The following is a 103127-nucleotide window of genomic DNA, read 5'->3' on the forward strand; positions in this document are numbered from 1 at the left end:
TGTATATATATATATATATATACATCAACATTTTAGATTGAAAGGTGGTCAATTGAATTTCTAACAAGTTTCTCATCACTTTTCATGTTAATTGGTAATACTGGTAGAAAAAGGTATCAAACACTGAAATATTTAGAAGAAAGAAAAGAACTACGTAACATTTTTAGCAGGAAGGAAAATTCCACAGTAATATGAAATTGCAAAAACTGTGAACCTTAATTTACTTTTCCCCCACGCAGTGATTTGGATGAGAAGAGAAGTGTGACATCTAAAGATGACTCTTGTAAGAAAATCAGCAGATCTGAGCGTCAGATGGTTCTGCTGCAATTAAAAATGTCTTTATCCATTTTTACACAGAGATGCCTGTAAATTTATCTGCATGGAGATACTGGAGTTTCAGTAGTTTAGTTTCTCTACAAAATAAATTGAAAAAAAAAATGGAAAAAATGATTTTAATTAATTTTCATACCTAAAATGAAGCAAATGAAAAATATACAATTTGTCATATATCTCAATAAGAAATTGCTAAGATGATAATTAACATAGGAGCTACATTTATTTCCATATGAATAATTATTAATCATTTGTTGAAACGAATATGTGGTGACAAAAATAACTTTACTCTTAAATGTAGTGTATTTTTAAACATAAAAGAGGAAACAATCATTATGCAAATGATCAACGATCTGATTCTTGCAGAGGGTGGTTTAAACTGAAATATTTTTTGTCTTTAAAAAAATTATAAATAAAACATATTTAGTCTTATAATTTGACTATTTAGTTATAGTCCAGTGGTTTTTGCGAGTCCCTTGTAGAAATAAAAACTTTATATTTATTACATGGAAATGAAATAAAAATGTAGATATTCATGATGATAGACCGACAGTTTAATTTTAACCAAAGTGTTTTTATGGAAAAGAGGGGAAACATTTGTGAATGTTTTCTCTTTATAAGGTTTCCTAAAACTATAATTATTCCTGTTAAATAAAATAATAGCTACTTCTTATACATACGTTTATAATAATTGCATTTATTTATTGAAACATAAAATTCCGATGCCATTTAAAAGAGCATTTTTTGGGTCTAAGTAGAGAATTAGTTCCATTAGTGTTCCATTAATAAATGTTCTCCTCGCCTATGATGTAAAATCTGTGCCCAATCTAACAACATCTTCTACATTCTCCAAACTACCTTGCATCCAGCGGTAGTTTTATAAGTCTTCCCTCTTCGGCGTCAGCTCTCCAGCCAGGTGCAATTATGTTGTTATCTGTGCTGCTCTTGGCAGCTCGTTGCATGATGTTATGGTTCTCAGAGATTCCTCCGTAGATTTATGTGAACGCCCATCCCTTCGCCTGTGGCTGCAGGTTCGAGTGGCGGCAGCCAGTCAGAGCCTCCAGGACTAATGATGTTCTTACAGCCATTAACATGGTGAGCAACTGCTAATAGGAATGAGCCCCTAGCAACAAGAGCTGGGTCAGCCTCGGTACAGAGGGACTTTATGCTTCCAACAAGCAGGGATTGTTGTGAGGAGGATGCTTAGCATGAAACAGCAGTCAAATCAATTCACCGAGACATCTTCTCTCTCCACGAGAAGCTCTGTAATTGCTGAAGTTTTTTTTTTTCCCCCCTTTTTCTTCTTTTGCGTGCACGAACAAAATGAAGCAATCTATGGGAATTAATATAAACGCTGTAATAACTGCCCCGAGGGCAGCTAAGAATTGTGATAATCGCAGGCGCCGTGCAAGCAAAGGGGAAAAAAGAAAATCCTCATTACACTTGGTTATGCATTCTTTCTGAATGGCCGACATGCTGCAGCATGTCGCTTATGCCTTCAAAGTGTGCACATTCATCTGCGTCGCTGCCTGTCATTTCTGAATGGGCTTTGAATCAAAGGAACAGGATTCTGTTTGGCCTATGTGTGAGAAAAGGATGCAGTGATTCACGTATGAGCTGCAAAATTAACATAGCTCCAAAAGAGTTAAACATGCATGGATTAATTGCTTTTTGTTAACTAGCTAATAATTATCTTTTAAATATCCAAGACTTAAAGATTTCAGTTCCCGAGCTTCAGTGCCAAGCCTCCGCTCTCTGCTGCAGGTTTAAACTGAGGGCAAGGTAAATTTGGTCTCCAGTGTTGGTTTATTTTTGCTGGCATGTGCACGTTTTGGGCACAAACAGGCATTTGCTAGTATTTGGCTGGCAGGGCCTCAGTGGGTGAGGTACAGTATCAGGGTATTTCTCCTCTCTGGCAGTGGCTCAGGTCCAGCCGGAGCGCCTCGTTCGGATCTACGGAGAGGCTCTGTGTAAGTGTCGGCGCAGGAACACAAAAGCCAGGAGGTGGTTACAGCAGGACACGCTGCTGGAGGCTGATCAGACTTACTGTACAACACGAGAAATCAAAGAGCTGTTTTATTTTGTTTCTGCTGGACAAATATTTGTGGGTCCATTATGAGGTTACACCTACAGACTGGGGATTATGGAGACAGTGGGAGTTTGTTTTCATCCTTTTCATCTTTCCCTCCCTACTCTGACTTTCCCCCAACACCGACTCCCCGTGCCCCCCAGCCCCAACTCCCTCCTTCAGCAGAGTTTTTAATATCAAAGTGCGCAGTCTGACAGGGGTAAGTCTCAAACAAGGGCTCTTTTGTTGGGGCTCCCTCCAACCAGCCAGGAACGACAAGAACTTGTCAACCCTTATTCAGTTAGAAAGGAAGATTAAGAGAGGTGAAAAGGGCTGGGGCTGAACCGGCTCTTCTGCAGCGCACAAAAGGGATTATTTAGGTGTCTAGCAGTGCGTATGAAACCGAAGAACTTAATTGCAGCTTATTAAGGAGCAGTCATACTGTAGCTATGAAATACACTTTTCATTTTTTTCAGATTCTCCTTATATTTATTATGATTACATATAACAGGGACTCTGAGTCTGTCTGTGGGAGAAATGGCAACGATTGTCATGACCTTTGCCAAAAAAACAGAAATGCAACAAAAATCAAGAAAACTCTGAGATGGTTCACAGGTTGCCTGCAGACAAAGTGTTGTGCAATTTGCACAGAATGCTGTACTTTAATGTCTTTGTGTCTGTATGTGTGAGCAAACATATTCATTTTCACAGGACTGATTCATCTCCATGAATCTGATGTAATTTCTGTCTATGTTATCTCTTTGTTATCATTTATTTAGAGCCAAATGTGCGAGGAAATTTGGCAGGGTTTTAAATATTAGCCATTAAAGTTTAATCTATCGTGTTAATGTGCAATAATGGTTGTTTTCTAACACAAAAATCTACTTTGCTGTACCTTTTGTTTATCTCTACAAATGTGTAAAAAATCCCAAGATGTGAAGAATTTTACATTCTAATTCGAAATGTAACATTTTGTGTGTGTAAAACCTGAACATTTTCTCCCCCAAGCACCTTAGAGTCTTTGCTAGGTTTCTGACTGGCATTTGGTACTCAAACATTTCACCAACATACAAAACTCACTAACTTCAGTTTTGTAGACATTATACACGAAAAAAAAAAAAACAACAACTTTTAAAACAGTGTTAAACCAACAAACAAACACCTATCAGTCATTCTTTCTCTCAATCCTTGTATAGGTTTTTCTGTTTTAATGCTCTGCAGCACCCAGTAGATGTTATTTTTTCTGTAAATCTGGAACAGCAAGAAGACGCATTTGTACAAGTCAATAAGTTTTTCAATCTGCCTTTTTGTGCTGGTGAATTCCAGATCTTTTTCTCACGATGTGATCTGACCAGAACAGCATGCCTGCATACTGATAAAAGTGCACATGATTTCATCTTTATTTACTGGTAAAAATATTATTGCGCAGGACATCAGAAGGCCTCATGCCGATCTGTGTCAGCTGTCCTGAAGTGGGGCCGCATGTGTTGTGTGCTCTGACTGGCCTCTTTTCTCAGTCCCCACAGTCTCTCTGAAAGGGCACGGAGCTTATTAAGATGGTTTTGGTTAAGAAAAAAAAAAAAGAGGGAAAAAATTGACTGAGGCTTAAACAAGACTAGAAGATGACTGGATGCTGAAATGAACAGCTCGTCTTATGTTTACAGTGAAAACCTAAAAGACACTGGCAGACATGTGAGAACAATAGTAGGTTGTAAAAATGGATATGTCAGATTTAATATGCAGAATCCAGTCAGTTTGTACCACATAATGTGTTGCTGCCGATTAAAGCTCATATAGCCACTATTTAAAATGCAGCTGGTTGCAACATGAGACTGTTTTTTATATTTAGAGACAATAGAAATGTGTCTAAGAAAAATGTGCTTCACCTAAAATAAGAATGATTTGCTGCATAGGTTGATCCAAATGCCTTCATCACAGATTTTAGCTGTTCTGCAAAACAAGAAGATTAAAGAACAGCGTTCCAGACCTTTTTTCTAACCTTCCTGCCATAAATGGTCATTCATTATTAATACTGGGAGCATTGATGACATCACCCCGTGTGCGCAAATGATCAGTTGCTAAAACCCTTTCACAATTTTAAAACAAAAACAAAATGATTACTGCCTGTAGCATGTTACAAAAATTAGCTTGATTAGCAATAATTAGTAATCAATGGGAGCACTTCTAGAAGAACATAGATGCTTAACTTTGAGATTTTCAAAAGTTGTCAGCATTTCAATGACAAAGAGCCTGGAATCTTAAAATGACAAATTAGAGCATTCAGCCTTCCTATTTTCTGCTTTTAGTCTTGCTTCGTCTTGCTGTCCTGCATCCTACGGTACATTTTACTTTCAAAAAGTTTAACATAATTCTTTGTCTCATCCAGCTTCAGTTTTCTCCAACCGATACAGTTGCTCCAGATATTTCTTTCACATTAAAATACATATTATCTGTTTATTTTTGAATAAAAGGCTGTTCTCAACACAATGTTGTAGTCAAAGTAAATAGAAAAGGCAGATGTTTTTTTCTTGATTAACAGCTGCTACACCAAAAAGTGTTGCTGTTACCACATGCTGAGACGTGTGACTCACTGTGATGGGAAAAAAGTGTTTTTAGAATCTGCATTCGAGGACAGAGCAAATAGAAGTGTTAATGTTTTCTTACTTACTTACTCTTGCAGCATTCACTGTGAATTAAGGGTGATGAAGACATCTTTTAACCTTATGAACGTTTGGAACTAGCATGATATCATCTTCCAAAGAATGTGTTGCACTTTGATGAAACAAACATGCCCTTAGCACTTGTGCTTTACTACAGAACTTTCATTCTTCTGGCTCTGATCACGACTTTGACATGGCAGTCCACAAAGATCTTCAAGTTGATTTGAGTTCTCATGGTGTTTTTTTGTTGTTGTTTTTTTCACATGGCTGTAGAAGCAACAACAAGGTCCAACCTTAGAGAGATCCCATGGTTTTTGACTTTTCTCTATTGTATTTGTGCATTTTTAAAGCTACTTTCGTTGACCTGGGGAATGTGAGCGCTGGAAAAAACCACTTCTAACAAATCAGGCACAAGTCAGAAAACGTGACAAACATGCTAAACGTAAACTCTTTTTTTTCCCCATCCGACGAGATGAAGAATTAACCCATGAGTCATTTTCAGGGTGCTGGTATGAAGATTTACGTTTACAGTGAGCTGTAATGTACACACGGGGGAGAGGAGAACGGAGGGCTCATGGCTGGTGGCCAGCTCAGGCCCCAGATGTGCAGTAATGTTTGGGCCTTGTTCTGAGCAGCTACCGGACACACAGTCAGGGATCTGGATGACAGATGGATGGTCTCTATTCAGTTTTGGGATACTAATGAAAAAAATAAAAAAACATGAAACTGCACACATAGAGATACGATAGAAAAATGCATATCCAAAAGTGTACAATTTGAAGCCTATCAAATCAAATTAAACTCAAAACATGAATCGGTTGCTTTGAATAATAAGATCTTTTTCTTCTTTGTTAAATTGAGAAATTGAGTTTTCTCTGTTTAGTTAGAAGATTACAAATCATGATCTTGGAGTCCAGTAATATTATCACTGCACATTTTGTTCCAAACTTTCTTTAATATTGAATTTTAGCGGAGAAAGCATCAAAGAGTTGCATTTAGTCCAAACCTGCCAGCAGTTTATACCCATGTTATGTAAAAACTCATTGTGCAAATTGAAAGCAAATATTTTATTTGTTGTATTTGTTGAAAAGTAATCTTGCTTTTTTCATGACTTGGTTTGAAGTTTGCTTATATATATAAGTCTTCCAAGTGGAATCAGAAAGATATTCTTATTCAGAAAAAGGAAGACATTCTGACGTGAATAGAGAAGAAAACATCTATGAGTTAAGTCCAATCTCAACTAAACCAATCTTTAGATCTGTTTTTGTAAATTAATGTTCTTCTTGTGATATTTATGTTGATTTGCTGACAAAAAAATGCACCTTGTTCAGTATAATAGGAATAATGCTCAGCACTGTCACATTTTCATACAGCATAGAGGCCTCTGTGTGGAGTTTACTACGTGCTTGTAAAAAGTAAATAATTAAAATTGAATTGATATAGTGTCATTCAAGACATGATTTCACAGAAGGCCGTAGAAAAAAAAAAAGACTTGTGACCATCGTTTGAATTATCTATAAACATTGATGTCTGACATACTTCACTTTAGATAGATAAATGGTCAAGTTGTCACCAAAGAAATGCTTCTGGTGGTGTTACCATCAAAATACACAGTCATTCATTACATGGCCGTGTATTTGTATGGTTTTAATCAGTCACTTTCTTTTGAACTCTGTGCAGCATTGTCCATTAGCTTTACAATTGTAAATGTAAATGTTACTTTTGAAATGACTAAAATCAACTAGAACGCCAACCCGAAGTCGAACTTTCCACTCATTACCAGGGAATATTTCACTGGTAATGAGTGAAATATAGTGGCTATATGAGCTTTAATCGGCAGCAACACATTATGTGGTACAAACTGACTGGATTCTGCATATTAAATCTGACATATCCATTTTTACAACCTACTATTGTTCTCACATGTCTGCCAGTGTCTTTTAGGTTTTCACTGTAAACATAAGACGAGCTGTGAAATATTGAAATATATGTAACACTGATTCCTAGCTCCAATATGGCGACTCCTCATATCAACAGTGGTGAAATCACCGTAAGAGTGCGTCTGTAAATCAGTGTTACAGGTAGGTCTTGCGACTTTAAACTGAATAAATTAAACGTGTCGTTTGCGTGTTGAAGGTACAACATTAAACAACGTTTGAAAGATTTACTTTGAAGAATACTTGAACGTCGCCATTTTGGCGAACTTCTTTGACTCTGCTGCCTAGAACGATGTTAACGGAGCACAGCATAAGAATACACCTAATTAGTGTGTTTAGTCAAAGCAGCAGACTAAAATCCAGAGTGAATTCGATTAAAGATTTTTGTGAGGATTCAGACATGTTAGAAGTACCATCTTCCTCATGGTAACACTTCCTAGTTTGCCTCAACAATTTTTCAAGTGGACTTTTTAAATGTTCTCCTCTAACATGCTCAATGTTTTTGATTCTTAATTTATTGACCACATTTTTTAGCCCTATGGTTTATTGTAAGTTGTTTTTGATATAAACAGCATTTTCATAACAACTTGAGGTAACTTTTTTTCTTGATTGTGTTTGGAAAATACATAACACACTCTTTAAAATGCTGTTATGCTGTTGTCCAAGGTGTAAATGGCTATAAAAAGGGTTCCATTACAATCTTCAATTCAAATTTCATAGCTTTCCAAACTAATATGCCCAGGCCAACCAAAATGTTCACTGTGTTCGCTATTTATGGAGGATAATTCTGCAGGCACTAAAATGTTTCAAGAAAATCAATCAAGCAACTTTTTCACAGCTTCTTTCTTCGTCAGTCCGCGCTCCTCTTGTGTTTACTATGAGAAATGGCCCCTGTCTAAAACCTGCTTGTGTCACCTTTACACTGCAACCAGGCCTCTCAGTTTCAATTATCTTCCTGCACAGAGTGTTCAGTTTTCTTTTTTCCACATTATACCTCACAAATCTGTGCTCTGGGAAGGCTGTGTCCTCTTCCTGCCTTGTTTTCCCCTTTTTCCATGCAGTCATCGATATCACTGCCTGTTCCCACACAGACTTGAAAACACAAAGTTGAAGCGGCAGAGGCAACGTTACTCGACCTTCCCACTCATTTCTGTGTTTCTCGCTTTTTTGGAAAACAGGGACAAGGAGAAACGCTGGTATTTGAGGGGGAAAATGTTACTTATTCCGTTCATCGGCTTTCAAGAAAAGCAATGAGGGGAGTTCTCTGAAAGGTTTTGCTCTACGGACGCTGAGGATCCTCGACTCGGGGAGGAGTGGAAGCGCTCTGTCATGGTTGAAGCTGGATGTCTGGAGATGATTAGAGACAATTTGTTTCTGTCAGGGCACGAAGCCTCAGCCTTCCGTGTTGTGTGTGATAGATAGGATAGGAGGAAAGACGGCACACTTATCAATGAAATCCTTTCACATGGTGGTCCTCTAAGATTACTTGTTTTGGAAAGTATTTCCGGGACCAGATCTTGTGAACATTTTCCATGTATATCTTGAGTCCTGGTATCCAAACTTTACCCTCTGGTTGTTTTTGTCTCCTCTCTCTCTCTCTCTCTCTCTCTCTCTCTCTCTCTCTCTTTCTCTTTCTCTCTCTCGCCATACAAAATAAACACTCCAGCCGATGACCTGGCTGATGCTTGTTCTTTGCCTAAAGAGTAGAGATAAAGACAGAGAGGAAAGAGGTGAGTGGTGCAGCAGATCCCCCCCCCCAACCCCTCCACCTCCCCTCCCTTCTGTCCTCCCCAAGGGGATCGGATGTTCTCAGCCGTTATAAGCAAGCAAAGCTGGCGGCCGGCAGACCGTCTGGCTCCAGTGCAGCCCAGGCACACAGACAATGCCAGACCTTCTGTCATGAGGTTTGCTTTCACTGAGGTCAGCTAAACAAGCCTGTAGGCCCTAAACAGAGCCATGTGCACACGTACTGCTCCGTCCTCTGAACACACTGACTTTAACTTACTTCCCCCCCCCCTCTCTACCTTGGACGACGACAGTGTCAGACCACTGTTTGTGTTGTCTGCGGCTGTGTTTGCAGTGTCAATCTGTCCTGTTGTGTGTGACCTCCTTCTTTGAACGGCTGAGAGAAAGAGCGCTGGAGCAGCTCAGCAAATTTTGCATTGGCCGCTTTTATTACAGCCTGTTAACATGATAAATTGTCACAGACTTAAGAAGGCCATACAAAGGTTTGTAGCCCTTGAAGAAAATATTGTAGTGAAGAGATGTAAACTGCAAGGATAAAAATCATCAATCCATGTTCTCTCTTTTTTTTTTTTGCAATAAAAATATAAAAAAGTGTTTCATGTAGGCTAGTTGCCCCTTTTTACTCATGTACTCCAATAATAACAATGCTTATAATAAAAATCAAGTGTATCTTGTAGGTAGAGTCCAAAAGTGTGTAATTTAATCTCAATATCAGCACAGCTGCTTTGAGAAGATCTCAAAGGTTTGTTAGAGGGCTCTTAGATACAAGGAACACAATTCAGAGAGAAACTTGTGGAAAAGCTTAGAGTAGGATTAGCGTAGCTCTAGAGGAGCTGCAGAAATCCACTGCTCTGTTTAAATGAGAACTACAACTCATGCACTCCTGAGATCTGTCAAGTAGAGGAGAGTGGGAATATTGGTGAATCGCTTCAAGAAAGTGAAATGTTTACACCTCAGAGATTTGGCACAAGGCACAGGACGCATGCGGAGGAAGGTGGTCTGTAAAGATGCCTTTATCCAAAACAATATCTGTGGGAGAGAAAAAAAAGAACACGGTGTTACCAATGTGATGAAAGGAGTTGGCAACATCATGCTGTGGGGATGTTTTTCTTCAGAGAAGAAATAATATGAAATAAGGCTGCAAGAGATTTAAGAGTTGTTCTGGAGATCTCCTTCCGGTAAAACAACAACCCGAACCGGAGCTGCGTTGGAGCGGTTCGTCTCAAAGGGTGTTCATGTGAGAGGAAAATACAGATTTAAATCTAACGGAGAATTGTAGAGGCAAATTGAAAATTGATTGTCAGACACTTTCCATCCAAACTAACTAAACTTGAGCTCAAAGAGGAATGGGCAATAATTTCAATGTCCAGATGTGCAAAGATTGTAGACTTATTTAAAAAGAAAAACATGTATTTTTGTATTACAAAATACATTAGATATATTTAAATGCAATGTAAAAAGACTTGCATCTGGCAAAGCTGACTATGTGCACAGTTTTTAGACTTGTATTTCCAAAAATAAGTTGTAAACCATCCCTAAGCACAATTACATCTCCATATGTCTAAACTCAATCACAACGGTTTTTAGCTGCAAAATTGTTGAGTTCATATTTAGAGAAAGTTTTTATAGCTGATTAAAAGCTATGAAAGTGGCTCACTTTAATATAATATAATATAATTAAATTAAATTAATTTAATGCTTCTTCCTAATCCTGCAAGGATTAAGTAAAAACCTAATACTGATAGGATATCCTGACATCGGGATTAAATAAAAACAGGAAATCCTGATAGGACTTCCCTACTGTTACTACTTCCCTACTGAATTAAACATTTTAAGAATGTATGTCCATAGTTTCTTCCCACTTCCATATCCTAGTGGACATAAAGAGGAAGGACATAAAGAGGAATTGACACACCTCATTAAAAATTTAAGATATTTCACCCCTACAGGCTCACTGTGAGTTTGATTTGCTAAGGAACTGAGTATTCCAAATTTTAAAATAAACTACCGAAAAATTCAAGAAACAGATTTTGTTTCTCTGCACAGCATGTAATCTGAAGGGATTTTGCATGCTTGATGAACCTGCTTTTCAGAAAGCAGAGTTTGTACATCATGGTTTTTAAACAAAGCTGTGAACATTTTATTTTTCGCAGAAAGAAAAGCACATTTGTTGCAACTGTGTTTTATGACAGGCACACACTCCTTTGCGAAAGAACAAATGGAGGTGAGAGGAGGTTCTGTCTGCAGAGTTGGAAGATGCACCAGTCCGCCTGCACTTAAAGAGAGTAACATTTTGTGAGTGAGTTATTCCAGCTGGGGCTTCTTTGTAGCCTGCTGTTTTAGATTTCACAGTCCATCTCTGGTCCTCACTCCCACCAAGCATCTCAGGACAGAACGATGGCCCCACCACTGCTACCAGCTAGTACAATGCGGAGATATTCTATTGAGTTGTATCAAAGAGCACCAACATTTATTCATATCCTCCTGTTTTCCACAGGTTTAAAGGACACAAGCAGAAATCTAACATTTTGGCAAGGTGCAAACATGACTCCACAACTGTACAGGTAAAACCAAAGGGATGAAATGTGGTGAAATCCCAGCTCATCCGAAATAGTCTTTTTGTCCTCATCAGAAAGCAGGTAGCACCAATTCCCTATTGACTGCATATGACTTAAGGTACCTGTAACATATAAGTTACATTTTTGTGAAGTGCTGAGTCTTTCCTCTTTCTTATACCATCTTGGGCAGCTGTCCATGCAGACTACATAAAACATGCCACTGGCCACAAAGGAGATTCACAGATCTACTTTGTGGTCAAAAGGAGATCTATCTAAAACGTCACATTAGGAAGTCCTCTTTCTAATTTAAGATTACTTTTATTAAGAGTCCTCTGTAAATTGTAAAGTGCACTGTTAGTTTTTAAGTTGTCATCCAGCACTGTGGAAGTACAAAGGAGAAAGCAAGAATAGATATTTTGCCTTTAGTAGGGAGTAAACAACCAGACCACTATTACAAGCTCAGCTTGTGTTTGTGAGCATAAAGTTTATCAGGGGATAAAAATGTTTTCTTTCACTGAGGTTTTCAGTTTTTATTTCTTCTATTAGTGCTTAGTATCTGAGAATATCTGCCAATTGCATTAAGTTAATAATTCTCTTTCAAAATATCCTCCTGCATCTTTAGTCTTAATAAATAGCTGCAGTGGCATGATGTACAGTGTCTTCTGAATAATGTTGTGATGGCTACATTACCACAGTGCAGTTCAAAGCTTGTGACGAAAACAAAAAAATTCTGCGTACAAAAAGTGAGATAAACATAACCACTGCATTAATTAGTAAAATAATATTGCTGGCTGTACTGTTTTTTGGAGGAACATGCTCAACCATTGCCTCTGCACTTCAGAGTGGTACTTCCAGGTCAGAACCAGACCCAAAAATAATGGTGTCTATCTGAATGTCGCCAGAATTGCAGTTTTTGTCAAAAGCAATCATTTGGAAAAGTGGCGATTTCAGGCAGACGAGGATCACCACAGAGTGCCTTTAAATCCCACTGGGTGCTGCGCTGTCGGGTCTCCAAGCTGCTGCTCCCAAACAACATTTTCTCACCATATAAATCCTCACTTTATGAAGCTGAATTTAAGCTGGAGACTTACTGGTTTTGCTTGGGGAGGACATTGTGTTATTCATTGTTGCACAAGTTTGGTGTTCCAGCAAAACATTTTCACAAGTCACTGGTGTTCTCAGCTGCCTTGTGCTGGCTTTTTTTTTTTTTTTTCACATATCTCTCGATTTTGGTCATGGAAAAGAAATTAACTACTTTTCTGAATGTGAACATCTAAATATGAAGGTGTATGCCCTTTGATTGTAGATGCTTAAAATACATTCGAGAGCGTAACTGAATTTAGTGATTGTTGCCAGTTCTATTGAAACTAAATGACTGACTCAAATCAAATGTTTCACTTCCTCCACTTTGGCCTGCTACAATTCTTTCAGCCCATCTTTCCCCTTTGCAGCTCCTTCCCCTTTTCACCCACCCCTGTTTTTTTTTTTTTTATCTCTAAATCAGCTGCCCTTAGATTAGTGGGGCTTGTGGAGGTCTATCAGAAACACGTGTGGAGGTTTGGAGGCGGCCGATGGGAAGTCCTTAGCGGGCAGCTCACCCTCGTTTCTTCCAAAGAGCTGGAGCCAGTGGGGGAGAAAAACTCTCAGTGAGTTCAAAGAGAGAAACTTATTGGCTTTTTACAGGATATTATTTTCCACTGAATGGATGTGAAAAAAAAAGAGAGAAAAATCGCGCTCTTAAGCGGCAAAACGCAGCAGCCAAGTGGAAAACTGGATCACTGAAACACTGCTTGACTTTTAGCTTGTGAATATTCTGCCTTGAGTCCTGGTCTGACTCATCCTGTATTTGTTTAGCAGCAAATTATACAATTAAGGGCATGATTTGGAGGGATTAACAACAGTAACAGTAGTAGCTCTTGAACACAGCAACTTCTTAAATGCACCAAAAATGTGATATTTTGGGATGCCTGCTCATATTCCTACAGTTAATGTACAGAAGTAAATGTGCTTGAAAGTGAGCCTTGTATGTTTGTAAACGAGCAAAAGCAGCTTTGAAAACCTTTTAAACATATGTTACACTGCCACCTTGTGGACTCTACTTGCAATGCCCCTGTCTAAAACCAGCCTTGCGTTAGTCCTTTTTTTTTTCTTTTTTCAAAATGTGCCAGTATGTAAAAAAAAAAGTGAGAAATGTCAAATAATAAATTTTTCAGATTAAATTTGAGAGTTCCCATATAGTTTTCTGAAATTACCTACAAAGTCACAGAGAGTAGTTGGTAGGTTCTGGTAAAGGAGTCAGTAAGTAAAGAGATAGTAGGTTCCAAGAAAGTTTCCTGAAAGTGCCTTCTTGGTTAAAGAGAATACCTGGTAAGTGGGAGTGTAACCTCCAAGGTATATGAAAGTAACTAGTAGGTGCCGAGAATATTTTCTTAAAAGTATCTGGTACTTCCTTAACTGTTTCTGGTTAGTTCAGGAAAGTGCTTTGCATATTCTGAGGAAGCACCGTGTAGGTTACAATAAAGTTTCACGGAAAGTACCTGGTAAGGTCCAGAAAATACCAGCTAAACTAAATTACCCTCTGCGTTATTTATTTATTTTTGTTCCTGGAGATGGTATTAGAAATGTAACACTGTAAAAAATTATATATAATGAGATATTTTCAAACAAAGATTGTGAGCTTTTTGTGTGCTTTAGATGGAGAGCAGGAATCACCATTAAATGGAATATGTTCCATTGAAAATGACAGAAAACCTACTTTGTAAAATATTTTTTGTCAAGTCCTAGAACAACTTGACATATTGGCATTTCTTTTAGTGACATTGTCTACAGAAGGAAACAGTCATAAAGATCTATAGCATCCTTCCTTAAACAACTCACTCCAGTGTCGAATGCTATCATGTTTAGCAAAACTCCACTTCTCAGCTAAACATCAACAGCGAACAAGCAAACTGGTTTCTTTTTTTCACCTGTAGTATAAAGCATCTTGCAGAGACATTGTGTCGAAGCAGGTAAAAATAATCTTCCACTGTTAACTACTTGAGCTGAGAGCAAGCACAAGAAGAGGCCAAAAGGAGAATGGAAAAATCCACGGCATTTAGGTGAAGCCGTGTCATAAAGGCAGCACTAATGAGCCGGAGAGGGGGAGGGAGGAAATGGTTTACATATGGATTTGAAAGAACACAGACATCACAGCTATGTTTCGCTCTTAATGAATCAAAGTGATCCTGGTGTTTGTTTCTCCTTCCTGCCTCTGCCACACCACTCCTATTTTGACACCCACTTTGGTGTTTGTTCAAAATCAACCTCAGCACTGTTAAACTTTTAGCTTCTGATGAAAGTAGAGTTTTTTTTTTTTTTATTTAGTTAAAATGGCAGTAAACATTTTTAAGAGCATCCAGAAGGATTGTGTTACTGTATTTCTTCTTGTTCCTTATGTTTTCTCTATTATTCTATTACTCCAGCTTTCCAGGTGTAGAAAATTTGATTTATTACTTTAACTTGATATGTCTCCATTAAGAATCTAGTCTAAGATACAGTAAGGCAGAAAGTGCCAAATTGCTTGCATCCAAATAATAAGGGCACTTTGCTGGGAAACACCAAAAGCAGTGATGAGTCCAATAAGAGCTCCTTACTGCCTACAGCTCTCTGAAATAAGCAAGTTTTAATGTTCAAGAGTAATGCTTAATTATCCATACATGGCCATTTACAACTAAATTGCCAAAGGGCTCCAGCTTCACAACACTCCCATGTCTATTAGAAGATATTATTGCATTCAGTCAGAATTATTCACTGCATTACCCACGATTCATAGCATGTATTAACACAAGCAATTTCATGCATATGACTACAGTGGGTCTTAGCAGGGGGGCCTCTAATTGCTTTGAAACTAATTTCACAATCATTAGTTTTGGCGGTGATGTGACTGACAGTGTTTTTACTAAATTTTGGGAACCGGACTTGTTTCACATGTTGTGCACTGAAAACTACAAAGATAAACGACTGATTTACTACATGGGTAGCTCTTTGCACAAGACATCATGTCCACTGACAATTTATATTTTCAAAGAAATTTCTTTTGCACCTCAACAAAATGCTCAAAGAACAAATGACAGCAATACTTTTATTTCTTGTGCAAGTTTTTTTGGGCCAATCCCTGGGAGCAAATGATGGGTCTTTTGTAAATACATTCTAACAGCTTAAGGTGCAGGCCAAACTGAAAGCCATTTAGCCTCAAGGTGAAGTTAATGATCCACGGCCAAGTGCTGCATGCTTTCCATATGTAAGACGAGGAGATATTTTGCAAAGCCACTGAATCAACCTAATGCTGTTATGGGCCATTGTTCACAATAAACATGTAAATTGTGTTTAGGGAATAGCACACAAGTCAGTGGGTTAATGGCACTGGTTCAAGAATAAATTATAATCACAGAGTGATGGCTGTTTGCTAAATAAGAAAAACAACTGAAAACATGCAGATAAAGCATAAGGAGATTAAAAAAAATTAAAAGAGCAAAATGCTCTTTTAAAAATGTCATTAAATGAATGGTGATCCTATTTGATTTGAGTGCCTAAACAATATGTGGCATAGCCTCCTGACTACCAGGAAAAAAAAAAAAGGTCCATCACCAGTTTTTTAAAATCCCACAGTAATAAAAGGTTGTATGCACTTACTTTGTCTCTTCGCATAAAATGTTATTACTGATAAATGCCATTTTTATGAATTAGAAAAAGGTACGTACAAAAGTCCCACCCCTTCACATGTGGTATCATTGAAATGCCCTAAATGTCCTCTCCAGATACAAAAAGGAATTAATTCAGTAGAATGCAGGGGGTGGGAGATATTCAAGTTTAGAAATGTCATCTACAGAGGATAAAAATGACCTACTGGTAGTCAGGAGGATGGAAACAAAAAGTAAAAAATATATTTTATTTATTTATTTTTAGCTCATTATTTTTAAAAGAAGAATTAGTAACATAAAACTGTTACTAATTTAACATTAGCAAAATTCTGAATACATGTTCAGAACCAATAAGTTTCCCTGAACCAACAAAACTCAGCTGAGGTGAAAGGGCCATAAGAAATGTTGTAGCGAAAGAATACAGCCGCTAGGTGGCGGTATGTCGTCACCTCCACGTTCATTTTAATTTTTGTTTGGAACTAAACTAAAAGTTTGAAGAGAAATGTCCAGAATATTTTATGGAGAATGGTAATGTTAATTTTTGAAGGCTGACAATGAGATTTTAATTAAAAGGAAAATTCTCGACACACCCAGGAACATTTTCACCTTTTGACATGTTACAACCTCTGACTTCAAAGTATTTTATTGGGATTTTGTAACAGACCAACAAAAAAAAAGTGCATAATTGTGAAGTGGAATGAAAATCATACGTGTCTTTCAAAACCAGAAACTGTTAACTACATTTATTTCAACCTTCTTTAATCTGATGCTCCTCAATCAAATAGAGTGGTATCTCCTTATTTGAGGAGGTAAGTAAAAGCTATTTTGAGTTCTCATGTGTGTTATTTAATCTCAGTCCAAATCTAGCTGGTCTGTGAAGGCCTCCTGGGTTTGCTGGAGAACATTAAAGAACAAACACCTTTATGAAATTGAAAGAACGGCTAAGCAAGATGTGGACAGATTTACAGCAGGTGTATGCTATAAATCATGTCCCAACATTTGAAAACCTCACTGTTCAATTCATAATCTGAAAAATGGAGAAAGTAAATCAAAAGTGGAAGCTTATCAGGAAATGATCGTACATTTAGAGGTCCACAACTCAGGTGGGAGAATCCGTAGACAGGGCTGCTATAAATTTGGAACAACTTATCTATGAAACACACAAGTGGGTTTTATGGAACAGTGGTGAGAAGAAAGCTTTTGTTGTAAGCAAGATATTAGAAAGGTTGACAATAGGGGAAATAAAAAACATTAAAAAAAAAGAATGTCCTCTGGTGACATGCATTTTTTGGGGGGTGGTACATCTAAAACACTACATGGTGTAAACTATACATCATCCTCACAGTGTAACGTGGTGATGACTCTTTCTTCAGTAGAGACAGGGAGACTGATGACGCTGATGGGAGGATGAATGGAGCTAAATATAAGATAACTAGCCTCTCAGTTTTGTCTGACTGGGACTCCATACAAATGCTTTGTTTATTAATTTTTTCGAGTCGTGCATTCTTCGACGCTGACTCAACAATTATGCTCTTGTTTGTGTTGGTATATCACCATAGCTTCCAGTGTAAGAGATTTTTTTTAAATCTTTAGGTCATAATGAAACAAATTGTGAAAAAAATTCAAGGGGCATCAATACATTAAAATTAGACAAAAATAATCTACAGATCTAAAATCTACAGAATGACAATAACTGTAGGGATACTGGTGAAAAGGGTCAAAATTACATCTTCCCATAGTTCTGAATCCAAAGGAAGTGAGGGCCCCAGGGCTGTGGGTTGGGTCAGAATGGAGACCGGTCATCGTACTGGCCCAGATTTGGACCTGTCACTGAGGGACTGATGGCTGCAAGCAACAGATAACAGCTTTTAGCGAGAGGAGAGATTAAGGAAACACGGCAGAGATTGTAGGGGCAGCCGGACGCCACCCCCACATGCACATGGGTCTGTGCGGTAAAAAGCCACGCTTCTAACATGCTGCAATAAGCTGTTCTGTAATTATACATCTGTGAGCAGTAAATATGAACTTACTTAAATATTATGCTGTAAGGTATCATCCATCCAGCAGATTCCATTTTGAAGCAAAACTGTAATTTTAGCTTGTTCATCTATGCTGTAAAAAGCTGAGACTTTTTTTTTTTTAAAGTTTTTATTTTTATTACTATTTAAAATTCACATTTCTCTAAATAGATGCACAAAATTCATTTTATACAAACTGCTATTGACGTAACAGAGTCCCAGCAGATTTGGCTCCTCCAAAGTGTTGTCCTTGTTTCCCACATTCCTCGGTGAGCCGTCCTTCGTTGTGCCATTGTTATCAATCAGATCATTTTCAGTTATTACTTATTCGGCCAGCCGCTGTGCCTTTTGTCCAAAATCATTCCACCCTCTGTCTCTAAGCCCTTCTCCTGCCCCGCAGTGGCCCATCTGCCCCCTTGTGTGACACGTACAGCTTTTCACACACAAAAGCTCCCCATACCAGCTGTCCCAGCTCTTGTCCCATGGCAGTAAAAGGTGCTGGCCTCCGTGTTTGCTGTTCTTCAGCATCACCAGGATCATTGTTTTTAACTTTGATTTTAGCTGAACAGAAAAATGAAGTATGGACGGACATTTTTATTTTTTAGATATAGATAATTTGCCTTTTAGTTCTTTGCAAACAACTGGCCTGTTGGTTGGACACAAGATATGGTCTTTTCTAACAAACAAAGTAATAATTTGATTAAGAAAATGTGCACAATTCCATTTATTTTATCACCCTAAGTGTGTTTATTAGCATAGACTCAATTTAATATGGTGTTCCTTTAAATACGAAAAGATACTTCCAGACTGTTCAGCAGGGAGTTGAGAAGGTATCCTTTAACATTACTTTTCCTTCGACGTCGCCAAGACGGCTCTAATATTTATTTAAGAAGGAAGTAATCTGCCATGCCAAATATGCGCTTAAAATAGATAGCAGTCATTGACAGTGGTTATAAATAGAGAAAAAGGAAGAGAGGTTGATCCTTTTAATGGCAATGGCACACTGCTGTTTACTAAAGTGTGTAGTCAAGAGCTCGCCTATCAATACCGCCATAAAAATCTCAAATACCCCTGAATTTAGTCATCTTCCTCATCCAGTTTTGGAAAGAAGCCTTTGAAGGGAAATTAAATCACTTTTATGAGAGGATCAAAGGGATCACTCTAAAGGATTTTCTATTTGTAGACACACTGGAAGCGAGGGCTGGATCACTTTACATCGATGACAGATCTCTTTTTCCATTTCCTTGAGCTTGGTGTTGAATTATCCAAACATGTTTAACTTAGATGCCTTCATGTGTTAAAAATAATTACCATAAATTAATTGGAGAATGTAGGAGAAGATGTTTTTTTATACAGCGTTCTAATCTTAGCATTGCAAAAGGATTCACGTCCCTATTTGTTGCTTTCCCCATTTCCCCATTCACACCTCAACCTGTAGTGTATTTTATTGAGGTTTTAATTGAACACTAACGCAAAGCCCAGCACTTTTTCCTCTGTCGCAAGTCTTTTAGGGTATTTCTACCAATTTTGGCCACGTAGAGTGCAAGTTTTTTGTATATTGTTTTCCAAATAGCGTAAGATCAATCAGACTGGACGAAGAGCATCAATGGACATTCATTTTTAAAGCTTGCCATATTTTTCTCAACTAGATTTAGGTCTGGGCTTTGACTGGGCCAATCTAACACATTTGATCCGTTGTAGATCTGTCCAAAAGTTTACTGCTGCAGACCTGCTATAAGAGGCTTTCGAAGCCACTAATGCGTTTTCCATTTTTTCAACTATTGCATAGCTTTGCTATCTCTGCTATCCCCACAGAATGATGACACCAACACCTTGTTTCATAGTGAGGGTGGTGTCTGAGGGATGTCTCACCTGTAGATTTGTGCAGCTCCTCACAGGCTACAATGGGTCTCTGAGCTGCTCCCCTGATTAATGATCTTGTCTGGTTTGAGAGTTTCAGTTTGTTGGTAGGGTTGCGGTAACGCAGCTCAGGGTGTTTGTTTTATAAACTTCACCTAACTTCATCCCTGACCTGTCTCTTGGTATCTGAGGCTTTCACAGAACAGCCGTATTTATACACAAATTAAACAACATCAAGTGAGATTCATATACTCTATTCAGGTGTCTTCTGAATAGCTACTGGCTATATATGGGATTTTATTTAGAGGCAGCATATTGATGTGGGGTGTGTGGGTGGGGAGATCGAAGTTTTAAGATTGCTCTTTGAGCTTTTTTTTAATATCAGATTATGTTTATTTTCATTGCATTGCCACACTATGGCAATGCATGAGGATGCAGGTGGAGGGCAGACCAGCTGACTGGTGGGTAGGCGGAGGCAGGCAAACAATCGGGCAGGACTGGGTTCTGCTGCTGTTTTACTCCGACAGACAGGCAACCTGAACGGACTGGACCTTGATGCGAGCCGCTGTTACCGAGCTCCAGGGAGCAACCAGCCTCTGGGAGTTTAGTCCAACCAGCTACACCCAACCTAACCTTGATTACAGCAACAGCGAACTGTTCTTTGTGCAGCCCTGGAGGTTATCAAATTAAATCAGAGACCCGTAACCACTTGAATTAAGTGACATTTAATATGTCCATATTGCCGTTCACTCCTCCGATCGTGAAGAGGCTACTGGGCTGGAAGAAAGGAGAACAAAACGGACAGGAGGAGAAATGGTGCGAAAAGGCTGTCAAAAGTCTCGTAAAGAAGCTGAAGAGGACGGGACAGCTGGAGGAATTGGAAAAGGCCATCACAACACAGAATATCAACACAAAATGCTTAACCATACCCAGGTAAAATCACAGGGCGCAAACTGGTCCAAGTGGCTCAAACTAACAGCTATTACCGATGACAGCTAATGTTAGCCCACAGCTGTAGAGCTAGCCTGCTAGTTAGCGTGAGCTAGCACTAGCAGTTAATATTAAATCAGGTTTTATTTGATAGCGGTGCTTTAGCTGCTATTTTCTTTGTCCTATCAACTGCAAAGTGCATATAATGTTTAAAATTATTTCCCAGGTTGTTGTTACTATCTTTAGTTAACAAAATATCAATTATATTTACAGATAATTAGCCAACAGAACAGCTCCGCTTCGTTCAACAAACATATAAAATTAAAACAATTAATAGTGGCATCAAATGTCTAATTTATTATTATATTTGTACTTTTTTGGTCAGAAGACTTTGCTAGTCCGTGTTACACAGGCTCTTGTAAGATGTGACTTAATCCCACAATTTATAGCAATTTTAGTGCGTTTTCAAATATACTCTTCTGGGACAGGAGTACCTCATGTTTCCCTAGTGTCTAAGCAATTAAAGCTGGTGAAGAGTGTGTAAATATGCTATGCGGTTAGCCCCAGTTCATCAACTGCTATATAAACACGTCCACAGTTCACATATGTGATAAAACACAGGGGTAGAAATCTGGCAGAGCAGAGCTCTGACCAACAGAGGATGTTTAGACTGGAGTGTTTGCACTCTGGGAAAGTTGTATTAGAGGTTTGAGTTTGGGATTCCCCATAAGGCAAACTGATCTTTCTTCTATGATAGCTTGTCAGACAGTTGGTTGTTTCTTTAGTTGACTAAGTGATTAAAATTAGCCTTACGTAAATAAATAAACAAATAATTTGGCTATGTTTTAAGATTTTTTTAGTTAGCTCTTAAGTGTTTCAAGTGATTACTTTTCAAGTTTATGTTTGGTAACTTTCAGTACTGAATTGGTCATGTTTCTTTTTTAGGTACATTTGTAGGTCCAACTGCAAACAAACCTAGTAGCTCTCTTTGTTATTTTACTTATCAGGAATGACGTGGTGACCCACTTAACATAAAAATGTGTTGTCCCCCGCCACCTTTGCTGCCAGTACAGCATGGATGCTTTGTAGAAGTGGTTCTCAATCATAGTCCTTAGGGCTCACTGACCTGCATGTGAGTTGTTGGAGAGTGCTGACACACTTAAATGAATGTGTGGTTAACCGGCTTCTGCAGCATTTGATGATATGTTGAGGAGCTAATGCAGTCACTTTCATAATCTGTGCTGGAGCACAGGTGCATCCAAACATGAAGGACACTTGACCAGGATTGAGAACCCCTGCTATAGGATCTTAAAAAAAAAAAAAAGAGCCATTTGGAGGCTAATTTCATCGTGTAGCAATTCAGAAATAAACTCTGAAACCTACAACAGAATGATGTTTTTTCACTGGCACCTTGTAGTGACACCAACATCCTTGCCACAGAGGATTGGTAATTTGCTAATATTTTTGCCTCTCGTCAGAAACTTCCAGAACACGTAACGTGGCATTCCGGTTGTATGTTCCAGGTCTTTAGATGGACGTCTGCAGGTCTCGCACAGAAAAGGTCTTCCTCATGTGATCTACTGTCGCCTGTGGCGCTGGCCGGACCTGCAGTCTCATCATGAGCTGAGGGCTGTAGATCACTGTGAATATGCCTTTCACACCAAGAAGGATGAAGTGTGCGTCAACCCCTACCACTACCAGAGGATAGAGACGCCAAGTGAGTGTAATGATTGCTATGCTGCACAGTTTTCTGAACTCACATAGCAAACTGTGAATGGAATTAAAGTGATCTTTTGCACTTTTCCAGTTTTGCTGCCTGTTCTAGTCCCACGCCACACAGATATACCTGCTGAGTTCCCACCACTGGATGACTACAGCCCATCAATACCTGAAAATACCAATTTCCCTTCTGGCATTGAGCCTCAGAGCAACTATATTCCTGGTGAGAGACATTGTGCTTCGAAGTTTAAACTGTGAAGTTCCTTTCTATCAAAAAAAAATCCAACTTCTTTTTACTGAATATTTTAAAAGAGAAGTTAGAAAACATATTAGAGGAGCCTGACTGTAAGCAGAAACATCTCTGGATGACTGCATTGTTTTTTTTGTTTTTTTAAATTTATTTCTTCCATTGAAATGTGATCTGTGCCAACATGTTTACTGGTGTATGACAAACTGTTATAGTTTCTGGTCCATAGGCATAAAAAAACATTTCGTCCTTTGAAAGTGTGGTGCTTACAGGTTTTGGATGTTAGATGTGTTGTATTTTGCAGAAACTCCCCCTCCAGGGTATCTGAGTGAGGATGGTGAGACAAATGATAACCAACTCAACCGCAACATGGACACAAGTGAGCCCCATAACTACATGCACTACCAGAGCCTTCATTTTCTGTAAACCTTTCATCACGATCATGATCCAACCCTGCACTCTGTTTCAGGTTCGCCCAGCCTTTCACCCAACACTGTTTCACCCACAAACAATAATTCTGGTGAGAAAAATCTTTTGGTTGTTCGTATTGAGAATTTTAACACCATTATGAATTTTAGAGTTTATGCTTTGTAAGTATTTTATGCTTAACTCTAATCTCTTTCTCATCATCATCATCAACACCTTCAAATCAAGAGTTGCCTCTAATCTTACATTTCTGTATTTTTTTTTTTACTTTTCCATAATTAGCCTATTATTTTTTTTTATCACTGTCTTTTGTTTTTATGTTGCATCAAAGCATTATTACTGACAAGTCCTCCATATATAAAGACTGCATGATTGATTAATTACTAGCTTATATCACAATTATTGAACTTTACTGACCAGAGCTTTTTGTAAAATGAATCAAACATATTTGTTGTTTGCTTTGCAGTTTGGTTTTAGGATAATGCTCATTATTTCTAATAAATAGTTAGATTTTATTATTTTTTTTAATGGAAGAAAGACATTAAAAAATGTCTTTCTACCTTTATTATAACATCACTTGTTGCTATAATAAATGTTGCTTTAAAGCTTTTAAGTGGATTTAATATTCAGTAACCTTGTATATTTTCTAATATTGGATTTAAATTTAGTCAGTTGACTTGAGCGTATACTTGACAACTTGGTACTATTCCCTTCATCTTAACTGGAATTGAATTGCCATTAATGTAATTATTATGACAACGTATCAGTTTAAGGAATATATTTTATTTCTCTACTTTGTGTTGGTCTCTCACTTAGAATTCCAATTAAATAAATGAAAGTTTGTAGGTGTAATGTGATAAAATGTATCTAAAAAAATAAAGATAAGGGGTATTAATGTTTTTGCAAGGCACTGAAAATACTTGTGCTCTGCAGATAGCGCATGACCACATCATGTTTTATTGCAACAGTGTTCCCTGCTTAGAACAGAAAGGTTTTCATTTGCCTTTTATAACTTTTTTTTTTTCTTTTTTTGATTGTGGACATTGCAACTCACCAGCATGGTGAGCAGAATAATTTTATTTATTAGTTCTGCTTTTATTTGTACTGGTCCATAAGTATAAGATTATTATGTATTTTGAGTCAGTTGAGCTTGCGTCTGCTCATGTCTGTAATTTTTCCACTAATCCAGACCCACAGCCTGTGACGTACTGTGAATCAGCCTTCTGGTGCTCCATCTCTTACTATGAGCTGAACCAGCGTGTTGGGGAGACCTTCCATGCATCCCAGCCTTCCCTCACGGTAGATGGATTCACTGACCCCTCAAATTCTGAGCGCTTCTGTCTGGGCCTGCTGTCCAACGTCAACCGGAACTCAGCCGTAGAGCTCACTCGCCGACACATAGGTGCATACTTTTTTTTTTTTTTTTCCAGCCAGTCTTTTCATATTTATGCTTTGAGAAATCTGTAGGTTACAGGTTGTTTCCTTGGCTGCAATCATTTCTGTTCCTTTTCCAGGACGTGGCGTGAGGTTATATTACATTGGGGGAGAAGTGTTTGCAGAGTGTCTTAGTGACAGTGCCATCTTTGTTCAAAGTCCTAACTGCAACCAGCGATATGGGTGGCATCCTGCCACAGTGTGCAAAATACCTCCAGGTCAGTGTGAAACTAATCCCAGGTGAAATCCAGTGTCCTCCATACTTAGGAAAACTGCTGACAAAGATCTGTTGTGCTGAAGTAGCATAACCTTTGATTGGAACGTTTAGAAAAATCCTTCCTTTAATGAGAGTAAATGTCATCTGTTGAGAAAGTTTTCTAAAATCAGTACTACTAAACTTGTTTTATACACTACGTTTTAAGATTATCAATGCAAACTTTTAATTAGCAAGTTATAACCCGAGCTGTAAAGTTCTATCAAAACGACACTTATTTGATCTATGCACTGTTAAGTTTAAATATATTTTTGCCAGGATGCAACCTGAAGATTTTTAACAACCAAGAATTTGCTGCCCTCCTGGCTCAGTCGGTCAATCAGGGCTTCGAGGCTGTTTACCAGCTCACCAGGATGTGCACCATTCGCATGAGCTTTGTCAAGGGCTGGGGAGCTGAGTATAGGTAAGCATGGTTGTTTACCGTTGATATTGTAGTTTCAACTGCCTAATACTTAATTTAATGTTTATAGATACACAGTGAGATATTTGGTAATGATTTTGATGGTCAGAAAAACAAAGACATATTTAAGATGCAGTGAGTTTGACAGGGAAATACCAGACAAGTTAGTTGCAGAAATGAAGTTGTCTTCCTCTTTTCAGAGCACATACCTCAACATCCTTTATACAAATACGATGATTTGTAAATCAGTGATGCAGGAAATACATTATATCCAGTTGTTGGATTGTTCTTTTTTGGTACTCTAAGTACGATTTGCTTATGGCTAAATTAGGATTAGTGTGTGGGTTTTGATGTCTTTGATGATTTCTATTTTTTTTATCTTTATTTTTCTTCTGTTTTTATTTAAATTATGTAAGGCACTTTGAAATGCCTTGCTGCTGAAATGTGCTATACAAATAAAATTTGATTGATTGATAAAAAATGAACATTACATGACAAGGAAAAGATTTTCTGCAAAAACATTACAGGGGGTAATTTCGACTACTAACAGAGCCATTGGCTCTTCAGGGTGTGGAGTCACTGTTTTTTTGTATTTGCTGCCCACTTTTCCCACAGCTTTGTCTTTAACCTCATTGTTCCTCAAGCAACAAGTCATTTTTTCCCATGAAGTAGATCTCTCCCAACATTTCTGTCCAATGATTCTACTTTGGTGGTTCATCTTTGAGCCAATTCCTTGTGAGAATCTTGAAGGTACTGATCCTCTTTTTGACGAATGTCACTACGATCAGAAACCAGCAGGAAAGTTTTCGGAATCCCGTTTCCTAGTATATTTTTTAAGGTCAGAGGAATATTGTCTGACAACGATTGAAGTGTCCCCACATAACCAATGTGTACAAAACTGATTGAGATTGTTGGATTTTTTTCAATTAGATGAGTGTTACGTAGTTTTAATACAGACAAAGAACATTTTTAATGAGGATGACATCAGTCAGCCTTTTTAAAATTGTTTATAGATTCCTTAAGTTCTGTCGGATAATGGTGAGGGTGCAGCCGTGACAGAGGGGAAGTAATGTATGCGGTGGTGTTGTGGACATATTTCCAAATCCTTCTGCAGTGGGGATTTCCACTTGACTGTGGATTTGTGCGTGTTGTGTTTCTGCCACCAAACACCACAGAGAAAAGCATCTCCGGTAAAGACTTGAGTGACTTCAGGAATAGCCTGCAACGTTACCTTTAATGTTTGTGTTAATTCATTTAAAGCTACTGAATAAAAGTATGTATTTAAATACAACACATTTAAATGACCATGACCTGTTTCTCAAGAATTTTTCATATTTAGCATACTGATTCAGCTTAGGCAAGCCCATTTCTAATAACTGTCTAACAGTCGGTGCATCTCTATTCCACAGACGTCAGACAGTGACCAGCACCCCCTGCTGGATAGAGCTGCACCTTAACGGTCCTTTACAATGGCTGGACAAGGTCCTCACCCAGATGGGCTCTCCAAGCATCCACTGCTCCAGTGTCTCTTAGGAAAACTAGTCCCAGATATGCAACTGTCACGTAGGAAAAGTCAAGGTTTTGTCTGTGATGAAACAAGAAGCATCATTCACTTCATCCAGGGGGACTTCACGTAATCAGAATATCAGTGAAAATGTAATTTTCAATAAGTAAATCTAGGAACTATAATATAAGTACACTACAGAGAGAGTGATAGATATCCAGTATTTATGTCTGTCGTTTCTGGTGAATATGATTGACGGCAAATGAAAACACAAGATTCAGTTTCCTGGAATATTGGTCTCGCATAAAGCCTCTAAAAATTAGTTTTAAAGCAGAAATGTTGGCCTTCTGAAAATAATTTCCATATGTCGTACATTATATGCACTCGGTACAAGCTGATCTTGGATTATTTACTGCATCAATGTATGCTCATGGTTTTCCAGAGGGGTCAAGAACGCCCAGGTTGCTTCAGGTTGTCTGCATGGGTGTTTCTGATCAGTACTTTGTAGCTTCTCTATGGCGTTTAGATCTGGTAAGTTTGCCATCCTCTCAGGTATTGGAAAACTATTGCCAATAAAGCAATTATTGGCAGTATGGGCAGGTGTGGAATAAGCATCTCCATAAAGCTTGTCAGCAGACCAAAGCATGAGCTTTTCTGAAGCTTCCTGGTAGATGCCTTCACTGATGTTGGACTTGTTAAAACACAGAGAACCGACAGCAGTAAACGACATTACAGCTCTTTGTGGCTGACCCTCCTAGTGGAGGAAGTTGTACTGGTGTCTACAACTAACAACTTTTTCCATGATTGTGTAGGTCTAACATAATATTCTTGCTAAAAGAAAACATGTCTTATTCAAATATTCTAAGAAACTGAATTTTGGGGGTGTTTCAGTTGTAGTACTCGATTATTAAAATGAACACAATTGCAAAGATCACTCTTTAAAACACTGTATGAATGAAATTACTAACAGCAGGGCTTCAATGATATTGTAATTCTAGATGCACCTGCATCTGAAAGGCCTCTCTCCTGTGCAAAAGAGATTGAAATTGTATGAATGAAGCATACAATGCGTATTCTTTACAGACATTTAAAATTTGTGTTCCCCAAGTTTAGATCATGATGCAGGTTAAGCTTGGCCAATTGTTTTTTTGTTTTTTTTCAGTGACTTAATCAAAATTAATTGTGTGTCCATTATTTCTGAGACTCAATCTCGCACACTTAACAGAGGGGAATTAAATGATACATGAAGTAACTTGAAAAGTATTCCGATGCGCTTTCATGTAATCTGTATTTTAAGTACACACTTCTTCCCAAGTAGGGATTTATTTATATAAATTATCTAATTTATGATTCAATTGGTATTTTGTCTACACTACGAAAAAACAAAGCACTATTGTTTCTATAAATAAATAAATGTATAAACTATTTTCTTCTCTGAAAGAGACAAGTTATTTTTGCATATTGTCTGGCATGGTAATCTATTTTTATCATTTCCTAAATATGACTGTAAATAAGCGACTAGAGCTCGTAATTTCATGTTGGCGAAAAGCTTGAAATAGTGAAATAGTGGACCCGATGGACCTTTGCAGTAGGGCTGACTGATGAGACTTTAATAACCCCAAACTTGAGTTGCATAAAGTGTGCTTCTAACCTGCGTGAGCTGGTTGTGCACGTCTGGAACAGATTTCTGTATCAAACCTTATTTATTTCTCAATAAAGGCACATTGCAGACCATATTTGTCTTTGTAGGAGGTTAACTGAATTTAGACACCATGTGACTGTGGGGTGAAAACAAGAAATGCTACTTTGATGTCTTTTTACCAACAGGTAACATTTTGTGATTCACTGTCCTTGTGAGTAAATTATGTACTTCCAGTTTACTGTTCCATCACTTTAACATTGTAATGATTGCTTGCCCCAAAAACACTGTATACCACATCTACGTTATAAGGCATGTGTTTTTGATTACTGTCTCTGATGCAGTGCTTGTCCTGCACTTACAGTACATAGAACTATGTTACCATGTGATCCATAACGCCAACATGGTAGTTGCCTAAACTGTGTACTATAGTGCATTATGTCGTTTGTAGACTTCTGTGTTCTCTTTATTTTTGTAGTGGCTTTTCTGGGCCGAGTCTTACATACATGTAGCCTTTTTGCCTTCGGTTAAATGAAACAAATTGTTCTAAATGTGAAATTTTATTAAAACGCAACAGACAAGTCTTCTCAGTGTTTTTTTCAATTCTTTAATTATGAATCCAAACCCATCTCCTGATAACATCTGCTGTCATTGTGGAGGTTAAAGAGTAGACAAAGTCGACCCTCAATTGTTCTCAACTCTACAGGGTGCAGTAGTTTTCTGATTTTGTTTTATGGCACACTGGCTGAGAAGTGTTTTCAGCAAGTCTGTGGTATGGTCCCTACTAGCTTAAATTACTTAACTCAGATTGGATGCAGGTGGTCATTTTGCAGCAATTTCCCATCTTTTGGAGCCTTTAACAGGTTTTCTTTAGCTCCATCCATTTTTCTATCAGCGCAGGCAGGTTCCATGTCCCTGCAGGATGTATGGCAACCCCATGTTGCTGCCACTGTGAAACCTGACTGGGATGGTGTTATCAGGATGTGCACTCTTTAATTTTCCACCACAAATAGCATTTGCAATGTAAGCCTAAAAGTAGAGATGTGATCTCACCTAACCAGTGTACTTTCACCCACATTGGCTGTGGCACACAGGAACACTTATAATTTTCAATGATGTGCCATTTTATGTTGGCCTGTCACATGAAAGCTCAGTAAATTAATTAGCTTGTGACAATGTGGAAAGGTTCAGGGGATGTGTTTACTTTTGCAAGTCACCATATGCTGAACAGCAGAAATACCACCAATACTTCATTCCAACTACTAATTTTATTTGCTGAAAAGTCTGTTTCTGCATATCTTATTTGGTTTAACCAAATTGCAGTACGCACCCTTGAAAACTAGTGTTCACAAATACATTAAAGTCACAATGAAACTGAAAAAAGTTTTATGTTGATTTATGAGAACGTGCATTAAGTCTCTTACATGGATAAGGCACATATGTAACAAAAATACATGTTGATATTACCTACAAACAAATTACGGATCAGATGTCCCACGTTATTTTTTTTTTTTTACCTCCATACCAACCACATATTCGGGATCACACAGGGCTAAACCACATTAAAAAACCCGGGGGAAGAAGGTTAAAGACCGGTGCCACTCATGGCTTACCCTCCAATTAGTATTTCTGCATACATCATTTCCATCCTAAAAATCTCATACAACTATTCTTACAGTGCCATCTGTAAGCAAATCCACCTTCCAAGTATGAGCAGGACGTCCACATCGACACCCATGTGGGTTCCAGGAAAAATGGTGCGATCAGAGGAATGAAGACAGAGTCACTGATATCTGATTCTAGCTGTCTTCACCTGAAGACAATCCATCTACTTCATCTTCTTCCCCACCAATGGCCATCCAAAAGGCTTTTGCCACCTGGAAAACAAAAGAGAAACGTTTCTGAACGGAGCTTTATTCTTGTGAACCGATCCAACATATTTTTCCACTGGAGTACAACATGCAGTGCCTCGCACAGTATTCAACCCACTTCTATGGGGGATTTTGAATACATTTTCGAGGCACTGCAGCCTTAACTGTTGTTCAAGCAAAAAAGCGATATAATGACTAACCTTTTCAGCATGAACTTTTCTTTGCTCATGTGGTAATGATGAAGCTTTATCTACATGGTGAAATTGAACAAACGCACTTAAGTTTATGTATGAAAAAAAGTTTACAAAGTAAAAACATATTTAACTTCCACACCAAGCATCAATAGAATAGAGAGTAACTTTTATTTTAACTTGCTTTAAATACCCCAATTACCTTTCATCTCTTTTAATTTAGTAAAGAGCCGCTCAAAATTGTCTGCATCTGCATCCCCAGCAGTAAGATTGGCGAGTTCCTGTATGTCTAAATCAGTCATTGCATCTGCAAGGATCAAATTCATGTTCAATTTGTGTAATATCATGGAAAATAAATTAAAAAAAATAGCCAAGTAAATGTTTAAAAGAATGTTACTTGCCTACAACTGATCCCTCTTGTGTATCTGAGTTTGCACTGTTGTCTGTGTGGTTGGCCTCCTCATTGGTGTGTGTGCCCTCTGCTGGCAAGCTGGAGGACTGTCCCAACAAAAGGCATTAGCGTCTTCAAAAACAGGTCCCTTTTAAAATTTACTGCGGAAAACCTCCTTAAAACAAATATGTGAATGTAATAAATACGGCCTTTTATAAATCTGCAATTTATATAAACAGAAATGTCATCTAACCGGTGGATCTTGGCTGTGGCGTGGGTTGTTATGCCTGGAAGCAACCAAACTACTCATTAGGCCAAAACCCTGATTGTGCCCTGTTAGACAAAGATGCAAAGAGTCATATACGATGACATCTACAGGTATTGTTCTATCAAACTAAGCCAAGTTGATATTAATTTACCATCCTTCATCTCCACACTGGACCACACATTAGCATTAAGTGCCTGAATAATCCTCTTTACTCCTGTGGACTCTGGAAAGTCATCTGAAATGTGCAAAAGTGATGAGGAAAAGTGAATTGGAGGAAGACTTGGTCATGGAAATGTACTTTTCTCTTTCATGCAGAACTCACCATCCTCATCTGGTAGCTCCTGTGGATTGAGCTCCACAAGCTCAAATGCGTGAGACAAACACCACTGTTGTGCTTCATGCCTAGTGACACCTAAAGCATGAATTAAATTTAATTTGCTTACTGAGGCAGTATCAAGTGTATGTGCGTAATTATTCATCCTGCATTCTAACCGACTACGTTAACTAACCGTCTTCACAGACTCTGTCGCACACAAGAATAAGCACCTCTGGGCTGAGATCTTCCACCACAGGAATCCAGGGATTTAGCTTTTCCAGCCCATCCTTCTGCAAACATCCAACATGCATCATAGAAACAGCAAACTGAAACAGATTTGCAAATGAAAAGCACATATTGTTCTTAAGGTCACATACCACTTTGCTATCAAAGTAAGCAATGAAAGCCTGCATAGACTGGGCAATCTCTGCAGACATTTTATACGTGCTTGGTACAACACACAACTGCACGTCCGCCGTATAATATTTGTTATTGATAGTCCAAGGATACCAAACAACAGTTTCCTCTCGCTTAGTTGACTGAGGCAAAGTCTTTGAATTGAGTATTTCTGAAAAGAGAGAGAAAAAAAAAACAAACACTTAAAAATCACAAAAAGACAACATTAAGCTAAGGTGATTTTTTTTTTACTCAAGCTCAAATGTTAAGTAAAATATAATTTTTTAAAAATCAGACAAGGGCAACCTGAATAAATAAAAAATGCTAGTTTTAAATAACAGTTTCATTTGTTAAGGGAAAAAAATATATATCCAAAGCCAGCTGGTTTTATGTGAAAAGTAACTGTTCTCTAAACCTACTAAATACCCGAGCCAACTCTGGTGTTAACAACTGTTATCTAGAGTTAATTGGTGATACGTTTTTTTTTTTTTAAGTGTTTGTGGAGAAATTGTAGTCCATTCTTCTTAGCAGGTGTGTTACAATTGGGTCACATTGGAGGGCTTTGGAGCATGAACATAATCGGGGTCATGAACTAAACAGCTTTTTCAGCTCGAGAGCAAATTTCATGGATCCATCCAGGTACTGAAGAAGCAATGCAACCCCAGCCCAACATAATAATAACAAAATATTACTACTATGTTAGACTGTTGCAATCATGCTCTTTTTTTTCTGAAATGCCATGTTAATTTTGTGCTAGGTGTAACGGGACACACCCGTTCCTTTCTGTCAACACAATACTATCCTCAAATTCTTGATCACAAAAATGTGAGACAAAGGCAACAAAGTGTTTTCGTTGCTTTTCTGGATTCATTTGTGAACTCCTGGATGAGACTTTGATGCAATCCAAGTAATTTTGGGAGGACAGTCATTCCTACAAGAAAGGAAGAGCTGTTCTATGTTTTCTACCTGTATGGATAATGGCTCTCTTTGTGGTTTGCTGGAGCCCTTAAAAAGCCTTAGTAATGGCTTTTCGATCCTTTCCAGTCTGACAGGTGTTCATGACTGTGTCTCGTGTTTTCTTTAGTTATTTGTAATAATTCATAACATAACAAGTGGCGTTTCTTTCTGCTATAGAACCGTGTTGATCTGGATGTTTTTCCTTATGAATTTATACTTTGAAAAGTACATTTTGGTTTTAACCCAGAATCTGTTTATCAACGCTCAGGTCAGGTGCTCTGCTCAGTTAGCATTGTTTAACATTAGCTTTCCTGCAAAATCAGACTGGCTTTGCCCCGAAAACTTACGTTTTATCAGCTCTTCTTCTTTAAATTCGCTGTCAGTGCTAGTGACAAGCACACATGGCAGAATCATCTCAGTGTTTTCTTCTGCCGATGACATTTCTCAAATATTTAAAGATCGGTTTTCAGGTGCTAGCTTGAGATGTAGCTAACGTCTATAACCTTTGAACTCCGTGTTCCGCCTTAGGTCACTTCCGGTTTCTTTAAAATAAGAATAAAGTCAATAAAAGCATATTTATGAATTTACTGTGCAGTTTCTTGGATTAATATTTAATAATAATAGTAATAATAATGCTGATATTTATATTAATGAGAAATAGTCTAAGATTAAATTCCTGTTAAAAAATAATGGGAAATCTTAGCCCTGTAAATTTCCTTGTAAGGCTAGACCGTGTAATTAAGGCGTTCACTTATTTAATGATGTCTACGCACATTGTTAGTGTACCGTTGAGAAAATAACATGATTAGTTTGCAAGACCTACAGAATATTAGCAAATTTGGTGTAAGAGCAGACACCTGAGAGGCTTGCTCCGGAAAATGTTAAACCCGCTCTAAATACATCTTGTTGCCATGGTTACGAGTAATGTTTCAAGAGTTTTGATCGCTAACTAGCATACTGTCTCCGGTTAAAGTTACCAGACCACGAACAAATAATGGCTGACATACCCAAACACCCAGATAAATTTGAAGACGTTTTAGTTCAGGTAATGTTTCAGTTTTATTGGCTGTGTATTAGATTCCATTATATAATTTAGTCTACACTGACTTGTCAGACTGAGGTATGTTTGTATTTGCAGGTTCAACATGACTTAAGCCAACTTAAGTACAATATTGAAAAAATCAATGTGGGCGAAAAGACCGCAACTCTGGATATCAAAGTACTGGACAATGCCATTAGTAAGACCCAAAGTAGCATCAGGGTAAGAAAGTTTTATGCTAACTACAATATTTACATTTAATAGAAGTCAAATGAACTGATTACAAAGATAATGGCTTTTACTTCTAACACACAGAGACACGCAGAGGATTATTTGAAAAGTGTAAATAAGCAGCAGCTGGTTCTTCCAACCATTGTAGACATAGAAAAACAGACCTTAAAGACTTATAAATGGTAAGTGAATTAAAGCTAAGCCTGTTAGGGGATATATTTTTAAGAATATTTTTATGGATGTTAAGAGTTTGCATAACTGTTATCCTGAAATAATGACTTTGTACAGGAAACCCTCTCTTGAAAGTCTCCCTGATGTGTATTCAAAAAGAAAGACATTTGGCGCAGTATTCCCTGAAAGAAAGGTACATTCCCCCACTAGTTTTCACTCATACTTTCTAAAAGCTAAGAAACTGTTCCTGTTAGCGCTGTTACCAAGAAGATCTTGAGTTCAAACCAAGGCCAGTCCTTGGAGTAGAATTAGCATTTTCTCCCAGGGCTTATGTGGGTTCTTTCCTAGCATACTTCCTTCCACAGTCTAAAAACATGAATGTAAGACAAATGGTCATCGTAAATACTCCTATATGTGTCTCGGTGTGGGACATGGGCTAAAAACCTGTCCAAGGTTTACCCTAAGTCATATCCATGCACCTACAAGAATTTAGCAGATAGTGAACATAGATGGATAGAAATAAACAGTTCAGACATTTAAGCATTTTTTGTTAAGGTTTTATTTTCACCATCTTTTTTTTATTATTATTATTATTATTTTTTTTTTTTTTTACAAAATTGAAATGTTAATATAGAAACAGAAACCATAACAAATAATTAAGAAATAGCACCTATCTAATGGCTGGTATCAATAGTAAAATAGTATCTGCCTTGGAGAGAACTACATTTGTAATTCAGTTTTACCAACTAAAGTGGCTGCAGACATAAAGAAACAAAATATGAAATAACCCAAACTATAAATTGAATGGTTGTAAATCTTAAGTAATTCTGTAAATACAAAAGATAAATGTCATGCAGTCTTTAAACCAAATAGGCAGCAAGGAAAGAAGACGTACATTTAGTGACTAAAGTAAATTCTTGAGTCTACCAAACCTTAAATGGAAACTGGTTTCTATGTTCTGGTTTTTATGCCTTACTGCTCTCTGCCCGTGGGGAGGTAGGTGACAGTCCATATGCAGGGTGGGTGGGACTCTTGATGACACAGGATCCCTGCTGCTGCTTCTAGCCAGGTACACCCTCAGCAGATGAACGATTTTTATCTCTCACAACAGCTGCCCCTTCTTCCTGTCAGTGTGAGAGTTGTTCCTGTAATGTGTTCTGTAAGAGAAATTAAGGACCCCTTTCACTACACATGAAAAGAATGCTGTCAGAACTGGTATGATGAGCACAGCTGGTCCACTTTTGGTTGGGTACTTGGTCTATATGAGCACCTTGAAAACGTGGGTGCTTCCAAATCTGGACAGTTTTTTCACATTTGTTTTGTCTGGACATCAGAAGCAGAGCTTTTACTTTCCATTCATAATCCCAAGAGCATCTACTAAGTCGTTTTACATTGATACAAATATGAATTATTGCAGTGGCCTTTAGGTCTTATCGACTTCTGGTTGTCCCAAGAATCACAGTTTTTATATTACGCACATGCAAATATCACAGAACAACTGCTTTAGACTCCAGCAGAGGAAAATTAGATCTGTGTGCAGCAGGGCTCAGGATGAATCCCTGGGGTGGCTGCTTGAGTTATGGATAATGAAGGAGGTTGAGATGCCACAGATTAGAACATTTATTGTCTTTTTGAAGGAAAAAAAAAATCATTGGCAAAGTTATTATCCATAACCTAGCCCCTTTAGTCCAATAACAAAGCATTTTTAACAAAGACAAGAAAAGTGGCCTTTTATTGGATTCCCAGATGGGAGAAATTTGAGCGGATAACAGAAAAATATATGAATGCTGGAGGTATACTAAATATGACTCACTGTGTTTTATGAGAGCCATGATAAATTGTTTCATAAACATAACTATAACTATCATGTCTATTTGGGCCTTTCATTCTTATTCTAGAGGACGTTTGATACCCAATTTTGTTCTTCCAAAGATCATTAACCACGCTTTGGTAGACAAAATGATATGCATGGATTTTGAAACTGCAAAAGGAATTTGAGAACTTTAGATGCGGTAAAAACAGATGATCTATTTCAGCAGTCAGTCGGATAGAGAACAAAATAGGCCAATCTTTCCATGACTGGCTTTGTTTGGCAGTCTGATAAAAAAAAAAAAAAAAATCTGTTTTTTTATATTTACAAATTTCCAACCTAAAAATGGAGAAATGTACTTTGGTTATATTTCTTAGTTAAAAACAAAATGTAGACATTTTTTTGTCGCATCAGTGAGACTCCTTTAAAACAATAACCTCTAAAGACAAACCTGTAATATGTTTTTATATCTTTTATATGTTGTACTTTTAAGGAATCAGAACATTATACTTCAGTGAAATCTGGATATTAGTGCTGGCTGATTGTTGCATCTCTAATATTTTAAGTTGTTATTTTATAGACTTTATCTGTAAGATGTACCCTTTGTCTTGCCCAATGACTGCTGGAGATAATCTCTACTTCTACTTAGAACCTTTAAAGATTCTCACTGTTTTAAATTTGGCAAATTTTGTTTCTACATATTTTATTAGCAATACATCTCTATATTTCTGACACATTTTATATAATTACTTGTTACTTTTGTCAGTTCTTACTCTTGACATCCTCAGACACTTTATAGTGGAGCAAAGAGTAATGGTCAAAGCCTGAATTTAGATTCCTCAAGTCGCTCGTTCAGGCAAACTGTGACATAAAGGTCACTTGACTTAGTGATGACATCTAGCCCTTATCATAACAAACAAATGAATCTTTACAAAGGTCGACATTAGTTTTAGATTTTTTTTTTATATACACTTTCTTTGCCAATATGATTTTGTTAATCTGTACCTGACATGACAAATAGAGGCCAAAACTGTCACACTGCTCCAAGAGAGATGGAGGTGCTGGCTAGCGAAAGCGGAAAACAGCAGATTGTAGCACATCAGCATTCTCCTGAAGAAACAGGCACCTGATTGCTGCGCTATGGGCTGCTGGTTTACAGCTGTCTCCAGACAGAATCGACTACCTGTTCCTGCATGCCAATAAGACAGCCGTAGCCTCCGCAACTGTTAACCACTGGCTCTCTGCCTGCTACCGCCTCCTGCGACTGAGCCCACTTCTTTTCTGTACCATGTCTGTGCCAAGGGATGGGCTTTTTGCATTTTTGCAATTTTACAAAAGGTGGCACCTTTTTCCCCAGCCCCGTCTGAAACAGATGTGTGCCTGTGAGGGGAGAGTGTTCCAGCACCTGGCTCCTACCCATGGTCTGTCATAGTGCTCAGTGGTCTGAGAAGAACAAAAAGATAACATGAGGACATTGGGAAAATAGTCTTGAGAAACAGCCACTTTGAGTTTTTAGAAGAAGTAAAGTCTTTCAATTATGTCTAGAGATCTACCTGGTTACTTTAAATCAGGTAGATTCTATACATTTATTGCCATTGTGTTATATTGCATGCTAGTAGTAGTAGTATGTTAGCTAGTCCTTGCATATTAGCAAATGTTAGAATATTGAGAGGGATATTTTGTATGAAAATGGTTCTGCTGACCCCTCTCTTTGCTTTCATGCCCCAATGCCCAACCCTAACTATATTTAACCTAGTCATGGCCTGTAGTCTCACTGTTTAAAAGCATCTTCAAATGCTAGTGGTGTTGGGCCTTAAACTTGGACTTTCAAAATTAAGTTTACAAACACTTTCAAAATAAAAGCTTCTGTGTTTAATAGGTTACAATAATCAAAATAAAACTTTGGTGTTCTCTTCCAAAAAAAACCAAAAAAAAAACCCTCCATTGTTTATGCATTAACTTATTTGAAAACCAGTAAATAATGAACAATACTAATTAAAGAAATGTTCTGTGTAGGTGAAACCTGAGGCCGCAGAGAGGCTTGCAGTTACCAAAGCAAAAGGAAAATGTGTTCAATATCTTCCTGAAGTTGAACTGGAACCAGGTTAAATGTCATCTCACCACCACCTCATATCTGTCACTCTCCTGGCATAACACTTCTGTTTCCTCAACCTTTCTAGTTCTTTCTTTCTCTTTGTAAATAACTACCTCCAAACTATCTGCTAAAATGTGTGTCCAACTATATTTTCAGTGCATGACTTCAAGCACACTGTTTTAAGTTGTTATTTTATTGATTTTCAATTATGTCTGCAGTGATTAAACCAAGCTTGCTTCGAATGTCGGCTCAGCACAACATTATGTCTCTTCAGCCCAGGCTGGAATTGCACTTTTCAAAAAAAGGTTAGACAGTAGCTTATTATGACAATACTGAAGTTTGTCTGTCTGTACAAAATATAAGCATAGCCAAAACACAGATTTTTTCCCATTAATTTACAGTTTCTCTTTTGCTTTAGTTTCTCAAATTGAAATAATTAGCACAAACTGCAAAACCTTGTTGATAACCCGCAAAAGCATGTGGCTAGCACAAAATGGATACTTCATTCCTCAAAAGTGAAGTGTTCATGTCAGTTTCAGTGTCAGTATGCAAAAGCAAAGTGTAAAACAAGTTTAAGAAACACCCTTTGGGTAAAGCTGTAAACAATGTAATCAGTGAAAGCTGAGATTCACCTGAAAGAAATTTCAGGAACGAATGATAAAGAAATACATCAGTTTTGCTCAATGACTCAAGCAATGATATGAGAAATTTTAATCGGAAAGGGAATAACACTATTCGTATGTTTAGTTTAAATAAGCAGATTATAAATCTATAACAGAGCAGACAATGCTCTTGATACATGTCCAAAAATATATGCAGTTTGTTGGAAAGAATGAGAAACTGCTACTAGGATTAGCAGAAAGGAACAGCTATGAGAATTTTAATTCTGAGAAATGCACCAAAGCAGTTAAAAAGGACTGTAAATACCATGCCTACTCCATCAATTGACAGTATTGACTAGATACTAACATTCAGTCAATCAACTTAAAAAAAAACAAAAAAAAACTGTCCTTGGTTTTTGTGTGTGTGTGTGTGTGTGTGTGTGTTTGGACATGACAGAATTAGATTTCAAGCCACATAAGGAGTCAGAATGTCAGGCGCATTCAGAATCCAGGGTTGGCATAAAGGTTGGTGAATCCGAACATCTCTTGACTAGTTTACCAAGTTTACCGACTCAGATCACAGCTTCTGACAGCATGGACCAGATGGAAACCCAGGTTTGAACTCTTTCAATTTTTTAATTATTTTAGATCAAATCATTGCAACGAGTTGTGTAATAATATGAAAAAAAAACCACATCAGGTATTTATTAATATTCTGGTGATGCACCTACAGTGCCTTTGAAGAAGTATTCATACCCAAATGAACTTTTTCACATTTTTTAAAAGTGTAACCACAAACAATGCATTTTATGAGGATTTTATGCGAGACCACCCCACAAAGTAGTGGAAGAAAAAATTAGGATTTAACATTGTTTTTACAAATTAAGAGCACTTAGTCAATAAGATATACAGCAATTGTGAATCAGTTATCTATTTTTCTTATGCAATAGCTCAAATCTACTTGATCTGTCATGTAAAAATCTAACAAAACACACTAAAATTTGTGATAAAATCTGAGAAAGTGAACTCATTTTTGAATACATTTGAAGACACTGTACTTTGTATATTTTTGCTCTGCAGGACCAGTCTGTAGATGCTTATAAAAGCACCAACATATTCCCTTTTACAATCGTAAAGGGACAAATCGATCCGATGGCGAAAGATTTCATTTGCTTCAAGGAGAAATTTAGTTGGTGCTGGAGCAACGTGGCGGAAGTTCTGAATGACCTGACTAAACTGCTCCGAGAGTTTGCAGTGCCTTTTGCTAAAGTTGATGGAGAACACTTGATAGAGTTACTCCGTGAATCTAATTATTGTTGGAGAAAGACTCTGCCAAAGGCCGCTCTCTTCTCAGTGCTTGAAAATAAGGGGGAGGTATTAGAACTGGTCTCACGCCCAGGTCAACGCTACAGAGGGGAAGGAGGCAGAGATGTTGCTGCCACCCGTATACAGACCTGGTGGAGGCGCTACGTCATCAGGACTTGTTACCTGTACTACTACCGCCGCAAGATGGCAGCGGAAGCTATCTCGCTGTCATATATGTTTCACTATCAAAAGTGCCAAGTGAAGAAAACCCTTCAGGCCAAGCGTTTCAGGCAGCTGATAAATTATCGCCGCAGAGCAGAGGTGATGTACCATCAATACTTGCGTTTCTTTTTACTAACTTATATTTAAACTTTTTATTTTAACTGTGTTTTGAATTTTTGTACGTATATATATATATATATAAAACTTCTTTTTTTTTTACCTCAAAATCAGAAACTAGAAAAAAAAATAGTGCTTTGACAGAAGAGCAAATTCTTTTGGATGAAATGTCTGATGACAAAAAGAAATCAAAAATTAGTGAACAGAAAAAGCTAGTTTAGGGATACACTTGAGACATCAAGCTGACCATAAGCGTGACATCTAATATAGTAAAATACTTATAATTGATAGTTAGGTAGTTCTTTATTTATTATTATTGTTTATTAATAACATCAATTGTTCATTTTAAATGTGCTGCACTTTGTCTTTTTTTTTTTTTTCAACTTTTAGTTTCAATTGTTTTCGGCTGGAGGTGGCTAATGAAAACTCACTTTCATTTTGAGCCACATCAACATCATTCCTGTTCTCAAAGTGGCAGAGACTAGAGGCGGGCCGGACTCGGATTTGGTCCCCAGGCCTTCAGTTTGACACATGTGGATTAAAAGATTCTAAATAGAGACAGTAAATTTATTGGTTTGACCGTTTCTACTTGAGTAAAAAATAGCATTGCACTTACCAAAATTGACTTGTATTTGAATTAGATCTTACTTTAAAAGTCACTAGATAAAACATTTTAGATCTTTATTTTAATAAATTTATCGAAGTCCTTTTAAAATTACTTTCTTTGATTCTTTTATGCATTTAAATGTACTCCTTTTGCGTGTAGATGTCACGTCTGTGCTGTCATCTGGCCTGAACATCTTTTAAAGCTCTGACATAATATTAATTAGTGCCTACAAGTTCATTTAGTTTGAACATCGTTGTGTGTGTATACATGCACTTAAAACATGTTCTCACTCTTTAAACATTCATACCCTGTTAATTAAGCCTGCTAATCTTCCCCTGGCAGTAGCATCATGTACCTTGCTGATTGAATTAATTGTGAGAGGATGTTTCCAAAAGTAAACACTTAATTTAATTATGATGGTATTTTATGCTTGGTTTGCTTCTGCGAGCCAAGAGAGATTGGTTTGGTGTGTTTTATCCATGCGGCGATGAGATGATTTGTGTGTGTGTGTGTGTGTGTGTGTTTGTGTATGTGCTCAGTCAGCCTCCTCCATGATCACTTCTTTTCTCCGTCCCCAGCGTCTGGCAGAAAACTGGAAACACATCCGGTCGTCCAAGAGGACCATTATCCACATCCCTTCATTAGGTGGCATTTGTCGCCCGCCACACACACTTCAACACGCACACATTTGATCTAGAGGCAGTCATCCCCGGTCTCGCCGCTCTGCTGTCCCCAGCCCGTGGCCTTGGTTCAGACACTCTGTCTCGTTCAAATGACTCTCTGCAGGAAAGCGCTCACTAGATGATGACAGTCCCTGTGCCAAGGAACCGAACAATTTAGTCTCAATCGCCATTTAATTTGCAGATTAAGCAAATGAAAAACCATTATGCTGAACGTGTACAAGAGGCGCAAAGGTCTTATTTTACTGCTGTGCACAAAAACGCCGCACGCATGTGACAAAAAAATGAAAGACTGCTGTGCATTCGCAATAAACAAAGAGTACAAGCCATGATCAGTTCATGATCTAATTTCTTCACAGCACAAATTTAGACTGTAATCAGGCATGTGCATTGTAAATCATTGAGCGATTGTCTAAAATTATTAAGCCTAATTACTAGCAGATGGAATGCTTTATTTGCACTTGGGGTGGCTACAGAGAGTGCTGTGCGAGCAAGGATAATTAGAAAGTTGAACCCCATTGTTGTTAATTAGCATGAATCCAATCATTTAATTACCTTGATTCAGTTGAGGATTCCCTCTCACACAGGCTAAGATCCTGGCGGTGTCATTGGATGTAGTTTAGTGGTGGCTGGACATGGTGTAGAAGGACTCCCTGCACACGACAGGCTCTGCACCTGCTAGTTATTACGCTGAATTAATCATCGGATTGCTGTGCAGCCTGATTAGACTTTAATTCCCTTATCCCCAAGTCTAGTGACATGCACATCCCATCCAAAGCTAGCTGTACAGATCTGGAGGTTCGTACAGTGTCAAAGTGAATTTAATAATTGTCTGACCTTATTCTAACAGGGTTCTCCCAGAGCTGGAGACTGAGCACCAGGAAATATGACATCCTCCAGAACATCCAAATCACCAGGCTGTGTGATATTAGAGGTAGGGATGTTTATTGAGAGCTCACTCATCTTGTTGAAATATTTAATTTGTAAAACCCCCTTTTCTGATTCCAGATGAAAACGTGGAGGTGATCTACATATGCCCAATGCGTCTGGGAGAAGACATCTTGCAGTATTACGACAATTTTCTGAGAAGGAATGGGGCTGACAGCAGCACCAACCAGGACTTGCCCTGCAACAAGCGGTTTCTTATCCTAACACCCGAGGCTGTGGATCATTTCCCTGTAAGATTGATCATACTCACCTGTGTGTTTATACATGAGCTTTTGACTAATATGACAATGCATTTGCAGTGGTCTAGCAAAAGTTGCTACAGCAGTATTAGACAGAAGTCCTTTGGAAAATTATTAAAAACTCTTGAACTTTTAAATTGTTGTCACTTTGCAACTCTAAACTTTAGTACTTTTTGTGTAATTTATGTGAACAAGCAACATAAACTGGTGCATGAAAAGTAAAAAAAAAAGAAGAAATAGAAATTTGAAAAGTCAAAGCACATTCATTCCTCAAATGTTAGACATAAATCTAGTTTAGAATCAGAGGGGAGACTTGAAAATGGATGCTTGCAGACACTCTCCTTTCAACCTGCCAAACCTCCAGTTATGCCCTGCTTTGTGTCTGGTTTGTCGCACAAAATCCCAGTAAAAAGCATTGAGGTTTTCGGTTCTAGCAGAACCAATTAGGAAAAAGTTCAAGGTGTGTATCCTGCATGCCACTGCACTCCACCACGGAGTGCTACAGTCATTTGCAGTTTGTGTAGTGTCCTCTAGGGGGTACTAGAGGTGGCCGTTACCATGCAGCTGTCCTGAGAGAGCAGCTGTTTAATGTTTTTCAGTGCATTTAAAATTAAACTTCTGTTTTATCTTTTGTAAACACAGTAAAGTCGATTGTGTTGAGCTTAATTAAAACATTTGTAATAGTCTATAGATGGTTTTCACAAAATAATTAAACTTCTGCTGCCTTTCTTGGACTGTTTCTCACCTAAAAACTCCCAAAAAATTATTTTGCGACTCTAAAGTGTTTCAGCATTAAACTGTTCTTTCCAAAATGTTTTAGACCGAACACGCAACATGACGTAGCCTTCCTCATTTCTTTTTATTGATTTCCCCACTGTTTTGTTGTTAAACTGTGCCAGACGTGTTGCTGAGATGAATCACTCCTACCCGTGGCTGGCAGCGCATTCTGCTAGTGACAGAAGGGATAATTCCACGTGGATCAAATAAATACAGATGTGAAGTAATTAGTTGTATTCCCAAGGAGCTCGTTGGTAGCACACATTAAAGAAGTGAAGGATAGGCGAGGTTTTCCGCAGGCTGGTTTTATCAATTCAACCTGCTGAAATACATGAGAGGTCAAAACCCTGCTGGCTGTTTCAATAATAGACCTATTGAATGTACACAATGATAAATCAGGCTGAGAAACAACCCTTGGAAGATACCCTGGTAGCAATTGACTGCAGCCTTCATCTCTCATTTCGTTTGCTTTAGACCCGCAACATGTGTCTGTCTACACTGCTGAAGTACAGTCCGTGCACCCTGAAGCAAATCAAACGCCAAATACAGGGGAAGCAGGCCTACATAGTGGGTGGAGTTGGCCACGAGGATGACCTGGAAGTGGCTGATGAGCTGCGTGTGCCAATCTTGGGTCCAGAACCGGCTGTTTCACAACTCTACGGCACCAAGTCTGGAGGAAGAAGGATATTTTCCGAAGCAGGACTGGAAGTACCCCCTGGAAAAGGAAATGTGTTTTCACTTAATCAGGTATGGCACCGAAAGCGCAATTACAAGCCCCCATGTGCCCACTATTACAGACAAATAACAAAAAAATGTGTTTCTTTTGGCTTAGCTTTATGAAACACTGGCCGAACTTATTGCTCAAAATATTCACATTCAGCGCTGGCTCTTTAAGATCAACGTGCAGCGAGGAGGTTGTGATGCAGCATACTGTGACGTTTGCCACCTTCCGTGCTACAGCTGGGCTCTGCGGCGCTACCAGCATTTTGGTCCTGATCTGTGGCACTCAGAATGGGTTCAGGTAAAAATGGGACACGCTTGGTTATGTCTGTATCTCCTTGCCATAAAATAACAGAGCACTCACTGCTAATAATGTCAGTTAATGTTTATACCATGTTTATGACCTTTGCATTTCTTCACACAAAAGAGAAATTGTTATATTTATAATTAAAATGGCCTCAAATCATAATTCAGTTCATTTTATTTAATATTACTACAATTCACAACAAACATTCTCTCAAAGCACTCAGATACTCAGAACTACACAATCAGATCAAACCTGTACAATCTTGTTGTTTGATCATAGTTACATTATAGTGCAGTTAATATTAGTTTAAAATGTCAATTGGTGAAAAAGTTTTCCATTGTGGCTCTAAAAAGTGTACTTATTTAAAGTACTTTTTTCCTTTTTTTATCTTTATTGTGTACAAGATAAAGAAATTACTCGGAGAAGAAATTCCGTGGTCTTTGTGATGTAAAATATATATATATATATCATGATAAATAATTTAAAAGTCTTATCTATATTTATCTATATCATTTATCTTGTACAATTAAACTCCAAATACCAAAATATATTGTTGTTAACAGACATTAATGAGGAAAAGGGTTAGCAAATAAAAATACAAAATTGGACATTTCTAAAACTTATGGAAAGACAAGACTGAAACTGGTCACTAAAACACTGAAGGCATATGCAGTCTCCTTTATTATTTGTATCTTTGGACTTAGGAGTGAAACACATAATTATTTTCTCCCTAATAATCACATCACATTTAATAGTTAATTTAATTTTATCAGTGTTGTTTTTTTGTCCTCTGATAATTTTTTGTTTTGCAAAATCAAAAAATGATTTTGCAAAAAAAAAGATCAAAATCCATTAAACTGCATGATCAAAAATATGTAATCACAGAATTTCCTAAAGATTTACAGTGAGTGTATCGACATATCCTAAATGAATAAAATGCATAGCCTGCTTAGAACTACTTTTAAACATATATCTTTAAACCTTATAATCATTGTGTGTAGCAGATGCTTGATTTATTTACTCTAAAGCTACATTCTACAGCCATTGAATAGGTTTGAGCCATTTATATTACTAAAGCATTTGGTTTCAAAGTATGGATTCTGATATAATCATGGCCATACTTATATTTAAAACAAATAAAATGTACTTAATTGGTGCTAAACCATTTACTTACTTCAGATACAATCTGTACAGTTTCTGAGCCCCTGGCTCTTATTTCTCATATGCTTACAAAGTAGCCTTTGATTTTCTGTCATGTGTTAATTACCGTATTTTGCCATTTAACCGGGAGCTTTGTGCAAACTAATTACAGGGTAATGATTGTGGGCTTGGAGCACAACGATTTTACTTTTTATTCCATTTGAAAGAACAGCAGTCATCTCGAGTTTCTTATGGCTCACTCTGTTTCATTCCCATCAGCTTGTTCTTTGATTCACGGGGTAGGCATGGTGCAGGGCTGTAATTGTTGTGGCTTTGGTGCTGTTAATTATGGCAGAGAGGAGCTGAGCCACAGCCAAGGTCCATAATGGCGACTGAGACTGCATGGGGAAAGTAAATGGGGTTTCTTTCACCAGCTGGGGTCCCATGGAGACAGAAGAGTGCCGAGGCCCCCAGTGTAGGCCAGCAGCCTCGGGGCTTCTGGGCCATATGGACACAACACTTTCACTGGCCTTTATTCTACACCTTGCTCTTTTAATCAAAGCAAAGCCCACTTCCTGGGCCTCTCATTGCATGATTTTTATAGTAATTTTTTTGGGTTGTTTTCTCTTAAAATGAATTGAAATGGACTGGAATGGTTACCTTTTATATAAAGACTGCTGAGCACAACAGTTTGACTCTTAATGTTGAAAGATGAGTAAACAAAGTTGCTCATCAGATTGAAACAAATATTAAAAATACTGGAGAATTGTGTCTCATAGAGGAGAAACGGGAGATATTTTCCGCAGAAAATACTACAGAGAACTAAGTGAAAAAGGAAAATAGACAATCTTTGTTAAATACTTACAAACATTTCAAGTATTTGGTGTAAAGAAGTTCACAGTTGTGGTAGTTTTATCATTTACCAAAATAGATCAGAGTATGAATGAAGAATTGCAATTATCCATCATTTTTCTATCTTCCACTAAGTTGATTTAACAGTAAATTACAACTAATTAAATTGTAAGTCAATCATAATGCTTTTCTCTTTTAATAATTATAACAATATACATAAATAAAAAAATAAATACATGGGGAATTAGAGAAGTAATTGGCCTCAGTATGTGTCCATATTTTTTTAATTAACAGCTGTGCTGAAAAGATTTGTATGAAAAAAAACTTGATTCATATAAATATATAAACCATGTGTTCCTTAGGAATATTACCAACAATTAGATCCCTTCTGGCTGAGCGAAACAAAGCCTTGAAGGGTACAAAAAGGAGGAGGAGCCATTACATCCACATCAATGAGCGCTTACATGGAGGTCTGAGGAAAAGCACGTGTGTTTCTCTAAATATTGTGAGGCCCGCAGCAGCTTCCAGCACAATGTTTGAGCCCACAGAAAGCCCCCCAGGCCTCTTTTAGCATTTACACAGAGAGAGGTTAAAGACATGTAGATCTTCAACCATGCAATGCCTGAAGGGGGCCATACACACACACTTAAGCGCTCACACAGCTTGCATATGGATCATTAGGCACAAGAGGGTAAAAATTACACCTAATAGCTTCAACAGATGGAGTATTTTTTCCATCATGCTGTGTACAAACAGATCTTGAGAAAAACCTTATTTAGGTTAAGTTTGTCAACGAAATGGGTCATTTGACAATCACTACCACTGGAGAGGTAGAGGGACGTTTCATACAGTTGTTGTCTGTCTAAATACTGTGCAGCCTCTTGGACCACGGAGAAGCTCGGATGTCTACTGATTTGTCTGAGCAGAGTTAACCTGAATTTGGGATTTGAAGAAAATTTATGTCACTTCTTTTTCTTTCATTTCATAAATAATTATTGTTCATAAAAATTCAACAATATGCGTAAAGCTGAAACTGCCTGAGCATTGAATTTGTTATGGTTTGTTGTGGCTTTATATTAATGTTTTAATGGGACTAATGAGTTAGATATTCATTGACAACGTGTAACCTTTCAGAAGTTATTCCCATATAAGAATTATTGTCCACACCCTGCTTCCACTAAAAACATAGACATAAAATAGCAATCAAAGGGGAGAACATCTTTTATTTCTGACCAGATTGCTCTGCTTTATGAGGACACCAAGCCATTGCTGAATCCTATCACAGGGCAGTGTGCGTACTTTAAGTCCAAATAATTTATTGCGAAATACCCTTCTCTCTTTTCCTTTCTGTCCTGCTGTTTCTGTGAACTGCACAGGCAAAGTCCCAGGGTGAGCTTGCTCTTCCGTTGAGAATGACAACCGTTCCCTTACACTTTTTGCCGCGCCATTGTGTGCTTTATGGTTTGTATAGGGAGAATCACTGTGTAGCATTTGACCTCGCCTCTTACAGTACTTGAATATGATGATGGCTGTTACATGACTGGAATTTCAACGGCATAATCTCTGGTCCCGTCTCCGGTGGAGCCAGACGCCATATACTCAAAAAAAAGTAATGCTCTGGAGAGCAGGAGGGGAGAACAAATATGTTATCAGCATTCACAAATTATCTTTCACTCAATTTTCACATATTCTTTTTTTTTTCTATTGGAAAATGTAATTCTCGTATAGCAGTACACATACAGTGCATTGAATTGTCTTGTGTCTTTTCACATTACAGCTACAAACTTCAATGTATTTTGTTGGTAATTTATGTTACTGACCAACCCCACACAAGAAAATAATACAAGATTGTGAAAGGTTGTTATAAAGAAAAATCTGAAAAGTATAGCCCGCTTTTGTATTTAAACCAGTTTACTCTGATACCACTAAATAAAATCCAATAAAACTTTTAAAAGACTAAAACAAATATGCAGGCAGATAAGATGTAAAACTGTAGAGAAGAGTTGACTTATTTAAAACTTTATCTCAAACTTTTTCAGTCTTGTGCGCAATCCTTCAAACCATCGCCCAAAAGTGAAAATAAAATGACACAGCTGTAAATCTTCCAAGCTGTCCACCAGCTGGACTGAATGCATTGGTTAGGGGATCATTAACCAGAGATGCTTCTCTGATTAATGGTAAGTGGAGAAACTGCAGTCACATGTAAAGGTGGAAGAACTTATGGACATGATAACTTGTCGTCGTTTACTCCTCAGATCTGACCTTTTATGGAAGAGTCTCATCATTGCTGAAAAAGTCCCATTTATAGTTTGTGACAAAATGACCTAATTTAAGTCCAGCTGCAAAACCAACTGAGATTTGTTGCAAAACTTCAAAACTGATGCAAAACTTCAAAACTGGTTTCTACCTGATCTGTCTGAACCTAAGCTGGTGTGTAAAGAAGCATGGGCAAAAAGTCAGTTTTTAGATCTGGAAAGCTTTTAACGACACACCTGAAACGACGTACAGTTGTTACTGAAGAGAAAGGTGGTTCTACAATATATTTATCCAGGTAGTTTAAATACAAGTAGATGCATCAACTTTTAGATTTTAATTTCTGGAATCTATCATAAAATCTTGATTAAGATTTGTATTTGTAACACAATAAAATGTGGAAAACTTGTAAGGGTTTAGGTATTTCCCAGGGAATTGTAGATTATCGTTCACAGAAGCATGTGTATAAAAGAGGCCCTCCAAACAGTCCATTAAACTGACTCATACCGCAATCTGCCAGTTGTCGTTTTACATTATGAACATCAAACAACGACAGCGAAAGCTTTTAGACAACATATTCCCATCCATTTAACTGCACGGCTTTTTTTGGAGACAATAGTGTACTTGAGTTGCTAAACTGTGTAAAGGACACCTAAAGCAAAAGCTGAAAATTAACAGCATAATTAAGTGGTGAAACCATAATGGCATTTCGTATTTACCGAAACAAGAGTGATATCGATCCCAGTCAGGCCCTGATTGATCCCCAGATAGATGGGGTTTGCTTAAGTATTCATCAGCCGCCCAGTGGAGAGAGTTGTTATTGAGGGCAGGTGGTTCGAGGCTGCGAGTTAAAGCTATTAGACTCCTGAGGCCTTCTGATAATAGGCTGTCACTCACAGATAGACACTCCTGCAGTATCCATCAGACACTCACACAGAAATTGAAGCAGCCTCTGAAGTCTAAAGAATAACTCGCAATCACCGGAGTCATCTGGATAACAGGATGTAGCCGTTTTGTAGCCAACAGCCATACGGCCTGACTGTCACAGTCTGTTGGAGTTTGAGTTCAGTTTGTTTATTTTGATTACTTTGTTGCATCTCGCGTTTCATTTATTTCTGTGGTCTTGATCGCTAATGTTACTTTTACCTCAGTTCCTTAATTTTCTGACCTTAAACACCTGCTTTCCATATGCTCATTTACTCACCTGTGTTGCATCTTTTAATCAAGTTCTCAGGATATGTACTTCTTGTTTCTGTCACACATATGCTATTACTCTCGTGTCCTCTCAGTTCATTAAACATGATTCTTTTCGGCCTTGTCCTGGCTCTACATTTGGGTCTTCACATCATGACTCTGAGCTCAGAGCAAAATTATGCAACTTACTTTTTTTTTTTAGAACTTTGAGTTGAATCAATGAAAAACTACACCCACATTCATTTCCAAGTATTTTTTTTATTTGGTATCTGATGTTTATGCTTCAACATTCATTCTACAGGAAACAGTGATGATGAAGTATTTAGAAGAGATCCCAGAATGGCTGATTTTTTATACCATTCTGGCTAAATCTTCCCGTTTTCAAAGTTGGTCCGAGTTCCTGAAGATCTTCCTCAGGCAAGGTCAGACATTTATTGTCAAGCACTATTATATTCACCCGCAACTTATGAAATCTATGCATTTCAATGAGCTTTTCTGTTTCCTGGGTGCCTTTATAAATGTAAAAACTGAATCATTTACATATCTATTTTAGTAGTTATCAGAGTTCAGAATTTTCAAGTGACCTTTTATGAAGTTATCAGTAATAAAAATGTTGAATTTTCCCTTATTCTTTTGGTATTATGTCTTTGTGCGTGTAGCCATTTCTCAGCATTCATTCTGTTCAGGTGGAGTAGTGGAGGCGTACCCCCCTTCGGAGAACGTCACCTATGTGACTGTGGATATGCTCCTGGAGCCCAACGGTGAGGTGACCATTCTGTCCTGGGGAGACCAGCTGCACGGCTACTGTCATCTAGACATTGTGGGATCCATTATTCCTAAGACCTCCGTTCACATAGAGACCCTGCACTCTATCTGCATGTGTGTGGCTCACGCTTGCAAGCAGAACTACATAATGGGTTATGTGTCTGTTGGCCTGGCGACCTTTGTGGACCACAACACCATGAAGCAGAAGGTGAGACTTGCAAAGGTAAAGAGGAGGACTCAGGGTGTCATGATACATATGATCTGGTTTGTTACAACCCACATTGGGTGGAAAAGATCAATTTTTATCCACAAACCCAGATAGGTGCCTCCAACATATACTGCTCCCTAGGGATCCAGATAACAAGACGAGGTAAACTGTGGACACAGGGACGAAATGTGTCACAAGGCCCTCTAATAAACTGTCAGGTCTTATTGTGTCAATACACTGATTCCACCGTTTAAAGCTTGCCCTTTAACCTTACGATGCAGAGAAATTCAGAAGCTTTCCAACAGTAGGTCATTCTGAAGTGATTTAGTACGTTCACTGGGATAACCTGTCAAGTGTTTAACCCCTAGATGGTTACCTGCAGTGTTCTGCTGAAATAAATCACATTATTATACCAGCACACTGCTGAAGCCTCTTCTCATTTGTCAGGATTAAGTTTTGTTGAAATCTTCTTGATTCATGATATTTGAAATGGACTTCTTTATGATGGTTTAACCTCTGCTCCCAACATGTGGCAGCATTGACTATTATTGATCCGATCCTGCAAAATAAAACGCTTTGCTTTTCTTGTGCAGAAAAGCAAAGCATTTTCTGCACATTTCTGAAGCAGCAGAATGGAGAGGGGAAACAGAAACTATTTTAAACATGCTAAAAATGTGGCAAGATTAAAAAAAGATGAAATTCTCATGCCTTTAGCAGCTCATCTGACAGAAATAAACCACTTGTCATCTGCTTGGCTAGTATCAATTGTTTTAAGTACATTATATGTACATATATACATCCATATATATAAATTGAACAGGATTAGCTTTGGGCATGGTTGCCACTAGAGGGTAGTGTGTTCTGGGTTAGAATATAACTGATAGAATAAAGTTTTTTTTCTTTTTTACTGTTTAATACAATTTTATTTTTTTACATCTACTCAAGATTTATTTAATTAAAAATATTTTGTATTATTGTAGTCAGTCATTTTTATTTATTATTCCTATTAGAAAAAATAAATGTCTGAACTCGATTCAGATGTAACATAAGCTGCCCCCTTTCCTTTTTCAAGATGGCTGAAAATCACCTTTCTTATCTCTAATTTTGATCCAATTGTAAAGGATTTGAAGACGGCATAAATAACAATAAAACACCACATGCTTCCGTAGATGCAGGAACTTTAATGGCAAATTCTTGCCCGTCTCTTGACACACACAGACAAAGCTCAGACTAAGGGGAGCCACATGGGCAAACCTGTCTGGATTTAAACATCAATTTAGATTCAAACCTGTTGCTAAAAGCTGCCTACTTTATTTGATGGGAAGAAGTGGGTCACATATGTTTGCCCTTGCAGTCTCGGCGCACATTGTGGAGCAGCGGGGCCACAGCTGCAGCATCGGGGTTTTTAATGAAAATGCAAGGCAATAGAAAACAGGTACAATCCAGGCTTACATTTCCCGCGGCTTTGTTAAGAGCGACAATGGGACGCGGGAGTATGAGTTTTAGGGAGTTGAGTGAATGGCTTGCTGTTGTGTGTCCATCATGCAGGGCCAGGTAACAGTCTGATTCAAACATGCATCAAACCAAGTTGTAACTTCTATGCCTCCCGCACTAAGGGAACCAGATAAACATTGGCAGTTTGTTATACTGCTACAGGAGCAAGTGTAGTTTTCATGTAAAATTAGAGTAAAAATTTAAATTTCAGTGAAGATCTCACATTTTTAATTTACAACAAAACTATAAAAGTTAATGTAAAAAGCCTTTGTGCTTAAATTTACATCAGGATTTATATAGGATTCTGTCCTTTTGTTTAGCATATTTAAAAAAGATAATACATATATTGATAATATTTTGCATTCATTTTGCATTTGTGGTTTTTTTGTCTTTTGTATCTGCAACTTCTCTCGTTGTTTATCATTCTTTTGAGAAAATCAACCAAATTATTATTTTCATCACAAAAATTACCAGCAGTAATTTTGTTTGCAGGGAAACCTTTTGAATAGTTTATAAATAAAAATACCACACTAAACCTAACTACATTTCTCAAATGAAAAAAGTTTTTATTATTGGTCATTGAGAGCAATATATATTTTACTTTTTAGTTCATCTTTATAAAAATTCTATCATACCACATTGGTGAATTGTTAACTTTTGTTAAATCATTTGTGAAATACAATTTGACTGTTCCAGTTTTTTTTCTACAACAATTCAAGAATAAGAAAATGGAAACTTTCACATATGTTTGCATTCAGGCAGAGAGAAACTCTGTCTACTGTAGGCTCAAACTTGCCGCAATTTGCATCTGGTGGCAGGAGCGCTTGCTTTGACAAATAGGAACAGCTAAAGGAGGCAGCCGGCTGCCACTTAGTTATTAACAACTCCTTCACTGGTGATTTATTTGCCACTTTTGAAGAAAGGGCATAGCTATTAGGTTATTATCTGCAAAATTAGCCCAGTTTAAGCAGAAGGCTACGTCCATACCTGACCCCTTAATATACTTATAATGATGCCATTTACCATACATATCTGAACTTTGGTTCTCATCAGACCTGAGCCAGGCAAAGCGCCCAGGGCAGACTCAATCCACATATGGAGAAAAATCTCTGTGTTTGCTTGTGTCATCATATCACTGCATTGCCTAAACATGTTAGACACACTGAGCTACATAACTGGTCTTTTTTTCTTTCTCTCAGTGTGAATAACAATCATTTATTGAAATACTCTTTGCTTTCTCCTTCCTTCACATGTAGTTCATAATGTCTTTTTGACAGATATGGGGAATTGATCTGGACATTGGATTCAGTGACCATCTTGCCATGACCCAGATGCTACTAATGGCGACTGGAGGAACGCTCAACTGGCGCACAGGCTGTTTCGAAGTGCCAGTCAAGGAGAAATGTTCTGGACAGGAGGCTGAAGCAAAGGTATGACAATTTTAATTACTAAAATGTATATTTTGCATATTTTTTTAAATTAATTTTTCTAAGTAATAAAACAGCCCTTATTTTTAATTAGTCTGAGTCTTAAGCAAGCATTTGTAAGAGATCAGTGTGTGTGTGTGTGTGTGTGTTGTAAAATCTTTGATTTTAGAAAACACACCCAAAAACTGTAACTACACACTGAAGCGAATGAGTGTTTAGGTGCCGAATTCATTATCATTTTGATAGATGAGCCTAAATAATCAACACATTAATAATTCATACCATTTTCATTATGCATGCTTGAACACTTCATCAACCTGGTGCCAGGACTTAAACAATGGAGTTCTTTTATTAGCAGTATGCCTCAGTTTACGCTTGTTAATCTGCGACTTGTATTATTTTATCAAACATTCATTTAGCTGGTGGCCTGGTGCTTCACTGCAGCAGTTTGAGCCACTGCTGTTGTTAATGGCTTCAATAGTGGCCATCATTAGGGACCTGCATATTACAAACACAATTAAGTCCCTGTTGGACACTTTTATTGTTGGGTAAGGGCCCTGCCTTTGACAAGTGCAAACACGCAGCCTTCACAGCGAGTTATGGGCTCTATCTCCTGAGCTCCTCAAGGCTCAGGCCTGCTCTCTTTGTCTCCCAAAGGTGGCTGAGAACGGGCAACATTTTATCCTCTTAAGACTTGACATTTTTAAGTAATCAACCTCTATAGTGCTACTTGTGATTAGGATTCTTCTGTTCTAGTAATATGTTTTGTGTTTATGGAGCCCAGTTGTGCTTCTCTTTTCCTGAAGCTGCATGGTCTTTGCTTGGAGTGCTACACTGTGTAACAGCTAGGCTAATGCATTCGATCTAACTGTCGCATCCTCTAGTTAATTAAGTTTACTTCATCTGCTGTTTAGTCATCAGGTTTATCGATCAGAAACAGAAACTTAGCGGTGACCCAAGGGATTAAAAACCTTTAACTTTGTGATAATACACAAACGAAAACCTTTTTAAACATAACCCCTTAATATAGAATAATAGAATAGTTTGTAAGCCGAGGCTTAGAGCTAACCTTCATTAAAACTCACTGCATTTTCCTGCTAATGTTTGTCCCTCTATTAACAAATCCTTAGTAAGAAACATAGCTATTTAGCTGTGAGTAAAATTAGTAAATCATGTTTTCACCAAATTTGTACATTCAATTTTAATATGACATACAGCACCATATTTGATATTTCAAACAAAGTAGACCAAAATATTTCACTTGTGTTGTTGTCTTTTTCTTTCACAGCGTCTGGTGGACAGTCGCTATGCAGTTGTTGGGATCCGTCTGTTTCATTCCAACCTTTCCATGTTGTACCACAGTATATTCTTAAATATATGCAAATCGAAATGCATTGACTTTAACAAGAAGGTAAGAATCACATTTTTTTTTTTTTACTTTTTTGAAGTTAGTGTTCAAGTTACAGTGAAACATTTTGATAATATATTAGAATCTTTCCACTGCATTAGCTGTTAGCTTCAAATGTTTTTGACGTTTTTAACTCAACAACTACAGTTGTTCAGCTACATCACATGACAAATGCATAAGTAAGTAAACATGTAAGTTAGACCTGGTTTGGTGTGCAGTTGAGTTTAAGATTAGGCTAATGCTACTGCCATAGTTGGAAAACAGACAAATTTGTTTTAATCGGTATTCAAAAGTCAGATTTATCAGTTGCAAACGCAACAAAATCAGCTAGAAAGTAACCCTGAAGTTGAAATTCTGACCTGGAAAGGTTTCTCACTGAGCCTGAAGTCAAAATACATTTTTGGCTGCTCTGCATGTAAAGCGTAATGAATGCTGAAGTAAAAAAAAAAAAAAAAAGTTCTACTTCCGATGTTTCGATCTGATTCTAAAAGCGAAACCAAAATAAGATTTCAACCATTGAAAGTGAACCTTTAGCTACAATATTTGTATGCAACAAATTATAAGAAATCTTAAATATTTTAACTACTTAACTTGCTCATAGATCACTCTACTTGCTCCTGTAATATTGTGAGAATAAACTGAAGGAAAAAAAAAAACGGGTTTTGGATCTACTTTTAATAGTAAATTTGTGAAATTCCACTTCAGGAAAATCAAGGCACTGTTTTTGCTCTCTATGACAGCGATGATCGATGCACCATTGGGATGATGTGAGTATTTTTTATTGCATCGGTTTTGTATATTATGTCAAGAATAAAACAAATGTGAGCTCTTTAAAACTGAGTGGTTTTAAAGAGCTCACATGTTGGCAAATGCTTGAAATTTATCAAGGAAAGTCGCCACATTCCTTCCTTGGCAATAATAAATTCTTCTTAATATCTCATTTTAAAGAGGATAATTCAGTTTTTTGAAGTAAAGTTCTGCTACAATCTTGCAGTAGATTACCCTCGTGGCATCCTCAGTTTGAATGAAACGATGGTTGGATTTTCAGCCAAATGCTCATCAGATTGGTTGTAACACAAAATTGCCCAAAACTGGCATATCCAGCCAGAGTAATTATCTATTCAAAACACAAAGCTGTTTAAAATATATTTCAGTCAAAACCTCTTGACTGAAGACCACTTTAAAAAGATTCAAGTACTCCTTGAGCACCAAACATTTTCAGATTAAGACAAATAAAAGTGTTCATTAAAAGGCAACGGTTGTTTCTCTGACCTTCCTCGACCGCTCAGTGAATCTTGATATTTAATTTGCAGCTGTTCTCTTTATAGAAGCAAGTACAGATTCAGAACTTATAATTTCACTTCATTAGAACAGTAAAGCGCTGAAGAATATTAGAAGGCTCAATTAGTTTGCCAAGTCCCAACGTAAAAAACAATTCTTCACAGGATTAAGATGCCACCTCTGGTTTTGTAAATATCAGAAACTCCACAGGTTGTTAAGCAGAGGGTTATTCAACATATTTATCACAGAAATCCGTTAGCTTGCACAGCACTGGGACAGTTAAATCAAGCTGTGCTCATCCCCCTATAGACCGAAGATGCTATCTGCTGAAAGTTTCATTTACCCACAACCATCAAATGAACAAGGTGATTGTTTCTTAGCAGGCAACAAGGGGATCATTAGTAAACTCGTTTGTTTGGAATGTTGTTATTAGAGCGGTCTCGGAGGATCTCCAGGGAGCTCTGGTGACCTTTGCTCAGAATTTGTCAGTCATTCATCAGGAAATATTGTCCTCTAAAAAGGGAGAAGAAACCAATTTCGAGGTACCGTGTTAACGACTTAACGATTTCCCCTCATCCATGTCATGAAACCTTCATAATCTTTTATAGCTTGTCAGTTGGAATGTGTCTGTTTAATAAAGTGCAAATAATTAATATTCACAAAGTTTGTAATTAGAACAACACTACAGATGCATTTTTGTCGGTAGGATCATGCTTATCAAAGAAATATGTCTTGCACTTTACATTTTCTTTTACTTTGTTTCTATGTAGGTGGTGATCACAAACATAGAGGACATGCTGGAGGTGATCATTCAGAACAAAAACCAACTGGAGGATTAAGTTTCTGCTCAGACACGAGCTTCACCATTGAACCCCAGAGATATGTACAGGCTGATCAAATGTAAATGTCTAAATAAACATCTTAATATTCTGACATGAATCTGTTAAATGTTAGAGTTTTCTGTCAGCTACCGTGACGTACTTTAGAAAATAAATGCTTAAAATTTTTCCATTAAAAACAGAATGTATTTTCCTATGTGCAATGGCATCCCAAAGTGTATGCACCTCTGTTAAAATGAGACAAGAATGAAACAAATCTGAGCTCCTGTCATCTGAGTTGTGGTGAATAAATGTCCCATTTTTGGTGGAAAATGTCAGTTGATTTATTGTAATGGTTTTTTTTACACATAAAAACAAACATTTTAACAGAGGCAGGTAGACTTTTGAAAGCTGCTGTACAATACTTTTTTTGAACCTTCAGACTACAACATGAATGTGTTCTTAGAGTAGGTACACCTGATAATAGATGATAATGAACAGCGAGGGTACCTTGATAGACAGATAATGATATTTAGTAATCTTTTCTCTGCACCGTTTAAGAAAGAAGAGATTACTTTGGTTATTGAGCGAAAAAGTGATTGGTGCGGTCTGCAATGTTATCCTCAAAGGACATTTTCGGTAAGTAGACAATTAAAAATAAGTTGCAAAACTTGTGAACCGTGAAGACATGTTATTTTTATTTTTATTTTTTTTACCTTTTTATTACTGAGTATGAACGACATATCCTAACTTACTGCTATTTTACTGACTTCCTTATTATTTCTCATTTTAAATGGTAATTGTTTTTTGGAGCATATCCGTATATAAAATGCTAATAAATATGTCAAACAGTTTGTGACATAATTATGTTTTTATTCAAGTTTCTTTTTATTGAAAAGCTGGAGCTGAAAGTTAAAAAGAACTTCCACCTAAATTGCACAGCTTCCTTTCTGTACCTGTATTACCATGGGCAAAGAGTTTGCTGACGTATAAACAAACCTATGTTGCAAAACTTATTTATGACAAGACGTACATTAGGACAGTTTATGGTGAGACTTAATCCAAAGTACATATGACCAGCTTTTAAGCATGTGATCATCAAGCTCACCTCAAATGGTTGGATGTTGAACACAATTTTGTGTTCCAAAAGGATGATAATCCCAAACACAAGTCCAAACAGCTTTTTAAAAATGAAAATAGCAGGTCAATTTTATAGAAGGTCAATATTAAAATAGTGGAGTGGTCCCAAACTCAATTGTGTTGAAAGCCTATGGATCACATTATGGGTTGTATGTAAACCCATACAGAAAACTCCAGAAATATTTCAATTCCTGAAATACAATTGCCTTTTATTCATAACGACCTTTTTATTCTTACTCTTTCACTGATTGTAGCAGTATCGATAATGCCATAAAAGACCTTAAAAACTGACAGGACATAAATAACTTTCGTGCACGTTCATGGCGCTCCGAACAAGAACTATATTTACCGCGCCGTGTTTCCGACCGGACAGATTTGAACGAAGTACCAGGTTAGATTTAAAGTCGCTAGGTAAACTCGGATGAAGAGGCGGAATATGACCTAATCACTGATCATAGGTGATGCAAATAATGCTGGCTAACTATGCGTTTCTCAGCATGCGGCTCTTTGTAGCAGGATGTTTTTAAACCTTAATGTTTTGGAACTTTGACCACCGGATTTGAGCTTGTTAGCAAAGTTCAGCTAAGCTCCAGGAGTCGGGATCTGCTATGGTGAGCGGTCTCAAATGTTCTGTTTCCTAGTGTTTGTTCTGAGTAACGTGACACCTGTCACTAGTGTGTCAGACTATATACTACTGAGAATCAGGTCATCTTCATTCCGTTCTTATTTTAAATATAAAAAATACTTCAAGACAATTTAGCTTGTGCTTTATATTCATTATGTATTCTTTAAGTTATAGTTTGTAATTTGTGAAAGCGTTAATTTATAACGAGGTCAGTTTTAAAGCCTTTTTAACTTAAAACCTTAGAATAAGCTCATTAAAATGGGGAAAATGAACTAACCGGATAAAATCGGTTTATGATTTGGGAAATCTGTATAGTCTGCTTTATGGGGGTCTTTTCAAAGCTTTAAACTCACCCTTTCGAATTTTAACTAATTAAATGTCCAACAAATCAGAAAGTATGTTTTGTAAGCTTTGCAATTTGTCAAAGTAATACTGCACGAGTTTGAATTGTCTAGGTGTTTTAGTTTTCAACACTTACACATGCCGAAGTGAACCTATGCAGGTGGTTGACGTATTCAAAATTTGCCCAAATTAAATAAAGTTTTAGGAAAACAGTGTGTTTTGTATTATAAATAATTAGTACAGAGTACTCCAGTTGCAGCTTTGACTTTTCCAGATATTTTAAATATCACAAGAGTCCATAAATGTAGTGAACTATCCCTTTAGAGATGAATGTTGGATAAAAAGCTGCAGATTGGATGCTGCTAACCGCAGCTTTCTAAAAGCTAAGATGACTCCTTGTTCTTATTACAGAAGTCATGAAGGAGTTTTTGCGGAAGATACACAGCATCTTTTTGCACATCGCTCTGTTTCCGAGCAGATTTGGTAAAACGGGTCCACAGCCAGCAGCTTCAGAGGTTTTGACCTGCCACCTGCAGCAGCGCAGACTCCCACCCTGGACTTCGTTCTGCGTGCGATACAGCTCCATCCACAACGACCAGTTTGGCCTGTCCAACTTCAACTGGAGAGTTCAGGGATCCAATTACCACATATTGCGAACCGGCTGCTTCCCTTTTGTGAAATATAATTGCACCAAAGCACCTCCACAGAACCTGGACTTTGAAGACAAGTTTTTTACTATGCTGAAAGTTATTAATCTAGGTCAGTATTTTCAGAGTCGGTTACAAACAAAGCAGTTTCTTTATGTAAAAGTCTAGAGGTTTATTTGATTTCATTATTTTAGACTAAAAAAGGAAAAGCGCCTGAAGATTCCTTATTTCAGTATCTAAAATAGTAAAAATCTAACATGTTACAAATACCTAAGACAAATTTCTTCTTACATCAATTACATAGCTTGTTTTCTTTGTTATTGCTACAACTTCAGTTTTTTTTTTTTTTTTTTTTTTTCCCAAACCCATTGCTAGTTTTCATTTATAAAATACTAGGCAATCACAGATGAATTCCAAACAAAAGAAAATCTGGGTATAGAATTTTGAAAACTTGCAGGACCTCTGTTGTAATGATTTGTATGCAAGATGAAAACTTCGGACTGAAAATAATAGACATGACTCATTGTTGCAGGCATCCCTTGTTTGGCCTATGGCATTGGCTGCTGGATGGTGATAGGAGCTGCAGAAACGGTGCAGACGAGTGTTGGACCTGTCACCGTCTATTTTGCCTACAAAGAAGAAGGTGCACAGTACTAAAAGTGGACACTGCTTTACTGTTTTAAACACTAATGTCTACCAAACTGCTGGATTTACTCCTCCTGGTAATGTTCCGCTGTTCCTGGAAGTCACATCACTCTGTCTGGCTCAAAGTGTATAAAGCAACTGAAATGATTATTAATTGTTTATCTGTGTGCCTTCTTGATTTTTTTTTCTTACTAAGCTGAAGGTATTTGCCAAAAACGTGAAAAAAAATTGCTCGATCTGGTAAATCTATACACCAAAAGCTGTAGTTGTAGTGAAAAATGGTTCCACAAAGTAGAACTGAACACATGCGCACACTACACTTCACAGATTTTTATTTGTAAAAGAAAGAAAAAATTACATTTCTCCCACTTCACAATTCTTCACTAGTTTGTGGTGTTTTATTACATAAAATGCTCCCCAAACTGTGGAAAAATTAAGGAGTTACTTCAGTACTTCCCTGTAAAACTGACTAAAAGTCATTTGAAGTAATGTTTATTTATTGCCAAAGCATACTAACTTTATAAGTAAAGTGTACACAGCAACATAGATGTGGTTTGAAATCATGGGTTTTCTGTGATTTGTATAGAAATAAATAATTTCTTTATGCCGCCTCTCAAAAATGTGTAAATAAAACAGAAAATGGTTCAGTTAGTCCTTAATCATATAGCCATTGTCTATATAATGATGTGTTGTATTTTGCTTAAAAAAAAAGAAACAAGAATCCCTAAAAGCCCAGAACATTTATTTAAAGTTGAATTAGTGGTCATCCTGCACACAACAGATAGTCAATAGTGTTAGAGAAAAATCAGTGACGGGACAGCTCTGATAAAATAGGTTTTAATTACCAAAATGTGTCCTTTGTCGGGGGCCGTGTACATCCCTTCCTTCGGGCCTTCACTGGCCTTTGATTTCTGGTAATGTGCTTTGCTGACAGCGCAGGCTTAGCCGCTCTTCAGACTCCTGCGCCCTCTGAGAGGCAGGCTGACAAACTGCCGTATTGATTTCTCCCCTCAGCGTCTCCTGTTCCTAGCGTTTATCAGCGACCTCAATTTTCAGGCCTTGGCCTCTTCATTTTTAACGCGATGAAAATGAACGAATAATTTCTTGTTGTACATGGAAATCAATGCACCTTTTGACCTCTTTGTGCACACGAAGGCTGCGACAAGTCAAGCTATTTGTCCTGTTCTCGACCTGTTTTCTGAAAGTTGCTCATCATGCGTTTTTTTTTGTTGTTTTTTTAACCAAATCGTAACCAGTACCGCCTCCATGACAAGCAAGTAGTGATATTAGAAAACATCTTGTTTAGCAAGGAGACAAAATGTGTGCAATAATTTTAATGAAAGCTCATATACACTGAAAAACCCCCAAAAAATTTTAAATGTTTTAAGGTGGTAATGTAACCCTGGTTGTATGCAAATTTTTTGAATCTCATGCAGTATGCATGCACAAAATCCTCTTCAACAGCACGATGACACCAGACTATCACTTTAATCAAACTAATTGCCCTGAACAAGGAACATTTAGACACACTTACAGAAATCTGATCCTTGGTATCAGGCTGCACTTAAATCCTCCTCCTTTCATTGGCAGCCTTTCATCAGGACTGAAAGTGTGCATGGGGAATGCTCAGGCAACCATGTCTTAATTACTCATTGACCCTTTGACCCAAAGTGCTGCATTGATACCACGTCGCAGACCGGCACGACTGTGCGGGGTTGCAGCCGTCTTGCAGCTTTTGTGTGCGGCCTTTACAGGATGACGTGAAATCCAAACTGCGGAGCATGTGAGTGCCTTGTATTTGTTTTCAGGGCTTCACCTTTGAGTCACTCTAAACTGCGGGGGAGGTCTCCCCTTCAGGTGGGACAGAAGCTTAGCATTACATATTAAACCTTAGTCACCACCACCATGGGTATTGGTTATCTGAACTTCAAATGGTCTTCTGTAACTTAACAAAACGTGGCTTGCACTTAAGGCGTGATTGATGCTTTTTAATAGTCTGGTCCCATGTTGAAGTGTCTAAATTACCCAACAGGCATCTAAAGTGGTAATGAGCAAACAATTAATGCCAGTTTGGCACGTTTAATTGCGAGCTGGTGCTGGTAATAAGTTTTGTCAAGGTGAAATCTTTAAATACTTGTACTATTTAGAGTTTAGGTAAGTAAAGCAGAACAAGTGCTCAGACCGAGGAGTGTTAATGTAAATTGTTAATGTCGAGCAGTGAAATTGCTAATCAACTTTCAGAGAGTTGTAATTATTTTCTAATTAGCTGCAGCGTTCTTCAGTTTCTCTGGCCTTAGAAAAAAAAAATTTTACTTTAATCTCCTTGAAATAGTTGATGGAGCCACTCTGCAAATGAATTATTTAGCACGCCAGCGTTTCCCCTGTCATACAGATATATGGCTTGGCAGAAACAATTATTGCGCGAGCAACCCCTGCAGCTAATGCTGGAGAGGTTATCATTATATGAGCCTGTGGAATCGGCCACCAGCGTCGTCTCCGTGCTTACCCTGCGAGCAGCGGGGACACCTGAGCCATCACTTGGATCACTTTAAGGACGGCACTGGAATTACACGTCGATGTTGATGTCTCAGCCAACGGTGTCACAATATTTACTGTGAAAAGATGTCTTTTTTTTTTCTTCATACTCTGACAGCTTAAACACAAAAGACTCATTATTTTTCATTAGGAGAGGCCTGTGGATGTATAAATCTCATCCTATAGGAGTTCATGTTTTCTGGCCTGTTGCCTTTCATATTTTTTTTTTCTTCTGCCGATGATGGTGTGTGGTGTATTCTTTAACCCCAGCGATGACAAAGGTCACAGTAATTTTTTTTAAAATCTGTAACCTGCTTTATATAATGAGTTCCGGTTGAGGAAAGAGAAATATTATTACGTTGACTTTAGGGAGTCGAAATATTTGTGAGTTGAGGTTGTTTTGGTCCAAAAGCACGTCCGGCTGCAACCTCGAACAAATTAGCAAACTAAGCAATAACTTTTAAACTAATTACGCTATCAAAGTTCCAGTTGTAGTTTAATGTTTCACTGTTTTTACATATACTGTTGAGTCAATGGCCCTGAGCATGTGCACTTATCTCCATACCCATCTTGCATTTTTTTTCAGTTCCCGTTGATTATTTATTTTCTTTTTTTGGTTCCTTTCTTGTTGATGTTGCCGTATCACATTAAACTTCATTCATACTTAATGTTTACTCTGTTGACATTAAGGGACAAATGGATTTTAATAGTTTTTTTTTTCTCCACTTTCTTTCAGGAGAGTGAAATGCGCTATCCATTTTTGTTATATATTATGCAGTATTTAAAGTTTCAGCTCATTAAAAAACAGACGCCCTCGACACCCCCGAAGGCTGTCTTTTACCCCCCACCAGCATGCAGTCAGGCTCCCCTAGCCACAGGCTGTGCTTGATCTGTTTTTTTCTTTTGAGTGAAAATTGAAATATTCTGAAATATTTATTTATTTGTTTATGTATTTTTATCTCAACCAAAGAATGGCATAATGTCTTTGTGGCTTATACACAAGTGACGTAGCAGATGAGAAAAACAGAAAGCCAGTTTTCTTTTTATACTGTAATTTGGGAGACTGCCACTATTTTGTTTTATTGTTTATCTGAACATAGGCTTTTATTATATGCTACTCGTTTCCAATAAAGCTGGTCAGAATACGAATAAATGCAAAATGGTGTGATTTGCACAATATTTAATCTCTACATTTAGATGAAAACAGTACAACAAAAGGCAAATTAAATACCAAAATCACTGTGCACTTTTTTTTTGTTTGCTTTATTGTTGCATTCAAAATGAATCTGATCTTTTAAGGAAGTAATTGGTCTCGACTGCAAGCTTACCAGTTTAGTCACTGTATCTGCTGCTGTGAAATAGTTGTTGTGACATTGCCTTGTCGAAACAAGTTTCCATAGCGGGATGGCTCCGTTGACCAAACTTTTTCTTGGAACGATTGCATTAAATGGATCCTGATAAAGAAAAGCAAAACCTTCATAATGAAGATTGCTCTTAGTGAAACTCTCAACAAACGGTAGCAAAGTTTTTCCTGTAAAGATTGGTTGAGTGAGCACTTTTGATGAAGAAAAGGAAAATCTTTCCTGTAAAGTTAGATACCGAAAACCTTAAAGAGGTTAGATGTTTAAGAAAAACCATTAGATTTAGAGATGTGGATGTGCAGGGGGGAAAAAAAAGACAGTCACAGATGATGCTCTTTTTTTTTCTTCATTTCGCTTAATTCCCTTAAGTTACTGAACAGTATTTTGGAAGTGATGTTTTAGATCACTTTTGTATTTCTCAATTGCTTTATTTTTTATTTTATACTGCATTTTTACTTTAAGCAACGTTGACATCCATGCGTAAAGAAATGCGGCACGTACCCTCATTTTGCATTTAACAGCCCACCTTTTGTGCCGTTCGATCGCCGTGTTTCTCACTTGCACGGTAAGCAGCAGCCCACGCAGCAAACCAGCTCCAGATTGGGGATTTACATTAAATACACTGATACTGATGCTGCATGCAAACCTAGAAATGGAATAAATCAATTTTGCCCTGAGAAATGTCTCACATGCTTTTTTTTTTTTTTTGATGCGGCGTGATCTCCAATCTTTCTGCAAATGAGCTGCGCTGCCTTGTAATGGTTTCTGCTCCTCGTGGGAGGCCGGCGTCTCAGAAAAGCTGCTGATTGAGGAAGAAATGTAATACAGGTGTAAAGCAGACTTGATAGGGGTCTTACACGAGGGTTATGCATTTTCACAGTGATATACATACTGTTACATATTTATCAAAGAATGTGGAATTTGCCAGCTTGACTCTTTCTGGCCCTCGGAGATTTGCAGGCTTCCTGCTAGAGTGGTGCTAATTCTGTTTGAGATGGTGGCTATTATGTTGAATTAATAGGAATTAAGGGTTTAAATTGGTTAAGTAAGCACTTCATTAATCGTGAGTGGATTGCTGCATGTGAGAGGTTTATGGGCTCTGTAGACCACCAGTGCGAGTAGAGCTCTGTGTTAAGAAAGTAGGCTGATGCATGGTGTTATGGCAAAAAATAAAAAAGGGGCACTCTATAAATGAATTGAGCAAATGATTTTTTGCTGCTTAAGGAAAAAGGGGATTATGTTTTCTGTCACTTTTATTTTGTTGAAGTTACTGTATATTACTGTGTAGAGAAACTGTAAAAAAAATATTAACACTGCTGTTTGACATTTGCTATTTTGTTGCATCATCAGTACAAGGCGGATCCTAATCGTACCTTACCTTACACTTCCTACAGTTCTTATTGCAAGATTATGTTCTATTTCCCTTCAGAGGCAAGTTGTTTCTTATGCATTTTGGGTAATTTTTGGTGCCATATGTCGTTACTGTAACTTTACACTTGACATACTATAAAATCAAGTGACTGCCAAAATCCAGGCAGGTTGAATGTTGTTTTGATTATCTTTTGATTTCCCACTGAACTGGGTCGTTTTAGTGCTGTGATGCAGTTTAAGATCTTTATATTTCACTTTGGATGTGCAATAATGGTATTCTTTGCTATTTGGAAGACTTTATTTTGCCTTCTTCCTTCGCCCTGGATGAGCTAATTGAGGTGTGTGTGTGTGTGTTTTATTATCAGGTCTTGCTAATGAGGATGAGGGTGCTGGAGAAATAGCATGTCCCCTTAGGCTGAAGAATAGGTTGACTTAGCCAACCTTCTGTACTTATTGTCCAACAAAGAGGGAATTCACTTAATGCAGTGCTTCAGAAAAGTGGATAATTGTGGCTAAGATCAATAAAGAAACGGAGCAGAAAATGAACGGCGTGTGCAGCATAGTTGTGCTGTAAGATGTTTTTCAGAAATCGAATGAATTACGTTACCTGCTCTTGTGAATTTGTACTATTATTATTCTTTCCAGGCAAGCCATTAGATCACAAAGCAAATGGTGTTCTGGTGCGCTATGCATATAGAAGTGGTTAAAGTTGCACGTGTTTACAGAGCATTTTTTGTTGTGATTTTGGGGGTTACATTTGGTGGGATGAGCCACTTTGTTCCCGGGAAGCCCAGTGACATCGCTGGAGGGCAGAGAAGGATGGAAACCAGAGAGGGGTGACAGTGATAAATAGCCCTTTTAATAACAGCTGCCCCACTTGGCCAGCTAGCCCCAGTCAGTGTCCTCTGTGTATTTATGCCTATGTTTATTTATGCATCCATAGCATGCAGGAAATCACCACCGCAGGGGTACAATCATTCTTATTTTTTTGTTGTGGTGGGGGATTGAATTGGTTTAACTTTGGGTAGAGGTAAGCTTGAACTGAGCTGATGTTCATTTAACCCCAGGGCCGATGTGTTGGTATGTCTGTGGTGACGCAAAAATACAGTTCTGGGAACAGATTTTCTCAGCGTTTGCCTTTTCTTCATTTTAGAAGTATTTCGATCATAAACGCATGGTTCAAGTTCAGGTTCAACATAGTTGTATAGAACAAACAACTGCAACATTTACCAGTGTGCTGTACAGAAGATACAAAGACAAACACAAAAGGACCAAAAAAAATAATCAAGTGCTGCAGCAAAGCAGCCCCAGACCATCAAACTATCATGGATATGTTTGATTGTTGATATGATGATCTTTTTCTGAAATATCTGACTTTTATACCAGAACTAACAGGACATACACTTTTAAGAAAGTTTGCTTTATCAGTCTAGAGAACATATCCCAAAAACTGGTATGATTAAGATACTTTCTGGCAATTATGAGGTGGCTCTTTAGTTCCTTTTGCTCAGCCGTAGTTTTAGCTTTTGGACTCATGAACTCTGAAGTTAGTCGAGGCGGGTGAGACCTGCAAGGTTTAGGATGTTCTGGATTATTCTGTGTCCTCCTAGAATAGTTGTTGATGTGCTCTTGGAGTAGTTTTGGTCGACCAACATTCCATACAGTGGAGGATTCACCACTGTTCTATGCTTTCTGGTTTTGTAGTTGATGTCTTTTCCCAAAAACGATTTTAAACTCTTTCCACACTGATAGATATTTATGACTTTGCTTTTCTTCTGCTTTTGAGTTTCTTTAGATTGAAGTACGATGTGTTGCTTTTTGAGATATAGCATCTTATTCCTAATGTTTTCTTCTTTCTAAAGGTCAAAAACTGATCAGACCTGGATGTGACTAATGGACATGTATTCAGCAGTACAAAAAAGTGGTTGATTGTTCAACACATAGTGTTATTACTTTTTCATGCTGGGACTGGTTGATTTGGATAGCTTTTTTGCCTTATAGTAAATTAAGTCATAATTTGATTATATTTGCCATACATATGTTGTCTTTTTTTGATGATAAAATTTAATGATTTGAAACAATGTGTGACAAAGAAAAAGCAACCACTGAAGATATTTGTGAGGGGACATATAGTTGTTTACAACACTGTACATTCATATTGCAGAGAGAGGAGTGTTGATCCACAAATCCAAACAAAAACCATTAAAATAAAACATGTGCACTTTAAACGTGAAACCTACGGCGCTCACAGTGATGTAGCAAAACATAAAATTGCAATCTATTGACTTCCAAAACACATTTACTCTCTTGAACAGTTTCAAGTTGCTTGAAAAACCTGGATTTCTTTTTTTTTTTTTTTCCTTTTTAGACTCCGCTAATGCTTTCCATAACCTTCAGTCTGAATGGCTTTTAATTTCTTGGCTCATTGTTGCTGTATGACTGGAGTCAAGAACCTTTTGTCTGTTGAAATATGACCTCAGGCCCGTGTCTGTGCGTAGGGAGAGGGGAGGCTGTACATCAGAGATGTCAAAGCTTCTTCCCCGAGGGCTCTGTTCTCACTGTTCTTACTCAAACCAGTTTCCTCCGTTTAATTGGTTCAATTAGTTAAGTATCCATATACATTATCGAGTATGCATTTTTCATGACTCCTCTTAACGCTCTGTTTAAACAGAACAACTTCCGGCTATGATTTGCCATTTGGATGAATGTCAAGGAGACTAAATGATGGTGCTAATTGAGTAATTAAAAGCAGATGTTGTAGCAAAAGCCAACAGCGTACACTTCAAACACTTTGCCCTCCAGAAACCCTACACTGTTTTTGACACCCCAGTTATATATGGTTATCCCAGAGGTACCTCTGTAATAGTTACAGTTTCACCCTCGTGATTATTCAGTTGAAGTCTTTGCTATTGAACCAAAATGGTGTTTTTATGCTATTTTGACCACATGAAATGATCTGGAAAAGAAAAGCACATCATGCTGCCTAATGGCCAGACTCAGCGATGCACATATTCACCACAAGCTCTAGAAAGGCAAAGCACAATATCTCCACACTCACCCCATCACTCTTACCCCCCACTGTCCTCTGGTGGGACACTACTGGCCTGTGCAAGACTATTCCGAGAGAGAGAGAGAGAGAGAGAGAGAGAGAAGATGTGATGTTGAAGGTAATTAACATTGGAACTGTGCCAGTAACGGGAACCAGTGTCCCATCAAATCGCAAAGGATCGGAGTGTATTTTATGCTTTTGACAGCTGTGGTGACTGGAGCATCGCTGGAAGGCTTTACAAAGTGCAAAGTGCAGATCAATAAGTAACAATATTCCTATTAAAGGAAAATTACTTGGACATTGTAGTGTGATAGCTAGTGGCTCTTTACGAAACAGAAGAAATGTCTCGTTGAGGAAAGGTTTTAATCATGGATGAAATTAAAATGTACATCTTTTTCCTCTTAAATGAAGAAACCACATATTTTTAAAAAAATTGGTTAGGGTTGAATGATTAGGTTTCGTTGATTTTATTTATTTATTTTTTTTAAGTTTGCTCAAAACCCAGGTCTACAACTTTTTTTTTACCATTCCATATTACTATCAATGTCTCAAGCTACAAATATGCAAATATGCATATATGCATATTTGTTAAAATAATTTATTTGATATAAATGTAGATTTACTTCTATTTTAGTTCTAATTTGGGGTCTTGCTGGGATTTTTGAATTTGTACCTATTGTCTCTTCAGCTTTAGCACATTTGTGTTTCCTTAGTCTTTCAAATCAGCGTCCTTTCTGTTAACAACCTATTTTATATTTTTACGCTGCCCGCCCCAATATTTAGCCTTGTTTAGCTCATTTTTTCGTTTTCTGTTTTAATTACCTTCTGTTTTCATATGAAAACACTTTACTTGAAGCACTTTGTGTTGCCCTTGTGTCGTATGAAAAGTGTTTTCTAAATGACTAGTTAATACAGAAGCTTTTAGAATTGATCAAAATTTAGACCACACTACGGCCTAAAAAGTCCAGTTTTCAACAGTTTTTTTTCTGGACTAGAGAAGGACAAAGACGAACTGATTTGAAATTGTCATGAAAAGATGGATGCTGGGTGTTTGGAGGCTTTTTAGAAACTTCTGCATGTGAACATTTTTGCCTATCCTTAGAAACTTCTAAAACAACATTTTTAAAACGTTGCCCTAAATGCAAACAGATCTTGGATTGACCTCGACAATACCAGGATCTAAATTAAATTAACATGCTGTGGTTAACATAATGTGGTGGATTTAGAACAATTTTAGAGGTTAAAGGGCCAAACTTCCTTCAGAACAACATTAAACACTCCCAGTTGCCTAAAACACTCGTTAGCCGCTGTTACCACAAAGCAGTGCAATCAAATACGATGCAGTGCATCATCACACAAATTATGTAATGTGATACAGTGCGATACGATGCAAAACAACACGGTACAATTACTTTATTACCTCTTTAGGGAAATTTGTCTTGGAGTTAGTTTTGTAAGACTTTTATTTCATTCATTTTGCTTGTTTTATCTATAAGGTCAATAACATGATAGGTAAAATGTTTTTTTTAAATGCAAAATCCAGTCTAAGATGTTCAAAGGCAATGGGGGGGGGAGTTGCTGACAAATTTTGTTTTAACAAATCTCCAGGCCACTGGCGCAGCTAATGAACTTAGTAATTACTCATCACTGGTTGGAGGAGTTTAGCCCGGGTGAGATGAAAAGCAGCAGCGGCTGCTAGGAGCCACAGGAACAGCACAACAGGCAACAATCAACACAGTGTCTGTGCAACAATCAATCATGACTGTCAGGCCCTAAACCGTCAGAGTAATTCGGCGCTGTTTTCCAGAAATGAGTGCACCCTGTAAAATGTAGCTAAGATCACATTCTCAAACACCTTGCAGCACCATATGTTTAAACCAATGAGGTCTGTGTTGTATGATTTATCACACTGCTCTCAGAAAAATTATTTGGAGCTAAGAAAGTGGTTTATGGCCTCTAGTCTGAAGTCGCTCTCTGCTCCAGTGTACTGCATGGATAAATGTTACGTTCTTTTACAGCTGTGTGGCTCAGTGTTAAAGCTTCGCGGCTTTTATTGTTTGGTTTGTGGTTTATTGTGTGCTCAGGCACAGTTCTGCTCGTCTGTGTTAACTATCTGTTAAATATAAAATATAATCTGCTGAACCACGCTGATATTTAAATACGAGTCAGAGACAGGGTTTGAGTAACACTGGACTGCCCACAGATGCTCCTTCCTGCAGAGCTCTAAATCACGCTTCTTAATTCCCAGAGCCACATCTCAATCATACTCCTTGCTAATTTGAGAGTCACCCTCATTTCGTTTTAAACGATTCATTTTTGGCAAATTTGTAAATGGCCTCGATGTGTTCTACAATTTAGTCAATTACTGTTTCAGCCGGCAGCACTCCGGGGACCGGGAACACACATCGCCCGGAGGTACCATCTCAATAATTGTTTCAGAAAAGTTGGGAATGGATTGCTAACGCTCTGTTCCACTTATTGAAATGTCATTTGAAGCCGAAGCCCTTTTACTTTTCCCCTCATTCTTTCTCAGTACTCTTTTAGCCGCCACCAATCACTGAAAGCAAAATTGTTTAGGAAATTAAAGAATACAATTTACTGTTATTTATTGTTGAGGATGAGACATTTCTGTTCTATAATTAATACAATTTGTTGACTATCAAATTGTATTAAAGATAATTTTGTCTCTTTAAATACATCAGTGACCTGAACCTTTCCTTTCAACTGTCAATTTAAACTGTACACTGAAATTGTAATTAATTATTAATTAGCTGGATAAAATTAAGAGATTATGATAATCAAAATTAGGTCTTGATGAGCACTAATTAAAAGGACAATCTTTCTTTATGGAACTGAATAGTGTGACCTAAAGACCCCAATTAATGAAGTTATTATACCAATCCTTCTGCATCTAGATTTAATTCAAAACACAGAAACTGAACGCAATGTGTTTTGGTTTGTTTCGCCACAACGTCCCCGACCCATCATCCCAACCAATTATGACAATAACAGGAAACAAGGTGATGTGCAAAGAAATCTGTCTGGACCCATCTTGGGTCTCCAGAGAGTCTCTTGTTCCAAACTCAAACAAACTAAACTTTATAGAATAAAAATATCCTTTATTGTCCCAAAGTTTACAAAAGCTGGGTTGTTGCTATATGAAGCTGGATTGTGGCTTAATTCATAAATGTAAACATTCATTAAAATATGTCAATACAGGACATATTTGAGTTAAAGCATGTGTTATAATTTTTTACCTACCCCCAAAGAGTAAATGCTTTGCTTTTTGCTCAGTTTCTTAAGTTTCTCCTGTTTATCACCTGATTTATTAAAGTCACTCGATAAAGTGTTCCAAGAAAACTTTGAGTGGGTGGTTGACTCCCCACCTAGAAAGAAAATGCAATAATCTACCCTAAGTAAACAGTGAAATTATAGAGACTGGCTCCTTTGTCATGATTCAAACCCACTTTGTCACACTGTGCCAGTTTTACCCTGAAAAATACCTAAACCATTGCATCTCAGTTTATTTTAATTGATAACTGTGTATTTTTATTAGTTATAAAAAAATACATAATATATTAAATTTTAAGATGTTTTCCATCACACCCTGTCTTCATTTCATTTCTGATTCCGGTTTGATATGATCAGTTATGGTCATAGACAAAAGCAATATTTGGGAATCATAAAATGACATTTTCTTAAATTGAACCCCTAATGGGTGCACTCTTAAAGTTTAAAGCTGCTTTAAATCATCCAATTTTAAACCTGAAGAAGTCGGTTACAAAATTATAAAATTGGAAATCATAAAAGTTGAAAGAACGAAATGATCAACACCCACAGAGCAAAAGTAAAAATTAGCGCAATCTGATATAAAAGGTTTATCAAGTGTTTACATGCCTTAAACACAAATTATTAACCATTTATTAATCTATCATAAAGGTGTTGTCAATTGATTTCTTGTTGACACCTATGGAGTTAGATAACTTTAAAAAAATGTAACTATAAAGCAGAAGCCTGTTTGTCAGATGAGGAGCTTCCTGCAAACCTTCCCACAGTGCAAACATTACATTGTTTTCTGCTGCTAACTGGTGAGTGCTGGCAGTCTGTATACTGAGGGTCAGCAGCCTCCGTCTGTTCTGATTACTGGACGGGTAATTCTGCAGTTCTGTGTCTAAGACCTTCAGCTCTGTTCTATAATTAACTTTTGCCTGCGCCCATCAGGTTCTATTCCACACTCCACGTGTCCACAGTGACTGTTACATGCAGCCGGCTTTCCATTCAGTATGTATTAAGCTGTCAGAGCGCGGCTGCTCTCCCAAGCCGCCTGTCTTCGCTGAACAACCCAGCCTATTAACTCCTATTGACTGTGACACACATGTCCCTCCAAAATGAGCGGTTCCGTATTGATTTTTCCCGAGCACTGCTCACTTCCCCCTTTCACGCCGCCAAGGGTGAGATCTTTATCCTGACTGATTGTATATGTTCATCGTATCAGAGTGCTGTTGCCATTCCAGACCCCTCCCTCACCCAACCACTAGCGCTCTTGCAAATCACGGCTACTTGTGTCTCAATGAGACAATTAAAAGGCCTGACTCCTGCGGTCAAACTGAGCCGCAGACCTTCCACGTGCCCCGTAGCCTCAGATTAATACAAAACGCAGCATAAAACACAAGATGTGCCGACCCGCTCCTCTGTCACCACTAACACACAACCTCCCGATCAATGGAGCTGAATAGGAAGGTGTCATATCCTTTCAGTGATGCTCTTTCTCACCGCTACAGCCAGAATGAACTCTGACAGCGCGTATCGACATCATATCAAGCTCCACCATTGAGAGAAAAATGATTATCTGCTGGTGGAATCAGTTATTGACCTGCTGTGGAATAGCTTCCACTCCTCCGAGGATTCATTGATACAGTTTATTGCATATGAATATTTATCTAACATGTGTATGAGATGGATTTGTATGGTTTAGGTCCACAGTGTGTGTGTGTGTGTGTGTGCGTGCGTGCGTGCGTGCGTGCGTGCGTGCGTGCGTGCGTGCGTGCGGTCTGCTCTGTGCTTTAGTCCACTGAGGGCCATCAGTGCCTTGCACACACACTCTGCCATTCAACCATGACTCTGCCTCTCCTTCCTGTTGGATCCTGTCTTTTACAGGCAGCATGAAATTGCTTTGGCTATATTGTGACTCCGTCTTGAAGTTAATGGTAAAACATGTTGTAATTACATTTTATTGCCTCTCACTGTGGAAAATCAAATTGGCTTTGCTGTGGCTATCATATTGTAAATGCATGTTGACGTGCAACGTGCCACATCATCACTAGAAGAGCAGCACAAACACGAAGAAAAACAAGACTCTAATGAGATGCTGCTATAGTAAAGTTTTTACTTATTTGGGAACTTTTCAGTACATGATGTTAGGGTATAACCAGGGGCGGGCTTTCTCAAAGTGTCTGAAATACGACTATTTTGGATTTTCCAACTTCTGTTGCATCACAGTAGTTTTATTAGAAGTAATCTCACCAAATGAAGAGACTTTTCTATTGTGGTGGTGTTTCAAAAATGCCGAATAATCAGATTATTTGAAAAAAACTGCACTTACAGTATTATTCAGCAGCCCTGGAGCATTTTTCAGCAAAACTTATTTTTATCAAGTGAAATAAACTTTTCTTCTAGTGAGGAAGTGATCATTTAATTAACGCCTAACTTTCATTTCTTCTCAGGATAACAAGAAATGCCTTTCGTTATCTGTAGAACACCTCACAAATGTTTTCACAGGGTGAAACAGCTTCAACAACTAGGAGACGGCATTAAAACACTCAAAGTGCATTTTAAAATTGTATTTATTTTTTATAGAAAACATATTTGCATGTATTCTTGAAAATGCTTAAAATCCATATTTTTATTTTATTTTACAATTACAGTAATTCACTGCTACATGCAATAGGCCTGTAAGAGTAAAACAGAGCTGTAAAGTAGGAGAGCTGATTACAGGAGCTGCACAATTTCTCCTCTCAAATTGATGTAATGAACAGTAAAAAATTATACTTCTAACACTCGTCTTTGCAGAGTATCACCACTGTACCACTCTATATAATATATTGATTCGTGCAACTTCATCAGTTATTTTACTGCAGTAATACACATTAGTGTTAGTGATCAATGCTGTATTACCAGAGAACAGAGGTTTCCGTTTGTTTACAGAAATCTGACCTAGACAAACCAAAAATCCTTCTTGTTACAACAAATGTTTGTCAGAAGTCCACTGTGCCATAATAATTCATAATTTCTGTACACATTTTCTTAACCAAGTGCTGTTTTGCATAGCTAGAAGATCAATGTTGGCACTACGTGGCACAAGGAGATCAAAAGCAGAGCCCTCTGAAGTTTTCTATCTTATTGAATTATGATATTGTTGGAGACTGATGGCATAAAGTGATATTCTTTGATATTGATTTGTGCAGACAAACACATGGCAGAGTGCCCTTTTGTCCCAGATGATGCACAATCACCGCTTCGTGAAAATGACAGGCAGTCTCGGGTCAAACACCTCTGTTTCCCATCCTCCGCTGTGTCTCTATTACAGTCTGTTGACTCTTCGGCTGACTTATTGACCACCTCTCATTCTTGTTACGACACACAGGAGTACTTGGCTATGATTGATACCAGCGGCTGCCCCAACGCCTCTGCCAGCCCTCCAATTCCTATCTGCTGTTTTAAAGCCATGAGTGGTTTTCATTAATGGTCTCCCCCCGTTTATGACACCATAATTAGAGTTGAGAAAAGGCGCTCTAACTATATCACGGTTCCACCGTTCTGAGAAAGTCAATACTGCAAGCCCAACAACTCTTCACACAAGTGAGCACTCCAGAAAATCCATATGCTTCTACATCTTTATGGTGCTGTTTTAGAAGAAGCCCCCTGATTTGTTTGTGTTTTGTCCTCCTCTTTTAACTAATCCCACAGAATTGATTATGAACACTAACGGTGTCATTTGGCTTCAAGCAGCTCCCCACACAAATACATGTTGGTGATGTTTCCTCCATTTGCAGCCGCTGTAAAACGCTCTTGAGCCTCAAGGCCGTTCAGCTGCTTTATCATTTGTTTTGTGCTTTAGCTCATGTACATGCAGTGTCTTTTGTAAGAGCGAACCAGGCTGACCGCTACACATGGGTTATTTTTGTGGAGCAGGTCATGGAGAATACTATTAGATTGCTTTTGTAGGTGCTCCATTGGGTATTTTCCATGTAGCTGTCAGCCAGAGTCAGGCTGTTGTGAGGAAAAATAATTCTTTGAACACAAATAAATACACCTTTTTTAAATTAAAGCAGCAATAAAACAAGCCTGAGGGATTACAGGTACTTCTAAAAGAATATGAAATGTTTTATGCTTTACTTTAATTTGTTGCTTTGTGAGCTAAATGCAACTGCACATTTGTGTTACGTATTCAATCATCCGAGATCTTGAATACATAAATGAATGTCGGTCAGAAAACAAACATGACCACTGATGGGTGAAGTGAAAATAACTGATTATCTATTTGTCGTAACATCTGTCAGAGGCTGGGATTGGTTAGGCTATTGATATATATTAGTGGATTGGACAGCATCTATTAGCCGCTTTAGCTAGTGACACCCGCTCACAGGCACCATTACTATGCATCAAGTCATGGCAACAAAACCATGCTGTTCCAAAGATGGAGATTCTGACGTGTCCTCATTTCTTATCAGATTTCTATAAAATATGGCTTGATTTGAAGCTGAGAGAAATGCAGATCTTATACGTATAAATGTGTATTCTATCTTGATATAAACCTATAAGCAGTTTGGTCTCTGTCAAGATGTGAGGTTAGAGAATTTCTGTCTTGTTTTGGACAATTTATTTGATTTTCTTTTCTACAAAATTAAAATCTGAATTTTATAGATTTTAATTTCTATAAAATCAATTTCATTTCTATTTAACAAAAAGCAAATGTCCTTTCACTTGTCAATTTTGCTGTACTAAATGTTGGTCTGATACATAAAACTGCCCAAAACACTTTTAAGCTAGAAGTTGCAATAAGACAAAATGTGAAAAGGTTCAAGGGGAGATGTTGCGTCATTTAAACCTAAATCTTTATTTAAGAGAAACTCCTCTTAATAAATACTTTTTTTTGTTTTTTCCCCCTATATTCTCAGCTATCTCTATGCTGTATATCACAGTCGCAGCACAACAAAGGAAGCAGTGTTAATGAGGCCAGGAAAACATGTTGTGATGACAGCAGTCTAATGACTTCCATGACAGTATACAGACACTGGTGTAATCACAACTAAATGTCAGACACCATAAGGCATGGTGCATAATAGCTCCAAATTGATAACTCTCGCTTGCTTTAATTATGAAATGCAAATTCTGCTTAAAAGGTATTGATCGGAGTTTAAAGGAAGAGGGAGCTATTAAAGTGAAAAGTGAAGAGACGACCCTGGAGTCATGACGGACTAAAGTGGTGCGTTTTCATTTTGCGAGACAATGGGCGAGCCGCTATTCTCTAGATGGGTCCGTTGCTGTAAATTGCACAAGATTGATTAATCAGCAGGTTGAGATTAATGTCAGTTATGATCACAACTGCCTTCAGCCATTAATCAAAGCAGTCAGTCAGGGACCTGTGAAGTTGCGTTCAGGGTAACTGAATCCCCCAAGGTAAGGTGCGTCACTCACTTTGCCAAGCAGGAGATGAGTCGGCTTGGGCAGCAGGACAGTGGAAAGTTATCTATCATGAATAAACTAGGCCTCTGAGAGCGGAGCGACGGGCCCTGCTCTCCTCAGAGCCGAGTAGGACCGCAGGATGGGACCTTTTCCCTCAGGAGACCCCGCGTCCTGGGAGATTAAATGTTCTTTGTCTGGGATCCAACATGTGTCTCTGTAAACATAAACCAAACTTACCTCACATCGGTTCACCCTTGACTGGAAACCTAATCGCCGTGACTGAATGAACCTGTGTCATAATTAAATCATCACTGCTTCGCTTTTTACTGTGCCTGCAACCCTAACCGCAGCAGGAGAGGGAGAAGGGGAACGTGGCACTGGCGGTCTGCGATGACGGCGTGACCAAGAGCTCGGCGTTTCACTGAATGGTCTGGCAGGACAGGAGTCGGTGGGGAGCCAACCACCCACCTAACACCCACTTAGACCTTATCTGCACCATCGTTCTCTTAGTTACTCCTACATTGTCCTTACTTACTGCACTCCTTTTAAAAACATCATTCATTACCTTTGAGAGGAGGAGAAGAGATGTAGTTATTAATCTGCAGATGACCTGCATAGCTTTCAATTCTAGGAAAAGAGCCAAACTCCCCTCCGTGGTTCTTATTGCTGTTTTTTTTTTTAATGATCAATTGAGGGTAAAAGTTAAGACCATAATAAATCATTTCAAAACCACCTTGAATAAATACTATATAACTTACCATTCAATGGAATACTAAACAAATTTAATGAAGGGAGAAAACTCACCAATAATGCTGTTGAGCTGGGCACACCATAAAACTTAATATTTTCATAGTACTACATCAAAACATGCAAGTAGATTTAGAAGAACATCAAATCGAGTAGGACCGTTACTTAAATGGAAATGGACTGTTACCATTATAGAAAATATGACTGATTATAAACATCTTAAATATCTTGGTCATTGCCTTGCTAGTACTACACAAATCCACCTGATCCTCATCTCCCTTCGGTGAGCCATTTGGCATCTAAATTGCCTGTAGATGTGAGTGTATCTATGTTGTTGTTAGCCTCTGTGATTGGCTGGTGACCTGCTCGCAGTGTACTGCTTCTAACCCAATGACTGCAAAAGACAGCCCCTTGTCAACCACCAAGGATTAATGGGTATATTGGATCGATGACATATTTCAAGTTGTCAGCGCAAGAAAAAGTGTTTAAAAAAAATATGATAGCTTTTTTCCTGAAGTCAGAACCATAAGTTCTGTTCTGTTTCTTAAGATGTCTAAAATCTTTAGTTTTTCACCATAAATGCTCCGACTAGCGTCATGCAGACGTCTCTCCTGTGAGCCTAATCCACGGCAGCATGTTGTACTGCATCTGTAATGACTCTGTACCTATCAGAGTTCATCCTCTTCAGCAGGGGATATTAAAGAGGGCAGCCACAAAGGCCGGACTTTAATTTGACCTCCAGCTGCCCTGTTTTGCGGCGAGGTACCTCAGAGAAGCAGGCTGGTGGTTTGGGCAGTTGGTGATGAATGGCTGTATTTGGTGGGCAGATTGTTACAGTTCCACACTAATTGAGGGGTCAACACAAAGAGCAAATGTGGTAATAGAGTCACTTGACTGTGGCTGTAGAGATTACCACTTCTTCTCTGACCCTGTGTCTGCCCCCAGAGTCTAATATAAAAGTACTTTCTTATCCTAGTTTTTATTGTGCCTTCCAAACATTATTATCCAGTTTAATTGTTCTTTTTACTGAATCTTTAGTTGTTTACTGGACTTTAAATGCCCTCCAGTTTTCATTAGTGTAACTCTTTAAAAGTAATGTGATTATGTTAAGAAGGGATTTTATACTGACTCGCACAACAATGGCAGTTATTTTTCTATTTGACTTTTTATGTACCTTTGGGCATTCGCATAGTTGCTTATCTTCAAAAAAAAAAAAAAACTTCACAGTTAGGATCTTTGATTAAAAATGTTTTTCCATTTAAATGACACTCCATTCCATAAGTGTGGTTCTAATAAAGTGCAGACAGTTTTCTTACCAACCAATTTTCTCCTATACATGAACATCAATAGCTATAGTTTTTGTCAAGGATACAGGATCGGGAGCCCCATTTAGAGTCTTTAACAGGCATGAGCCAATATCAGAGTAATGGGATGACAACCTTGAGCAAAAACACCTGCTTACAAAATTGAAATACTGAAACACAATTACCAGCTCTACTAATCAAAAAAAATTATATCACATTTGTCACAGTAGTGTTGACGCTTTTTACATTTTTGGATTCATTTTCTATTATTCCTTAGTAGATCTGAAGAGTTAGGCACGTCTGATATCAACAGTGCCTCATGTTTTCTTAGCAATTCTAATGTCAGCGTTGGATATTGTGAAAATCAAGGCTGAAAAGCTAATGCAGTAATTTAGTATTAAGTTGAAGGAAATTACAATATGTGAGCACCAGAGGAACAGCATCTGGTGTTATCTGAGCACCAGAAGAAAAAAGTTTTCTTACAGATCTACGCAGTAGGATAATACATGAGCAAAAATGTACAATAAACACTAAATTATTGTCGAAGTATTGAGCTTAAGATAAAAAAAATTATCATCTTTAAGCAAAGATTACTGTTGTCTTTTGTTTTTCTCCCGCACCACTTACAGATCTGATTTACACTGTAGCACAGGGCCGTGCAGAGACCACTAAAGGGGCAGGTGCTAAAAAAAAACCGCATTCTAGGACAGAATATTAATAAAGCCACTCAGGTTTCAGAGTTTAATAAACAATGATAAATTACAAAATTGTGAGATATACAATCAAAGCTAAGGAAAATCTCTACATAGAGCATAACACTATGCATATTTAAGATATTTTATTTGTTATAGGAAAGTATTGCAATATTCAAACCCGCAATTTAGCAAGATGTGTGAAACAGAGCTGGACCACCAGACATATTTTGTCTTTACAGAATTAAAAAAATAAACAAGGGCACAATGCAACCTTTTGGTGGACTGTAATCTATAAAAAACAGCTGTCAGTCTGCTACACTTGCAGTGGAGATGAAGATGGTCCATTCAGGAAAGCAGAGCTGCATCGAACTTTAATGTGGAACTGCAGAAAAAAGAAAAAAACAAAAGCAAATATTTAATTGTTGATGCATGTCGCCATCAGAAAAGCCTTCTGAGTTTTGCTTAAAAAAATTTTTTTTTTAAAATAAAAATAACATTTTTGTCTCATGAAGTGAAATTTTTTTTGCAAAACAAACTTATTTGCGCATGTCAGAAATCTTTTCTTGCTATTCTAAGTTTTTGTTTGTGACTCAAAGTTTTGCTTGTGATTCTCACATGACATCTTGAGCAGGACCTAAAATCACAACAAAAGATTTCTGATGTGTGCAAATAAATGTTTGTTTGGCAAATAACTTCTTAAGTTCACGAGACAAAAATTAGTTATTAAAAAAAAGGTTTTTTAAACAACACGATTTGTTTTTAAAAAAGGAATCATTACAATTCCAAAAGTTTTGATTACAATTTTATTTTACTTAACTGAGGTTAGTTATCTTTTATTACATACATTATATCTATCATGGTAATTCAGGGTGAGTTATTTTTAATTCTAAATGAATATCCTTGTTGGACTTTTATTTAAGTGCTATTCTCCTTCAAGATACATTTACCTAACGCTAGAATAAATGCAATGTACATTATGCAGTAAAGGAAATTAGAAGATTGGACATATATCCATTATGGAAAGGATCGGTTTTGGACGGGCGATGTGCCCTTATTGCATAAGCGATACTAAAGAATGACTGATATCATTAAAGATACAGGGAAGGAGCTTTTCAGTTATCTTGCTTTGCTAGCAAAGTCGTTAGCTAGCAGCTAGCTAATAGCACAACAACAACAACAGCCTAATGTCTGTATGATAAAAATACTGAATTGGTAAATAAGAACAGTTTCTCCTCACCTGGCTGTCTCCTCCCGCTCAGTAGTTCTTCAGAGAAAGGCAGACGCAGAGGCCTGTCAGTGTCTGTTGTATTTMATTACCTCTCTGCTTAAACCGCGACTCCGAGCTGAAGCAGAAACGATACGTTCAACGTTTTCCGTCATCTGACAAGTAGTAAGTCTACTCCACTTTATTCACCAAAAACGTTTTTTTTTTTTTATTCACTAAAAACTGTTCTGTAATTTGGAACGTTCGCTACGTTGAGCTCCAGTTAGCCGCCTTATCGCACTGTGCGAGGGGCAACTGCGTCATGCGTCACGGGCAAAAGGTCAACGGTAACAAGGTGACCGGCTTATTATGTTGCACAAAAAAAAAAAAATTTTAGTACATATTATGTGTCAGAAGAGGGCTTAGGAAATAATAATACCCAAAAAAATAAATAAATAAAAACAATTTAACCAAAAAGGCACTTGGGGGCAAGGAGCAAAAGCCCCAGCATCTCCCCCACCCCTCCTTGCACGTGCCTGCTGTAGCGTATGCTATTTGATGTCCTGAGATTTAATTTCAATGGATTTTTAGACAGGCCACAACTTGGAGACGCCATACAGTTATTAGCAACATTAGCTTCTCGCTAATATGCGCTTCAAAGAAGATTTAATCTAAAGTGTAAGGTGTGTTTCACTTGTAAACAACATAAAAGAAACACCTGAAAAAATGCAGATTTGATCCATTTTAACAAAGGAAAAGATAAAAGCAAATTTCTTTTTTTTTTTTTTTTTTTACATGTGCATAGCTTATGGTACACTCGCATAGCAATAAGTAGAGCAGTGGAAAGTGTTACTTTATGGCCCATAGAAATAAATAAAACTTGGTAAATCTTTCATTTTTATGTTTCCTTTATGTCTGTATAAAATGAGCTGTACAGTGAATGAGGACCTGTTTTTCTATGTTGTTAAATGTGTTGTAAAAGCATATAAAAATAATGTTTAAAAAATTCAAAAACATAAATTTAAAAATGAAAAGCTCTGATATTTACAGAGTCTTTAGTGACACACAAAGCTGCCTCTAGATTTGTATTGGTACTGTACATGTTTTTGTCATATGTAACCAGTTCTTTGCATATCAAAATCTTTATAATTTTGTCACCACACTGATTTTCTTTTTTTCTTTTGCTTCTAAATCATATGTTCACCTACTCACTCCTCCCTGCATTTGCTCCTGTGTTGGGTTATGAAATGTAGTCCTTGCCAAACATTTTTCGGATTTTTCTGTGGAGATATTTTGGCTGAGACTCCTAACTGAGCTTTTTTCCCCCCCATCAGCCTTTTGTGACAGAGATAGTTCCTGTGGTTTTGGACAGAGTTTAATGGATCTGTTGGCCTTTGCTTTTCCTCCGCTCCTGAAACATGGGCTCAGCTGAGACTAGTGCAGAACACCATCCATTTACACCTAATGGCCGTTGCCTTTTTGATGTGTTGAGTTGTGAACAACAAGAGTCCATTTTTGTGAGCTTGTGTGTGGTTTGCGTGTGAAAAGCTACAAGGACAAAATGCATTCTGCGTTTAATGAGTGTGGGCCAAAGGGAACCCGGGTAGTTAAAACTGAGAGTTGGCGAGACTATTTTGTCCCTTGTTACCCGACTCTTCTGTTGCACCTTTAAACTACAACATGCCACTAAACTACTCTGATGGTCTCCCAGGACCGATATGGAGGCAGCCGCCCTGTGCGAATGGAATTGATGGACCGCATTAAACTCTGAGCTTCATCCTGCTTAAATGCTTTTGCACTTTAAATCTTTTCTTTTGCATCACGGTGGGAAGAGCACACACTGTGGAAGATTTATCCAAGGGACTGCCGGATTGTCACCTGAGCAGTATATATGTGTTTGAACTGCATGAACAAAGATGAATTCCCTTTGTTTACGCTGAAACATCTCCCAAATGCCTCCCTGAATGTCTGCTGTTTCCCGCAGAATCTTCACTGAAATGTGATTAGTTTAATGCACGGAAAATATGGATGTTGTAATTACCATTTGCACAAATGAGACACTGGCTTCATTGATATGCTGCTGCTGATAAGACAAGAGCCTGGCAGTGAGACAATGGCTGGGGCCACGAGGGGCTCGCCAACACCAGGGACACAGGACTGTCCTACCTCCTCCGTCAATGCAAGGGGACCAACAAAGGCTACCCGTCATTCACCGCGCACAGACGTTTTTAATTAATTTTCACTCGGCTCTCCTCAAAGTGCTTACGTGGGGATGTTGACCCCGAGATCTGAATGTAGATCCTCAGCTCCGGCTGTCAGAAGGTCAGCAGTATGGACTCCCTGAGCTGGAGCCCTGTTTTCTATAGCTGTGGACTCAGGAGGCCATGATCATTGTCCTGACAAGAAGGTCAGCGAAGAAAATGGCAACGCTGTTTCATAAGAGCACGCCTCACACGGTAAACAGCACCAGCTAACTACTTCATATCAAGGTTATCTGGAGCAGCTATCCACTGGTATGCCTTGAAAAGATTCAACAGAATGCGCTACTTTTATTTATTTCATGTAAAAAGGTCGAAGCTGTTGATAAGATCTTTGGGAGTAAAAAAAAAAAGCAGTAATACGACTAGTGACATTCCTTTGATATTTCTCAATGATAAACCTGTGCATGTGGATTATGCTGTAACAGTATTCCACTTTATGATTTGTAAGTAAACTCATGTTTTTGTTTGGCTCAACGGATCAGATTTGAAGTTTGGTGCAAACTTTTGGAAGGCCACATTTTACATTCACCCATCCAAAGTACGAGACCCAACAAACATGGAGCAAATCAAAATGAAAATAAAAACAACTTTACAAATAAAGCTACTTTGGTGGTGAAAAATATTAAATCACATCAAAAATAATTCTCTTATAAACCCACAAACACTGATTAGCTATAATTAAGAAAGAAAATAATTATCAAGTTGTATTTTAATAAGTGTATCCCAAAGGTTGTTTTTGGACAGCATTTTTTCCTGAGTGAAGAAAATTCTTAATTACTTTCTTTTGTATTTATAAAAGATTATTTATACTTGAAATTAAAATTTGTTTGCTCTTTTGAAACATGTTGGTGTGAGAAAAAAAGTAGAGAGGGAGACGAATACTTTTTACAGCAGCTGAACTATTGAAGACAGTCAAAGAATGGAAAACTGAATACCACCAAGTTAAGACAACTCCATTCTCAAAACTGTCAGAAATGTTTATAAACATACAACATGTTGTCATATGTGCATTAGATGGCATATCATACAGTATAAATATTTTGGTGTCCATATTATTAGATCATAATCTGTAACAAAAATGTTCCCATTTGGAAAACTAACTGAAAAGCAGAACATGTTGGGTAAATCCAGTCAACTGTTTCGAAAGTAATGCGATGTGAAACATGTCTATTATTACAGTTCAGGTGAGTAATATTTTATTGATTTTCACACTATTCAACAGACCAGGAAGTTACAGATCACTTCCCATCCCTTCACTGTCTTCAGCGAACACATCTGACATCGTTGAGGTTTGCTGGCTTACTGTTAACATTAAAACTCTTCTCTACAAGTGAGATATTTACTAATCATACCGTCTTAACAGAACTCCATTTGAAAAAAAAAAAAAGTCCACCTATCCCCTTAAGTACCATTCTCGCACTCTAAATGCGAGAGTCTAAATCGGGTCAGCCAGAGGATAAGCAGGATGGAAGGTCATCAATGTGCTGTTGTCTTAAAGCTGTTCTTATTTGGATTACAACACAGCAGTGGTCACAAATACTTTGTAAGTGTATGGGCCTGTATGTGTCCACCTTGCATCCCCTGTAGAGCTTTCTGATCTGCAGAGGCTTTGGTGGATAAAAGGAAGCGGGATTTGTGACATTTGTTGAACGTTCCAACTGTGGCCTGGGGAGCTTTTTAAATAAGTGCCTCTGGTTGTGTTCTTTGGTTTATCTCTGTGTTAACCCTCTTTTGTCTCAGCAGGGGCCCATATTTGGTCTGATTAGCAAATGTTACAAAAGAGGGTCAGGTGGTGGCAGGAGATCTCTCTTCAAAGCCATGTCATCATGTGAAATGCTCCTTCTTTCACCTTTCCATGGTGAGATTAAACTTTTGACCCAATGATCTACTTTTATCTCTCTGTTGGTCATACTAAGATGTCTTCTGGTCACATTTTCTTTACTTTTATGTAACATTTATGCCTCTAGACCAAATCAGTCTCAAATAAGTCCATCCCGGATTATTATTTTGGTGTAGATTTAATACGATCTCTGACAAATATTTTAAGATGTCAGAGGAATTTTGTCTGATTATTTTCAAAATCTTTTTGAATCTGGCCCCGGTGGCCGGGGTAAGATGTCCTCTGGTCCCTAAAACCTTTAGATCTAATGGTGGACCATTTTGCTCACAATTAATAGAGCCCCCCACGAGACCAAGAGCCTATAGACTCATGGAAAATACTGAAGCACCCCTTCAGGCAGCCAGCTAGACGTGGCTTTCTTCCCCGTCACTCACATTTGCCGTAATGGCACGAGAGCCTCGCTGGCTATTCCCAAACGTGGTGTGTTTGGATGAGTGTGTGTGTGTGAGAGAGGGAGAGAGAGAGAGAGAGAGAGCCCACTGCCCCAAGCATGTCTCATTTCAAAGTGCTGTCACTCCTTGCTTCCTGGCATCTATTAACATCCACCATTATCATGCTAATCTACATTGTATGATTACATAAAGTAATTTATGCACACTTCTACACAGAGACTATAGTTGAATGTTTAAAAAAAAAAACATTGCACAATTTTTGACATTTTTTCTGTTATGTTTTACTTGTGCTTCTTTTTTATGACTTTGCTTGTAAATTGTCCCATCAAAGGTTTCAGTGTCCCTACCTGGTGAGAAAATTATAGCTCACATCGCAAACTGAGCCATGCTGCTTTGTTCATGAGGAGAGGACTTTCCCGGCTGTTCTCTTCAGCTCCATATCGGAAGTGGCAAAAATGTGTTTTGTGCTGAAAGTGGAGGGCAAGAGATGAGCTCTCTTCCTCATTTATTCACAGCTAGTGGACTAATTAGGAATGCAGAAGGCTGTTAAATTAAAACTGAATTGCACTTATTAACATTTTAACTACCAACCCCACCCTCTTTAGACACTAAACAAGGACAGTTTCAGCTCTAATATGCCTGAAGAATCCCGCTGAGGCGACTCTTTATGCAACTCTAAAACAAAAGACGTTCCTTAAAGTAAAATCTCCCTTTTGTTTAAACAACCGAGCACTTAACATTCTGCGTTACATGCCGAGGCTCCCTGCACGCTGTCAGGAGATGCACCACCAGAGCTTCTCAAACTCTCTGCTTAATGGAACGCTATTTGTGGTCAGATTGGATGGCTAATGGTGGTCCCTTTGAGGGTAACTCTCCAAATTAAATAGCATGGATTCACATCTGTCAGACAAAACCAGGAGGCTCTTTGTAATCAATGACCCAAACCAATGGGGCTCCATGGGGGGGCACCTCTGCTACGAAGGCAGAGAGCATAAGAAGCCACTGGGGATGGAGGCGACTCACCTGCCCTAACCGAAGCAAACAAGAACCGGAGGAAGGAGCGCCAGCAGGGTTAATGTACATTTATAGAATGGGTCAAGCTGCTTCAGCCAGTCGCTGATTTATAATGCAGGATTGCAATGTGACTAAACTGTAAAGGGAATTCTTGTTTTTCTGTGCAAACATTGCCGTCGGTGTTGTGTTAGAACGTCGAACCCCATTAATTTTATCACTCCCCCTCTCTTGTTTCTCTACGTCTCTAAATTTTGTTTGGAGGAGAGACTAGCGAGACCTCCCGCTGTTGTGGAGAATTTCCTCTCGTTGTTAATTTTCCCCGCTCCATATGGCGCCGCAGACACTTCACCTGCAGGCTGTGGCAGGCTGTGGCAGGCTGTAGCAGGCCGCGTGGCAGCCAGAAGACGTCCTCGGGCTCAGGCTGTCATTTACGCAGGCCCGTGCATCTGTCTGAGCAGAAGAGAGCACAGCAGAACAGAGAGAGTTCTTACCTTCGCCTCGCAGCCTGGATCCGACGCTCCTCGTCCGATTTAATCAGATTCCTAAATATCCTTTTACAGCCTGACACAGGATAAAATCGACACAATTCTTTGATTTATTTATTTTTTTTTAGAATTCTGTCTATTTGGTGCTTTTAAGAAAACAAAAAAGCACTGATTTATTTTCTAAATGTTCTTGTATCGTAATTGCTACATTAGGCTTTTGCAGTCGTGTAACTATCAGATGTCTTTATGCACTCTAAAAACCAAACATTGGCCCCATTTTTCCATGGATTTTCTTAGTTGATACAGCAAGTTTTTAAGACAAAGCTATTAGAAATGTCTGACACTGAGGTTGTAAAGTTACTAAAGTCCTTTTCGTAAGACACAAGATAAAGTGTCAGAGTTTTCTCCAACTGTACGAATCCCCAAGCAGATCCAGATGCCTCTTCCCTGATCTTTTGCTACACACTGTTTGTCAGCTGGCTTAACTATGGCCACTGTACACTTTTATCTCAAGCACAACAAAAATAAATTTGTGCGATAATTTTCCTAACTTTTTTCAAGGTCAGGTAAAACCTTCGTGGCTGAGAAATTAAATCACTGTTTTGCTGTAGCTGAACAGATAGCCTGATTGATTAGCTAACATAAACTTGTTGTATTCTCATTCTTACTTTACAAACAGCAAAATACTAAATTTAGCAAGTAAATTTATGGAATGATTTTTTTTGTCTGTGTTTCATAAGAAAAATAACAATAAATTTGGTATTAAACTTATAACTATTAAACCATTATTTTATATCTATATGTGCCATGAGAATCTCCCACCAGCCGATGCCTATGCCGAAATGTGCATCGCGTCTGTCAGTCTGTCTACGTGTCTACGTGTTTGTGTGTGTGTGTGTGCGTGTGTGTGTGTTTTCAGGGGCCTTGGAGTTCGCCTATGGCAGATCCACGGAAGAGAGGGTTTCATCCTGGTTTGTCATTGATTAGAGAAGGGTCTTTAATTCCTTCCCACCCCATGTTGTGATTCATTTGCATTTTGTGTCAGGAGGTAATGGAGTTTTGCTCCACGGTTTGCTCTGAAAAATCTTGAAGATGTGGCCTAATGTGTATGCAGCCGCTAGCAAAGAGCTTTCTGATTGATTAAGTCTGTTGCGTCGGCTCATTTTTTTCCCCTCCTTTCTTTCTCGTTTTTGATTGGACTACATGCTTCATAAATACTTGCGTGAGAATAGATATAAGACTTAAAAATACATGTCAAGATGATTATTAGACAAATTTGTAAAAAATAAAATTGCTACTGCTGTTTGTATTTTGATTTTGATACATATGCTGCTTAATAGCCAAGCTCTTGTAGCTAAAGCCAACTGTAGCTTCAAATCAGCCAGTGTCAGTTTTTGAAATGAGTGATATGGCTCTGTGCCCAGGGCAGAATGACTTTGTGTAGTGAAAGGTGCCATTTGTTGTTGTACATTTTGTACTGACCCTGCTCTAAATTATACCTGCTAGTAAAGACGGTTATTATTTGCCTCCTCATAGCTCACTGTAAGGAACTGACTTTATATAGTTTCAATAAGATGCACCATCTGGAGGTGAAGGGTCAACCAGCCCAAACAAGAGAATAAGAATCAAAGAGAATAAGAAGGAGCATTTTACTAAATTTTCAGATAATAAAATGCAACTGAATTAAATTACCCATTAGATTTTAAGCATTTTTATGATCATGTCAACAGTTAAATCATACGCCACTACAGCAAAATAATAAACTGAGACACAAAAGTTCAGCCCAGATTATAAGTGTCGTGTATCTTGAAATAAAGAAACGCAGATAGAATTTCTAGCTGGAGTTATCTGATAGGAATCTCATCTTATTCTGTCTGGAATGGGATTTGAAGTTAGGAAAAGCACCGTTACACTTGGATTGGCTTGAGTTTTTAATTTAAGGTTGTTTATTTTTGAGCAAAGATTTGAAAATATTGGAAATAAATATATGTCACTGTTTGGCATGTCATGTTGTGGGTCGGGGTTAAATCTGTGTGCAAAACTTTCATGACTCCACAGAGAAGCAGAGTGGATTCCTGTAAATTGCTTCAAACTTGTTTGAAAGTCAGCTGGGCATCAATCAGGGCAAAAGAGGAGAAGTGTGGGCATTTCATCTGTACATTTACTCCTGGTCTGCTCTATTCATACAGGAAAAATAAATATCTTTGCCACAAAAATGTACAAGGAATCCACAAAACTCCAGTATCTAAAACAACCTGCGCTCACACCTATTTATTCATCCAATTGAATTTCTATTATATTAAAGTGCGGCATCAGCACTCAATCACTTATTGTGAGATGTGACTCATTCATCTGATAAATATGTAAATTGAAAATGTTTTATAGTTGATAGCCAGCAATAATCTCATTTGGAGGACTTAACACAAATTGGATGAGAAAGTGCAGCTCATAACAGTTAGCAATGAGTGAATTCATGTCTGAATTAAAAAGAAAATGAACAGGGGACAGAACTCCTCTCTTTTTTTTTTCTTCATTATTACAAATGTTAATGAAAAAATGTTATTGACTTGAACAAATGGAGAATACACCTGGAAATGTATATTAAAACCTCACTTTCCAATTTCTCTCTCTGTGTAGTTTGCAATTATAGTTATTTCGGCGGCAGTGGGGGGAATTAATTTTCCGTGCAGACTGATAACACGAGCGGCGTAAGGAGAATGGATATTGTGCAGGATGGGGGGTCTCTGGGTATTTACAAGGTGTGGAGGGAGCAAAGCTTTATTTAATTGAGAGGATGAATCAATAACAGCTGCGGCGCTTTTGTCGGACAAGGCCTCGCGAAATGAGCAAGTGATTTAATGTGGACAATCTGCAGCCAGACGGACGGCTGATTGAAAATGTTTTCGCTCTCGAACATCACGAGTGGCTTAATGCAGGTGGAGAGCCTCAAAAACTTTTTAGAAACCCAGGAAGACCAGCACTTTCTATTGATTAGAAGGTTTTTTTTTAATTATGGCTTGAAAAGTACCGGGAACAATTTGTCTCTCGATGATGACAAGCTCGCTTGCGGCTTCTTTGTTGCTTGTCGCCTTTTTTGAAATGCGTGAATATTTTTAAATCAAGAATGAATAGTTTCAACGTGTCCTTCTTAATTTGAAGTGATCCATTTTGTTAAAGCCATTACCAAAATAAAAAAATCACTTGCTGTTAATGGCTTCAACACTTGTGTCCTTGTGAGGTTTTTGAAAGTGTTTTTTTTTTTCTTTTCCTTGTTTTAACTTTACAGAAACTCTTTCCATCAGTAAGAAAAGCTCTCAGACATCTCCCCAGTTCAGCTCCCTTTGTTGCCACTGGATTTTTGGTAAATGTTTTCTCAGATCTCACGTATGCATCATTGCTCCCACGCCATCACTGAAATCCTTTCTAGAAAGAAGAAGAAGGAAAAAAAATCAATCTTAAAGGTAAATTAGCCTCCCCTTGCACACTGGCAGGCATCCCAGTATGTAAATTCATGTGCTAATTCACAACATGATTTCATCTGAACTTACAAGCAAATGAGGTTTTAATTGAAAATAAGATTTTCTGCAGAGTCCCTCACAGAAGACGTGCGACGAGGGGGAATGACACTTTTCCCAGATTGTTTTTAAGACACAAAAAAACACTTCTCTCTCTCTCTCTCTCTCTCTCTCTCTCTCTCTCTCTCTCTCTCTCTCCTTTCAAGCCATTTACAGAACCGTTGTATGTATCTCTATGTTTGCCCACATTCTCCAGCTCCTTGTCCGTGCGGAGAGGACTGGCTATTAGCATTTGTATATTTTCATTATGCTAATGTTGTGTTAGCACATGCCCACAGATTGCCACCACTGGTGCAGTCATTCTGTCTTGCTGAACATAAAGTGGCCGAGTGGGTCATTTTGATTATGACACACTAATTACATATTGCCCCCACCACAAAGAAAATAAAAGGGAAGTCAAAGCAACCCACAGTCTTTAACGATAAGCTTTTATGAGTTGGTCGAGAGAAAATAGGAGAAAAAATCTCTACCTATGGCCCTGACGGCTATGCTGCACACATGCTTCACTGCTTCCCTTTAAACTTCCTAAATTGTGTTTCACAATAAATAGATGCCCAAGCCTTTAACTGCCAGTATTAAATTAGATACCATTAGATGTAATAGAAAAGTCTCCCCCTGTAATATTTTCATAAGAGTTTGAGGCATTTGATTAATCTGACCACATTTTATTGCATTAATGATTTTTTTTTTCCTCCCTTCCACTCTGCTGTAAAGACATCGCATACAGGCTAATGCTGTTTTTTTTTTCCTTCTCCTTCCTCTCTCTCCCTTTTCCCCTCTCTGCTCGCTCTCATTCATCCTCAGCCGTTATTGCAATGCATTGTTGATGAGGTGAGTCGGCGTCTTATGTGCTTTCACTCCTAAAGTCATTCCTAATGGAGTGGAAACCTTATATTTTGTTTCCTAATGAAGCACAGGAGTGGCAGACAGCTCCGCTTGGGCTGTCCTATGGCTGCCTGCAGGTTGAAGCCACCGGGCCGAGCCAAGCAGCTCCGAGGGAGCCAGCAGGAGACGCCAGGCCGGGCCAACACACACCCTGTGCATCAGCTTACACTTATACAGGCAGCAAAAAGAGTGTGGAGAAAAATCTACGAGGAATAAATAACTTTCTGAGTGGGAGATGGATTTAGATCTCTAGAGTTTTCTCAACTGCAAGTGAAATTCTGCACTGAAATTTTTACTTATGTGCAAGTGTCACAGACAGCTTGATTACAGAAAGCCGTGTGCTTATTAGGACTGGGCTGAGTCTCGTGACGTGACGGCCTCGAGTGAAACACCACAGTTTGAAGGCATTTCTGAAAAAAATAAATAAATAAAATTAAAAAAAAGACATTATCTAATAGATTTAATTTAGAACACTAAGGCAACAACTGACTCCTTTGGTAAGATACCAAGCAAATAAAGCCTTTTTGTGGTCCCTATCTGGTGACTAGATTGGGAGGTTTTCTATGCCAGTTAGTATTTCGCTGTGGGTCCCACTGCCAAAGGTGTTTCTTCACTTCAAGTTATCCTTCTTCTTTGTCTTTTCTGGTTTGCTGGACCCCTCAGTGTTCAGGTTGCTGCTGCCACTACATTTTGTGCATCAACAGCTGGTTGCTGCTGGCATCTTTCTTGGATCGCGTTGTTGGTAACTTAGTCATGCATAGAGATGCCACATTTGACAAACCTTAACTTTGTTCAAATCTTTCTCAGAATGGTCCAGATTTCATGTTTGGAGAAGGAAAGCTGACGTCAAAGAGCATCAGATATATCCTGGCTTTCCACCAAGTGGTGCACCATCAAAAGATTACCGAAGCCCCCCTATTGAACCAATCTTCTTTTCCAACACTAGTGGAAAAATCGGTGATCCTTTAAAATCTTAAAGCCATCAGGAAAATCAGCAGCACTTTGGTCTCATCCCAAATCATCTTGAGGCTATTCAGCAGAGCAGAGAAGATGATATGGTATAAAATATTTGTATCCTCCATCTGATCATTGGTAAAAAAAAAATGCATCTTCAATTCCCAAACTAAATGACGTCAAATAAACACTGAATTTTACACTTTTTAGCAGAGGGACTTTTTTTTCTCCAGTAGAAAGCCTAGTGTTTACCTGCTTATCAGATAAACTGTAGCTTTAAATACCTTTAACCTAACAGCAGTGATAAGTGGTGCTTCTTTAGTTTTCACTGAAAGAATGAGCCAATTTGTTTTTTGATAAGAGATGGAAAGCTTGCTGACAGGCAGCGTTCAACAACAAGTGGAAGAAGGAGGCCACTGCTCTGTTCTCCATACAACTTGAGAAAATTTTTGTCACTTTTTTGGGCTTTTCAAGGACTATAAACTGTAGCGAGAGTATGAAGAGGAATTTTAGTGATTTTGAAGCAAACCGATAAAACCTTGGTATAACCATAATACCAATAACAAAACCATGTCTAGTAGATGAAAATATTCTCTCTCAAGTTTCAGTTTGTCATTTACTCTCTTTTAACATTTTTTTTCTTTTATGTTTAATCCTATGTTGCATGTCGAATGTAAAACAAACTGTAAGTCCATGATAAAATAGCAAACCAACTGGCATAACTAAAAAAAGTTAAACAAATTGTAATCTCTAAAGATGTGCTGTGTTGGTATGGATACTGTCTCACTAGAGAACCCATAAAGAGTAGGACATTATCAGACTGAAGTTGCTAGGTTGACCCAAATGCAGGCGTGATGCAGACAGGACCGTTGTACACCAGAGCTTTTACTGAAAATTCAAAGAACTCACAACAAATGAGCTGGAAGCACCACAGAAGAAGAGCATCTGGAGACATACTGGCTTGACAGCTAGTAACAGGTCAATAGAGTGAATAGAAACCTGGAGGATAACTGCTGACTGATAGCAAACAGGCCACAGCTGTGAAGGAAGAGATGATCTGAAGGAAGGTAAGTGAAGGTAAGTGGAGAAAATGACAAAACACCAGCTGGCAAAACAATAACACAGGCATCATCAGGTAGTAAATAACTATAACAGGAAACATGACGACACACAAAAGTAACCCATAAACACTTAATGACAGTTTGCCTGTCTTAATAGGAAAGCAGCAACACTCTGCTTGATTTGATTTTCAAAAGCTAGCATAACTGTGCTAGTTTTACACCAGCTGCTGTTTTTCAAATTTTTTCTCTTAAGTCCAGATAAATAGTTCATCAGGACTATTTTTTGTATGTGTTTTTTGGTTGGCAGAGGTTTTTCTCATTGTTGTTCCTTTCCAGTTGATAAAACCTAGATAATGATGTTCTGGGTTCTTCTGTGTCTGGATTGGTCGCTGATTTGCTCCTGGTGTCATTTGTGAATAATTCTTTATGTGGTTCGCTGGAGTCAAAAGGCCTTAGAAATGTCAAATAGGTGTCAATGACCACTTTTTCTTCTGTTCTTGAAGTTTTTACGCTGTGGATATTATGTCTCGCTCTTATAAATTGTCTAAGCTTGCTTCCTGTTGACAGACAGGGTTCTGTTCAAATGATTTCTTGATTTTACAGGTCAGGTAGCAAACTGAAGAAAAACACAAATAATATTTTCACATATATCAAGTTTGGTTTGAAAAGATAGTTGAGATAGTTGATGGTGACAAAATCTACAAAAATCTATAAGAGAGCAAAAACATGTTGCAGAACTGCATAAATGGACGTCAATTAAACTTGTTTGTCTGACAAAGTGCCTTGACATGACCTTTTGTTCTAATTTTGCACTACGTAAATAAACTTAATAAATGAAAACATCAAACTTGGACAAACAAGGTTTCCTCTCATCAAATATGGGTCAGCCATCATCATGACGGTCCTTTTTAAAGTGACATTTGGGCTTAAGCTTTGATTTCCAACACTTCTTTTAAGATATTGACGATGTGGAACAAAGCAGCCAAACAAAAATACAAAGGCCAAGAGTTATCAATTTATATAATGTGAGAATATCATTCTTTTTTTTTTTAAATGGCAGAGGTCATTTGTAGTAATGCGGCGTTACTCCTGCTTTACATCCGACATCTGATGGCTTCTTCTGTACCCTCAATGATGAGGCTGCCACTTAACGAGGCCAGCATCTGACTGCTCAGAGCTCTTCAAACTGTAAAAGATACGCCAAACTAAAGCGTGATAGTGGAAGGTCCTTCAGCAGTCATAAATGGATTTGCAAACCCGGCCTGTTCACCATGTGCAACTCGGTTTAAGCAGAGCAGAAGAAGCGGCGAGGCTGTTGCACTCTGAGCTATTCTGAGCTGACGTTTCACAGCAAGGTCACTTTTAAAACAAAATGTCTCCCTCGCTATCTGGGTCACAGCGCATTCTGCTACTTTCTCCGAAACTTCCCTCCTGCCTTTCTTCCGCTGCACCACAGCTTATAATTAAACACACACAATTATCCCAAATTTAATGGGATTTCAGGATCGGGCTTTTATTTAAGAGGTAATGAATAATATTTTAATTGCATATGTAACTGTGAGAACCAAATGTGCTTCTCTCATCACGTGTAATTACTACCACATATTCCTAGTGCGACGTTCTGAGAATGCATTCAGGATCTTTTCCCCTGCATTTCTAAGGTTGATGAGCTGCAGTAATTGTAAAACGACTCAGTGGGTGGAAGTGAGGAGGAATAAGCACACTTGAAACATATGGACATGGTCCTATTGTTTTCTTTTGATGTCTGTAATTAATGATATAATGCATGGCACTGAAGTGGTTTGACCTCTGATACGACGATTATTCAGAGTGTGGCAGCATCAATCAAACTGTGCTTTTCTCAGATCTATTCCTGCGCAGCCCCTCAGGGACAGACGGAGCACCCACTGTATCCTCATTTGTATTCAGCTGACCATGACCTCACTATGAATGATTTAGACATCTATATTTCAAATGTAGTCATGTTCGCCGCTGCTGAAGTTCATATATATATATATATATATATATATAAAACTTAAGTGGACGGTTGGCTGCCTCAAAAATAGGAGAAAGAAGTCATTTTCTTCACAGTACTTTGGTGTATTTACTGCTTCTTTGCCTCTGTTCCTCCACTCTGGATACAACTCATGTCGGGGGAGATGATGTCTCCGTGTTCAGTAATGACAGGCTCAGTGGTGTTATTCAGCCTCTCCGCACCATAATGCGAATGTTTGCCTTTTGGATGGAGGGCTGGCCAGATTGTTTTGGCTATTTAGAAGAAGCGACATGCATCACTGCCCCACCCGAGGACAGAGGTAGGGGTTGATATCCCACTCCAGCAAACATCCAAGGCCCTCCTTGGGACGGGCGTATTAGAATAAGCTGTTCCATTGTTAATTTAAATGGCTTAATGCATCACTCTGAGGTAACAGACTGATGTGAGCGGCAGAGGAACCCCGAACAAGTAAGAAGGATTGCGATGCCGACGGGTGTTTCTTTAATATCAAATCATATTGAGTCCTGTGTTACTTCAGTTTTTCCAAAGGCAGCTTCCAGGCTATTAGCATAAAGCTGCGGCAGGATTGGTTTGTTCTCTGGTCCTTTAATTTCACCACAGCTCCCAGATGTTAGGTCTTTGTCTCACCACTGATCCCCAGCTGATCTACGATGTTGTCTGCATTCCGCCTGCAGTCCGTTGTGGCTGTGTGTTGTGTTATTGGGTCAGGTGAATCTATCAAGGACAGAGAGTTGGGCAGTTTACACACCAGGGGGATAATTACAGGGTGATTGGTGTCCTCACGCTCTCTGCTCTCACTATCTTTGTCTCCTTCCTGCGAGCTTTGCCCTTACATAAACGCACACAGCATGTGTCAGCTAACACAAATAAATAAAAAAAAGAAGTAAAGCTAGGATTCAGGAGCTCTTACTTGTCCCATCTCTGGGGCCCACTTTTAAACATCTGTGTTTGTTTGATAGAAAACCTGTGCAGCTATTGTTTACAGATGCTTGTGTACTTATTTACACCAGCTCGTTGAGACGAACACAAGAGACCGCAGCCTTGTATTTCTCCAGCAACTCATCCCCCTGCTGTCATTAACCTAACCCACTCACACAGACTGTTCATCACCATTTCACACATATGGATCTCACTCCACCCTGATTCCTCACATCTGCATGTCCTTTCTGGGACGTAAGCTGTCGCTCAGGTTGAATTAATTACTTTGTGCAACTAATTACTATTTTGACCCTTAACGGAGCAGCTTGACAGTTTTTGGAATTGCGTTCATACAAAAGCGGCAGCTCCCACTGACAGCGAGAAAGAGGTGGCACCACGGCGCAGTGTTTGGTCAGAAGTTTACATGCATTCAAGTTGTTCCTTCTTTATGCTTAACTTTAATCCTTTTTTTAAAACGAGAATTGGGAAATTTTTATTTTTAGGGGATTTTCTCTAATCCATGCAAGGTCACAATTATACATGCAGATGAAAATACATTCACACACAGTCAGTAATATATTTAGATACAACCAATAATAATAATAATATGTGGATATGGTATGGCACAGACATCACAGAAAGCTTGAGCAAATTATGTTCAAGGCATCTAAACGGATCAGAGAAAGTCCTGATTTGGTCCCAGGTCATCAGTTCCAGTTTTGTTCTTTTTGGTTTGTTTTTCCACTTTTTCTACCTGAAGCTCCATGAGGATTCCCTGTCTGTTGGTTTAGATTTGTTTTCTTTAAATAGCCATTTTATGGAAAGGTCAATGACACTTGAAGGGTGTAACAGCTGCCCCATTCTCAACAACTTCCTCATTTTTTAAATACATCGTTCCATATTAATGACACGTGTCCAATATCAACTGTCACATGTGGTTATGTTAAATATAGTTTCACAATTTCTACCAGTATTTTCTGAACCATTCTGGTCCACTTCTTAGTCATTGCCTGGCAGCAACTTTTTTACCCACTGCCATCAAAAATGAATTAAATACCGGGCACCGGAGGAAAATAATGACATAAATCATAGTTCTGCTTAAAACGTCACGTGACCAATTATTTCTACAGTTTCAATCCAACATGGTTGACTGAATGGCCAACCCCAGAAGATGTGAAAGTTCTGTTGACCGCTCTTATAATCTGAGATAGATGCCTAAATGTTAGACATCTTTGGGATAATGTGTGTGTGTTTTCTTGTTTCTGCAGCACATTTTAAACAGCACATTCTCATCTACATTTACTACATCTTGTGTGATTTCTAAAGATTGCCATGCGAAAACACTTCATTTGTTAGACACAGTGATGACAAGTATGTCGCACACTTGCTCACTTGCGGGGTCTTGATGGAAATCTCTGGTTTGCTGTTCACACACATACTGTATAAGCTCTTTACACTTCCAGATTTTGAAAGCTTGTCAGCAGAGGAAAACAGTGTTATGTTTCAGCACCCCGGACAGTTCCTCTGCAGAGACCGGCTGGGCGTTCGAGACCCTCCCGTTGCCCCCTCACTTTGAAAATCACCGGGGAACCACCAAGACGGAGTCCAGAACTGAGATTTACCACTTCCACATCCCGGCCATGAGCGTGCGCGAAGCTCTTGTGCGCCCCAACGAGTCTATGTGGTCACCCGACTCCTTCCCCCTCACTCGCATATCATCCACCCAGAGCCATTCTATCTGTATGGAAATTTGGGCTCCACAGCTGGAATCCAGCAAAGCACTGTCATCTACTAATAGTTATTATCGCTTTGGCCTGCTCTCTCTTAAAAAAAAAAAAAAAAAAAAAAAGAAACCCTCCAATACAAGCACATCACATCTTTATGGTAATGCCCTACAATATAGCCCCCAGCTATGGTGCATAGACCTTTGTTATCATTACGATAATTCCCATTCTCACTTGACTCCTCATTACACTTTTGAAAACTGCTTGGGGTTGGGATGTAGACAAATTTCTGCATCTTCCTTTTATTGCACTGCCGCACACGCAAAATTTACATCCCCACCATATAAAGGCAGCAAGAATGACAAAAATAAGTTTAAGAGATGCTTTTAGCAATAAAGAATTACTTAAAAATAGTTAATACACATTTTCACATTTGTTCACGTTACATGCACAAACCTTAGCGGATTTTGCAGCTTATTTTACATGGAATATCAACATTGTACTAAAGGGGAAGAAGAATGACACTTTCCTTTCACATTTGTTTTACGCAGAAAATTCTGAACTATGTGGTCCCTTTTACTCTGACATCTCTAAATAAAAACCTATAGCCTTTAACAGTTGCTTAATAAATGGAGTCCATCTGTGCATACTTTAATCTCATTATAAATAGAGCTGTTGTGTGAGGGCCTCAGAGGCTTGTTGGTTGAGCAAACAGCATCAGGGAGACTGAAGAGCGGGTTTAGAGTGAGGTCAGGCTCAAAAACAAACAAAAAAAGCTTTAGGTGTCTTATGTAGCCATGTTATATTCATCAGTAAAAAATGACTGAAGAGTCACGCTGTCAGGATTCTTTTCTTCAGACGGGACAGTGACGTTCGTCACATAGCTGATGGGAAGATAAATATAGCTAATTACAGGGAAATACTGCAATAAAGCCTGTTATTGAAGATTTGATTAAAAAAACATTAAACACAGTGCTACAAGGGAATGGCTTAGGACAAAGCATATGTATTTGCTTGAAAGGCATAGTCAAAGTCCAGAGCTAAATCCAATGAGAACTGAGAAAAACCTTCAGTGTGAACATGTGCACAGCTGGTAGAAAAGCACTCTAAAAGACTCAGTTTCAGTTCAACGTGTATTGACCACTTTTGAAATGGATTTCTTTGTTTAATAAAGGAAAATAAATCATCTTTCCAGTTGTACACTTCATTCTCTTGACTCATGGAGGCTCTTTGTCAGTGAGACCCTTTCTAACATACCAGAAGATATTGCTTTACAGATAAACCGACTGGCTAATAAACTTTCCAAGTGTTTCAAAGTAATTTCTTTTTAGCAGTGGATGAGATGAAGCAAAGGAGGTTATCTTTGTCGAACCAAAAAGGCGGTTGATTACCTCCAGATTACTGCCTTGAAGAGCTTCAGCTCAGCTCTGCATTACAAGGAAAGCTCAGAGAAACACGGCAGCATGTGTCCTTGCTCCTCTCCATGAATGCCCACACAAGGCCCCCGGATAGCACACACAGAGACTCGCACACGCACATACAAATAGTAATAATTGCAGAGTGATTGGCACAGCTTGTCCCGTGCAGCCTGTGTCCCACTCTTGAAGGCTCTCCTCGGAGCACCCTCATTGTCACGCAGCCTTTTAGCACCTTTGTTCCGGCCTTCCCCCAGGACCTCACAGCTCACCATTGGCAGATGAGTCCCGCTCTGTGACAAAAGGGTCCCTGTGCTCAGTCTCATTTGATGCAGTGATGAACCCCACCCCACCTCTCTCTTCCTCTCGCTCTCTCTCTCACTTTCACTCCCTCTTCTCTCTTTCTCTCACACACATACATGCACACACACACACACACACACTAACCCGCTACACTCCACCTCCTTGGAAGATGAAATGTTCCGTTTAGCGGTGCACGATGTGGGGGTCAGGACCCAGGGGTGGGCTTTTAGGAGACAAATAAACATCCAAGCAGGAGAGGGGTGATGTCTTGTTTACGCATTAGCAACCATTTAGCAACTCTTACTGTTTTCTCAACACCTCTCCTGTGGCCTCTCAAACAGCTGATCTTCCTCCTCCAGTTGTGCTTCGACATCTTGGAGTCACCTGTGCCGTCCATTCCTGCCTCTGATCAGCCGTAAGTGACAAATGCTGCATCCTGACTCATTACCACATGAAAGCAAACAGGAAAGATCCAGAATAATTAGCCTGCAGCACATTTTCCTTTAAGAAAAATAAAAGAAAAAAAACACTCCTGATTATTGTCACACCCAATCAGGGAAACATTCACACTCACAACTGCATCATTCTAACACCATCTAATGAGGTGATGACCAACCACTTGTTATAATTGCTTCAGTCTCCTTTTAATTTTCAAGCTTATTAATCATATGTAGGGTTATTTAAGAATGCATAAATTAATCTTAGATTAAAAAGCCTATCAAAGACTCAAAACAATTAAAGAGCAAGGTAAGATTTCCCCTGGGCTGCCACTTTTATTTTAATAGAGTGTTCAGGTGATTATCATACTTTGATGCAGCGCTGTGATTAATGCAGACACTTTTAAATGAGCTGTTCTGCTTCACAGAGAGCTGGAATCAGCTCGAACCCGACACTGACCTCACTAAGTTGTTTTCTTCTTCTTTTGTTTTGAATTTTTTTTTTGAGTTTGTAGTTAGAGTTTTTTTTTTTTTTCTTAAGTGCACATCATTTGCTGAGGAAAACATAATATCGGATTTATCGTCTTTTAAAATACGGGCCAAAATTAGAAATGTATTCCTGAAGTGGATGATGTTAAGAATTGTAAAAAAGGTTTATTTAGATTGTTTTGCGCACTTGAACGAGTGTTTAGTATCCTTGACCTTCATTTGGATTGATTCACGTCACTGACAATGAAACCCTCCGTTTTTACGATGCATTGCGCTGATGCTCCTCACTGATGCTCAGTGATCGGTAGATACACAGGTGAAGGGCAAAGCTGTACTCCCGTTAAATTTGTTCACATTTTCATCCGCCTGTTTCAAATTGTTTCTTTTCTTACACGGATTTTTTTTTTTTTTCATGAATCAGTTTTAAAATAATCTGCTTCATTCCCAAAAGCGAATGAGATTTGTAGATTGACATATGTGGAAATTATTTTAAAAACAAAACAAACAAAAAAAACATGGTGCGGTTTACATAAATCACATTTGAATATTACCCTAATAACTTCTGAATTAAATTCAATATTCAGCACCTGCATGTTGGAAGTAAGGTTTTATTTATTTATTTGTTTGTTTATTTATTTATTTATTTATTTATTTATTTATTTATTTATTTATTTATTTATTTATTTATTTATTTATATACTTAGTCAAGACCTGCAAATTCAAACATATGAGCATAAATAATTAATTATTTTTTCCCAAATCCCCACGAAAGTGTTTTTTAAATTATTATTCCAATCCAGTTTTACTTATAAAGCAATTTACATTAAGACCACCGTGCTGTACAGAATACATAAAAACATAAAATTTACAAATGCTACAAGAAAAGCCACACAGAAATATGTATGCATTTTTAATTTTTGGAGTTTCTCATAAATTCACAACTTGCTGATATTATCACAAGCATTGTGTTCATCTAAATGTTGTATTGACCACTGCAGCAAGATGTTTTTAACTTATTCTAAATATTTCATAAAACTATTCATGTTCGAATATCACTTGAAAAATATAATAATAATAATAATAATAATAATAATAATAATAATAATAATAATAATAATAATAATAATAATTAATAATAATAATTTTATTTCAATTACTGCTCCAACATTGCATCTTCCCCCTCTGAGTACATAATTACGCACAAACTGTCATTATTGCTGTGTCCAGCTCTGTCCCGCTGATGTCACTCAGGCCAAGCAGAACGTGTCACGTTACCTTCATCAATATTATATCAGCGGCTGTCGCAGCGCGGGGGGCCACATGAAAATGATTAACCCAAAACCTTTTATTGACTTTCAGGAAGTTTAAATGTCGGTCGCTGATGGCGCATTGTGTCTGATTCTTTTCTCTGAGCT

General features: G+C 38.1%; 4 protein-coding genes and 1 long non-coding RNA gene across 12 annotated transcripts; 3 read left to right on the forward strand and 2 right to left on the reverse strand.

The window, feature by feature from the left end:
- Nucleotides 1-20301: 20301 nt before the first annotated feature.
- smad3b (SMAD family member 3b) lies at nt 20302-29013 on the forward strand. The gene is made up of 9 exons (XM_008412197.2): nt 20302-20792; nt 22313-22506; nt 22597-22731; nt 23060-23134; nt 23225-23275; nt 24371-24583; nt 24696-24833; nt 25148-25292; nt 26699-29013. Exons 1-9 carry the CDS (start codon nt 20590-20592, stop codon nt 26820-26822), a joined length of 1278 nt encoding a protein of 425 aa, XP_008410419.1. The 5' UTR covers nt 20302-20589; the 3' UTR covers nt 26823-29013.
- A 668-nt stretch (nt 29014-29681) lies between these two features.
- Nucleotides 29682-33351, reverse strand: aagab (alpha and gamma adaptin binding protein). Its single transcript, XM_008412196.2, has 10 exons — nt 33170-33351; nt 31847-32037; nt 31663-31759; nt 31476-31565; nt 31305-31388; nt 31139-31218; nt 30896-30992; nt 30697-30801; nt 30504-30553; nt 29682-30309 (listed from the first exon to the last, which is right to left on the reverse strand). The coding sequence occupies exons 1-10, from the start codon at nt 33261-33263 to the stop codon at nt 30232-30234; spliced, it is 966 nt and encodes a 321-aa protein (XP_008410418.1). The 5' UTR covers nt 33264-33351; the 3' UTR covers nt 29682-30231.
- A 184-nt stretch (nt 33352-33535) lies between these two features.
- Nucleotides 33536-92763, forward strand: iqch (IQ motif containing H). Of its 6 annotated transcripts, none has more exons than XM_008412189.2 (20): nt 33593-33867; nt 33961-34083; nt 34177-34274; nt 34381-34456; nt 38090-38177; nt 38387-38473; nt 39228-39385; nt 39851-40396; nt 41600-41666; nt 42552-42635; nt 42710-42879; nt 44140-44412; nt 44561-44686; nt 50433-50553; nt 50818-51104; nt 53876-54028; nt 55314-55436; nt 56139-56200; nt 57148-57256; nt 57485-57653. In XM_008412189.2, the coding sequence occupies exons 1-20, from the start codon at nt 33817-33819 to the stop codon at nt 57551-57553; spliced, it is 2871 nt and encodes a 956-aa protein (XP_008410411.1). In that variant the 5' UTR covers nt 33593-33816; the 3' UTR covers nt 57554-57653. The 6 variants fall into 6 exon arrangements, with proteins under 6 accessions (XP_017160886.1, XP_008410414.1, XP_008410412.1 ...); XM_008412188.2 differs by having other exon boundaries at nt 33595-33867; nt 44498-44686; XM_008412190.2 differs by lacking the exon at nt 57148-57256 and having other exon boundaries at nt 33590-33867; nt 44498-44686.
- Nucleotides 34869-42537, reverse strand: LOC103466535 (uncharacterized). The gene is made up of 3 exons (XR_533955.2): nt 42257-42537; nt 37419-37516; nt 34869-35420 (listed from the first exon to the last, which is right to left on the reverse strand). It is a non-coding gene; the product is annotated as an uncharacterized LOC103466535 (long non-coding RNA).
- lg6h15orf61 (linkage group 6 C15orf61 homolog) lies at nt 57525-61085 on the forward strand. Of its 3 annotated transcripts, XM_008412193.1 has the most exons (4): nt 57525-57614; nt 58094-58171; nt 60051-60398; nt 60819-61085. In XM_008412193.1, exons 2-4 carry the CDS (start codon nt 58147-58149, stop codon nt 60941-60943), a joined length of 498 nt encoding a protein of 165 aa, XP_008410415.1. In that variant the 5' UTR covers nt 57525-57614; nt 58094-58146; the 3' UTR covers nt 60944-61085. The 3 variants fall into 3 exon arrangements, with proteins under 3 accessions (XP_008410415.1, XP_008410416.1, XP_008410417.1); XM_008412194.2 differs by lacking the exons at nt 57525-57614; nt 58094-58171 and adding an exon at nt 59037-59283; XM_008412195.2 differs by lacking the exons at nt 57525-57614; nt 58094-58171 and adding an exon at nt 59051-59130.
- Nucleotides 92764-103127: the final 10364 nt, after the last annotated feature.

This window comes from Poecilia reticulata, linkage group LG6 (genome assembly GCF_000633615.1).
Source record: "Poecilia reticulata strain Guanapo linkage group LG6, Guppy_female_1.0+MT, whole genome shotgun sequence".
NCBI lineage: Eukaryota > Metazoa > Chordata > Actinopteri > Cyprinodontiformes > Poeciliidae > Poecilia > Poecilia reticulata.

What these genes read in the sequence shown, in the direction of transcription:
- smad3b (XM_008412197.2), top strand. Translation starts at nt 20,590, where the DNA reads ATGTCCATATTGCCGTTCACTCCTCCGATCGTGAAGAGGCTACTGGGC. An exon ending in AAATGCTTAACCATACCCAG is followed by an intron (nt 20,793 to 22,312) that starts GTAAAATCACAG and finishes TGTATGTTCCAG; the next exon opens with GTCTTTAGATGGACGTCTGC. An exon ending in TCAGAGCAACTATATTCCTG is followed by an intron (nt 22,732 to 23,059) that starts GTGAGAGACATT and finishes TGTATTTTGCAG; the next exon opens with AAACTCCCCCTCCAGGGTAT.
- aagab (XM_008412196.2), bottom strand. Translation starts at nt 33,263, where the DNA reads ATGTCATCGGCAGAAGAAAACACTGAGATGATTCTGCCATGTGTGCTT. An exon ending in AGAAGAAGAGCTGATAAAAC is followed by an intron (nt 32,038 to 33,169) that starts GTAAGTTTTCGG and finishes CTCTCTTTTCAG; the next exon opens with AAATACTCAATTCAAAGACT. An exon ending in GGAGCTACCAGATGAGGATG is followed by an intron (nt 31,389 to 31,475) that starts GTGAGTTCTGCA and finishes TGCACATTTCAG; the next exon opens with ATGACTTTCCAGAGTCCACA.
- iqch (XM_008412188.2), top strand. Translation starts at nt 33,817, where the DNA reads ATGGCTGACATACCCAAACACCCAGATAAATTTGAAGACGTTTTAGTT. An exon ending in TGAAGTTGAACTGGAACCAG is followed by an intron (nt 38,178 to 38,386) that starts GTTAAATGTCAT and finishes TTATGTCTGCAG; the next exon opens with TGATTAAACCAAGCTTGCTT. An exon ending in GAAGATCTTCCTCAGGCAAG is followed by an intron (nt 50,554 to 50,817) that starts GTCAGACATTTA and finishes CATTCTGTTCAG; the next exon opens with GTGGAGTAGTGGAGGCGTAC.
- lg6h15orf61 (XM_008412193.1), top strand. Translation starts at nt 58,147, where the DNA reads ATGTTATCCTCAAAGGACATTTTCG. An exon ending in ATCCTCAAAGGACATTTTCG is followed by an intron (nt 58,172 to 60,050) that starts GTAAGTAGACAA and finishes TTCTTATTACAG; the next exon opens with AAGTCATGAAGGAGTTTTTG. An exon ending in GCTGAAAGTTATTAATCTAG is followed by an intron (nt 60,399 to 60,818) that starts GTCAGTATTTTC and finishes TCATTGTTGCAG; the next exon opens with GCATCCCTTGTTTGGCCTAT.